Source organism: Cibotium barometz, chromosome 31 (assembly GCF_041138505.1).
Source record: "Cibotium barometz isolate CiBa-2024 chromosome 31, ASM4113850v1, whole genome shotgun sequence".
NCBI classification, from domain to species: domain Eukaryota; kingdom Viridiplantae; phylum Streptophyta; class Polypodiopsida; order Cyatheales; family Cibotiaceae; genus Cibotium; species Cibotium barometz.
Genome location: NC_141076.1, coordinates 5090154 through 5234332, shown reverse-complemented (window position 1 = coordinate 5234332; position 144179 = coordinate 5090154). Strand labels below are relative to the sequence as shown.

General features: G+C 39.5%; 4 protein-coding genes across 6 annotated transcripts; 2 read left to right on the top strand and 2 right to left on the bottom strand.

Annotated features, from left to right (window-relative positions):
- Positions 1-80394: 80394 nt before the first annotated feature.
- LOC147620432 (putative LRR receptor-like serine/threonine-protein kinase At1g56140) lies at positions 80395-87314 on the bottom strand. The gene is made up of 8 exons (XM_086824643.1): positions 86500-87314; positions 82640-82675; positions 82425-82544; positions 82193-82311; positions 81858-82068; positions 81508-81745; positions 81163-81313; positions 80395-81020 (listed from the first exon to the last, which is right to left on the bottom strand). The coding sequence occupies exons 1-8, from the start codon at positions 87182-87184 to the stop codon at positions 80637-80639; spliced, it is 1944 nt and encodes a 647-aa protein (XP_086680769.1). The 5' UTR covers positions 87185-87314; the 3' UTR covers positions 80395-80636.
- Positions 87315-100467: 13153 nt separating this feature from the next.
- Positions 100468-107251, bottom strand: LOC147620430 (putative LRR receptor-like serine/threonine-protein kinase At1g56140). 3 transcript variants are annotated; one of them, XM_086824644.1, is made up of 8 exons: positions 106362-107251; positions 102351-102386; positions 102133-102255; positions 101901-102019; positions 101576-101786; positions 101226-101463; positions 100881-101031; positions 100468-100752 (listed from the first exon to the last, which is right to left on the bottom strand). In XM_086824644.1, exons 1-8 carry the CDS (start codon positions 107044-107046, stop codon positions 100489-100491), a joined length of 1827 nt encoding a protein of 608 aa, XP_086680770.1. In that variant the 5' UTR covers positions 107047-107251; the 3' UTR covers positions 100468-100488. The 3 variants fall into 3 exon arrangements, with proteins under 3 accessions (XP_086680770.1, XP_086680772.1, XP_086680771.1); XM_086824646.1 differs by having other exon boundaries at positions 100468-100799; positions 100944-101031; positions 106362-107175; XM_086824645.1 differs by having other exon boundaries at positions 100944-101031; positions 106362-107175.
- LOC147620431 (uncharacterized) lies at positions 103962-105763 on the top strand. Its single transcript, XM_086824647.1, has 2 exons — positions 103962-105565; positions 105669-105763. Exon 1 carries the CDS (start codon positions 104857-104859, stop codon positions 105397-105399), a length of 543 nt encoding a protein of 180 aa, XP_086680773.1. The 5' UTR covers positions 103962-104856; the 3' UTR covers positions 105400-105565; positions 105669-105763.
- An 8085-nt stretch (positions 107252-115336) lies between the features above and the next one.
- LOC147620429 (uncharacterized) lies at positions 115337-117188 on the top strand. Its single transcript, XM_086825528.1, has one exon. The coding sequence runs from the start codon at positions 115395-115397 to the stop codon at positions 117186-117188; it is 1794 nt and encodes a 597-aa protein (XP_086681654.1). The 5' UTR covers positions 115337-115394.
- The last annotated feature ends 26991 nt before the right edge of the window (positions 117189-144179 follow it).

Below are 144179 nucleotides of genomic sequence, written 5' to 3'. Positions count from 1 at the left end.
TGGCGAGAACAAAGGCCACTGCAAGGAGATAGGGTAAGGGGCCTGGATTGGCCACAAAGGCTGCCTCTCAAAAGAAGCCAAGGAAAGAAAAACCTATCCATATTCAGAAGTAGGCCAGAACAAGGAGATTTTCACAGAACTTCTACATTCTAAGGGAGATCAGAAAGGCACAGAATTGTGTAGAGTTATGTGTGCCCAAGCTCCCTTTCGAGAGGGTGTGCAGGTCTATATGTGAGAACTGGAGCCTATCCGTAAGGTGGAAGAGGATAGCCTTGCTTTGTCTATAGGAGGCTGCTGAAGACTTTCTCATAGAGAGTACTTCAATGATGATGTGTGTGTTATGTGTGCCCACACACATAGGATGACTATAATGCCCAAGGATAGTGAGACACTGAAGAGGCTTAGGTGAAGGTATGAGAAGCTTCTACACCCTGCATAGCTTATAGAACCAAAGATGAAAAACATCCTCATGATTCCACCAGCAAGATCTCCTCTCAGGATAAAATAAAAATTGTAGAGATTACACATGATATTAACACAAAAGCCAGGGAAGAACAGGAGGCTAGATGGGAGGAAGAGTAGAAGGCAAGAAAAGACAAGGATCAACAAGTAAAAACAAACCCAAAGAATCTCCAAGTATAGTACATCAAAGAAACAGAAGAGTTGGAGTCAGTCAACCTGGAGATACTAATAAGGAGCTTGCAGATGAGCATTTTTGTCTTCGTGAATATGGAAGATGGTGAGCGACAGCTCTTTCTTGACATCGTGGATGTCAGAACCTTGATGGATAAGACATCACATATCACAGATACTATCCTATACATCTGTTTAAAGTAGGTATGTGAATTGCATTTTCTGATGATATGGTCCTTCGTCTTTATTTCTTCCCTTTTCCCTCGATGAGTTACCCTGTTTTTTACAGTTTAATAAAGTGCCAACTTCCACCTGAGAGCCATTCTAAGGTGTTTATTCTCAACTCTCAGGTGGCACCATTGCTAAGAAGAAGGAGTACTTCCCAACAAGAGATTCAAAAGTGGTTCACCTATTTGAACATGCTGGATGTTACTGTATTAATTTTTCCATACAAATCAGGGTATGTTACTCCTCTATCTTGTTAGTTATATGCATCTAATAAATAGGGGATGCCTTAGTTTTAGATATTTCTACTTTTGTAGGAACCATTGGAGCCTTGCTATGTTATAGAATTGGATAAGAGAATCATGTGGACTCTTAATTCAGTACCAAGATCACATCCTGAGTTAGGCCTGTAAGTAAACATTTAAAGCACCTTTCTCTAGTATCTATGGCTCCTTAAAGTTGTCAATATATCTTATTGTGAAAGCTTATTTATTATGTAGGTGTATAAAAAGGCTTCTTCATGTTCTTGGTTCCCTATATGGAGACCATGAACTGTACAAATCAGAGGTCAAGCCTGTTCAAGTGCCCAAGCAAGGAGACTCACATTCATGTGGATGGAGATCGATGATACATGTAGAATATATTCTCCAGAGTCTCTTCTCCATGAATCCCTTCATGTTCAAGGTAAGCGGACATTGATTTAGCTAGATTTGTGGTTTGACATTGTGAATTTTGTTTTTTTCAGACCACATTACAGAATTATGATAGGAACTATGTGGAGCAGTACAAGGTGACCATGATACGATTAATACTAAAGAATAGCATAGAGATGTCTGAGGAGAACTAGCTGAAATTCCCCGATCCTACAGATGTCGAGGTGCTCCTTCAGGTTATAGGGGGTGAGCCAAAGCCCTCTAAGCACATAGAGGTAGAGCCAAGGTCCAATGTGGAGGTTAGCATTGAACATCCCAAGGTTGATGAGGTAGAGCAAGCTGAAGAGGCAGAGCCGAAGCTTGAAGAGAAGACAGACGCGAAGCAGACTACAGAGGCCAAGAGCTGGGACCTAGTAGGGAGGCAAACAATGAAGAACCTAAGTCTGATGAGGATGCCAAGGCTAGTGAGGATCCTAAGCTTGATGAAGATCCCAAGCCTAATTTACTTGATCTAATGTAACCAACTCAATTTTAAGAATTGTTTCTATTAGCTATTTTTGTCCCTTAACAATGATTATAAGTTTCAATCATATTCACACTAATTAGAATCATGTCAATAATGGTTCTAGATGCTGAGGAGGCTTATCATCTTGTATGTTAATGGATTGTTTCTCAAAAGACAGCCCAAGAGCTTTGGACCAAGTGCTATAGGGAATTACAAAGTCAGGGAAATGCATGTCATGCTAAGGCCCAAACTGTATCAATTTATCAACTTTGTAACTAAGCACTTTAGATTGGCCATCTGGTCCTCAATGATGATGCACAATTTGAGATGCTAGTTTTGTGAGAATCTAAGATTGAGGAAACAAAATTGTATTTTGTATATGACCAAAGGCACTCTGTTACATTGACCTAGGTGTTTTTCATCCCAACAAACCTGGGGTGCCCTTGAAGCACTATGTGGATATCCCAACACCCGTATAATCCCACAAATACATGATTAATTGATGATCCCCTTGAGAAGGCTATGCATAATCCCATTGGAACATGGATATCACTCCTTCCTTTCGAAGGTAATGCAGATGATGTTTATTTGGAAGAACAATTGATTCCATATTTAGATGGATTGTACAAATCAAAAGACTATGTACAAGATTATGTAATGAGAAATCCTTTTTTTTTATAATGTAATGTCTTTAGCTGTTCTATTCTCACTCAAGTAATGTTTCTTGGAAAATAGTATACATTGTCTTGTTTTTTGAAAGTACTACATCGAATAAAAGGCTCTTGATTAATTATGTTAAAAGAGTAGATTCAAATTTGTAATGTCAACTAGGAGTGTCATTAACAAGATAGACTTGATTAATTATGTCAGAAGAGTACATTGGAGTGGGTATTGTCAAGTAGGAATGATCTTGACTGTGTTATCCAATTCTTTACATTGTATTAGTCACTCCCTTCTAAGGAGGACCTTTCTTCCATTTTGTGAATGAAATTAAAGTGTGCCGGCATGTCTTGCAAGGATTCTTCGACAATATTCTTCCTTAGCTGTTGTAAATTGCATTTCTCTCGTATAGAAACAATTGTCATCAGTGTTGAAGCTTCATCAATCACTTCAATGTCTATGACTTTGTCGTCCATTGCACTTGCGGCTTCTTGATCCATTGGTACCAACTCTCCATTGATGTAATGGGACCTACTATATGAGAAAGGACAAGATAAAAGTTTGAGTTGCAATCATGTACTTTGCAACTACTATCTCCAGTGTAATGCTACAATGGATATTGTCAAAAGCTTTACTTGGCCATCCCTCTCATCAAGAAGTCTTGCCAAGAGGAATGTGTCCAAATCTTTGCAGACAAGCATGGTTCTCGCTATCCTCACCTGAAATAAGCTAAAAAGTTCCACAAACACTATAATTGGTAGGCAAAGAATATTTTTTACTATATACGAGTTGGAATGCTCCCTTGTAGAGAGCGTTGCACATCTTGAAGAGCTTGCTCTTTGTTGCTGACTCCGTTACTAAGGAGTCTGGGATAGGCCAATCCATGTAGTTTCACTCAGCTTGCAAAGGTAGCTCTTCCAAGCGGCCATGATTGTGTTTCTTGTTTAGCAGACGGTAGAAATGATCATAGAAAAAGATTCCTGCATCTACAAGGCTTTTGTTGCTCCTTCCCTCTCATGTTTTTCCTCTCATGTTATAGCTGACCAATGTGTGCGTGAATCACATTCATAATTCCAATGATGCACTGAACTAGCTCCCACTCCTCATACGATGAGGGGTACAATATGTAACCATAGACATGGATAGTTTACACACTTCATTAGACCATTATGAGAAAATGACAGATTGACAACAAGCGATAGATTAACTTACAGTTTGGTCTATGCAAGGGCAATTTTATGTCATCTGGATTCTCAAGCACAAGCTCATTATGCATATATATATGCTGCACTAGAACTTCCTTGATGGTCTTGTTGCTTGTCTTTCTTGTTGCTTGTCTTTCTTCTCTTCCTTGACTGCATAAGGTCCCATGTGCCCTTGGTGATTAGCACTTTAGTCCACTGATTTTTCACATTGAGAGAGTTGGATACAAGTATAGCAAACACTGATGATCTTGGTCTCCTTGCCCTAGGAATTGAATCATCTATGATGGCATTAGTGGGACAAAATCGGGATGATATAAAAGGAGATGTGCTACCCATCTTTTCAAGAAGAAATGGAGTACAAAAGGCTGAAGCTTCAGAAAATGGAGTGTAGTAGAAGGTAGAGGAAATGAAAAGAGCCTGAGATATTGTTTAAGCCCAAGAGGAAGCTTGAGAGGGAGGAAAATTTCCCTCCTTTGCAACAAAGATGTGTATTTAATACATGGATTCGAATAGAAGTTTTCCTCCCTACAAAAGTGTAGGTGTGTTTAATGCATTCGGGTGTGAAAAAGTGACTATCAAGTGTAAGTAGTGTACATTTTGAGGTGAAAAAGAAGAGTTTTGGGATTTAGAAAAATTAAATAACTTATTTTTCAATGTAACGTTGCCTTCTTCCTGATTGGATGTGCTCCTTTTTCTCTCTCTACTAAAAGGCCCTACGAATGACCTCCGAAATGTCCTAATGGAGATGAAAGATCCCTAACCCCTCCACACAACGGACTCGGGGGTGCTAGTAGCAAAAGTAGCACTTCGTGTGCGGGGCAGGGCCTCTCACTCGGGGCCTCGCCCATGAATATCCGGACAAGAGACTAATCCTTCGGTTTTTCCAAAACCGAACTCGAAAAAACTTCCCTCGCCCGGAAAGCACGGGCAATTCCTCGAGGATATTTCTACTCTAATGTAGTCAAGGTCTCATCTCTGATCCGACCGAACCTGTAAGTCACTTGGTCAGATCAAGGAAGAAACTTGCACTTGGATCATAGAGACCAATGTTTTTTTCTTCATTGAGAGGCATAGCCATTGATTCTTTTCCATAGAACAATTTCTATCCGAGATTTACTTCATCTATTGTACCATAATAGAATTGAGTCTCATTTTAGGGATCCATCGATTCGGTTAGCTTTTCCAACCACTGTAGTGATGGGATCCATTTAAGAATTCAGTTTAGCCTTTATCTCGGGTACTAGGAAAAAGAGTTCCCAGGCCCCCTAGCCAGATCTTCATGCAAATTTCAAGCTAGTCACACCATTTACACACCCAATATGAAATTGCCTTTATCACAGATTCAGCTATCTTTAAAACAATCTTTTAATGAAACCATAGTATCACTGATCATAATCCTCCAAAATATCCGGTTGAGTTCTAATTTCCAATCATTTCTTCATCGGCATACCTATGGCATCATTGGTAACCAGAACGCTCACCACTCCAGGGGCCTTTTCGATATAGTTCCTAGGTCATAGTACCCGGCAACATATTCACTTATAAAAATCAAAATGGAATCTCCGTTGAAGATCAGCAAGATCAACCAATAGATCCATATAAAAGAGCCATGGGTTCATCCGTTGAGGATCAACAAGGTCAATCAACCAGATCCATGCCCGGTTTTAGAAAACAACTCTTACTCCTTGTTCCAATATCTTCCTCCCGATGCACGTGTGGGTATCTTCAGTGACCCAGCACCATATGGTCAGCACCCTCTAGGATCCTTCACAGAGGTTACCTAGCACTTCACTCATAGGCCGCTTCCTTGGTCCCTCATCCACTATACCAGAAGCTCACCATTTTAATCGAACCGAGGCTGGTCAAGACCTCAGCCGACCTTGCTATGCAAGACGTCCTCCGTTGACTCTCGGTCAGCTGTTGTAACTTTATCAGTTTAGGTCTCCACCACGACTTTATTCACAAGACGGTCAAAATGCTTCCCCAGTATTCTTGACATAAAACAGGCATTTAAAAATAGGTCATAAATAAATACAGTTTCTATAACGAACTCCCGTCTTTCCACATTGTTCCACATCAATTTACGTTACTTAATCCACATTCATTTCATATGTATTCCCATTCTCATCACACCATTTTCCATCTCATCACATCTTTTCTCATTTATCCTCATCAGATGACATCCACTCGCATCTACCCATATCCACATCTCATCACATCATATTCATTCACATCTATCCCGTTTCACATCACATTCATTCACATCACATATCATCCATTCACATCTATCCCAATTTACATCACATTCATTTCACATCACATCTCATTCATTCACATCCCGATTCACATCACATCACCTCTCATCCATTCACATCCCATATTATTCATTCACATCCCAATTCACATGACATCACATCCCGATTCACATGACATCACATCTCATTCATTCACATACATTACATCACATCTCATTCATTTACATCCCGATTCACATAACATCACATCTCATTCACATCACATCAAACCTATTCACATCCGTCACATTCATTTACATCACATCCATTTACATCCATCACATCACATTCATTCATATCCATCACATAAATTCTCATCACCATCCATTAGGATTTTTTTGGATCCAAAAAGGGTCTCCTAAAGGATTCCTAATTTTAAGGGATTAGAGCTTAAAAAGCTAGGCTTAAGGGAGACAAAGGCTATGATGACACCTATTTTTTGCCTTGCCACATCAGCCATACCCCCCTAGTTTCACTTTTTAACTCTCTACAAATTGAATCTTTCTTCACTCTCTACAAATTGAATCTTTCTTGTCAGTTTAAAATCTCCTTTCTCATTAACTCCCACCATATCTTCCTTCCACATAAGCAAAACATTCTCGTATTTAGGTGGGCCCCAAAAAGTGAAAATTTTTTATTTTTTATTTTTTTACATTTTGAGGTGGAAAAAACACCACCCAACCAATATGTATGATGAAAATCAAATTTTCCCTCCAAAAAGCTTGTAATTCAAGGGTCACGTTAGAAGCCTGTCAGGAGCCAGTACAACTAACCGTCAAGCCCCTACCACAACCCCATAAACATAACTAACTGTCAGGAACCACTACATCCATGAGATCCCGAGATTGTGGGGGGACCCCAAAAATTATTATTTTTTAATTTTTCTCATAAATGTAATTTATTGATGAAAAACTCCATGTTAGTATATTTGTATATTAAAAATATCATTTTCTACTTAGAAAAATGGATTTGTGTTAAACTTGCAACAGTAAAGTTTTATAGTCTTTCTCACTCACTCCCTCTCTCTCTCTCTCTCTCTCTCTCTCTCTCTCTCTCTCTCTCTCTACTATGAGGATCTCTCTGCTTTAGCTTCTTCCTCTGCTTAGCTATGGAGCCTTTGCAAGCTGTGTGTGTAGCCCCTTGTGAAGCTAGAAAACGGAAGGTTGATTTACACACATTCAATATCCCTGAAGAGTATGGCAGCTCTAAAATCCTACTGATGCATAATCTGTCCAAGCTCGTAGAAGAATAGCTAAGGAGAAAAATGTAGATCTTTGGGTTGATAGGCATCTCTATCCAGTTGACCCATATTCTCCAATCTCAATTGCAAGCATCACAATTCAGCCTTTTACAATGTCAAAAAGGACTTAAAACATCATCAGCAGATAAAATGAAAGAGATCCTCGAAGAGAATGTGGAGAAGGATGCAAAGATTCAAAGGCTAGAGGAACTTATCAAACGACTCAAAGCAACACCAAATGGTGCTCGTGAATGTAAAAGTGTTCACCAAAAGTGTGCTAGCTGCTTGGGGAGAGAGTAAAGTAACATACTATATGGTAAGTTGTACAGTAAAAAAATAAACTGGTGTTTTAACCTTGACTTTTTCTAAATAAATTCTATTGTCATGTGTACAACACCATAGTTTATGCGCACGGTGCGTATTTCATAAACAAGTATGGATCGCTCGACATGTGGAGTACCCAAGGGATGGAGAAATCACATTATAAAGCAAGAGGGGTTTATTTCAAAAATACAAGACATGGAGGTGGAGCTTCTGCAGGAGGAACACGTACAAACTATCTACAAGAGATGTTCAATTGGTTTTATCGCACAACCTTTGGAAGGGTATTGGTTAGGGAGCAGGCCCAACAATCTAAGCTTGCACAAGAGGCACACAAGGCTACAAAAAGTCATGCTCGGCTTGAATGGTTGCAGACCAATGCTCCTCATAGGCATGGTGCTTGGCGTGCATGAATGAGGAGACAAGGGAGGCGTTGGGTTGTGCACACACCAGATGCAATAAGGCTAGGAAAATAAGTTTAGTTAGGTTTTTTTTCCCTTAAAAAAACTATTAATAGTTCCTTCTCTCACTTCATTTTCATTTCACTTTTTTAGAGAGCTTGAGCTCAAGATCTACGTAGACACCCATGTAAGGACACGAGCACATCACCACGTTAGCATAGTCGTACATGGATATGGCACGCACCAAGAGAGAGTGACCCTTTGGATTCTAGGACATGCCCAATGGGATCACCAGAGTCCACCAACCCTCCTCCCATAGCAACACCGGCGCATACACATGCAAACCCTTCTAGTGGGAGCAAGCGTGTGAAGAAGACCCCACAATGCAGCCACCCCAGAGATCAAGACAGAGAGGCGGATGATGAGCAGTTTGACTGGGTTGGTGAAAACATTCCTACATTACGTACCATAGGTGGCAAGACCCTACTACCACGACAGGGTCCCCTACCTACCCGCCCGCCGGGAGGAACTACACAGGTACCATAGCAACAGGAGGAGGAGGATTCAGACTATGAGAGATACCAAGAGGAGGTTCCTACACAAGTGCGCGCATTCTCTGGATGATAGGTGACTTCGTAGAGTGAACACCATCTCCACCCATGTACATGTTACCCTGGTCATTGACTAGAGGTGCTCTATCAAGCTCTGAGAAAAAGTCTGCGATCTTAACAAGATACCGTTGTTGTGGATCCCTAAAGATCTCAGCTCCTTGAGCATTCGTGTAGACATATTGAAGTCTCACATTGAGTGGTAACCCCATGGTGTCGGCTTATGGATTAAAAGATCTTGTGGGTGTCCTATTTGGGGCTAAGGGATGACTATTTGACGGCCCTAGATTGTCCATAGACAATGAGCTAGTTGTTCTAGAAAGGGTATTAGATTGGGATTCGGAAGAGGTTTCAGCAATATCTGCCAAATTTCCTACCGATTGGGTCCCACTTTCTTGCGTAGGTACTCTAGAAGGTGCCCTAGGCCCTATGGCAGTGTCTATATGACGTCCCGATTGCAAGTGCATAAGGTCAAATTTTAAGGTTTTTTTATTATTTTTTTTTTTCAAAAAAATCCAAAAATTTTCAAGTTGACTCAAACTTTGCCAGAACCCATTTTGAACCCCCTCGAACACATTAGGCCAAAAAAATGGCGTATTTTTCGGATCGAAAATCGCCTAAAATCTACCAGTTTCCCATATTGAGTCACTATGGGAAAATGGGTCCAGGACTGAAATTTTGACGATGGGTGTCGTCTAACTTCTCTCGAAAAGTTAGATAACCTCCCAATTTTTTGCGGTAGAAAATGAAAAATTTTCCAGACACTTTTTTTTGCACCCCCTTATCCGATGCGGTGGCGGTCTTTACGGTGCAGTGTGTGGGTCTCTCCTCATGGTGCGCTGTTCACGCACAATCGCCTTCTTTTATTACTATTATTTTTTTCTTTTTTGAAATACGTGTGCACTGAACTCAATGCGTGTGCAGCTGTCAGATTTACAGCGAATTCAATACATGTGCAGGGAACTCAATGCATGTGCAGCTCTGAAATTTACAGTAAATTTGAAATGTTCAATCTTCATGTGTGTGTACAGATTTCAGTTTCTCTACATGTGCAGGTTTAACAGAGAACGAAAATGCAGGTTTAACAGATAACTAAAATGCACAAAATTAAAGATGCAGAAAACTAAACTAAGCTAAGAACAGAAAATAAAACGAACATGCAAAAAATTAAAACTGTAAAAATTATCCTCAAACAGAATGACAAAAATGCAAAAACAGGCCTCTCTCTTTCGCACAAAAATTGAAATTTGCAGGTTTAGCGCCTACCTCCAATCCTTCCTGTGTGTTGAATCCTTGTCCTGACCTCAAGGAAGAAGCGTAGCTCGCCCAATCGCACTCAAATTGCAAGACAAATAAAGAGAATTTAACAATAGATTAGTCTTAAATAAATACCAAAATTAGTCCCAAAGCCTGCTCTCCTATCCAACAGTTTTGCAACCGATTGGAGCTTAACAAAGGAGTGGTAGTGTGTGTATGGTGCTCAACTAATGTAGGCACTCGCTCCCCGGAAGCGGCGCCATTGTAGAGCAGTTCTCTCTACCGTGCAATGTAGTGCTCATAGAGTACTACCGATCAACAAATGTGTTAAGAAACACAATGTCAATCCGAGGACTCTACCCGATTAGTGCATGAAGGCTTATCCCATGAGGGAGAGTTCACATACACAAACCACCACTTGACGATTCAACCATTCAACACCTCAATCAATCTCTCAATCCCTTAAATCCACTACACTAATCAAGACAACAAGCAATGCATAGCAATCTCTTAATCCCATTCAAACATTGATTAAATCTTAGCTTTCCCTAATGCCTGCAAATCCATAAGCGTGCATCTACTAACCCACAAGCTTAAGCAAGCCGAGAATGTAACATTCACAAACCCACAAGCTCATAGAGAGAGTCTATCCATGAATAACTCATTGCCAAAGAAGTGGGCAAGAGCTTGCATCAATGGAGACTACACACACATAATACAAGCATGCAGCATACACAAGAGAAAGAAAGAAGCATTCAACTAATCATAGATTAATCTACTTCAATGATGCTAAAACAGATTAAGAGAATGAAGTGGAGCTATACTCATTGGAGCTTCATGCTCATTAGAGTACAATAGAGAGAGAGTTAGAGAGCTGCCATAGCTTGAGAGCTCAAGAGCTTCCTTAGCTTGAGAGCTCAAGAGCTTCACTCAATATAGCTTATGAGAATGGCAAAAAATATCCACTTTCTTTAGCTAACCTCTCTTTTGTAGAGATGTCACTAACCCTAACCCTAACCCTAACCCTAGGCCTCTTTCACACATGGGCGGACAACTCCATAAGTGAGCCTTGCTTAATACACTTAGAACTCTCATTTAGAACCCACATTGGCCTAAAACGATTTACATTGCACTTCGGCACAAAAATATGGAAAAATTATGTGCGTCTTTATGTTCCCATGGCTACAATCCCGCTCTCTCGCATTAATTGCTTCCGGCCTCCTTCCATAATCCGTGTTCTCGTGGAACATGGTGGTTCTCTTGGGACATGTTATCTCAGAAGAAGGCATAGAGATGGATCCTGAGAAGGTGCAGGTAATTGTGGCCCTCCCACCACCTACCAATGTACGGGAGGTAAGGAGGATTTTGGGTAAAACAAAGTATTACCAACGCTTTGTTGACATGTTCTCTGAGAACATGTATCCTATAAATCTGTTGACAAAGAAGAATGTTTCTTTCCAATGGGGGCCCGATCAAATTCAATCTTTTTGTTTGCTCAAGGAATGCATGAGTCAAAGTCCAATTGTGCAGCCTCCTAGGTGGGGGGAGGACTTTTATGTGAACCCAAGTGTCTCATCACATTCAGTGGGTGCTATACTCTTGCAAAAGGGAGAGCAAGGGCGTATGCAGTTAGTGTATTATGCAAGCCGACAACTCACTGATGCCGAGGAGAGGTATGGTGAAATGGAGAAAGGTGGTTTGTCTCTTGTTTTTGCAGTAAAGAAGTTCAGGTCATACTTGTTATCTCGCCCTTTTTTCTTCCTCACATCTTAACCTTCTTTACAATTCTTGGTCTATAAACCCAATCCTGCAGGAGGGAAGTTTGCAAAGTGGATTTGTGAGCTTCAAGAATTCTCTTTCACTTTTATTACAGAAAACACCACTAGGGCCTCTCTTGCAGATTTGCTTACCAGAATGGAAGAGGAAGGAGGAACAGGAGCAAAGGAAGAAGTGTCTGAAGATTTGGATACACTACCAACTGCTTTCACTATGCATTTTGATGGAGCCTTTAGCCCTTCCAGGCAATGTGGGGCTGGGGGGATAGTTTTATTTGATCCAGAAGGAAAAGAGGTATGGACCAAGGGTAGGGAATTTCCAAAGGCTATATCAAATAATGTGGCTGAGTACAATGCATCAACTTGGGGATTAGAAGATTGCATAAAAGATGGAATTAAAGAGGTAGAGGTTAAAGGGGATTCGCAATTGGTTATCCGTCAAATGAAAGGAGAATATAAGGCAAGGAGTCCTAATCTCCAAGAATTGTATACAAAAATTGTATAAAAGGGCAATGGAGTTAAAAGAAGCTTTTGAGTTTTGTAAGTTTGTGCATGTTAACAAGAAGGATAATCAAAAGGCTGATGAATTAGCTACTAAAACTTTGGCTTCTTTCAAAGTAGCTATTCTTGCATTAATGGATACAGGTTGGCCTGAGCTCCAGGATGTTCAACACTATTTAGATACAGGATACTTCCCTCCTGGATTGAATCCTCAAAACAGAAGCAAAGGCTTACCAGGAAAGCTCAACCTTACACAATTCTAGGGGATGTTCTTTACAAGCAAGGTAAGGATAATATTCTTAGGAGGGTAGTGAGCCTGGAAGAATCTAAAAGGATTATGGAATTATGTCATGAATGTTCAGGTCACTTTCCCTCAGCCAGCACAACTCGGAGGATCCTTAACACAGGGTATTATTGGCCTCGACTCAACAAAGATGTCTATGAGTGGTGCAGAAGCTCTGAAGTATGCCAAGCATATGGGCATAAGCAATTGGTTCCCGGACCCTTAAACCCTATCCCATCATATGGTCCATTTGAAAGGTGGGGATTAGATTTTGTGGGCCCACTTCCTCGTTCCTCACATGGGAAGTATTACATATTGGTGGTCACACAGATTATGCAACAAGGTGGGTAGAAGCAAAGGCCATGGTCAATAATAAGGCAGTAGCTGTGGCATCCTTTCTCAGGAAATACATATGTGCCCGATTTGGGTGTCCATTGGAAATCCTTACAGATGGGGGGAGGTCTTTCAGGAATGACTTGATTGAAGCTTTGGTGCAGAAATTAAAAATAAAGCATGCTATGTCAACTCCCTATTATCCCCAATGTAATGGTTTAGTAGAAAAAACTAATGGACTGCTTTGTGGATCTTTGTCTAAGCTAGTGGATACTATGAAGAGAAAGTGGGATGTGCATTTGACAGAGGTCCTATGGGCCTATAGGACAACTCACAAACTCTCTCTTGGTTTCACACCTTTTCAGTTAGTTTATGGAATGGAGGCTGTGTGTAGGTGCATAATTGGGAAAGATTCTTCTAGAATGCCTACATGGAAGAGGAGAATGGAGGCTATGTGTAGGTGCATAATTGGGAAAGATTCTTCTAGAATGCCTACATGGAAGAGGAGAATTCCGCCATGTGTAAGTGGGATCTCCACCTACATGCCACTTAGACTTGGCTATTATCTTATCACACTTTTAAAGTCAAAAAGTCTTCAATTTAATAATCAATAGAAGACTTAGCCTAAGAGGACAATTGATGGTGACATCTACCCTTATGTCACTGAAGGGTTGAAGATTTTTATGTTGTAATTTGTAACAATGGAAGAGAGAGTGATTCTCCACCTATAAAAGGAGCCCTCCTCTCCCTTTCAAATCAATGAATGAAGCTGTGATCAATTGAGCATTTTGTGTCATTGCCATTCTCTTATCTTTCAAACCCTTATTCTTCAAACACTCTCTTTACATGTGAATATCTCATTTAGCATTAGCTCCTCATGCTTAACCCAATTTTGGACCTCTTTGATGATTCATGATAAGTGGGATAAGGAGTTATTATCTTGGTGGGCCTATGACTTCTCAAGGTAGCCCTTGCCTTATTGCCGCCCTCCTTTGGAGGTACCAATGGTTTTAGCGGTAATGAGCATGCAAAAAGACTTTGGGGACCATAGGTAAATCTTTACGATTGTCCGCTGAGCAATGTTAACCCTTACCCTCTACTTGAATCGTGAAGGAGATGAAAAGCAAGAGGCTATGTGAAAATTGAGGTTTCATGCAAAGAGAGAGAAGTGCAATTTTTGTGGTCCAATATCCAAATTTCAACCGGTAATTACTCATCACTCGGGTATTGGTTTCTAAAATTGATCATATGGCTAGGAAGCTCTTTATATGCTCTTTCCACTCATTTAACTAATTTCTTAATCCCTTACTTCATTGATGATCAGAATTTCTCCCAAAGTTTTTGGCAGTTTTATAGTCTTGTAGTAAAATGCTCATAACTTTTCGCTCGGTTGCCCGTTTTTGAAAGGTTTTATATAGGCACGAAGCTCTCTTCAAGCTCCACGTACCTATGTAATCCTCTTTTGCACAGTCTATATGGATTTAAAACTGCAATTCTCTGTGTATCTCTATTTTTATAGACTTTTGGCCATTCTTTCTTCTTAGTAATGATTAATTCCTCTTAATCTCTTATCAAAAGGCCAATCCCATGTGTCTTATCTTCTTGTAAGTGATTGCTTTAATATGTTCTGACTAAATCGCCCAATTTGAACGGATGAACCTTACCAATATTCCCCGTATGTTTCCGTTCACATAATCCTGAGTCGGAAGATTTTCTTCCAACAAATAATCGCCCTCTTGTTTGGAGCTGCAAGACTGGCAGAAATTCTTGCTTCTTCGGAGCCTTTCATCTTTCCTTCCATGAATTATAATCTCACCTTTGATGTGTATATCTTTATCTTAACCTAGGGAGAGAAAGGAAGGTGAGGAGGCTGTGAGGTTTCATACAAGTGTGTTTTGATTCTAAGAAGTGGCCGAAGTCAAACCCCAACTTCGTATCACACTATCACTTCACATCCACATGTATTCATATCACATCACATCTCTTTACATCACATCCATTCTTTCACATACACATCCACATCCATTCTTTCACATACACATCCACATCCATTCTTTTGCATACACATGCACATCCCTTCTTTCACATACATATCCACATCCATTCTCTCACATACTCATCCACATCCATTCTCTCACATACTCATCCACATCCCTTCTTTCACATACATAACCACATCCATTCTTTCACATACACATCCACATCCATCTTTCACATACACATCCACATCCATTCTTTTGCATACACCTGCACATCCCTTCTTTCACATACACATCCACATCCATTCTTTCACATACACATCCACATCCATTCTTTTGCATACACATGCACATCCCTTCTTTCACATACATATCCACATCCATTCTCTCACATACACATCCACATCCATTCTTCACATACTCATCCACATCCATTCTTTCACATACTCATCCACATCCATTCTTTCACATACACATGTACATCCCTTCTTTCACATACATAACCACATCCATTCTTTCACATACACATCCACATCCATTCTTTCACATACACATCCACATCCACATCTATGTACTTCCCATCATCTCACCCTTTCACATATCCTCTCATCTCATTCTCATCTCATCATTCTCATCCATATCCATTCTCATTACATCACATCTTATCACATCCTATTTACATCTTATCACATCCATTCACATCCTATCGCATCCCATTTACATCTTATCACATCCATTCACATCCCATTTACATCTTATCATATCCGTTCCACATTCTATCACATCCCATTTACATCTTATCACATCCGTTCACATCCTATTCCCATTTAGTAGTTTTTATTACTTTGATACCGATAATGGAACTTTTCCTAAATTCCTGCCAATTGCTTGGCCTAGATAAAGGTTCTTTTTCTCGACGACTATTTCCATATTCTTTCTCAATTTCTCAAATGAATTAAATTCAATATTCCTCTTTTGGAATAGAAGAATTCATGGGATTTACAGAAATCAATTCTACCTATATTTCCACTTTTGATAAATAATCATAAATCGAATTATACTAAGAATTTCTCTTTTTTCCATTTAATTTCTTGGACCTCAATTATTATGGAAATTCCTCTTTTTTGCATTCCAATGTCATGGAAATTCCTCTTTTTTGCATTTGATTATTTGCATTCCAATGTCATGGGAATTCCTCTTTTATCACATCAAATATTTCTCATAAAATAAATTCATCTAAAATAAAATATCCATTATTTCAACATGCTAGGAATTTCTCTTTTCCCATTTAAATGATTGAATTCCAATTGTCATAGGAATTCCTCTTTTATTATTTAAATATTTCTTATAGATAAAATAAATTTATCTAAAATTCATCTTTGAATTTAAATAAAATATCCATTAATTCCAATATGCTAGGAATTTCTCTTTTCCCATCTAAATGATTGAATTCCAAATGTCATAGGAATTCCTCTTTTATCATTTAAATATTTATCATAGATAAAATTAATTTATCTAAAATTCATCTTTGAATTTAAATAAAATATCCATTAATTCCAATATGCTAGGAATTTCTCTTTTCCCATCTAAATGATTGAATTCCAAATGTCATAGGAATTTCTCTTTTATTATTTAAATATTTATCATAGATAAAATAAATTTATCTAAAATTCATCTTTGAATTTAAATAAAATATCCATTAATTCCAATATGCTAGGAATTTCTCTTTTCCCATCTAAATGATTGAATTCCAAATGTCATAGGAATTTCTCTTTTATTATTTAAATATTTCTCATAGATAAAATAAATTTATCTAAAATTCATCTTTGAATTTAAATAAAATATCCATTATTTTAGTATTCCGATTTTTTCTCTTTCCTCATTGGAATACATGGATCTCTATTGTCATGGGAATTTCTCTTTTATCATAAAAATGAATTACTAGAAATTTTTCTTTTTTCTAATTAACTATTTATGCATAAACATAAAAATCAAATTTTCCATGGTTATGATGAGAATTATTCAATTAACCTAGGATGATTAATCCTAGAATATGGTAGGAAGTCCTATTTTCATATAATGCATGAAATTGATTTATGTGTTAATTTTCCAAAAAATTTACCATAGCTCTACTGCTATTACTGATAATTTTCAATAATTTTGAAAGCATAAAGTTTTAGTAATACAATATGATAGAATAACTATCATTTGGATCAATATCCAATTATAGACTTGATTCCTAAGTTTTTCATAATTTAAATAGCATAAAAGCATTGAAAAGCCACTTCCTTGGCCTTTAATTTGACAAGCATAGAAATTACTTTTAGATTTGAGAATATGCTTTAAGAAAACATTTTAATTTAAGCATAAATATAAACTTTATGTGTTTAGTTACTAAAATTCATTAGAGAGCTTCAATTGCATTAAAGAGCCATTCAATTGAATACTTCTTGAGCTTGAGAGGGGTTGAGAAGTGAGAAACATTTAGAGATTGAGAAAAAGACCTCTTGTTTTGCTTGATTCTTTAGTCATTGGAGAGGCCCCCAACCAATCAATTAGTTTAGTATGTTGATGAAGACTCCAAAGAAAGTTGAAGAGAGAAAGAAACTCTAATCTCTCCAAATTGTAGAGGATTTTTAGAGGATAATAGAAAATATCATTATTTCAATATAATACTGGCATGGTATAGTTCACATATTTTTTTACAAAGGACTAAGGATCTATTTATAGGTGAGGGAGGCCTCTAACCAAGTATAACTAGGTTCTAGAATTTTCCAGGTTCAGTTTGGCTGAATTTGGACGGCTGAATTTGGACAAGATTTGGACCTAGTTTGGCTCCCTTTTGATTTGGTTTGATCCAAGAGAGGGGAGAGATAAAAATATCTTTTTTTTTTTAAGTTTAAAACTCCTCCACACATGTGAATAGGCGCCTCCTTGAAGTGCCCCTTACTAAGGTGTCAAAAATGTATCATTATACCCAAAATATTTTTCTTTTATAAATTGGATTTATCTCCTCCCCACACTTGGATTGATCCTATTGGCCCATAGGAACCTTAATTGTACCATAATCTAAAAATTTCTGAAAATCTAGACTCCCCTTAGGCTAAGGTCCTTTATACCTATTTTCAATTAATTCCAATTGCACATTGGAAAGTTCTTTTTGAATTTATGTTTCAGGGGAAACCTTTTTAGACACTAGGAGAATTTTTATATCCAAAAATATCTCAATTTTGGATTACCTCCCTCGAGACATTTTCTCTCTCCAAGCCAAAATAGGGTAAAACAAGATCTTTCTTTTATTTTAGAGAGGGGAATAATTATAAGATCAAAAGGGGAGGTTCTTACTCCTTTACACCTCAAAAGCTGGAGGGAGGAATCTTACAGGAGAGATACCTTGGAGTCAGCCCCGTCTAAATTTCTTGGAGGCCATGTGCATGGTCGAAAAGTTCCTACCAACAAGCATCTTGACCATTGAGATGCATCTCTTAGTTCATGTCATCGACAAGGTTGCAGTTGTTGCAGACTGTCCATAGTCGTTGCATGTTTTTTCTAGAGAGATTCATGAAAACTCTAAAGGCATTTATTCATCAAATAAGCTCATCCAAAGGGTAGTATGGCTTATACAAGAATCTCTTGTTTATATAACAGAATTGCTTAGTACATTTGACCTAGAGATGCCTCGATTATGGAGCCATGAAGAAGATGAGAGAGTAGTTGGGGAAGTCCCACAAGGAAATGGACTTGTAAGGGCGATGGACAACACTTTACGAAATAAGATCAATAAATTTTGCATCTTGAACTCAAATGCTATGGTTAAATGTATTCAAAGATGAGGAGGTCAAGGCACAACATATCATTGCTTGGAAAATTTTTAGGAGGAGTTGAACAAAAAGAAACCTATCATAAGACCCTCCGGGGCTTGCACAACTACCTGCCTTTCCTTCAAGTAAATGGATTGATTTAACAATAACACAAGAAAAACATGATGGAAAAGCGATCACTGAGGAGGAGGAGAAGCTTGAAAAAGGCTGTAATTGGCATGTAAGTGATTGATCTCCTTGACTACTGTCTCGTTAATAAATAAGAAATTGTATTTATCATATGCATCACCTTGCAAGCTAATTATTGGTGTGCTTGTAGTGTCATAAATATGGTGCACTATGGACACAAGAACAACATTTTCTAGTGGAATGAATAGATTGCAAAAGAACAACGTTTGGTGTCAAGACTAACTTCATGCAAGAAAGCCGGTTAAGTGCAACTGACTTGAATGTCGAAGTTGGCATGCTTGATTATTGTGGAACCATTCAAAACATCATCAAGGTGGCTTTTAGGGAAGGTTTGACATGTTTATCTTTGATGTGAAGTGGTTCAAGGTAGTAAAACATTGACCAAATGCAACCATAAGGAAATACAAGAGTGGGTTTGTTCAAGTCGACTCCACAAAGTTTTGGATCGAGCAAAGGGACACCTTTTGTGCTACTTGTAATGAAGCGGTAGACACATGAGTGTGGACACAAAATAGGAGGCCAAGGGACAAGCATAAATTGTATTAGGCCAAGGGGCCAAGTGTAAATTGGCTTATGGGCCAAAGGCCAAGTAGGGTGGACGTTAATAAGTATGTGTGAAAAGGGGGCTATGGTATATAGACCAATGTGAACTGCTAATCACAATTATATCAAGAATTACAAGCTAATAAGCTTTCATGGAAATGTTGCCCTTCTCCTTGCTCGTGGATGGTTCTCCTATACCCAAGTTACCACTCCATGCTTTCAGTGGTCAATCATAGTTAATTGTAGTGGTATCACAGCTTCCTATTGATCCTATTTTTTCTAAATTTTACCATGGAAAGCTGCAAAAATTTCCAGTCCCTTTGTGCTTCAAGAAAACCCTAGAATCTCATGAGTTTCATCAAATTTCTTGCTCAAGTTTCACATACATAATACCTAGCATCTAGTAGTGATTTATGGGCAACATTAGCTAGGGTTTCAAGTAAGGGAAAGGCGGCAAAACAGGCCAATGGCCGTTTTCTCCACCACAACAATTCGTGGATTGAGACTCCATACAGGCTTCAACACAAGATTTAATGCTTTATTATGTTTGGCAATGGTGTATTCTACTAATTGTAGCATTATATGGTAGTGATGTGTGTGAACACACTTAGGACCATCGGGGCACTTTTTCCCTCACTAGGAGGTTTTTTCCCCCGTGCGTATGTACACCCTCTTATCTACTCATTTTGGGGTGCGTACTTATCTTTTGTATTTGGCACAAATTTTTTCATTCTAATCTAGTGAGTTTGTGTTCTTTCACGCTTCTCTATCTTGTGTGTGTGCATTGTTGCAACCCTAACCCTAATTCCAATAATTGGTATCAGAGCTAGCTTCCTTGACACTTGATCTAGTAGTTTGCCTCCCTCTTCACTCACGACCTTGTTTTTCAATCTCCGATTGATATACCCTCTTAGGAAAATAAGGTATATATTGTAGTGTAGTGTATACGAATTATACAAAGTTTTCGGGCTTTGTTGTGCGATTTGGGTGCATTTTGCACACCGCATGGTTTCTGCAGACGTTCTGGAGAGGCGTCATTTTGGATCGGTTCTACTCAATTTTGGGTGTTTGTGTTGTGTAGCGGCAAAGATTTGGTGTGCAGAATCATCTACAATATCTTCAACAACATTGACCATTATACTTTGGGCTATGTAGCGGCAAAGATTTGGTGTGCAGCATCATCTACAATATCTTCAACAACATTGACCATCATATTTTTGGCACCAGTAACACTCTATTCTCTACTCTATGTTATTTTTCATATACTTTGCAGGTGATTCAATCAGCTTGGCAGCCATCTAGGGTTGCATTTAGTGAATACTTGAGTACTTGCACTGTGTTGAAAGATTTTGCATTTGGTAGAAAGTCATGGCTGGCAGTAGTGATATATTCAACATCTTGTTTGCTCTGCTAAGACAAACTTGATGGTACTAACTACTCGTTGTGGTCCTATATGATGAGGCATGTATTGGTTGCTAAAAGCCTTTGGAATGTGGTTAATGGTAGAAAATAAAACTTGCCATGTTTCACAACTACCAGTGCAACCAGGTGCTGCAGGTACATCTAAAGTAGAATCTCATATAGATGTGACTCCTCCACATGCACCACCAGTTCCTCCCACTGCTACTCAAACGAGATGGGATGGAAGAGATGCACAGGAACATGCATTGCTTGCACTTTCTATGAAGTAAAGAATTATTCCTCATATTCGGTCATGTAAGGCTTCAAAACAGGCATGGGATGCACTTGCTATATTATACTAGGTGCGCAAATGAAGCACGTGTTGTATATCTGTGCGGAAACAATTGGATTCTAAGCACATGAATGAGGGAGACTCTATGGACAACTTCTTGACCAAGATCAAAGATTTTAAGGAGCAGCTTGCTAGTGTGGATGAGATATATCCTGATAGTACATTCGTGCCCACAATTCTCAATGCATTGCTGGATTCTTATTAGAGTTTTGACTCTACCCTTAGACTCATGATGAAGGGAAATCCAAATTCCCTTGCTTGAGCTGGTTTCAATACTCTTGCAAGAAGAGCAGTCTAGGCAAAATAGATCTGTTATGCGAGTTAGTGACCAAGCTTTTGTTGCCAATTAGAAAGGTAAAGGTAAAGCTTCTTCACATGGTGGCTATAAGCCAAAATCAGAATCCTCAGGTAAGGATGCAAAGGAAGAGGGTGATAAGCCTAAAAAGAAGGACAAGTGTCACTATTACAGGAAGCCATGGCACTACATAAATGAGTGCAAGAAAAGGCTAGAGAAGGAGAAAAAGAAAGAATCGAGCAAGGCTGTGGGCTGATGCATCTACACCAAGTGCAAAGAAGAAAGAATCTGCAAGTTTTGCTCAAGATGATTGGGCATGGATTGTACATTGTAGTTATGATTGTTCTGTTCATGAGGTATGCATGTCAGTGGTAGAGTTGGATGCTTGGTACTTTGAGAGTGGTGCTAGTAAGCACATTACTTCACAAAAAAAATTGTTCTCATCTTTGGAATCTATCCCAAGTGCAGGAACTATCACATGTGCAAATGGTTCCTCATATCCTGTCAAAGGAGTTGGTAGAGTTGTGCTCACTACTATTAATGGGGGCGCATTAACTCTTTCTAAATTTTTATATGTGAAAATGGGGGTGCATTTACTCTTTTTAAATTTTTATATGCGCCATGTATTCACTTTTGCTATCAGTTTTAGCCTTAGCTTTATCAGACTTGACGGTTAAATTTGTGGATGACAGATGTACAGTTCAGGATAGAAATGATGGTTATTCTATCATTGCCTCCAGGTACATTGTTTCACGGCCTATACAAGATGGATGTATTTGAGAAGTTGCAGCATGATGCTTGCTCAGTCTCTAATGACTCACGCTATGAGTGATGTAGAATTATGGCATGCACGATTTGGCCATCTAAATTATGGCAGTTTGTTATGCCTTCAAAGGCATGAGATGGTGTTTGAGTTTCCAACTCTTGAGATCCTTACTAGACATGTATGTGAGGGGTGTATTCTTGGTAAAATGCATCGGGCATCATTTCCAAAGGATGGATTTGCAAGAGCTGTTAAGAAATTACAACTTATACATAGTGATGTATGTGGTCCTATGAGGACACCATCTATTGGGGGATATCTCTACTTTGTCACTTTTATTGATGATTACTCCTGATATAGCTGGGTATATTCATTAAAGTAGAAGTTAGAGGTTTTTATATGCTTTAGGCACTTTGTATCCATGGCTGAAAATGCATGTGAATGTAAAGTTGACACCTTTCGTTCAGACCGAGGGGGGAGTATATGTCCAAGGAATTTCATGCATATATGGCTGAAAAAGGCATAAAAGGCATCAATGTACAGTGCCATACACACCTCAGCAAAATGGTGTAGCTGAGAGGAAAAACAGGCATGATGTATGGTGAAAGCCCAAGAATCTATGCGTATGCCCAAATGGCTTGTACTACAGACATTAAGGGATAACAAGTTGGTAGCTCCTTTACCTAGAAGAACTCGTGCAAGTTCTTATCATTCAGATTATTCTCATGTGGATCATGTTCTCATTTCTACTTTATGTAATAAGGAGGAACCTGTTTCCTTTGAGGAAGCACAAGATGATGATTATTGGATGCATGCTATGCAGGATGAGTATAACTCTATACTCAAGAATGACACCTGGTATTTGATAAATCTACCTCATGGCAAGAAGGCCATTGGTACTAAGTGGGTTTACAAGTTAAAATGCAAAGCAGATGGTAGTATTGATCGCTACAAGGCCAAACTTGTTGGAAAGGGGTAGGGCATTGATTATGATGCGACCTTTGCACCCACATCTCGTATGACTACCATTAGGTGTCTCATTGCTTTGGCAGCACATCATGGGTGGAATGTACAGTAGTTGGATATTAAGACTACATTCTTGAATGGTGATTTACATGAGGAGGTGTATGTATCACAGCCTCCTGGTTTTGTTGTGAAAGGAGAAGAGCCTAAAGTATGCAAGTTGAAAAAGGCTCTTTATAGACTCAAGCAAGCTTCTAGAGCATGTTAAGAGAAGATTCATGCATACTTGGTTGCAAATGATTTTTGCAACAGTCCAACAGAGAGTACCCTCTGTGAAGAGAGTACCCTCTATGTGAAGCTCTATGTGAAGAGGAGTAAGAACACATTTTTGGTCATCGTTCTATACGTTGATGACATACTGCTCACGGGACCTAATATAGATCATATTTTAGCCTTTAAGGCTGATTTACAATCATCCTTTGAGATGTCAGGTTTGGGGCTACTGTATTACTATTTGGGGATTCAGTTTATGCAATGCAATGATGACATTGTTATTATGATGTAGTCTAAATATATACAAAAGCTATTGAAGAGGTTTAATCTTAAAGACTGTAAACCTGTGGCTACACCTATGGAGACAGGTACTCGACTTAGTCTTCAAGATGTAGGAGACTCTTTTGGTGCTAGTAGCAGGCTGTTGGATCACTTCTTTATGTATGTAACACGAGGCCAGATATACAGTATGTGGTCTCACAATTGAGCAGATTTATGCATAGCCCAGATACGAAGCACTGGTAGGCTGTTAAGTAGGTTTTTTGCTATTTACAAGAAGGCACTCGGTGTTTTGGATTATTTTATCCAAAGGGGGGTGAGTCACAACTGCATGATTTCAGTGATTCATATTGGGTTGGATGTTATGACACACAAGTGTCCACTAGTGGGCTTTGTTTTCACCTTGGTGATTCATGTATATCATGGCTCAGCAAGAAGCAGCCTATAGTGGTCACTTCCAACTGTGAAGCTAAGTACAGGGTAGCTTTTATAGCTACAGTTGAGTGTGTGTGGCTCTCAGACATCTTATGGCTGATTTGGGTATTGGACAGTCGTCTAGCACTACAATTTTCACTCATAGCTAGAGCGCATTAGTAGTTACAAGGAACCCAATGTTTCATGCTCGCACTAAGCACATTGAGGTGCATTACCACTATGTCACGGAAAGACTCTCTGCTTGGTCTATGTGCCTACTACACATGACAACATGGCAGAGTTATTCATGAAGGCTCTTCCTCGTGAAAAGTTTGAAGCAGTGTTGTACAAACCCTAAAACAAAGAATATTAGGGCTATACAAAAAAAAAATATTCTTGCATATTTGGATACTACACAATAAGAGCTATCCCATAGAGCCCTAGATCACTAATTTCTGACACCATTTGAGCCTTCTACGAGCCATTTTTCATTTTCAGCCACCCATTATGCCAAGGGGGTGTCCATCCAAGTAAGCAGACAACATGGGCAATCGAATGAGCAGTGTCATCCCCTGTTTCAACAAAACCTGGTCTTTCAAGACTCTTCATTTCCTTGAACCACTCACCATGACTTGTCATGTGGTTCAAAGCACTTGAATCAACATACCATACTGAGAAGATGTAGGGAAGAAGAGAGCTTGAGCTCTTGCAAGCACACACACTCTCACAAAACCCTAAAAGAGAACACACAGGTGAGAGGCTGAAAATCTTCTTCTTCTTCATATAACACTCAACACACCATATACAAAGATAAGAGTACACACAATATAAAGAGGTACTCAACCAAGTACATACTAGGGTTCTCTATAGTGTGAACCCAACTAAAATGAGCTGGCACTATAACTATGCCAGTCTCTAGAATGGCTCACACAGCCTGTCATCCCACTGGCCGCATATCACCCATGATCTCACCAACCATGCCAGTGGTGTTAGTGTGGGGCCTATCCCCCATGCGGGTCATCGGTGTCCACCGCCTCACTAGATGAGCTCGATATCTCAACACTCCCCCTCGAGCTCAACTCCATATCATGTACACCAAGCGAAGCCCTGAATCTACGGAGCTTCTTTGTACCCAATGCTTTGCTGAAGATGTCAGCGACCTGATCCTGTGTGCTGACATAAACAAGGTCAACATCTCCTGCCAAAACCTTCTCTTTGACAAAATGGTAGTTGACCTCTATATGCTTCATGTGCGAGCATGAAAAACTGGGTTCCTGGCCAACTGTATACTGCTAATGTTATCACAGAAAATGACAACTTGTCTATCCATTGATAGACCCAAATCTACAAGTAGCTTTTTCAACCAAGCTACCTCACATGCTGCCATAGAGCAACACCTCTGTACTCGGCCTCTGTACACTTGATAGAGCAATCGTAGGCTACTTCTTGCTGCTCCAAGTCTGCTCCAAGTCCCAGCAGCACTCCCCAAAGAAAACATGAATCCACTAGTAGATCTTCTATCTGAGATACTACCAGCCCAATCAGCATCTGTGTACCCATGTACACATATCTCTGTCCCAATTTCATAAAATAGTCCACAATGCAAAGTAGACCTCACATACCTCAGTATGCGTCTCAATGCATCCAAATGCGGCTTCCGTGAAACCTGCATAAACTGACTCACCAACCCAACAGCATAGCTCAAATCTGGCTTGGTGATCATCATGTAGATCAAGCTTCCTACTATGCGTCTATACATAGTATGATCCTCCAAAATCTCTCCTGAATCTGCACTCAACTTGCCATTCTGATCCAATGGCACTGAGATAGGCTTCCAGCCTGTCATACCATACTTGGTGTAAGATTCCTCCCCAGCCTCTCAAGATGTCCAGCATCTTCCCCTGTAATCAAATCCCTCTTCAGAAATATAAAAGATCTTATTTCTACCAGTTTTGGCCTAGAGAGAGAAAATATTTCTACCAGTTTTGGCCTATTTCTACCAGTTTTGGCCTAGAGAGAGAAAATATTCTAGAGAGAGAGTATTCAAATTTTAAATATTTTTAGATGGAAAAATTTCTCATCTTATTAAAATAAGTTCCCCTGAAAGAGAAGTTCAAAAATATTTTCAGAAGGTGCATTAGAAATTAAGTATAATCTGTTCATGAGGCATTATCCTAAGGGTCAAGATTTTTTCAAAATTTTAAATTAAGGTTCCTATGGACCAATAAGATTCATCCAAATGTAGGGAGGAGATAAATGAAGAAATAAAAGAAAAATTCCCCAAAAATGAGTAAATACTCACATAAGATGAAGAGTTGTTGACTAAGGACAAGGTTAATAATTAGAAAAAGAGATATTTAGAAGTAATGATACATTTTTGACACCTCAGTATGGGGGAATTCCCATCATGAAGGAGGCACCTATTTCACATGCTTGAATGAGTTTTAAACTCCCAAATAATAAGATATTTTTATCTCTCCTCTCTCCTGTTTCAACTAGATCCAAAAAGTGAGCAAAACTGACCCAAAAATGGTCAAAAATTGACCAAACTGATCTGGAAAATTCTAGAATCAGTTGGCTTGGTTAGAAGCTCACTTTTTCCTATAAATAGAAGCCTTTCCCTTTGTTGAAACTTAATAGTGTTTTGCATTGTTACCCAGCCTCTCCCAAGTGCCAAAGAAACTGTGAATTTTACTCATAATTCATTAGTTTTTGACCTTCCCTCTTCTAAAAGATTAGTGGCCACTCTTGTTTCAAACAAGAGTAGAATCCTCAAACCATCAAGCCAAAGGAAAGCTCTGAAATTATCAATGTAAGTTGGAGATTCTTCTCTTTTCTATTTCTTTTATGGTTTTTATGATTTTTGTCTTCTCTAAAATGAAATGATGTTATGCCTCATTGAAAAAAGGCATTCCCCTCTCTTCTTAGTAAATCCAACCATTCTTTATCCTAGATGATTGATTATTGGATAAAATCAAGTTTTTCATAATGTTCTCTTAAATAAGTAGAAAATGTTTACACTAGAATGATTTAAATACTCTTGGTGAACTTCTAATTAATTTTAGTGAGTTAAAAATTAAAAAATGGCCAGCCATACAAAGGAGGTTATGGCAAAATTTTTTAAAAATTTGTGAAATAAATTTCATCTTTTATTAATCAAAAAGAGTAATCCCCATCATTAGAGCATTCTAAAAGTGTCATTTTCATTCATGCATAGAAAGATGCATATTGATTAATTTTTATAAGAGAATGATTTTCAATAGAATTAAATTCTATGAAAGATACTTATTGATAAATTTTTTTATCATGAAAGTGTTACTTTCTTCATTATGGATTTTGAATTAAATTCTATGAAAGATACTTATTGATAATTTTTTTTATTATGAAAGTGTTACTTTCTTCATTATGGATTTTTATGCATAAAATAATGCATAAAAGTATATATTTTTTATTTACAAAAGAGTTACTTTCATCATATTGATTTTTATGCATAAAAGTATGCATAAAAGAATATTTTGTTATTATAAAAGTGTTACTTTTATCATTATTAATTTTTATGCATAAAAGTATGCATAAAAGAATATTTTTTATTATAAAAGTGTTACTTTTATCATTATTGATTTCTATGCATAAAAGTATGCATAAAAGAATATTTTTTATATAAAAGTGTTACTTTTATCATTATTGATTTCTATGCATAAAAGTATGCATAAAAGAATTTTTTTTATTATAAAAGTGTTAGTTTTATCATAAATGATTTTTATGCATAAACATATGCATAAAAGATATTTTTTTATATTAAAAGTGTGATTTTCATCATAAATGATTTTTATGCATAAAAGAAATTCTTTTATATTAAAAGAGTGATTTTTATCATAAATGATTTGTATGCATAAACATATGCATAAAAGATATTTTTTATTATTAAAAGTGTGATTTTCATCATAAATGATTTTTATGCATAGAAGATATTTTTTATATTAAAAGTGTGATTTTCATCATAAATGATTTTTATGCATAAAAGATATTTTTTTAATATTAAAAGTGTGATTTTCATCATAAATGATTTTTATGCATAAACATATGCATAAAAGATAATTTTTTAATATTAAAAGTGTGATTTTCATCATAAATGATTTTTATGCATAAATGATATTTTTTATATTAAAAGTGTGATTTTCATCATAAATGATTTTTATGCATAAAAGAAATTCTTTTATATTAAAAAAGTGATTTTCATCATAAATGATTTATATGCATAAACAAATGCATAAAAGAAATTCTTTCATGATAAAAGAGTGATTTTCAACATAAATGATTTTTATGGATGATAAAAGTGTGACTTTCATCAGAATTGGATTTTATGCATAATTAGATGCATATAGAATCTTTATAATTAAATAAGGTTTTTCCTTAATCCTATGTTTAATTTTCGTAAAAATTAGAAAAATGAATAAGTAAATAATCTGTGAGAAGAAATGCTATCGTTTCATATTCACTAAGATGGTAATGAGAAAATTCAATTAAACTATCGAAGTCGGAGATCGAGATAAATGATTATTTTATTCCTCATAAGAAATTCATGTTTTAGAAATCTGTAAATAAATATTCGTGGAATGAAATTTAGAAAAAGAGAAATTGAAATAGTACCTTTCGAGAAAGATAGTTTAGGAAGAACCTTTCCAGACCCAAACTCTGATTCAGACTATTGACCAAGACCTAATTCCTTCGTCAATTTCAATCAATGACAATGTGCCCAGTTCAAGAAAAATGTACTCAAATCCCCCACCGAATCTGAAACTAAGTTAAGATTTTTGATTTTGATCTGAGGATCAAGTTAACAGAATTTGAGGAATTCTGTTTAGAATTCAGACCTGGATCTAGAAGTATTGAGATATGGATTTAAGATTATTCATGGTTTTCAAACAAAATCAAAACTGAAAACTTGCATAGAAATCTTGTTTTCTTAAAGGACTGTCTTATGCCAGAATGCTAGAGAGAGCATTTGGCATATATGTTTATCTAAGGGAAGTTCGGTTGCAACAACTGGCAGGGAGTGTTCGTTGAGGGACAGCTCACGTGGCAAAAACCTACCCAGGTCTTGACTAGCCTGGGTATGGTGAAAAATGGTGTGCTTCCGGTAGGATGGGCGAGGGCCGACGAAGCGGTCCCCTGAGTGAAGTACAAGGACACCTAAGGAGAATCTTGGAGGGTTCTGACCAGGCGATGCACGGGCTCGCAGTGCTTAGGACACCCATACGTATGTCGAGGAAGATTTATATATATGTATGTTGATGAAATGATTATTGTAATCTGTTTTACTGGATCTAACCAGCTGGTCCCAAAAGGGAGAGTCTAGAATGGTACTGTTTTTGTAAAACAAGGGATTGAATGGGAATTTTGAGTTATGAAATCTGTGATCATATCTGTTTTGTCAATGGATTATTTTTATATTAAAGTTTTAAAGAGGAGTGTGTGCGTATCTGTTTTCTAAAGCTAAAGTTAAGAAAGGCATTTCAATTATGGGCGGGTGAGTACTTGTTTGGATCTACCGACTCCAGTGTGGCAGGGTGGTGGCTAACCCATGGGCTGGATGGGGTTAGGCTGGAATCGGTGGAGTTTTAATAATCAAACTGAAAAATCTTAGGATTACGCTAGGATTCGAGTAGCTAGTTAATTCCCTGATAAATTTCTCAATTGAGTGGATCAACGGCTGTGCCTGATCTTGATTAGGAAAAAAGCGTTGAAATTACTCAAATGATCAAATTATATCAGTGATAATTTCCTTCTATCTGGTTTATTCAGGTAAGATAGTTTAGAATTGATTTCGTTAGAAAAATTCGTTAAGAAAATTCAAAAAGGTGGAATCGTCCCCGCTTTCCGAGCATGGGAAATTTTCTTGGTTTTGGCTTTCGGAGTGACCACCAGTCTCGTGCCCGGACATTCATGGGGCGAGGCCCCGAGTGAGAAACCCTACCCCACGCATGAGGGGGCTGCTTTCGCTATCAGCCACTGGGAGTTCCGGTGCGCGGAGGAGGCAGAGGGAGCTGGTATCAGAGCTTTGTTGAAAGCTAATAAAGATAAATAAATTCTTATCAAAAATTGATAATAAAAACTCAAAAAAGCATTTTCATAATGTATTTTCATTCCGTAAGCTTCTTTAATTTTTAATCAAAGAAATTGTTTTTAGAGATGGAAGTTCCCTATTTATCTGGTATTCCCGACCTCACCCAGTCTCAAGATATGACTGCGTTCGCCTTCGAGCATCTCATTTCTTCCACTTCAACTCGAACAAGACGAGCTAGACTCGCACGCCATTTCGAGGATTTATATTTTCCTAACCCAGTGGAGAGACTACAACATAACTTGGTTTGCAGGGCAGTATGTCCACGCCTCTTGCGACCGCCGTGCAATGCTGTGGTAGAACCTCTCATTGGCTATGATTCTGATAAAACTGAAAATGGTGCGTGGAGTCATTCTATATCATTCGATGCCTCAAAATTTCAGACTTTCATGCCAAGTCTACAGATTCCTTAGTTGTTTTATTCCTAAGGAGAAAATAATAGCTCCCTTGTCAGTAAGTGGACGTTTGTATCAGGGCATGGCTATGGCCCAATATCATTGTCATATACGTCTCCCAAGGAGATTTTGAATTCTAGAGCCGAGCTATTCTATGTACATATTGCAGCTTTTATATCAATATAGAAAGGTTTTCTAAAGAAAAATTCCCTGTTGTATAAGTGATTGTTTACGGACGATCTGTGATAAAGAAAAATCTGTTATCGGACATATGTCATAGATCTCCAATAAGATCATTGTCTTGTTTAAGAAATTGTTTTCCGAACCTCTTAAGTCTTAGGATCTCGTGGATGATATCAAAATCAAAATTTAATAATATATAAATTTTTGGGCAGAATCATGAGACGAGGAAACCGTGGCCGTCAGCCAAACCCTCTCTCTGAAGATGACGAGCTTGACCCTGATGTTCGCAAGGCTCTTCATAGGACTCAGCCAGGACCATCCAAACGAGAAGGGGAGAACCTGGGTGAGGCTGTGGAGAAATGGGTGGAAGCCATGGAAGAATATTTTGACGTCACAGGCTACAATGAGCAGAGCAAAATGGCTCTTGCCCGACTGAAAATAGTGGAAACAGCCACGGTAGCATGGAGGAACCACTGTGACACCAACCGTCTGGACAGAAATACTCAGTCCTGGAACGACCTAAAAACCTATCTAAGAAAGAGATTTTGTCCCCCTGGATTTTTGGAAATCAAAATGAACGAATTCTTAGAGCTAAAGCAGGAGAGCAAAACCATCGAGGAATATCACCAGGCTTTTGCTCTTCTACTCAAATATTCATCACCTCTAGATGAAGAACAACTCATGGCTAGGTTCATTCGGGGAATGAACAAACCCTTGGACACACTGGTCAAAAATGCCAAGCCAGTGTCGATGGCTAAAGCAGTAAGAATGCCAAGCCAGTGTCGATGGCTGAAGCAGTAAGAATGGCAAAAGATTTTGTCAAAGCCTTTGTAGTAAAGGTCCTGCCAAAGCCTGCACCCTCTAACTTTAAAAGATTTCAAGCCCAGGAAAGTACTTCAAACTTTCCACCCCCGAAGAGGCAGCAAGGCCCGAATCAGAATCAGGATGATGCAGGAAGATTTCAAAGTGAAGGAAGACCCTTCCCCGAGAACACTTTCTCAAGAGCCCCCCCTCTTTCAAAAAATCAGAAGGATGAACTCAGAAGTGAAAACCGATGTTTTGGATGCCAAGGTTTTGGTCACCAATTGAAAGACTGCCCGACTCCTGCCATGTCAAGGGGACAGGGAAGTCAAGGACCCCGAATTCAGAGACCAACCCCTTCATACCAGTCTAATCAGGGTCCTTCTCGCCCAAGCCAGGGAAACCCCAGAAGAACTCCAGCTCAACCATTTGCCTCTGTCCAGAGTAACCTCAGAATTCCTTCCCAGAACTGGGGCAACCAAAGAGAAAGAGTTCCACCTCAGACTGCAACAGCCAGAGTAGTCACAATTTCAGATATAGTAGAAGACGAAAGAGGGCAGATCTATTTTGCAATTGAAAACCAAGGACCTAACCGCCGTCAGTTCTCAGTCATCCTTACTCCAGTAGAATATCAAGGTAAGCCTTTTAATCTTTTGATTGATTCAGGCAGTTCTCATTCATTCATTTCCTCTGGATGCTTGCGTAAGCTAGTCTTAGAATAGAAATCAAGGAAACCTATGCAAGTTGAATTGGCCAGTGGGAAGACTCTTTTCACTCACCATGAGACAGATCTTATCCAGTTCAATCAAGATGGTAATGTAACTGACTTTCAGTTCAAAGTCTTACCTCTGGGAGTTTTTGACGGGATCCTTGGAATGGATTGGCTCCACGAATGGATTGGCTCCACAAAAATCAAGCTGACATACACTGTCACAATGGAACCATTTCCTTCCATGACCACGGGAACAAAGTTCAAGGAACTGAAATTTTCGAATCCCCAGACCTTCAGTTAGTAAAAGCTTCTAGGTTGCTGAAAGGACTTAGAAAGAAGCAACAAATTTATGTTGTCAAAATGAACCCAGTAGACTCAAAGCTTAAGGCTAAAGAACCAAAATGGTTAAATGAATTTGATGATCTATTCCCACCATAGCTAACTGAAATGCCTCCAATCCGGAAAGTAGATCATGTGACTGAATTGACCCCCGGGGAGCTCAGCCCAGTAGCCCTGCACACGTACAAAATGCCAGTTCCTGAAGCCATTGAACTCAAGGAACAGCTTAGACAGCTGTTAGAACAAGGGTTTGTAAGACCCAGTGTTTCACCTTGGGGTGTGCCAGTTCTCTTTCAGAAAAAGAAAGATGGAACGCTTAGACTCTGTGTGGACTACAGAGGTCTAAATCAGCTGCTTGCTGACAATTAAGAATAAGTATCCTATCCCAAGAATTGATGAGCTTCTAGACAGGCTAAATGGAGCCCAGATCTTCACAAAGATAGATCTCAAATCCGGGTATTACTAGATCAAGATCAATGATCAAGATATACCAAAAACAGCCACCATTAATACTCGCTATGGGCATTATGAATTTACTGTCATGCCATTCGGATTAACTAATGCCCCAGCTACATTCAATCGCCTAATGCAGGACATCCTCAGAGAATACTTGGATGATTTTGTTCTAGTTTTCTTTGATGACATTCTCAAAGAATGCAGCTGACCATGAGACTCATGTCCGAAAAGTCCTTGAGATTCTAAGGAAGCACCAACTCTTTGCCAAAAAGAGCAAATGCACTTTCTCTGCCCCCGCCGACGACCACGTTGAATACTTGGGCTTTCTGGTATCTAAAGATGGAATTTCTCCAAATTCCGTAAAAGTCCAAGCAGTCATAGATTGGCCTGAACCAAAGACAGTGAAAGAAGTCAGAGGATTCTTAGGATTGACTAGTTGGTATAGAATTTTTATACCAAAGTATGCTCTCATAGCTTCCCCACTGACTAACCTTCTCAAAAAGGATACCCCATTTCAGTGGTCTGCCAGGTGCCATAGTGCTTTTGATAAGCTGAAGACCACCTTGGTAACCAATCCTGTTCTGAAGCTACCAGATTTCTCTCTACCCTTTGAGGTAGTAACTGATGCAAGGTGGTTTTGCCCTGGGAGGTGCACTCATGCAAGAAGGTCATGCAGTGGCCTATGAATCCTGAAAGCTAAGAACGCATGAGAGGAATTATGCTGTCCATGACCTGAATTACTTTCAGTAGTCTGTGCCTTAAAGTTGTGGAGACATTACCTACTGGGAAAAAGATTCACTTTGATGACATATCATCAGAGCTTAAAGTGGATCTTTACTCAGAAGGACCTCAACATGCACCAAAGAAGGTGGATGCAGACCCTGCAGGAATTTGATTTTGAAATCAAGTACCGCCCACGCAAAAAAATGTGGTAGCAGATGCCGTCAGCAGAATTGCAATTACTGTAGTATCAAATCCTTTGATTATTGAAGCAAGAGAGAAGATCATGCAGGATAGATTCTTTGGCCCTATTGTTGCTACCCTACTTATGCAGGAAAGCAAAACTCCTTATGAGTTGAACAGAGTTCAAGGGTACAGTCTGGATGATGGCATTATGTATTATAATCGCAGGCTATGCATTCCCAATGATGAGGGAACCAAGGACCAAATTCTGAATGAAGCCCATGACAACCTTATAGTAGGACATCTAGGTTTCATCAAAACCTACATGTCTGTAAAGAAAAGCTTCTTTTGGCCTGGTCTGAAAAAGGATGTACTGAATCATGTACGTCAATGTCTGACATGCCAGAAAGTCAAAGCTGAAAGAGTAAAAATGCCTGGGAAGTTACATCCATTAGACATCCCCCAGATGAAGTGGGAATGTATCAGTATGGATTTTATTACTGGATTACCTTCAGTGCAATCAGGTTACAACTCTATTTTCGTGGTAGTTGACAGACTAACCAAAGTTGCCCATCTGATCCCAGTAAAAGAAACCTACACTGTAGTGGATGTGGCCAGAGTGTTCCTCAAAGAAATCTTCAAATTGCATGGCCTACCTAGGAGAATAGTAAGTGATCGAGATCCCAAGTTTACTTCAAGGTTCTGGACTGCATTTTTCGAAGCAGTGGGAACTTTCTTGGATCTCAGCACAGCTTATCACCCTGAGATCGATGGTCAAACTGAAAGGGTAAACCAAGTAATCAAAGATATACTTCGGTCATGCTGTGGTGGCAGGGAACCCAAGAAGTGGCTAAGCTATCTGCACCTAGTCGCGTTCACCTACAATGCTTCTTATCACAGAAGTGTAGGGATGAGCCCTTTCAAAGCTTTGTATGGAGGACAAGATTGCTTAACTCCATTAACTTGGTCCGACCCATTGATTAGGGTCGAGATGTCTAGACAAATGCTTTGTAAGATTCCTTCCCCAGCCCCTCATCATCATAATGTCTAGTATCTTCCCCTGTAGTCAAATCCCTCTTCAGAAATATAAAAGATCTTGTTTCTATTAGTTTTGGCCTAGAGAGAGAAAATCTTCTAGAGAGTGGTAATTCAGTTTTTAAATATTTTTGGATGGAAAAATATCTCTTCTTATTAAAATAAGTTTCCCTAAAACAGAAGTTCAAAAAGATTTCCAGAAGGTGCATTAGAAATTAAGTATAATCTATTCAAGAGGCATTATCCTGGGGGTGAAGATTTTTTTAAAATTTTAAATTAAGGTTCTTATGGACCAATAAGATTCATCCAAATGTAGGGAGGAGATAAATGAAGAAATAAAAGAAAAATCTCCCAAAAATGGGTAAATACGCACATAAGATGAAGAGTTGACTAAGGACAAGGTTAATAGTTAAAAAAGGGAGATATTTAGAAGTAATGATGCATTTTTGACACCTCTGCATGGGGGAATTCCCCTCATGAAGGAGGCGCCTATTTCACATGCTTGAATGAGTTTTAAATCCTAAATAATGAGATATTTTCATCTCTCCTCTCTCCTGTTTCAACTAGATCCAATTTAAAGTGAGCTAAAAATGGTCAAAAATTGACCAAACTGATCTAGAAAATTCTAGAATCAGTTTGCTTGGTTAGAGGCTCACTTTTTCCTATAAATAGAAGCCCTCCCCTTTGTTGAAACTTAATAGTGTTTTTGCACTGTTACCCTGCCTCTCCCAAGTACCAAAAACAATGAATTTTACTCATAATTCATTAGTTTTGACCTTCCCTCTTCCAAAAGATTGGTGGCCACTCTTGTCTCAAACAAGAGTTGAGCCCTAAAACTATCAACCCAAAGGAAAGCTCTCAAATTCATTAGTAAGTTGGTGATTCTTCTCTTTTCCATTTATTTTATGGTTTTTTATGCTTTTTGTCTTCTCTAAAATTGCAAGTGATGTTATGCCTCATTGCAAAAGGCATTCCCCTCTTTTCTCTAGTAAATCCAACCATTCTTTATCCTAGGTGAATGATTAATGAATAAGCTCAAGTTTTTCATAATGTTTCTCTTAAATAAGTAGAAAAATGTTACTTTAGAATGATTTAAATACTCTTGATGCATTTCTAATTAATTTTAGAGACTTAAAATTGAAAAATGGTCAGCCATACAAAGGAGGTTATGGCAAAATTTTTCAAAAATTTGGAAATAAGTATTATCTTTCATTATTCTAAAAGAGTAATCCTTATTATGAATTCTATATTCTAAAGTGTCATTTTCATGCATAGAAGATGCATTTTGATTATTTGTATAAAATAAATTTAGTTTTATTATAAAAGTATTACTTTCATTATTATTGATTTTTATGCATAAAAGTATGCATAAAAGATTATTATTTTATTGTAAAAGTGTTACTTTTATCATATTTGATTTTCATGCATAGAGGTATGCATAAAAGATTATTATTTTATTGTAAAAGTGTTACTTTTATCATATTTGATTTTCATGCATAGAGGTATGCATAAAAGATTATTATTTTATTGTAAAAGTGTTACTTTTATCATATTCGATTTTCATACAAAGAGGTATGCATAAAAGATTATTATTTTTATTATAAAAGTGTTACTTTTATCATATTTGATTTTCATGCATTGGGGTATGCATAAAAGATTATTATTTTATTGTAAAAGTGTTACTTTTATCATATTTGATTTTTATGCATAAATGGGTGTATAAAAGATATTTTTATATTAAAAGTGTGATTTTTATCATAAATGATTTTTATGCTTAAATTAGATGCATAAGAGAAATTCTTTTATTCTAAAAGTGTAATTCCTACTAAATTGGATTTATGAATGGAAAGATGCATAAAGAATTTATTTTAATCCAAAAGTGTTATACTCATCAATTTTAATTTTATGCATAGAAAGATGCATAAAGAAATCCATTTTTAGTTCAAAAGAGTTATTTTCATCAATTTTGATTTTATGCATAGGAAGATGCATAAAAGATTGATTTTTAATTCAAAAGTGTCATTCTCATTTAAAATGAATTTATGCATAGGAAGATGCATAAAAGATTGATTTTTATTTCGAAAGTGTTATTCTCCTTAAAATGGAATTTATGCATAAATAGAAGCGTAAAATATCAAAAATGAGAATTCTCTTGTATTCTATAAATAGATATGAGGATGTGAAACGAATCAGATAGATGAAAATGAACGATGAATAGATGGAGATGTATGTATGTGAAAGAATGGATGTAGTTATATGTATGTGAAAGAAATGGTGTAGATATGGAATGTGGATGTGGATGTATGTGAATGTGAATGAGGATGTGGAATGTGGATATGGATGTATGGATGCGGATGTAGATATATGAATGTGAGTGGGGATGTGAAGGTATGAATGTGGATGTGGAAATGGAAGTATGGATGTAGATGTGGATGTATGAATGTGGATGTAGATGTGGATGTATGAATGTGAATGTGGATGTGAATGTATGAATGTGAATGGGGATGTGAATGTATGAAGGTGGATGTGGAAGTGGATGTGGATGTATGAATGTGAATGTGGATGTGAATGTATGAATGTGGATGTGAAAATCGATGTATGGATGTGGATGTGGAAATGGATGTATGAATGTGGATGTAGATGTGGATGTATGAATGTGAATGTCGATGTGAATGTATGAATGTGAATGGGGATATGAATGTATGAAGGTGAATGTGGAAATGGATGTACGGATGTGGATGTGGATGTGGATGTATGAATGTGAATGTGGATGTGAATGTATGAATGTGGATGTGAAAATCGATGTATGGATGTGGATGTGGAAATGGATGTATGGCTGTGGATGTGGATATCTGAATGTGGATGTGGATGTGGATATGGATGTATGGGTGTGGATGTGGATATGGATATGGATGTATGGGTGTGGATGTGGATATATGAATGTGGATGTGGATGTGGATATATGAATGCGAATATGTATGTGAATGGATATGAAGTCGATATGAATGAATGGATAAGATGAGATGTCAAGTGAATCAGAATGTGAAATGAATAATATAATATGTGAAATGAGATGTCAAGTGAATCAGAATGTGAAATGAATAATATAATATGTGAAATGAGATGTCAAGTGAATCAGAATGTGAAATGAATAATATAATATGTGAACGAATGAGATGTAATGAGAAATGGATGTGATGAGACGTAATGTAAATTAAGAAAGATAGGAATGGATGTTATGAGAAATGGATGTAATGAGAAATGGATGTGATGAGACGTAATGTAAATTAAGAAAGATAGGAATGGATGTTATGTGAATTGAATGAATCTGATGAGATGGGATGGAAAATGATGTATCTCGTCAAGAATGGATACACTTATGAATTGGGTTTAGGTTAAGTAATATGGATTGATGTGGAACAAACTGGAAAGATGTGAATTCATTATAGAAACTGTATTTGTGATCTGTTTGTAAATGACTGTTTTATGTCAAGAATGATGGGGAAGCATTTTGACTATCTTGAGAATGTGGTCGTGAAGACCTACCTGATAAAGTTGCAACTACTGTACAGAGAGTCAATGGAGGACGTCTCGCGTAGCAAGGTCAGCCGAGGTCTTGACTACTCTTGGTTCGATTTAAATGGTGAGCTTTAAGGTACGCTGGATGAGGGACCAAGGAAGCGGCCTATGAGTGAAGCGGTAGGTGACCTGCGAAGGATCCTAGAGGGTGCTGACCATACGGTGCTCGGGCTCTGGGTCGCCGAAGATACCCACACTTGCGTGGTGGAAGATATTGGAATAAGGAGTAAGAGTTGTTTTCTGAAACCGGGCAAGGAGCTATAGAAAAGGCCCCTAAGTGAATAAGTGGTGAGCGTTCTGGTTGCCAATGATGCCATAGATACTCCGATGAAGGAATGATTGGAAATTAAGATTCAACCGGATACTTGGAAGTTTATGATCAGTAACACTATGATTTCTTTAAATGATTGAACTAAATACATTTGAATCTAGGAAAAAGGCGATTTCATATTGGGTGTGTAAGTGGTGTGACTGGAGTTAAATTTGCATGAACATCCGGCTAGGGGGCCTGGGAACTCTTTTCCTTGGTACCCGGGACAAAACCTAACCAAACACCTAATTGGATCCCATCACTACAGTGGTTGGGAGGTTGGCTAACCCATGGGACTGGATGGGGTTAGGCTGGACTGATGGATCCGTAAATCGAGACTCAATTTCTGTTTAGTTTGATAGATGAAGTAAATCCCGGACAAATCGAGACTCAATTTCTGTTTAGTTCGATAGATGAAGTAAATCCCGTAAATCGAGACTCAATCTCTGTTTAGTTCGATAGATGAAGTAAATCCCGGACAAAAATTGTTCTATGGAAAAAGGATCAACGGTTGTGCCTCTCGATGAGGAAAAAAGCGTTGGTCTCTATGATCCAAGTGCAATCTGTCCCTTGAATCTGACTATGGAACTTACGAGTTCGGTCAGATCAGTTCAGTTAAGTAAGGCTTTTGACTACGTTAGGAAAAAGTTATCCTGGTGGAATCGCCCGTGCTTTCCGAGCAAGAGAAGTTTTTCCAAGTTCGGTTTGGTAGAATCGAGGAATTAGTCACCTGTCCGGATATTCGTGGGTGAGGCCCCGATTGTGGGACCCTACCCCGTGCAAGATGTACTACTTCCGTTGCTAGCACCTCGAATCCATTGCGCGGTGGGGACAGGGATCTTACAATTGGTATCAGAGCTATTTGGCTAATGAGGATCAATCGAGAAGCCAAATATGTCAAAAATTTATCAAGAAGCACAATAGGGTTATAATTTGATATTCAAACTGAAATTCGTAATTTGGTAATACGATCTTCAAATGGAAGTACCGCAATTGTATGGAATCCCTGACTTGCTTGAGGCCTAGACATGATGGTATTTACCTTAAAGTTCCACTTAAAGTTCCAAGAACCATGACTACCCATATATACCGAAGGTATAACTGTAGCTCTTTACTGGCAGTATATACGAGTAAGTCTAAAACTTGAAATTATAAGCATTAATGCTATCCAAATGATGGATTTGAATGTGGTTGATATGATTTTTACATTCTGGTTAAGAATTGATGAGTTGATTTGGATTCTGATTGAAAAATGAAGATTTTTAAATTTTGGCTGAATTATAATTAACTAAGTAAAACCACAATGAGGATGAATGGGACGAGTCCCTGTGATGATGTTCTTAACTGGAATGACGTATATGACTTCAGCCAATCACTATGAGATTAGTGGATTGTGCTGGCAGATTGCTACTGTTAACTTTTGATCAGTGGATCAAGTTAAGGGATGATAAATTAAAAATCTGAAAAATTGAAATCCCCATGGAGGATTGTTTAGATAGAAAAATTCAGTCTGATGGACCATTATTGTGTTAAAGATATGAAATGAGATAATTCTGAATGAATTGCTAACTAATAATATGTTCTATATGAGTATCTTTATCCCTTGACTCTGTGGGGAGCCGAGAACCCTGAAATCAGTTGAATCAAAAATCGGATTGAATTTTAAATAAAGAGACTTAACAAGAATTTTTGTATTGATAGGAACATGGATCGAGGTCGTCGTGGTAAAATGTTAACCCCCAACTCAATGAAGAAGAGCTCGACCTAGATGTTCGTAAAACTCTTCATAGTTCGCAGCCTGGACCTTTCAAGGGTGAAGGGGAAAACTTGGGCGCGAGACTGTGGAGAAGTGGATCGAATCAATGGAAGAATACTTCGATGTCACCGGTTACAATGAGAATAGCAAAATGGCTCTTGCAAGGCTAAAGATAGTGGAGACAGGTAGAGTGGCATGGAGAAACCACTGCGAGACAAACCGTCTCGACCGAAATACCCAAACCTGGACCGATCTCAAGGCGGCTTACCTCAGAAAGAGATTTTGTCCCCCAGGCTTTCTTGAAATTAAGATGAATGAATTCTTGGAACTAAAGCAAGAAACCCGAAAAAATTGAAGAGTACCATCAGGCTTTTGCCCTTCTCCTTAAATGTTCCCCTCCTCAATTGGTGGGAAGAGCAGCTGATGGTGGCCAAGTTCATTCGGGGAATAAACGAGCCATTGGATACTTTAGTCAAGAATGCCAAACCTATCTCAATGGCCGAAAAGCAGTAAGAATGGCGAAGGATTTCGCCAAAGCCTTTGATGTCAAAGTCCCGCCAAAGCCAGCACCATCACCTTTCAAAAGGTTTTTATTCCCAGAAGGTGATTCCAACCTTCCTCCGCCTAAGAGATATCAGGGTCAAACCCGGGATATGGGAAGTTCCAGAACGGAAGAAATGTCCTTTTCCCGAAACTCAATCCCCTGGATTTCAACTTCAGAAGTTCCACCCTTGAACAAAAGAGTGAAATGTTATAAACTGTCATCGCAGCATGGATTGCCCAACTCCTTTTGGATCAAAGTTTTCAGGGCAAGAAAGTCAGGGATCAAGATTCCAGACTCCAGCCCCTTCCGTCCAGAGTAATCATGGTTTTATCCGCCAAAATCAGGGAAATCCTAGAGGTAGACCCTTTATCCACCTGCAGTTTCAATCCAAAGTAATGCAAGACCTATACCTCAGAATAGGGGAAGTCAAAGAGAGTTGTTCCCAAATCGGCCGTCCACTTCCAAGGTAGTAACGCTGGAAGTGATTGAAGAAGAAGAAGAAGATGAAAAAGATCATACTCCACCTGCAAGATGAGGACATCTCGCATTTTTTAAGTGGGGTAGAATGTAAGATTCCTCCCCCAGCCCCTCATGATGTCCAATATCTTCCTCTGTAGTCAAATCCCTCTTCAGAAATATAAAAGATCTTGTTTCTATCAGTTTTGGCCTAGAGAGAGAGAAAATATTCTAGAGAGTGGTAATTCAATTTTTAAATATTTTTGGATGGAAAAATATCTCTTCTTATTAAAATAAGTTCCCCTCAAACAGAAGTTCAAAAAGATTTCCAGAAGGTGCATTAGAAATAAAGTATAATCTGTTCAAGAGGCATTATCTTGGGGGTGAAGATTTTTTCAAAATTTTAAATCAAGATTCCTATGGACCAATAAGATTCATCTAAATATAGGGAGGAGATAAATGAAGAAATAAAAAAAATCCCCCAAAAATGAGTAAATACTGACATAAGATGAAGAGTTGACTAAGGACAAGGTTAATAGTTAAAAAAGGGAGATATTTAGAAGTAATGATACATTTTTGACACCTTTGCATGGGGAAAATCCCCTCATGAAGGAGGCGCCTATTTCACATGCTTGAATGAGTTTTAAACTCCCAAATAATGAGATATTTTCATCTCTCCTCTCTCCTATTTCAACTAGATCCAAAAAGTGAGCAAAACTGACCTAAAAATGGTCAAAAATTGACCAAACTGATCTAGAAAATTCTAGAATCAGTTTGCTTGGTTAGAGGCTCACTTTTTCCTATAAATAGAAGCCCTCTCCTTTGTTGAAACTTAATAGTGTATTTGCACTGTTACCCTGCCTCTCCCAAGTGCCAAAAACAATGAATTTTACTCATAATTCATTAGTTTTTGACCTTCCCTCTTCCAAAAGATTGGTGGCCACTCTTGTCTCAAACAAGAGTTGAACCCTCAAACCATCAAGCCAAAGGAAAGCTCTCAAATTCATTAGTAAGTTGGTGATTCTTCTCTTTTCCATTTATTTTATGGTTTTTTATGCTTTTTGTCTTCTCTAAAATTGCAAGTGATGTTATGCCTCATTGCAAAAGGCATTCCCCTCTCTTCTCTAGTAAATCCAACCATTCTTTATCCTAGATGAATGATTATAGAATAAACTCAAGTTTTTCATAATGTTTCTCTTAAATAAGTAGAAAAATGTTACTTTAGAATGATTTAAATACTCTTGATGCATTTCTAATTAATTTTAGAGACTTAAAATTGAAAAATGGTCAGCCATACAAAGGAGGTTATGGTGAATTTTTTAAAAAATTTGGAAATAAGTATTATCTTTCATTATTCTAAAAGAGTAATCCTTATGAATTCTATATTCTGAAGTGTCATTTTCCTGCATAGAAGATGCATTTTGATTATTTATATAAAAGAAATTTAGTTTTATTATAAAAGTATTACTTTCATTATTATTGATTTTTATGCATAGAGGTATGCATAAAAGATTATTATTTTATTGTAAAAGTGTTACTTTTATCATATTTGATTTTCATGCATAGAGGTATGCATAAAAGATTATTATTTTATTGTAAAAGTGTTACTTTTATCATATTTGATTTTCATGCATAGAGGTATGCATAAAAGATTATTATTTTATTATAAAAGTGTTACTTTTATCATATTTGATTTTTATGCATAGAGGTATGCATAAAAGATTATTATTTTATTGTAAAAGTGTTACTTTTATCATATTCGATTTTCATGCGTAGAGGTATGCATAAAAGATTATTATTTTATTATAAAAGTGTTACTTTTATCATATTTGATTTTCATGCATAGAGGTATGCATAAAAGATTATTATTTTATTGTAAAAGTGTTACTTTTATCATATTTGATTTTTATGCATAAATGGGTGTAAAAAAGATATTTTATATTAAAAGTGTGATTTTCATCAAATGATTTTTATGCTTAAATTAGATGCATAAGAGAAATTCTTTTATTCTAAAAGTGTAATTCCTACTAAATTGGATTTATGAATGGAAAGATGCATAAAGAATTTATTTTAATCCAAAAGTGTTATCCTCATAAATTTTACTTTTATGCATAGAAAGATGCATAAAGAAATCCATTTTTAGTTCAAAAGAGTTATTTTCATCAATTTTGATTTTATGCATAGGAAGATGCATAAAAGATTGATTTTTAATTCAAAAGTGTCATTCTCATTTAAAATGAATTTATGCATAGGAAGATGCATAAAAGATTGATTTTTATTTCAAAAGTGTTATTCTCCTTAAAATGGAATTTATGCATAAATAGAAGCGTAAAAAAATCTTATATCAAAAATGAGAATTCTCTTGTATTCTATAAATAGATATGAGGATGTGAAACGAATCAGATAGATAAAAATGAACGACGAATAGATGGAGATGTATGTATGTGGAAGAATGGATGTAGTTATATGTATGTGAAAGAAATGATGTAGATATGGAATGTGGATGTGGATGTATCTGAATGTGAATGAGGATGTGAAATGTGGATATGGATGTATGGATGCGGATGTAGATGTATGAATGTGAGTGGGGATGTGAAGGTATGAATGTGGATGTGAAAATGGAAGTATGGATGTGGATGTGGATGTGGATGTGGATGTAAATGTGGATCTATGAATGTGAATGTGGATGTGAATGTATGAATGTGAATGGGGATGTGAATGTATGAAGGTGGATGTGGAAATGGATGTATGGATGTGGAAGTGGAAGTGGATGTGGATGTGGATGTATGAATGTGAATGTGGATGTGAATGTATGAATGTGGATCTGAAAATTGATATATGGATGTGGATGTGGAAATGGATGTATGAATGTGGATGTAGATGTGGATGTATGAATGTGAATGTGGATGTGAATGTATGAATGTGAATGGGGATGTGAATGTATGAAGGTGGATGTGGAAATGGATGTATGGATGTGGAAGTGGATGTGGATGTATGAATGTGAATGTGGATGTGAATGTATGAATGTGGATGTGAAAATTGATGTATGGATGTGGATGTGGAAATGGATATATGGGTGTGGATGTGGATGTGGATATATGAATGCGAATATGTATGTGAATGGATATGAAGTCGATATGAACGAATGGATGAGATGAGATGTCAAGTGAATCAGAATGTGAAATGAATAATATAATATGTGAACGAATGAGATGTAATAAGAAATGGATGTGATGAGACATAATGTAAATTAAGAAAGATAGGAATGGATGTTATGTGAAGTGAATGAATCTGATGAGATGGGATGGAAAATGATGTATCTCGTCAAGAATGGATACACTTATGAATTGGGTTTGGGTTAAGGAATATGGATTGATGTGGAACAAACTCGAAAGATGTGAATTCATTATAGAAACTGTATTTGTGATCTGTTTGTAAATGATTGTTTTATGTCAAGAATGCTGGGAAAGCATTTTGACCATCTTGAGAATGTGGTCGTGAAGACCTACCTGATAAAGTTGCAACTACTGTACGGAGAGTCAATGGAGGACGTCTCGCATAGCAAGGTTGGCCGAGGTCTTGACCAGCCTCAGTTCGATTTAAATGGTGAGCTTCCAGTACGGTGGATGAGGGACCAAGGAAGCGGCCTATGAGTGAAGTGCTAGGTGACCTACGAAGGATCCTAGAGGGTGCTGACCATACGGTGCTCGGGCTCTGGGTTGCCAAAGATACCCACACGTGCATTGTGGAAGATATTGGAATAAGGAGTAAGAGTTGTTTTCTGAAACCGGGCATGGATCTGGTTGATTGACCTTGCTGGTCCTCAACGGATGAGTCCATGGCTCTTTTATATGGATCTGTTGGTTGATCTTGCTGATCTTCAAAGAGGATTCTATCTTGATTTTATAAGTGATTATCTGCCGGGTACTATGAGCTAGGAACTATAGACAAGGCCCCTGAGTGAACAGGTGGTGAGCATTCTGGTTGCCAATGATGCCATAGATACTCCGATGAAGGAATGATTGGAAATTAAGATTCAACCGAATACTTGGAAGTTTATGATCAGTAACACTATGATTTCTTTAAATGATTGAACTAAATACATTTGAATCTAGGAAAAAGGCGATTTCATATTGGGTGTGTAAGTGGTGTGACTGGAGTTAAATTTGCATGAACATCCGGCTAGGGGGCCTGGGAACTCTTTTCCTTGGTACCCGGGACAAAACCTAACCAAACACCTAATTGGATCCCATCACTACAGTGGTTGGGAGGTTGGCTAACCCATGGGACTGGATGGGGTTAGGCTGGACTGATGGATCCGTAAATCGAGACTCAATTTTTGTTTAGTTCGATAGATGAAGTAAATCCCGGACAAAAATTGTTCTATGGAAAAAGGATCAACGGCTGTGCCTCTCGATGAGAAAAAAAGCGTTGGTCCCTATGATCCAAGTGTAATCTGTCCCTTGAATGTGACTATGGAACTTACAAGTTCGGTCACATCAGTTCAGTTAAGTAAGGCTTTCGACTACGTTAGGGAAAAGTTATCCTGGTGGAATCGCCCGTGCTTTCCGGGCAAGAGAAGTTTTTCCGAGTTCGGTTTGGAAGAATCAAGGAATTAGTCACCTATCCGGATATCCGTGGGTGAGGCCCCGAGTGTGGGACCCTGCCCCGTGCAAGATGTGCTACTTCCACTGCTAGCACCTCGAATCCGTTGCGCGATGGGGACAGGGATCTTACATGCTTGATGACATGGAGCAGCAGATGCAGTCAATTCATAAAGATATTAAAGCTACCTAGGATCGACAAAAGCAGTATGCAAATAAGAAGAGGACAGACAGAAAGTTTGAAGAAGCAGATATGGTCTTCATTAGAGTACGGCCCAAAAGAAGTTCTCTATCTCTTGGGAAGTGCAAGAAGTTATCCCCAGATATTATGGACCATATCTGATTACAAAGAAAGTAGGTGACTTAGCCTACAAGCTTCTTCTGCCTCCTCATCTCAAAGTTCATAATGTATTTCATGTAAGCCTCCTAAAGAAATATGTGCCAAGCCCAAATCATGTACTTGATGAATAAAATCCTAACCTCTTCAACCCAAGGGCAGACGGAACTCCAACCTGAAGAAATTCTTGATGTTCGAGAAAAGATTCTCAAGAACAGAATTCTTAGAGAATTATTGGTAAAATAGAAGTTCTATCCTTTTGAAGATGCCACTTGGGAGAATGAAACCGATCTATTGAGGGATTACTCCCAGTTTGCGAGATGAGGACATCTCATGTTTTTCAAGTGGGAGAGAATGTAAGATTCCTCCCCAGTTTGCGGGATGAGGACATCTCATGTTTTTCAAGTGGGAGAGAATGCAAGATTCCTCCCCAGCCTCTCAAGATGTCCAGCATCTTCCTCTGTAATCAAATCCCTCTTCAAAAATATAAAAGATCTTGTTTCTACCAATTTTGGCCTACAGAGAGAAAATGTTCTAGAGAGAGAGTATTCAGATTTTAAATATTTTTAGATAGAAAAATTTCTCATCTTATTAAAATAAGTTCCAATGAAACAGAAGTTCAAAAATATTTTCAGAAGGTGCATTAGAAGTATAATCTGTTCAAGAGTCTGTTCAAGAGGCATTATCTTGAGGGGGTCGAAATTTTAAATTAAGGTTCCTATGGACCAATAAATTCATCCAAATGTAGGGAGGAGATAAATGAAGAAATAAAAGGAAAATCCCCCAAAAATGAGTAAATACTCACATAAGATGAAGAGTTGACTAAGGACAAGGTTAATAGAGTTAAAAAAGAGAGATATTTAGAAGTAATGATACATTTTTGACACCTCAGTATGGGGGAATTCCCCTCATGAAGGAGGCGCCTATTTCACATGCTTGAATGAGTTTTAAACTCCCAAATAATGAGATATTTTTATCTCTCCTCTCTGTTGTTTCAACTAGATCCAAAAAATTGAGTAAAACTGACCCAAAAATGGTCAAAAATTGACCAAACTAATCTGGAAAATTCTAGAATCAGTTGGCTTGGTTAGAAGCTCACTTTTTCCTATAAATAGAAGCCTTCCCCTGTGTTGAAACTTAATAGTATTTTGCACTATTACCCAGCCTCTCCCAAGTGCCAAAAAAAACTATGAATTTTACTCATAATTCATTAGTTTTTGACCTTCCCTCTTCTAAAAGATTGGTGGCCACTCTTGTTTCAAACAAGAGTAGAATCCTCAAACCATCAAGCCAAAGGAAAGCTCTCAAATTATCAATGTAAGTTGGAGATTCTTCTCTTTTCTATTTCTTTTATGGTTTTTATGATTTTTGTCTTCTCTAAAATGAAATGATGTTATGCCTCATTGAAAAAAGGCATTCCCCTCTCTTCTTCAGTAAATCCAACCATTCTTTATCCTAGATGATTGATTATTAGATGAAATCAAGTTTTTCATAATGTTCTCTTAAATAAGTAGAAAATGTTTACACTAGAATGATTTAAATACTCTTGGTGAACTTCTAATTAATTTTAGTGAGTTAAAAATTGAAAAATGGTCAGCCATACAAAGGAGGTTATGGTAAAATGTTTTGAAAATTTGTGAAATAAATTTTATCTTTTATTAATCAAAAAGAGTAATTTCCATCGTTAGAGCATTCTAAAAGTGTCATTTTCATTCATGTATAGAAAGATGCATATTGATTAATTTTTATAAAAGAATGATTTTTAATAGAATTAAATTCTATGAAAGATACTTATTGATAAATTTTTTTATTATGAAAGTATTACTTTCTTCATTATGGATTTTTATGCATATAATAATGCTTAAAAGTATATTTTTTTATTACAAAAGTGTAATTTCATCATATTGATTTTTATGCATAAAAGAATATTTTGTTATTATAAAAGTGTTACTTTTATCATTATTGATTTCTATGCATAAAAGTATGTATAAAAGAATATTTTTTATTATAAAAGTGTTACTTTTATCATTATTGATTTTTATGCATAAAAGAATATTTTTTTTAATTATAAAAGTGTTACTTTTATCATTATTGATTTCTATGCATAAAAGAATATTTTTTATTATAAAAGTGTTACTTTTATCATAAATAATTTTTATGCATAAACATATGCATAAAAGATATTTTTTTATATTAAAAGTGTGATTTTCATCATAAATGATTTTTATGCATAAATGGATGCATAAAAGAAATTCTTTTATATTAAAAGAGTGATTTTTATCGTAAATGATTTGTATGCATAAACATACGCATAAAAGATATTTTTTATTATTAAAAGTGTGATTTTTATCATAAATGATTTTTATGCATAAACATATGCATAAAAGATATTTTTTTATATTAAAAGTGTGATTTTTATCATAAATAATTTTTATGCATAAACATATGCATAGAAGATATTTTTTTAATATTGAAAGTGTGATTTTCATCATAAATGATTTTTATGCATAAACATATGCATAAAAGATATATTTTTTATATTAAAAGTGTGATTTTCATCATAAATAATTTTTATGCATAAACATATGCATAAAAGATTTTTTTTAATATTAAAAGTGTGATTTTCATCATAAATGATTTTTATGCATAAACATATGCATAAAAGAAATTCTTTTATATTAAAAGAGTGATTTTCATCATAAATGATTTATATGCATAAAAGAAATTCTTTCATGATAAAAGAGTGATTTTCAACATAAATGATTTTTATGATGATAAAAGTGTGACTTTCATCAGAATTGGATTTTATGCATAATTAGATGCATATAGAATCTTTATAATTAAATAAGAGTTCTCCTTAATCCTCTGTTTAATTTTCATAAAAATTGGAAAAATGAATAAGTAGATAATCTATGAGAAGAAATGCTACCGTTTCATATTCACTAAGATGGTAATGAGAAAATTCAATTAAACTATCGAAGTCAGAGATCGAGATAAATGATTATTTTATTCCTCATAAGAAATTCATGTTTTATAGAAATCGGTAAGTAAATATTCGTCAAAACAAAATTTAGAAAAAGAGAAATTGAAATAGTACCTCTCGAGAAAGATAGTTTAGGAAGAACCTTTCCAGACCCAAACTCTGATTCAGACTATTGACCAAGACCTAATTCCTTCGTCAATTTCAATCAATGACGATGTGCCCAGTTCAGGAAAAATGTACTCAAATCCCCCACCGAATCTGAAACTAAGTTAAGATTTTTGATTTTGATCTGAGGATCAAGTTAACAGAATTCATTCTGTTTAGAATTCAGACCTGGATCTAGAAGTATTGAGATACGGATTTAAGATTATTCATGGTTTTCAAACAAAATCAAAACTCAAAACTTGCATAGAAACCTTGTTTTCTTAAAGGACTGTCTTACGCTAGAATGCTGGAGGGAGTATTTGGCATATATGTTTATCTAAGGGAAGTTCGGTTGCAACAGCTAGTGGGGAGGGATAGCTCACGCGGCAAAAACCTGCCCAGGTCTTGACCAGCCTGGGTATGGTGAAAAATGGTGTGCTTCCGGTACGATGGGCGAGGGCCGACGAAGCGGTCCCTGAGTGAAGTACCAGGACACCTAAGGAGGATCCTAGAGGGTTCTGACTAGGCGATGCACGGGCTCACGATGCTTAGGACACCCATACGTATGTCGAGGAAGATTTAGACATACTCTTTTTCTCCACAGTATGAAGTTCATTCTTCAACTGTATCTTTCATGCCTTGGTATTCGTTTCATAGAGTTTTACCAAGGTGTCCCACGCCTCCTTGGGGGACTTGGCATCCTGTATGTGCCCAATCATGGTGTCCTGTGTATATTGATAGAGAGCCAATACATAACTTTTCTGGCTCCTTGGTTCCAATCCTTGAACTCTTTCACATCTGTAATAGTCCAGCAAGGTCAATCAACCAGATCCACACCTCAATTCAGAAAAAAACTCTTACCCCTTGTTCCAATATCTTCCCCGACGTACTTGTGGGTATCTTCGGTGACCCAAAACCCGAGCACCGTATGGTCAGCACCCGCTAGGATCCTTCACAGGTCACCTAGCGCTTCACTCATAGGCCGATTCCTTGGTCCCTCATCCACTGTACCGGAAGCTCACCATTTTAATCAAACCGAGGCTAGTCAAGACCTCGGTTGACCTTGCTACGCGAGACGTCCTCCATTGACTCTCCATCTCAGTAGTTGCAACTTTAACAGATAGATCTCCACGACCTCATTCACAAAACGGTCAAAATGCTACCCCAGCATTCTTGACATAAAACAATCATTTAAAAATAGATTTCACATACAATTACAGTCCCAACAGTATTTCCATCTTTTCTCAAACACTCCATATCCTTACATATTAGTCCCCATCTTTTCTCATCTTACCACAATTTTACTTCATCGATCCCTATCACATCACATCATTCCCACATCAATTCACATCCAATCACATCATCCACATGTCAATCCACATCATCCACACATCAATCCACATCAATCCAATCACATCATCCACACATCAATCCACATTAAACCACATCATCCATAAATCCATCCACATCAAACCACATTATTCATACCTTCATCTACATCAATCCACATCATCCATACATTCATTCACATCAATCCACATCATCCATACATCCATCCATATCAACCCACATTATCCATACATCCATCCACAATAAACTACATCATCCATACATCCATCCACATCAAACCACATTATTCATACCTTTATCTACATCAATCCACATGTCAATCCACATTATTCATACATTCATCTACATCGATCCACATTCATTTCATAAGCATTTCCCATTTTTATCACATCTTTTTCTAATCACATCTTTTTCTATCTCATCACTTATTTCTTCATTTATCCTCATCAGATCTCATCCACTTGCATCTACCCATACATCTCATCACTTCTCATACATTAACATACATTCACATCCCGATTCATAAGTTATCATATTCATTCATATCTTATATCATTCATTCACATCTCGATTCACATGTTAACACATTCATTCACGTTTCTTATCATTCATTCACATCTCGATTCACATCACATCACATCCATTCACATCCCTTATCATTCATTCACATCCCGATTCATGTGTTATCATATTCATTCACATCTTATATCCTTCATTCACATCCTTTATCATTCATATCTATCCAATTTACATCACATCTCATCGCCTCTATTCTCGTTCGTATCCACCACATTCACATCCACATATATTCTTCCACATACATCCACATCCATACTTATCACATACACATACATCTTTCCTTTCACATACATCCACATCCATTCTTCACATGCATCTACATCCATCCTTCACATGTATACATCTACATCCATTCTTTCACATACATATATCTACATCCATTCTTTCACATCATCATATCTATTTATAGAATGCAAGAGAATTCTTATTTTTGATATAAGATTTCTTTACGCATCTATTTATGCATAAATTCCATTTTAAGGAGAATAACACTTTGAAAATAAAAATCAATCTTTTATGCATCTTCCTATACATAAATTCAATTTAAATGAGAATGACACTTTTAAAAAAATCAATCTTTTATGCATCTTCCTATGCATAAAATCAAAATTGATAAAAATAACTCTTTTGAACTAAAAATAGATTTCTTTATGCATCATTCTATGCATGAAATCAAAATTGATGAGAATAACACTTTTGGATTAAAATAAATTCTTTATGCATCTTTCCATGCATAAATCCAATTTAGTAGGAATTACACTTTTAGAATAAAAGAATTTCTCTTATGCATCTTCCCATGCATAAAAACTAAATCCAATGAAAAATAACTCTTTTAAAATAAAAACGTTTTTTTTTCATTATGCATAAATTTAATTCTGATGAAAATCACACTTTTATAATAAAATAATTTCTTTTATGCGTCTAATTTATGCATAAATTCCATTTATGATGAAAATCACACTTTTAATATAAAAAAATCTTTTATGCATATTTTTATGCATACAAATCATTTATGATAAAAATTTCTCTTTTAATATAAAAGAATTTTGTTTATGCATCCATTTATGTATAAAAATCATTTATGATGAAAATCACACTTTTAATATAAAAAAAACTTTTATGCATAAGTTTATGCATACAAATCATTTATGATGAAAATCACTCTTTTAATATAAAAGAATTTCTTTTATGCATCCATTTATGCATAAAAATCATTTATGATGAAAATCACACTTTTAATATATATATATATATATAAATATATGCATACAAATCAATTATGATGAAAATCACTCTTTTAATATAAAAGAATTTCATTTATGCATCCATTTATGCATAAAAATCATTTATGTATAAGTTTATGCATACAAATCATTTATGATGAAAATCACTCTTTTAATATAAAAGAATTTTGTTTATGCATCCATTTATGCATAAAAATCATTTATGATGAAAATCACACTTTTAATATATAAAAATATCTTTTATTTTATTTTAGATAAATTTATTTTAGGAGAATTATTTAAATGATAAAAGAGAAATTTCCATGACATTTGGAATTCAATCATTTAAATAGTAAAAGTGAAATTCTTGGCATATTGAATTAATGGATATTTTTATTAAAGAAAAGAGAAATTTTAGATAAATTTATTTGATGATAAAAGAGAAATTTCCATGACATTTAGAATTCAAGCAATTAAATGTAAAAAGAGAAATTCCCATGATATTTGAGCTCCAAGAAATTAAATGAAAAAAAGAGAAATTTTTAGTATAGTTCAATTTATGAATATTTATCAAAAGTGAAAATATGGGTAGAATTGATTTTTGTAAATCCCATGAATTGTTTTATTCAAAAGAGAAATATTGAATATAATTCATTTGAGAAATTGAGAAAGAATATGGAAATAGTCGTCGAGAAAAAGAACCTTTATCTAAGCCAAACAATTGGTAAAAATTTAGAAAAAGTTTCATTATCGGAATCGAAGTAGGAAAAGCTACTAAATGGGAATAAGATGTGAATGGAATGCGATAGGATGTGAATGGATGTGATAAGATGTAAATGGGATGTGATAGGATATGAATAGATGTGATAAGATGTAAATGGGATACGATAAGATATGAATGGGATGTGATAGGATGTGAATAGATGTGATAAGATATAAATGGGATGCGATGGGATGTGAATGGATGTGATAAGATGTGAATGGGATGTGATAAGATGTGAATGGGATGTGATAGGATGTGGTGTGATGAAAATGAATGTGGATGAGATATGAAGTAAATGGATCTGGATGTGAATGATGAGATGAGAGGATATGTGGAAAAGAATGTGATGTAAATGGATGTGGATGTGTATGTGAAAGAATGTGACGTAAATGGATGTGGATGTGTATGTGAAAGAATGTGATGTAAATGGATGTGGATGTGAAAGAATGTAATGTAAAGAGATGTGGATGTGAAAGTGATGTGGATGTGGATGAGATGTCATGTGCTGAAAAGAGATGTGGATGTGAATGTGATGTGGATGTGGATGAGATGTGATATGATGTAAAGAGATGTGGATGAAATGTGATGTGATGTAAAGAGATGTGGATGAAATGTGATGTGATGTGAATATATGTGAATGAGAAGTGATAGATGTGAATGTATGGATAGATGTGGATAGTCATGCATGTGAATGATTGGATGGATGTGGATGAATGAGATGGGATATGGATGAATGAGATATGATGTAGATGTAATGTAAAGTGGATGGAATGAATGAGATATCATGTGGATAGAATGTATGTGATGGAATGGGGATACAATGAGGATGGAATGAATGAGATATCATGTGGATAGATGTGGATGTGATGTAATGTGGATAGAATGTATGTGATGGAATGGGGATAGGATGTGATATGATATGAGTCGGGATAAGTGTGAATGGGTGAGATGTGATGTGAAATGGGTGAGATGTGATGTGATGTGATATGATTGGGATAAATGTGAATGGATGATATGTGATGTGAATAGATGTGATGTGATGTGAATCGGGATAGATATGAATAAATGAGATGTGATGTGAAATGGATGTGATGTGATATGATATAAATTGGGATAGATGTGAATGGATGATATGTGATGTGAATGGATGTGATGTGAATCGGGATAGATATGAATAAATGAGATGTGATGTGAATGGATGAGATGTGATGGGATGTGAATCAGGATAGATGTGAATGAATGAGATGTGAGGTAAAATGGATGTGATGTGATGTGGATCGGGGTAGATATGAATGGATGAGATGTGATATGATGTAAATTGGGATAGATGTGAATGGATGATATGTGATGTGAATGGATGTGATGTGATGTGAATTGGGATAGATATGAATAAATGAGATGTAATGTGAAATGGATGTGATGTGATATGATATAAATTGGGATAGATGTGAATGGATGATATGTGATGTGAATGGATGTGATGTAATGTGATGTGAATCAGGATAGATATGAATGAATGAGATGTAATGTGAATGGATGAGATGTGATGGAATGTGAATCGGGATAGATGTGAATGAATGAGATGTGAGGTGAAATGGATGTGATGTGATGTGGATCAGGGTAGATATGAATGGATGAGATGTGAATGAATGTGATGTGATGAGATATGGATATGGGTAGATACGAGTGGATGAGATATGATGAGTATAAATGTGGAAAGATGTGATGAGATGGAAAATGATGTGATGTGATGAGATGGAAAATGATGTGATTAGATGAGAATGGATGGACGATGGGAATACATATGATTGGACTTGGATTAAGTAATGTGGATTGATGTAGAACAATGTGGAAAGACGAGAGTTCATTATAGAAACTCTATTTATGACATGTTTTTAAATGACTGTTTTATGTCAAGAATGCTGGGGAAGCATTTTGACCGTCTTGTGTGAATGAGGTCGTGGAGACCTAAATGATAAAGTTACAATAGCTATTGACGGAGAGTCAACGAAGAATGTCTCGCGTAGCACGGTCGGCTGAGGTCTTGACTAGCCTCGGTTCGAGTTAAATGGTGAGCTTCCGGTAAGGTGGATGAGGGACCAAGGAAGTGGCCTATGAGTGAAGCGCTAGGTGACCTGTTAAGGATCCTAGAGGGTGCTGACCATACGGTGCTCGGGCTCTAGGTCACCAAAGATACCCACGCGTGTGTCGAGGAAGAAAAATGAAAGAAGGACTTAGAGTTGTTTTCTGAAATCGGGCATAGATCTAGTTGATTGACCTTGCTGGTCTCCAACGGATGAGTCCATGGCTCTTTTATATGGATCTGTTGGTTGATCTTGCTGATCTTCAACGAAGAGTCCATCTCGATTTTTATAAGTGAATATATTTTCGGGTACTATGAGCTAAAAAGGCCCCTGAGAGTGGACATGTGGTGAGCGTTCTGGTTATTGCCAATGATGCCATAGGTACACTGATGAAGGAATGATTGGAAATTAGAATTCAACCGGATATTTTGGAGGATTATGATCAGTGATACTATCGTTTCATTAAAAGATTGTTAAAGACAGCTGAATCTATGAAAAAGGCAATTTCATATTGGGTGTGTAAGTGCTGTGACTATCTTGAAGTTTGCATGAAGCGCCGGCTAGGGGGCTTGGGAACTCTTTTCCTTGGAACCCAGGACAAAACCTAACCAAATTCCTAAATGGATCCTTTCACTACAGTGGTTGGGTGTGGTTGGCTAACCCATGGGACTGAGGCTAGACTGATGGATCCCCAAAATGAGACTCAATTTTGTTATGGTACGATAGATGAAGTAAATCCCGGACAGTCCTTGTTCTATGGAAAAGATTCAACGATTGTGCCTCTCGATGAGAAAAAAAGCGTTGGTCTCTATGATCCAAGCGCAAGTCTTTTCCTTGATCTTACCATGTCTCTTGTCCAGATATCCGTGGGCAAGGCCCCGAGTGAGAGACTCTGCCTTGTGCAAGAAGAGCTACTTGCACTGCTAGCAATCTTGAATTCGTTGCGCGGAGGGGACAGGGATCTTTTAGCTGGTATCAGAGCCAATTGGCTAAAGTGGATCAACCAAGAAGCAAGAAATGTCAAAAATTTATGAAGTACCAGTAAAAGATTGTAATTATGTGATGAAATTCATACAAATCGATATTCAGAATGAAGATTCATAAATAGGTAATTGGGTCCTCAGATGGAAGTATCACAATTGTATAGAATCCTTGACTTGCTTAAGGCCTAGACATGATGATATTTACCTTATAATTCCAAGGACCATGACTTCCCGTATATACCGAGGGTATAACTGCAGCTCTTACTGACAGTATATACGAGTAAATCTAAGACCTTGAAATTATAAGCCAAAATGCTATCCAGATAATGAATTCGAATGGTAGTTGATATGATTTTAGAATTCTGGTTGAGAATTGATGAGTTGATTTGGATTCTGATTGAAAGATAATGATTCCTGAATTCTAGTTGAAAGAAGATAAGTTTAACAAAGCCACAATGAGGATGAATGGGACGAATCCTAGTGATGATGATAAATAACTGGAATGATGATTTACTTCAACAAATCCCTATGAGATTAGTGGATTGTGCTGACAGATTGCTACTGTTAACACGACCTAGTGGATCAAGTTAAGGGATGACAAATTAAAAACCTGCATAACTGAAATTCCCATGGAGGAATGTTCAGATGGAATTTTCTGTCTAATGGACCATTATTGTGTTAAGGATATGAATAATGTGTTCTGAATGAATTGTTATCTGATAATGAATTGTTATTTGGAATTCTATATGAAGGGATCTTTATCCCAGGATTCTGTTGGGTTGACCAAACTATAAGGAACCCAAGAATCAGTTGGATCTTAAGGGAAAGAGTTTGTCCTCCAGCTGCGAGATGAGGACATCTCGCGTTTTTTATGTGGGGTAGGATATAAGATTCCTCCCTCCAGTTTTTGAGGTGTATCGGTGTAAGAACCTCCCCTTATGATCTTGTAATTATTCCCCTCTCTGAAATAGAAGAAAGATCCTGTTTTGGCCTGCAGAGAGAAAATGTCTAGAGAGAGGTAATCCAAAATTGAGATATTTTTTGATATAAAAATCCTCCTAGTGTCTAAAATGGTTTCCCCTGAAACAAAAATTCAAAAAGAACTTTCCAATGTGCAATTGGAAATAATTGAAAATGTGTATAAAGGACCTTAGCCTAAGGGTCTAGATTTTCAGAAATTTTTGGATTATCGTCCAATTAAGGTTCCTATGGGCCAATAGGATCAATCCAAGTGTGGGGAGGAGGAGATGAATCCAATGAATAAAAGAAAATACCCAAAATGAGTAAATGCCCACATAAGATGAAGAGTTGACTAAGTACAAGGTTTATTAGTTAAAAACTATGAGATATTACTAAAAATAATGAGATATTTTGGTATAATGATACATTTTTAACACCATGGTAAGGAGGGGGAGAGACTTCAAGGAGGTGCCTGTTTCACACATGTGGTGGAGTTTTTAACTCAAAAAAATTGTGATATTTTTATCTCTTCTCTCTCCTGGAGATCAAACCAAATCAAAAGGGAGCCAAACGAGGTCCAAATCTTGTCCAAATTCAAGCAAATTGAACCTGGAAAATTCTAGAACCTAGTTAGACTTGGTTAGAGGCCTCCCTCACCTATAAATAGATCCTTAGTCTTTTGTAAAAAAATCTGTGAACTATACCATGCCAGTATTACATTAAAATAATGATATTTTTTATTATCCCTTAAAAATTCTCTACTTTTGGAGAGAGTGGAGCCTCTCTCTCTCTTCAACTATCCTTGGAGCTTTCCTTTCAATACACTAATCAATTGATTGGTTGGGGGCTTCTTCTAAGATAGAGAAGTAAGTAAAAACAAGAGATAAAGTGTAATTTTATGGTGTTTCTCTACTCTTCTCAATTTTTCACTTCTCAACCCCTCTCAAGCTTGAGAAGTTTCTAAATTAAGTGTTTATAATGTAAATCAAGCTTTTCTTAAGAGTTGTAATGATTAATTAAGAAAAGTTTATATTTATGCTTAATTAGGATGCTTTTTATGTTTATCTCTCTCTCTCTCCCCAAAAGAATGGTCATTCCTATGACCAATTCTCTATTCAATTGATGCTTCTCATGGAGAAATTCTCAATTCACAAATCAAATTCTAGGCTTGTGAAGCTAGAGGTTAAGAAAATGGTTTTTTATACTTATATGCTAGTAAATTATCGTAATCTTATGAGTTAAATCTATAAATTGGATTTAAGGTTAAAAGATAGTTATACTATCATAATTACATTACTGTCTTATTCTTTTTAAAAATATTAAAAATTATCAGTAATAGCAGCAGAGCTATGGCAAAAATTTTTAAAAAATGATACGTAATTCATTCTTATGCATAATGTGAAAATAGGACTTCCTAACATATTCTAGGATTGAATATCCTAGGCTAAAAGAATCATTTTCATCACATTCAATGGAAAACTAATTTTAAGGTTTATGTATCCGTGGGCAAGGCCCCGAGTGAGAGACTCTGCCTTGTGCAAGAAGCGCTACTTGCACTGCTAGCAATCTTGAATTCGTTGCGCGGAGGGGACAGGGATCTTTTAGCTGGTATCAGAGCCAATTGGCTAAAGAGGATCAACCAAGAAGCAAGAAATGTCAAAAATTTATGAAGTACCAGTAAAAGATTGTAATTATGTGATGAAATTCATACAAATTGATATTCAGAATGAAGATTCATAAATAGGTAATTGGGTCCTCAGATGGAAGTATCACAATTGTATGGAATCCTTGACTTGCTTAAGGCCTAGACATGATGATATTTACCTTATAATTCCAAGGACCATGACTACCCGTATATACCGAGGGTATAACTGCAGCTCTTACTGACAGTATATACGAGTAAATCTAAGACCTTGAAATTATAAGCCAAAATGCTATCCAGATAATGAATTCGAATGGTAGTTGATATGATTTTAGAATTCTGGTTGAGAATTGATGAGTTGATTTGGATTCTGATTGAAAGATAATGATTCCTGAATTCTAGTTGAAAGAAGATAAGTTTAACAAAGCCACAATGAGGATGAATGGGACGAATCCTAGTGATGATGATAAATAACTGGAATGATGATTTACTTCAACAAATCCCTATGAGATTAGTGGATTGTGCTGACAGATTGCTACTGTTAACACGACCTAGTGGATCAAGTTAAGGGATGACAAATTAAAAACCTGCATAACTGAAATTCCCATGGAGGAATGTTCAGATGGAATTTTCTGTCTAATGGACCATTATTGTGTTAAGGATATGAATAATGTGTTCTGAATGAATTGTTATCTGATAATGAATTGTTATTTGGAATTCTATATGAAGGGATCTTTATCCCAGGATTCTGTTGGGTTGACCAAACTATAAGGAACCCAAGAATCAGTTGGATCTTAAGGGAAAGAGTTTGTCCTCCAGCTGCGAGATGAGGACATCTCGCGTTTTTTATGTGGGGTAGGATATAAGATTCCTCCCTCCAGTTTTTGAGGTGTATCGGTGTAAGAACCTCCCCTTATGATCTTGTAATTATTCCCCTCTCTGAAATAGAAGAAAGATCCTGTTTTGGCCTGCAGAGAGAAAATGTCTAGAGAGAGGTAATCCAAAATTGAGATATTTTTTGATATAAAAATCCTCCTAGTGTCTAAAATGGTTTCCCCTGAAACAAAAATTCAAAAAGAACTTTCCAATGTGCAATTGGAAATAATTGAAAATGTGTATAAAGGACCTTAGCCTAAGGGTCTAGATTTTCAGAAATTTTTGGATTATCGTCCAATTAAGGTTCCTATGGGCCAATAGGATCAATCCAAGTGTGGGGAGGAGGAGATGAATCCAATGAATAAAAGAAAATACCCAAAATGAGTAAATGCCCACATAAGATGAAGAGTTGACTAAGTACAAGGTTTATTAGTTAAAAACTATGAGATATTACTAAAAATAATGAGATATTTTGGTATAATGATACATTTTTAACACCATGGTAAGGAGGGGGAGAGACTTCAAGGAGGTGCCTGTTTCACACATGTGGTGGAGTTTTTAACTCAAAAAAATTGTGATATTTTTATCTCTTCTCTCTCCTGGAGATCAAACCAAATCAAAAGGGAGCCAAACGAGGTCCAAATCTTGTCCAAATTCAAGCAAATTGAACCTGGAAAATTCTAGAACCTAGTTAGACTTGGTTAGAGGCCTCCCTCACCTATAAATAGATCCTTAGTCTTTTGTAAAAAAATCTGTGAACTATACCATGGCAGTATTACATTAAAATAATGATATTTTTTATTATCCCTTAAAAATTCTCTACTTTTGGAGAGAGTGGAGCCTCTCTCTCTCTTCAACTATCCTTGGAGCTTTCCTTTCAATACACTAATCAATTGATTGGTTGGGGGCTTCTTCTAAGATAGAGAAGTAAGTAAAAACAAGAGATAAAGTGTAATTTTATGGTGTTTCTCTACTCTTCTCAATTTTTCACTTCTCAACCCCTCTCAAGCTTGAGAAGTTTCTAAATTAAGTGTTTATAATGTAAATCAAGCTTTTCTTAAGAGTTGTAATGATTAATTAAGAAAAGTTTATATTTATGCTTAATTAGGATGCTTTTTATGTTTATCTCTCTCTCTCTCTCCCCAAAAGAATGGTCATTCCTATGACCAATTCTCTATTCAATTGATGCTTCTCATGGAGAAATTCTCAATTCACAAATCAAATTCTAGGCTTGTGAAGCTAGAGGTTAAGAAAATGGTTTTTTATACTTATATGTTAGTAAATTATCGTAATCTTATGAGTTAAATCTATAAATTGGATTTAAGGTTAAAAGATAGTTATACTATCATAATTACATTACTGTCTTATTCTTTTTAAAAATATTAAAAATTATCAGTAATAGCAGCAGAGCTATGGCAAAAATTTTTAAAAAATGATACGTAATTCATTCTTATGCATAATGTGAAAATAGGACTTCCTAACATATTCTAGGATTGAATATCCTAGGCTAAAAGAATCATTTTCATCACATTCAATGGAAAACTAATTTTAAGGTTTATGTATCCGTGGGCAAGGCCCCGAGTGAGAGACTCTGCCTTGTGCAAGAAGCGCTACTTGCACTGCTAGCAATCTTGAATTCGTTGCGCGGAGGGGACAGGGATCTTTTAGCTGGTATCAGAGCCAATTGGCTAAAGTGGATCAACCAAGAAGCAAGAAATGTCAAAAATTTATGAAGTACCAGAAAAAGATTGTAATTATGTGATGAAATTCATACAAATTGATATTCAGAATGAAGATTCATAAATAGGTAATTGGGTCCTCAGATGGAAGTATCACAATTGTATGGAATCCTTGACTTGCTTAAGGCCTAGACATGATGATATTTACCTTATAATTCCAAGGACCATGACTACCCGTATATACCGAGGGTATAACTGCAGCTCTTACTGACAGTATATACGAGTAAATCTAAGACCTTGAAATTATAAGCCAAAATGCTATCCAGATAATGAATTCGAATGGTAGTTGATATGATTTTAGAATTCTGGTTGAGAATTGATGAGTTGATTTGGATTCTGATTGAAAGATAATGATTCCTGAATTCTAGTTGAAAGAAGATAAGTTTAACAAAGCCACAATGAGGATGAATGGGACGAATCCTAGTGATGATGATAAATAACTGGAATGATGATTTACTTCAACAAATCCCTATGAGATTAGTGGATTGTGCTGACAGATTGCTACTGTTAACACGACCTAGTGGATCAAGTTAAGGGATGACAAATTAAAAACCTGCATAACTGAAATTCCCATGGAGGAATGTTCAGATGGAATTTTCTGTCTAATGGACCATTATTGTGTTAAGGATATGAATAATGTGTTCTGAATGAATTGTTATCTGATAATGAATTGTTATTTGGAATTCTATATGAAGGGATCTTTATCCCAGGATTCTGTTGGGTTGACCAAACTATAAGGAACCCAAGAATCAGTTGGATCTTAAGGGAAAGAGTTTGTCCTCCAGCTGCGAGATGAGGACATCTCGCGTTTTTTATGTGGGGTAGGATATAAGATTCCTCCCTCCAGTTTTTGAGGTGTATCGGTGTAAGAACCTCCCCTTATGATCTTGTAATTATTCCCCTCTCTGAAATAGAAGAAAGATCCTGTTTTGGCCTGCAGAGAGAAAATGTCTAGAGAGAGGTAATCCAAAATTGAGATATTTTTTGATATAAAAATCCTCCTAGTGTCTAAAATGGTTTCCCCTGAAACAAAAATTCAAAAAGAACTTTCCAATGTGCAATTGGAAATAATTGAAAATGTGTATAAAGGACCTTAGCCTAAGGGTCTAGATTTTCAGAAATTTTTGGATTATCGTCCAATTAAGGTTCCTATGGGCCAATAGGATCAATCCAAGTGTGGGGAGGAGGAGATGAATCCAATGAATAAAAGAAAATACCCAAAATGAGTAAATGCCCACATAAGATGAAGAGTTGACTAAGTACAAGGTTTATTAGTTAAAAACTATGAGATATTACTAAAAATAATGAGATATTTTGGTATAATGATACATTTTTAACACCATGGTAAGGAGGGGGAGAGACTTCAAGGAGGTGCCTGTTTCACACATGTGGTGGAGTTTTTAACTCAAAAAAATTGTGATATTTTTATCTCTTCTCTCTCCTGGAGATCAAACCAAATCAAAAGGGAGCCAAACGAGATCCAAATCTTATCCAAATTCAAGCAAATTGAACTTGGAAAATTCTAGAACCTAGTTAGACTTGGTTAGAGGCCTCCCTCACCTATAAATAGATCCTTAGTCTTTTGTAAAAAAATCTGTGAACTATACCATGCCAGTGTTACATTAAAATAATGATATTTTTTATTATCCCTTAAAAATTCTCTACTTTTGGAGAGAGTGGAGCCTCTCTCTCTCTTCAACTATCCTTGGAGCTTTCCTTTCAATACACTAATCAATTGATTGGTTGGGGGCTTCTTCTAAGATAGAGAAGTAAGTAAAAACAAGAGATAAAGTGTAATTTTATGGTGTTTCTCTACTCTTCTCAATTTTTCACTTCTCAACCCCTCTCAAGCTTGAGAAGTTTCTAAATTAAGTGTTTATAATGTAAATCAAGCTTTTCTTAAGAGTTGTAATGATTAATTAAGAAAAGTTTATATTTATGCTTAATTAGGATGCTTTTTATGTTTATCTCTCTCTCTCTCCCCAAAAGAATGGTCATTCTTATGACCAATTCTCTATTCAATTGATGCTTCTCATGGAGAAATTCTCAATTCACAAATCAAATTCTAGGTTTGTGAAGCTAGAGGTTAAGAAAATGGTTTTTATACTTATATGCTAGTAAATTATCGTAATCTTATGAGTTAAATCTATAAATTGGATTTAAGGTTAAAAGATAGTTATACTATCATAATTACATTACCAAGTCTTATTCTTTTTAAAAATATTAAAAATTATCAGTAATAGCAGCAGAGCTATGGCAAAAATTTTTAAAAAATGATACGTAATTCATTCTTATGCATAATGTGAAAATAGGACTTCCTAACATATACTAGGATTGAATATCCTAGGCTAGAAGAATCATTTTCATCACATTCAATGGAAAACTAATTTTAAGGTTTATGTATAATTAAATAATTAAGAAAAGATAAAATTATGATAATTTTATTTAAATGATAAAAGAGGAATTCCCATGACATTTGGAATTCAATCATTTAAATAGGAAGAGTGGAATTCTGAGCATGTTGGAATTAATGGATATTTTATTTAAATTCAAAGAGAAATTTTAGATAAATTTATTTTATGCATGAGAAATATTTAAATGATAAAAGAGAAATTTCCATGAAATTTAAAATTCAATCATTTAAATAGTAAAAGTAAAATTCTTAGCATATTGAAATTAATGGATATTTTATTTTATGAGAAATATTTAAATGATAAAAGAGAAATTTCCATAACATTTGGAATTCAATCATTTAAATAGTGAAAGTAAAATTCTTGGCATATTGAATTAATGGATATTTTTTATTAAAGAAAAGAGAAATTTTAGATAAATTTATTTGATGATAAATGAGGAACTTCCATGACATTTAGAATTGAAGCAATTAAATGTAAAAAGAGGAATTTCCATGATATTTGAGATCCAAGGAATGAAATGGAAAAAAGAGAAACTTTTAGTATAATTCAATTTATGAATATTTATCAAAAGTGAAAATATGGGTAGAATTGATTTTTGTAAATCCCATGAATTCTTTTATTCAAATTCATTTGAGAAATTGAGAAAGAATATGGAAATAGTCGTCAAAAAGAACCTTTATCTAAGCCAAACAATTGGCAGAAATTTAGAAAAAATCTTATTATCGGTATCGAAGTAGGAAAAGCTACTAAATGGAAATAAGATGTGAATGGATGTGAATGAATGTGATAAGATGTAAATGGGATGCGATAAGATTTGAATGGGATGTGATAAGATGTGAATAGATGTGATAAGATGTAAATGGAATGCGATAGGATGCGATAGGATGTAAATGGGATGCCATAGGATGTAAATGGATGTGATAAGATGTGAATGGGATGTGATAGGATGTGGTGTGATGAAAATGAATGTGGATGAGATGTGATGTAACTAGATATGGATGTGTATGTGAAAGAATGTGATGTAAATGGATGTGGATGTATATGTGAAAGAATGTGATGTAAATGGGATGTGTATGTGAAAGAATAAGATATAAATGGATGTGAATGTGTATGTGAAAGAATGTGATGTAAATGGATGTGGATGTGAAAGTGATGTAGATGTGGATGTGGATGTGGATGAGATGTCATGTGCTGAAAAGAGATGTGGATATGAATGAGATATGATGTAATGTAAAGAGATGTAGATGAGATGTGATGTGCTGAAAAGAGATGTGGATGTGGATGAGATGTGATGTAATGTAAAGAGATGTGGATGTGAATGTAATGTGGATGTGGATGAGATGTGATGTGATGTAAAGAGATGTGGATGAAATGTAATGTGATGTGAATATATGTGGATGTGAAGTGATAGATGTGGATAGTCGTACATGTGAATGATTGGATGGATGTGGATGAATGAGATGGGATGTGTATGAATGAGATATGATGTGGATGTGATGTAAAGTAGATGGAATGAATGAGATATGATGTGGATAGATGTGGACTTGATGTAATGTGGATAGAATGTATGTGATGGAATGGGGATACAATGAATGTGATGGATGTGATGTGATGTGATGTGATGTGAGTCGAGATAAGTGTGAATGGGTGAGATGTGATGTGAAATGGATGTGATGTGATATGATATAAATTGGGATAGATGTAAATGGATGATATGTGATGTGAATGGATGTGATGTGATGTGAATCGGGATAGATATGAATGAATGAGATGTGATGTGAATGGATGAGATGTGATGGGATGTGAATCGGGATAGATGTGAATGAATGAGATGAGGTGAAATGGATGTGATGTGATGAATTGTGATGTGGATCGAGGTAGATATGAATGGATGAGATGTGAATGAATGTGATGTGATAAGATGTGGATATGGGTAGATGCGAGTGGATGAGATGTGATGAGTATAAATGTGATTGGATGAAAAATGATGTGATTGGATGAAAATGGATGGAGGACGATGGGAATACATATGATTGGACTTGGATTAAGTAATGTGGATTGATGTAGAACAATGTGGAAAGACAAGAGTTCGTTATAAAAACTGTATTTATGACCTGTTTTTAAATGACTGTTTTATGTGAAGAATATTGGGAAAGAATTTGGATCGTCTTGTGAATGAGGTCGTGGAGACCTAAATGATAAAGTTGCAACAGCTGACGGAGAGTCAACGGAGGACATCTTGCATAGCACGGTCGGCCGAGGTCTTCACCAGCCTCGGTTCGATTTAAATGGTGAGCTTCCGGTACGATGGATGAGGGACCAAGGAAGCGGCCTATGAGTGAAGCGCTAGGTGACCTGCGAAGGATCCTAGAGGGTGCTGACTATACGGTGCTCGGGCTCTAGGTTGCTGAAGATACCCACGCGTACGTCGAGGAAGAAAAATGGAACAAGGAGTTAGAGTTGTTTTCTGAAATCGGGCATGGATCTGGTTGATTGACCTAACTGGTCCTCAACAACGGATGAGTCCATGGCTCTTTTATATGGATCTGTTGGGTTGATCTTGCTGATCTTCAACGGAGAGTCCATCTGGATTTTTATAAGTGAATATATTTTCGGGTGCTATGAGCTGGGAACTATTCAAAAGGCCCCTGAGTGGGGAGGTGGTGAGCGTTCTGGTTTTGCCAATGATGCCATAGGTACACCGATGAGAAATGATTGGAAATTAGAATTCAACTAGATATTTTGGAGGATTATGATACTATGGTTTCATTAAAAGATTGTTTAATGAGAGCTGAATCTGAAAAAGGCAATTTCATATTGGGTGTGTAAGTGGTGTGACTATCTTGAAGTTTGCATGAAGCATCGGCTAGGGGGCCTGGGAACTGTTTTCCTTGGTACCTAGGACAAAACATAACCAAATTCCTAAATGGATCCTATCACTATAGTGGTTGGGCGGTTGGCTAACCCATGGGACTGGAAGGGGTTAGGCTGGATTGATGGATCCCTAAAATGAGACTCAATTCTATTATGGTACAATAGATGAAGTAAATCTCGGACAATCCTTGTTCTATGGAAAATAATCAACGGCTGTGCCTCTCGATGAGGAAAAAAGCGTTGGTCTCTATGATCCAAGTGCAAGCCTTTTCCTTGATCTGACCATGTGACTTACGGGTTCGGTCGGATCAGTTTGGTTAGTGATGACCTTGACTACGTTAGAATAAAAATATCCTGGAGGAATCGCCCGTGCTCTCTGGACGAGGGAAGTTTTTCGGGTTCGGTTTTGGAAGAACCGAGGGATTAGTCTCTTGTCCGGATATCCATGGGCGAGACCTCGAGTGAGAGGCTCTACCCTATGCAAGAAGTTCTACTTTCACTGCTAGCAACCCCGAATTCGTTTTACGGAGGGGGCAGGGATCTTTCACACGATACGTGTCTACGTCAGAGGAATGTTGGTGGTTATTACCAATATGTTTTGCATGATGAAATACCAGATATATAAAGGTTGCATGTTCATCTTTCGATGCAAAATCATGTTACATTCAATGACCATGATGATTTGCTTGATGTAATTAGTTGTGTGAGACCAAAGAACTACTCTCACTGAATGGTTTAGAGCTAATCAATTGTATGTAGATGAAAATAGCTTGCTATATGTTGATTTCCCTTGCAAAGTGGATGTGGAATACAGCTTCTTGATCATGGACTAAAAGAAAAAGAAAAAATATTATTGGACGTATATATGATGTCAACCCGAGTGCAGGTGAGTATTTTATTTACGCATGTTACTCACAGTATGTAAAGGCTGCAAATCTTTCAAGGATGTACGAACAATGGATAGACATTTGTATCCCTATTTTAAGGTTGTATGTAAAGCTAGAGGAATGTTGAAGAGTGATGAGGATGGTATATGTGTCTCCAAGAATCAAAAAACATGATTTTAACTACATCAAGTTTTTGTCATTATTCTGATTTTTCGTGAGCCTATATCGCTCGGACAGCTTTAGAATAAATTCAACAATGGTTTGTTGATGGAAGAGATGGTGTTTGATTCTATTCAACAGGCTGATTTGGCTCTTTCAATGAAAAGGATTCTTAATAATTGTCAATCAGGAGCATTTGATACCATCCTTACGATCGTTTATTTGAACAATGGTGAAGTTTTTTTCCTTGATAGACCAGGTGAATCAGGTAAAACATATCTTTATAATGCCTTGCTATCTCGATTACGTGGAGAGAATCAAGTTACTTTGGCATGTGTATCTTCTAGAATATCTACATTGTTACTTTCAAATGGATGTACTACACACTCACGTTTCAAAATCCCATTGATTCTCAATGCTTCTAGCACATATAGTATTAAAGTGAAGAGCCCATTGGTCAAGGTGCTAAAGCTTGCAAGATTGATTATTTGGGATGAGGCTCCAATGATGCATTGCTATGCATATGAAGCATTGGACATGACATTAAAAGACATAATGTAAGGTGATAAAGTGTTTGGAGGAAAAATTATGCTCTTTGGTGGTGACTTTAGGCAAATATTACCTGTTGTGGCAAAGGGATCATGTGAGAATATTGTTGATGCAACGTTGTACCGGTCATATATTTGGAGATATGTGAATGTTTTAAAGCTTACCCAAAATATGCGGGTCATGTAGAATGGTTATGATGGTACAGAACAAAAATTTATCAAATGGACTTAACAAATTGGAGATGTCTCTATAGAAAGTCCAAACAATTAAGGTAGAGTGGTAATTCCACAGAGGGACTGTTGATCCATGGGAACTCCATGCTACTACAGAGTTTGATAGAATGGGTATACAAAGATCTTTAAAGAGTGGGTGACTATGTATGCTTCTTCAAAAACCGCGCTATTCTTACACCACAAAACTAAGAGGTCTATGAGATAAATGAACTAGGCTTGAGTGCATTACTTCATCTTGAAAAAGAATACCTCAGTGCAGATTCGGTTATTTCTTCTACACTTGACAAAATATTATATTGAATAGTTTGAACTTAGGTGGTGGTTACCCTTCTCATTTCTTTCTTCTAAAGATCAATACTCCTATCATTTTACTCTCCAATTTGGATGCTCGACGAGGACTTTGTAATGGTTCTAGACCGATATGCAAGAAATTTCACTCAAAAGTGATGAATTATTACATGTACAAACATTGGAGATAGGGTCTTTATTCTTAGGTTAACATTTATACCATCTATGCTTCAATTTCCTTTTGACATGAGAAGGAGATAATTTCCTATGAGGCTAGCTTTTGGTATGTCAATAAATAAGTTCCAAGGACAAACATTGAGTGTGTTGGGATTTTATTTGGCCACACAAGTATTCACACATGGAAAATGTATGTTGCTATGTCACGTGTTAGATCATTAGATACAGTGAAAGTTTGTGTAAAAGATATTGTGGACCACGAAAGTAGCATTGAAAGTACAAACAAAGTCTACACATCCAATATTATCTATAAAGAGGTATTTTAAATGGAATCCAGATGAATGTACGATGAATGTACATATAATCTATGCCCAAAAGGTAGAGAATGCGCTATTGATACATCAACCTACAAATGCAAGAGACTACATTCATAGATATCTCTGTATCAATCAAGTAAGCATTCAGAAGGAGAATGTTTGCAAAGATGTGACAGGTGAAATCTATGTGGTCTTTGAGTAGGTGTATATGCTTTCAAGTTGATTGATGTTTCTTTTAGAATGACAAGTATGTTATTGTGAAGTAAAGAGATGAAGTTAAATCGGAATTAGATGGCAAACTTATTTCAATTTATCTCCCACACTAGCACTACTGTTGCCGATAATATTGAATTGATATACATAAATTGCGGATAACATGGCTGACATTGAGGTAAAGTCACCATGCAGATCCACAAGAATGGAGTGTCCCAGTTCCAGCTCACGAGGTGATTCAAATTCTTGAGATGGATGTAAGGGCATGGTTGAGTTCAACTTTGTCTTTATAACATTAGAATAATTATTTAGTTTTGTCATGGAATATATTGAAGTTTATTTTTTGCAGAAATATACCAAATATACCGGTTTTTGCTCTATGGCTATCTTTGAGCCTAGAATCAATGCACGACGAGCGGCTACTCAATTGCCTTGGGTATTACTTGATTAATGCTGTGAGGATTCATAGACAACAATAAATATTTCATTTTCATGTAACATAATTAGGTCTCTATCCTTTTTGTGGCTCGCAAGTGGAGAGACATGGAGTTTATGAGCATATTAGACCCACCTTCTTAATTACAAGGCCATCGGTGTGGTCAAGAAGCAATGTCAAAAAATGGAATGGTACATTAGCTTTTTTGGCATTACAAAATAGAAGCTATAATGAAGCTTTATTGTTTCATTTACCTCATGATATGCTTTTTCTGAATGGTGCAGCAAGTCTCAAGTATATCAATGTCGTTCGATAAATAGAGTTGAGAGGAAGATATCATGATATGCTTTTTCTAAATGGTGCAGCAAGTCTCAAGTATATGCTGTTTCTGAATGGTGTAGCAAGTCTCAAGTATATCAATGCCGTTTACCTCATGATATGCTTTTTCTGAATGGTGCAGCAAGTCTCAAGTATATCAATGTCGTTCGATAAATAGAGTTGAGAGGAAGATATCATGTACATGCAGACTATTTGGTGTTCCAACAATACTATGTCTAAAGCTGAATGATCTTTAATGAGTTTAGTGTTGGTTATGTGTGGTGGTATTTATTTATTCTCCAAAGGCATTAGGAATTTTTTGGACCCAAAGAGGGCCTCTTGGATTAACTTTTGATTAGGAATGGACCAATAGGAAGAGGGCTGGGTGCACATTTTTGACTTCTTTGACCCTAGGGGGCCTAGGATTTGGTTTGCTAATGGGGCCTAATTACTACTCTTGTCCCTCTACCTACTGGGTCCAAACTTAGAGGTCCCCCCACCTAGAATCGCGTAGATTAAAAACCCTAAAAATTAAAAAATTTATTTTTTTCCCAAAAGTGTGTTTTCCCTCTCAAACTTCCCCCCAACATACTCTAGGTTTGGAAAGCTCATTTTGAACCTCTTTCTTCCTCTTCTAAGCTCTCCATTGCTGCAAAAACTCCATACCTCTCAAGCTCTCCCTCCCTCTCAAGCTTTCCCTCCTTCTCAAGCTCCATCCCCCTCTTTCTTCCTTTTCGAAGCTCTCCATTTTGCTGCTCCATCCCTCTCAAGCTCCCTCTCAAGCTCTCCCTCTCTCTCAATCTCCCTCCCTCTCAATCTCCCTCTCTCTCAATCTCCATCCCTCTCAATCTCCCTCTCTCTCTCTCTCTCTCAAGCTCCCTCCCTCTCCATTGCTGCAGAAACTCTATCCCTCTTTAGTCTACTCTAGGTTTAGGAAGCCTATTCTCAAACTTTAACCCTCTTTTAAGCTTTCCATTGCTGCACTGAAAACCCTGAACTTTCTCTCCTCTCTCCACTCCTCTGTTGTAAAACAAGCTTTTCTTTTCCCTTCTTCTCTTTTCTTACCACCATGGCCTCTTCCAGTAATGTGAGAAGACCTAGGGAGAAGGTGGAAGAGCTTGTGCTGCGCATAACACAAGAGATGAGAATGGAGTTTGGGCTCCAACAAGATTCAGGGTTGGGATTTGGGTCTACATGCAGCCAAGCTCTATAAGGGACCACATCGAGTGCGTCAACTGGGGAATATGCTACATCATTAGAAATGCTTCAAGCATACTAAAAGCAGGAAGGACTGGTTGCTATAGTGTAACATGTGTATACCCTTGGAGACCTGTACATTCAAGGCCAACGACCAAGGTTTCCTTCAAATTGTCAGTGTAATATAAACACAACTTTAACAACATGCTAATATTGGATTTTCTATTTCAAAATTTCTTATGATTCTCCATTTTCTTATGTGTCTCTGTAGATATTTTTTCCTCTAATTATATTGAAGAACAACCACTCCAAAGCCTCACTGGAGTTTTCTATGCTATGCATGCATCCATTGGAGAGGCAATGTTTGTATCTTAAAGCTCAAGTGATCCTGTACACAGAACAATATCTTTTTCTTTTCTCACTTATATTTTGTAGGATAAAAAACCAGGTTTATTTAGCAAGCTAGAAGAGATCCCCAACCCCCCTCTTAACAATCCCGAATGGCCCAAACTTGATGCTTGGACCATCTTATGCTTAAAGTTTAAGATGGTAAGTGATATCAAGACATCACTCAAGTTTTCAAAGGCATCTAGGTCAGTAGTAGGGCTAAATTGGTTTTGTCCTTTACGTGTTTTTTTGTCCTTTACGTGTTTTTGTGCACATGTTCAATTCCATGCCAATGCACCAAACAAAAACAATGTATATTTGTAATAAGCAGGTACGATCTGACCTCATTCAAGGATTACTACTAGGACAGGGTTGGGAGGTTAATGAGGGATCACATCAAGGTGATGTGTACAAGTGCAATGTAGTAAGTGCAATGTAGTAGATTCTAAAGTGTCTTTCAGGTTCTTGAAAGCACACGCTATTTTGTACATGTGTCTACACTACCAAAGATGGATGCAAAAGCACAGGACATGGATTCCACTTCAAGCCTGAGAAGAAGAAATTGTGCCTATTGAGGTAGCATTGAGGTAGCTATGATGATGCAAAATGGATGGATTGAGCGAGTGGCAGCAAGCAAGCATTGGAGCCTAGCAGACTTGCGTCAACACTTTAGCATCATGGGCTTTGACAATGTGGAAGAGTCAAGTTTCAAGTTGATGAGAAGAAAGGTATATCTAATTCCACTACATGTCTAGAATTAACCCTTACACTTTTTGGTTATTGTGCCACTTTCTATATTTTTATAGATTGGGAAGCGTAAGGAGGGGACAACCATGGTCTCAGAATCATGGCAAATGGGGGACCTTGAATTTTCAACAGGGTGCATAGCCCTACCAACACATAGTAGGCATGTGGAAGAGCTTGAAGATGAATTGGGTATATGGAAAAATAGCCTCTATTCTGATGCACGTGAAGAGCAAGAGTTTCAGGATCGAGGTGAAGGCAATGACGAGCTTTCAATTCAACAAGGAGATGGAGATTAACATGAAGTAAATGTCACAAGAGAGGTAAAAAATAAAGACATTATAACAATTTTAGATTAGATGACATGCTTGTAATTTTGTAGCAGGCGCTTTTTTAACCAATCTTTATTTAATTGAAATCTTAATATTTTTACAAACTGTGATTTTTTTTTGTCTAGCGGTCTAGTGTGAAAAGGCCGAACTTTAAATTTTAACTATAAATAGCCAAAGGTGCCTTCTTTCTCATTTTCACGTGATAGAAACCAAGCACGAGCTCACACTATGTCTTTGCATTCACACGGCTACCCAATTTACAACCTTACAAGACAAGCTAGAGGCCGAAAAGGATATCCTTGCTGCTGGAGTGATGGAGGAGAACAAAGCACCTAAAAAGGATGAGGCTAAGTCCTCAATTGACCTCTCTGCCCCCTACTAGCACTTTGGCAAAAAAAGACATTGAGCAAGAGGTAATAATCGAACTTTTACAACTTAGAAACATTTGTAATTATGTATAGGAAAATATTTTGATTTTTCCTTTGATTGCAAAGGGTGGTTGAAATTAACGCATTTGCTGGGAGAGAGGCGAGACGACAGCAGAGACCAAGCCAAGGTCCATGGACATGATGCTGCGTTGGCGTACTATCTTGGTGGGCTTCTTGTGGATGGCATCACCATTATCCACCACAGGGACTATACCCCTCAATCTACCTTCACTCTCTTCTTTTTGAAAGCCCTCTCTAAGGTGCTCTGTGTAGCCTTTATGGCGCAGAGCACCAAATGTATAGTTCTGATTAAAAAATCCCTTGCCTTCGATGTTTTTGGTTCTGGATTTAGGGGTAAGCTTCTTGCTCCTATAGGTATAGCCAAAAGCATAGACATAGAGGATCCTCAAGAAATAGCCCAATTACTCCTTGAGCACACTCTGCCCAATAACAAGAGAAGGAAGCTCAATATTGTAAGAAAGCTTTTGTAAAGATGATGTATCACTTCTCATTATAAATACAATACAGTTTTTGCAAACTTATTTTCATCAAGTATATCATTGTTTTTTCTAGTTTGTACTATCAATTTTTTTTGTAAATGCATTAGAAACGACCTTGGGAGCCTGGGGGGGATTAGTGCCACAATAGTGTGAATTTTGAGCCTGCACCGCTGCTGTAGAGCCCAAATTCGCACTATTTTGGCACAACTTCCCCAGCCCTTCAAGAGCAATTATAATACATTGGATGACAAATAATGTATTTTTACACATGATTAAAGGTGTTTTTATCTTGTAAATTACTATTTTTCATAATCAATGTATGCATCAAAAATAATCCTGAGTGACTAGGAAAGCAATGCCAGAACAGTGCGAGTTTTGAGCCTGCACCGCTGTTGTAGAGCCCAAATTCGCACTGTTCTGGCATAACTTCCCCAGCCCTCCAGGAGCACATCTGATGCATTGGGATGACAAATAATGTATTTTTACATATGATGAAAGATGTTTTTATCTTGTAAATTATTGTTTTTCATAATCAATGTACTCAACTTCATTATAAATGCATCAGAAATAATCGTGAGTGGTTGGGGGAGCAGTGCTAGAACAGTGCGAATTTTGAGCCTGCACCGCTGCTGTGCAAAGCTTAAATTCGCGCAATCCTGGCATAGCTTCCCCAGTCCTCCAGGAGTAATTCTGATGCATTAGATGCCAAACAATGTATTTTTACACATGATTAAAGGTGTTTTTATCTTATAAACTACGGTTTCTCACAATTAGTGTACTCAACTTCATTATAAATGCATCAGAAATGATTCTGAGTGGCTAGGAGAGAAGTGCTAGAACAGTGTGAATTTTGAGCCTGCACCGTCGCTGTAGAGCCCAAATTCGCATTGTTCTGGCATAGCTTCCCCAGTCCTCCAAGAACAATTCTGATGCATTGGATGATAAACAATGTATTTTTACACATGATTAAAGGTGTTTTTATTTTGTAAACTATTGTTTCTCACAATTAGTGTACTCAACTTCATTATAAATGCATCAGAAATGATCTTGAGTGGCTAGGAGAGAAGTGCCAAAACAGTGCGAATTTTTAGCCTACATCGCTGCCGTTACAGAGGCCAAATTCGCATTGTTCTAGCACAGCTTCCTCAGTCCTCCAGGAGAATTTCTGATGCCTTGGGTGACAAACTCGCACATGATAGACACTCCTGGTTAAACAAACATGATGACATCGAGACATTGTAAGAGAAACTTAAAATTTTAATTATCAAAACGTTACAAAATGAAAGCGAGATAGGCTTGTTACAAAGGGAGGTTTGAAGCAAAAGAGTTGCTTCAAAAAGAAGGTTAACATCTAAGATCTCTAGATCGTGTCTCGCTCGCCTCGAATACGCCGAGCTAGTTGCTTCAAAAAGAAGGTTAACATCTCAGATCTCTATATCGTGTCTCGCTCGCCTCGAGAATACGCCGAGCTAGTTGCTTCAAAAAGAAGGTTAACATCTAAAATCTCTAGATCGTGTCTTGCTCGCCTCGAATACGCCAAGCTAGTTGCATGTCCTTGGCAGAAATGGTAATCCTCTTTGCATGTATTGCAAGGAGGTTGGTGTCTTCAAAAAGCCCAACAAGGTAAGCCTCGGCTTCTTGCAATGCTTCAAGGGCAATTCCCTGCACACAGAACTGTGTTCTATATCGTTGGAGAATCTCCTTCACTGTGCAAGCGAAAGGGACTCTTCTTATCAGCAACTTAGTGTTCCTCGAATAAAACTTGATTTCTTGTAGAGCCCTATGCCCTTGGCCCATCCTTCTCCTTGGAGCTCTCTGTGTTGTGTTGGTACGTTGGTGAGGTTGGGACTTCCTTGGCTTGAAGAGCTTAATCTTTCTACGCTTGTGCGCACTTGCAAGAACCTCCTCTTGGTCTCTCTCATAGTCTGAATCCTCCTCCTCCTGCTGTTGTGGTACCTGTGTATCAAGTTCCTCCCGGGTAGGTAGGGGACTCTGTCCTAGTAGTAGAGTCTTGCCACCTATGGTGCTGCACAATGTAGGAATGTTTTCACCAACCCAGTCGAACTGCTCATCATCGACCTCTATCTTGATCTCTGGGGTGGCTGCATTGTGGGGTCTTCTTCACGCACTTGCTCCCACTAGAAGGGCCTGTATGTGTGTACGTTGGTGTTGTTGTGGGAGGAGGGTTGGATTCTGGTTATCCCATTGGGCGTGTCCTAGAATCCAAGGTGTCACTCTCTTCCGTGGTGTCGCCAGTATGTGGTCGTTGGGTGCCTTGCATTATGTTTTATGAAGGCATGGTAACACATGCGGTGTTCTTGGAGCATGCCATATCCATGTACGACTATGCCTATTGTGCTTACGTGGTGATTTGTTGGTGTCCTTTTAAGGGGATGCCTACGTAGATCTTGAGCTCAAGCTCTCTAAAAAAGTGAAATGAAAATGAAGTGAGAGAAGGAGCTATTAATAGTTTTTTTTAAGGACAAAAAAAAAACCTAACTAAACTTATTTTCTTAGCCTTATTACATCTAGATTTGTGCTGGTGCGTGCACAACCCAACGCCTCCCTTATCTCCTCATTTGTGCACGCTAAGCACCATGCCTATGGGGAGCATCCATTCAAGCCGAGCATGACTTTTTGCAGCCTTGCGTGCCTCTTGCACAAGCTTAGATTGTTGGGCCCGCTCTCTAACCAATACCCTTTCAAAGGTTGTGTGATAAAACCAATTAAACATCTCTTGTAGATAGTTTATACCTGTTCCTCCCGTAGAAGCTCCACCTCCATGTCTTGTATTTTTGAAATAAATCCCTCTTGCTTTATAATATGATTTCTTCATCCCTTAGGTACTCCACATGTCGAGCGATCCATACTTGTTCATGAAATACACACCATGCGCATATAAACTATATGCTGTACACATGACAATAGAATTTAATTAGAAAAAGTTCAGGTTAAAACACCAGTTTATTTTTTTGTTGTACAACTTACCATATAGTGTGTTACTTTACTCTCTCCTCCCCCAAGCACCTAGCACACTTTTGGTGAATTCTACGATATGTTGTTGGAATGATGCTCATTCTTGGGCAGTTGTGCTACTTTGATTCATATTGCGAACCATGTTATTGAAATTTATCCAAAACTGTTTGCGCATATTTATCCAAAGCTGTTTGTGCATATTTATAAGAGCTGGCATTGGACAATCTACATTTATGGTGATTGCACACAGGTCTCTCCAGAGTCCCCAAGTCTTCTTTGAATTCTCTATGTTTGCTGGCTTCTCTAAAAATCTCCTTGCCTTTGCTCTAGTCATAGAGACCTTTTGAGAAACCTCGTATGACATACCAAAGGCCTGCTTATTCACTTCAATTTTCACGTTTTCGCCATAGCAGCCCAAAGAATTAAAAAGATGCTCTAATTTACCAAGGGCTGCAACTTTCCTCTCTTGTATAGGCATTGTGAATGCATAATCGATATGGCACTTAAGCAATCGATCGAAGATTCTCATACATGCATAAAGTGTGCAAAAGTGAATATTCTTTAGTGAAAAATTAATCATGGGACTCCAATTTGAATTCCTGTTTGGTTCTCCTAGCATATCAGGAGACATGACACCTTCCACCCATCTTACATTTGATTGTTCCTCATCTTCATCATCAGTTGACTCGGTTGGATCTACTGCGTCTTCCTGTTGCTTCTTCCCTTTCTTGGGACTTTTCGAGGTATCCTTCCCAATAGAACCAACCTCCTTCATACCTTTTCCATTTGTCTTTATTAATCTGAGCATTGCAATATGGACAAGGCCATCTTGATGTCGCGCCTTGAGCACAACCCATCATGCATTTAATTGTCTTCAAATCTCCCCCAAGATGCCAATCCACCTTGAACTTTCCTATGTTTTCTACATCTAAAAGTTGACCATCAATTTGCTTTTTGATTACATCTATTATCCAAAGAGTCCTTTCAAACATCCATGTCAATACCTCATGTGTCTCCTTCGGTACCTCGAATGAACCAAGCCACCAAACCTCTTTCTTAGATTGCACACTAAAACTTGGTTTGGTAGTCTTTTCCCATGCACATATCATGGCCTCATTCATGAGCGTAGTGCTCATACGTTCTAGCTTCCGACCTTTCATAATTTGACACTCATCTAGCTTGAGCACAAATGAAAGTATGCTCCCCAAAACTCCAAATTAACGATAATTTACAATATTCAAAACAAAATAATCGTCTTTATTTTCTATTGAAAAACATGAATAGTAGTAATTGCAAGTTCTCACCTTCTGATGAAAGACCATAGAACTTCACCATAGCTTGTTATAGTCTCTTAATATGAACAAAGATGTTATTGTAAACATCATAGTGAAATTCTGTACTTGTTGTCTTGATTTTCTTTCTGCTTGACCTTGTGTCTAATGTTAGTGTGCCCTCAACGTGATAAAACTGCTTGACCTTGTGTCTAATGTTAGTGTGCCCTCAACGTGATAAAACTGTCCTATAGCTCGCTGCATATCATCATTATTGATACGCTTGACATTGTGAATTACCTTGAGTGTAGGAAATAAAGTGCCAGTGATTCGTTGTCTTAGAAATGCATCTTTTACAATCTCACGGATTGCTTGGTACCCTTTCAAGCTGATTCCAGCCGCATCACAAGCATGTTGAGTTAATGAGAAGAATCGATGGAGGTTGTAATCTCGCTCACCATATTACTGACAACAGCTTGGCGTATTTTAGGACGATGAGGATCAGTAATAATTGAGAGAATATCCTGGGTATTCAGAATGGCTTTGACCAAATCCTTCCATCCCTCTTCGTTAGAACCACGCACCTCTTGCAAAAAAATCCTGGCAGAACACAAATCATGACTATTTTATTTAAATCACTAAGTGCATAATGAAAGTTTATGTTACTTACTTTATTGTATGAATCTTTTTCTTCCGTGCTCCATCTTTAAACGCAAGAGATTCTATACCAGCCAATGTCTTTTTGCGTTCACGAGTACCATTTGGCGTTGCTTTGAGTCGTTTGATAAGTTCCTCTAGCCTTTGAATCTTTGCATCCTTCTCCACATTCTCTGCGAGGATCTCTTTCATTTTATCTGATGATATTTTAAGTCCTTCTTGACATTGTAAAAGGCTGAATTTTGATGCTTGCGCAATTGAGATTGGAGAATATGGGTTTGCCAAGCTCCACTTGTAGTCAATCTTGTACAATATCCTAACAAGCCAAGCTCTCCTTCACCAAAAAATTACATGAAAGATGATAAATCGCAGAAAGGAGGGTTTGCTCTTAATGGAGGGTCAATTGGATAGAGACGTCCATCAACCCAAAGATCTACATTTTTCTCCTTAGCTATCCTACGAGCTTGGACATATTGTGCATTAGTAGGATGGGTTTTTTTAGAATTGCCATACTCTTCAGGAATATGAATGTATAAATCAACCTTCCGTTTTCTAGCTTCACAAGGGGCTACACACACAGCTTGCAAAGGCTCCATAGCTAAGCAGAGAGATACTCAGAGGGAGAGAGAGAGAGAGAGAGAGAGAGAGAGAGAGAGAGAGAGACTGTTAAAACTTCGCTATTGGAGATTTGTTGTTGGAGGTTTCACACAAATCCGTTTTTCTAAGTAGAAAATGATCCGAGGAGATTTGATCCCACGATCCAAATGGAGTCAATGTAGGATGGCCTACACAGGCCGACCTACCGACTTACCTCCAATCTGCTTGGGATAGCTTAGGATGAAGAGTGTTCGCATGCTCAAAAATCTCAAAGTTTGCTATGTGAAGGGCTAGCATGTACATTTCAGATGATGGACCAGCAATTTGACGTTTTGATAAGAGTTGGACGCTGTGATGTGGGGCCTAGATTCTCAGAAAGCTTCCCTCCAGTGGGCTGATCATGAAACATATTCATGGGATCTTAACAAATTACATTTAGAGAAGAATATGTGTAGTCACCCTTCATCAATGGATAGGTTTGGGCCAAGTAATGTTGTACCCATCGTTTGCTTTGGAACATTTGAAGGTGTGTAGTGTCCCCAGCAACGTGTGGGTGGTGTGCTTGTCTTTGGGGCTTAGACACACACCTGCCTGTATCAAGGATATGGTGGGGGCAATAATGCCCATACTGCAGACGATCTCTTGGATGTGTGTAACTAACTTGTATGTAAATGTAAACTTATTACACCAATCTTTTGTCCCACCTCAGCCAATTGAAGAGACAGTGGTATTTGTGGTGTCGTCTCAAGAGTGGAGCTTGATACAGAAAAGGAAGAGCCCATAAGTAGTGGAATGCTGGCTCCCTCGCAATGGCCCATATTAGATTCCTCAACATAGTTCCATGCTTTTTCATCTTGCTCTGATGATCCTTGCAGCAGGCTCACAGCTTCACTCATGGTTGGCCTCATTGAAGCCACCTCCTGGGTGCACAACCACCCCACTTTGATCACCCTTTCAACCTCCTCCTTGCGGTAGCTATCTGCCTGCAATTCTGGGTCAATAAGATCTTCCATCCTGCCTTGGTTGTGCAATTGCTTTGCCTGCACACAAAAGGCGAACATAATCTCTTCCATTGTCATGAATATTTGTGTCTTAATTTCAAGGTTAACATCACCCCAGTACTCCTATAGTCTATTACGCCCTTGTATTGAAAATTGGAATTCAAGGTTATGTGGTTTTTACCCAATCTAGAAGGTATTGATTTTCCAAGGGAAGCCGGTAGTCCAAGTTCTTTCTACCACTCACCAGCTCCAATGCCACAACCCCAAAACTGAACACGTCAGCCTTCTCGCTGAGCTGGCCTCTCATTGCATACTCAGGAGCCAAGTAACCCCTAATACGTGGCCCAAAATGAACACAGGTATGTCAGGCATCAATCCAGTGTTGATCCTAAGGACCATAAAACCACCTCAATTTGATGGACTTCCATATTGTAATGTAATAAAAAGACCATAGAACAACCGTGGAAAGTGGTGGTTACATGGACTAAAACTATCACATGCGAGGACCAGGAGGGATTAAACTTACCAAGTCCCTGCAATGCGAGTGCTGACATGGGTTTTATCATCAGGAAAGAACTTTGCTAGACCGAAATCTGCAATCTTGGCTTCAAAGTTCTTGTCTAACAGTATGTTGCTAGCTTTGATGTCACGGTGTATGATCCGAGGCTGAGAGCCTTGATGCAAGTAGGCCAGACCTCGAGCTGTCCCTAGAACTATCCTGAACCTTGTTGGCCAATTCAGATGGATGGGAGCACCATTTGAACCTAAGAAATGAAAGCCTCATTCTAAGGCTCATATTTAAGCCATGAAAACACAAGAGGCCACATTAGAATTATGCTGCTCTGCATGAAGGCCAAAATGATGCCATTAACTTACCCCATAGTACTTGGTGGAGGCTCTTATTCTGCACATACTCATACACCAAAAACCTTTCAAGCCCTTTAGCGCAGCACCCTTTCAATGTGACAAGGTTCCTGTGTTGCACACAGCTTATCACCATGGCCTCATTTAAGAACTCGTCTTGCCCTTGAGGTGTTTTAGTGAAAAGTTGCTTAACTGCCACTTCACTTCCATCTGCTAGGACGCCCTTCGATAGTGGGCACACAATGCATGACATCTCAAAATGTGAAGAAAAGTTGGGAGCCAATCGAGCGCCTTTGAAAGGCAGTTTCATTGGTTTAATGAAGGCTAATGAAATGCCTTTCCCCTACCTTATAGACTGCACCAAACGTGCCTTCTCCTAATTTGTGATCTCGGTGGAAATTCTGAGTGGCAGCCTTGAGAACACGGTATGGGAAGATTCTGAGTCTGCCTTCAAGACGAGATATGGCTGGATACATATCCATGCAAAAACGGAATAAATTTTAATGCACTCTAGCAATCAGCTTAACTTAATAAGCCATTGAGAAAATGCACTTGGAAGGAAGACCTTACATTACACACCTTTTTCATCTCTGAAATTACTCCGTTTTTTCCTCCATAGCGACAAACCTACGCAGAGAAATATGACCAGGAACAAAGGTACTACAATTGCCACAATTAAGGTAACCTTGGGCTTTCCATCTGCAAAAAATGCAAATGAAACCTCAGCAAATGAAAAGTGCACTTCATAAACAGGATAGATATTTATGAACTAGATGACTACATTGATGTCCTACCTTTGAGTAGATCTTCTGGGCAAGTGGCATCCTTCTCTGCACCAATCGAAAGTTTATCATCAATCAATGAGCAAGTTTTAAGTAATTGAAAATGGTCTTTTTCTACTCTATCCTTTCTAACTTAAGACTCTAATATTCCAGTCATGGCAGCATTGTGAGAACGAGGGGTCTTTACAGACAGATCCCCTGCCCATCGATGGACAAGGGTTAGATCCCCTGCCCATGGTTGTCGTTCAGCTCTGGATCCTTCTACCCTCCTGCCTCTCAACCACTGTAACAAGGGAAAAGGACAAGGGCAATGCCGACTTAGGGCATGTGTTGGAATATCGTTTATAGCTACTCATGCACATGCATACATCTATGCACTCATTCCCATGCGCACACATACATCCACATGCAACTCACCGTGTTATATGCAACCACTATGTAACTACCCTTTCCCTCTTTATTAAGAGGCGCTCACCCTTTGTAAAATCTCTTGTACAGCAATACATTTTACTTACATTACTTTCTTGGTGGTCATGTTCATCTTGTTCTTGTTCTAGATGCTCACCCTTGTTTCTCAGTTGCCTGCACATGGTAGTCATGTTCATCTTGTTCTTGTTCTAGATGCTCACCCTTGTTTCTGAGTTGTCTCTCATACAGCAATACATTTTACTATCTTGGTAGTCCTGTTCATATTGTTCTTGTTCTAGATAATACATTTTAGTTACATTACTTTCTTGGTTGTCATGTTCATCTTGTTCTTGTTCTGGATGCCCACCCTTGTTTCTCAGTTGTCTGCACACCCGCTCTGTCTCCCGAGAGGGGGGACCCTCGTTCATGGTTGCTGCCGAAGAGCTCTCTTCCAACAATAAGAGGGGGTCCTCGATCCTTTTGGCTGCATCCCTTTTGTTCACCCTGCAGTAGCATCCCCCTCAACCAAATGCTCCACCCTTCTGAGCCTGCCCCCTCAAAAGATGGGGGACCAACATCCTATTGCGTTCAACAAACCCCTCAATCGATGGAAGCTCATCTTTTACCCAGACTTTCATAGACTACATGCTGCCCCTCTACATGCAGAGGGACTTGACTCTATCGAGTCCTCTATACGCACCTCTATCGCGCCTCTGCTCCTGGATCGCACCCCTACTGAACCACTCTTGCCCCTTGAAGAGGCTCCTCATGTAGCAGCACCCACAGCAGACCCTGATCTGCCCTCCGGGCACATGATTTCTACAGAAGCACCCTTCTCCAATCTTGAGAAGGGTCTCTCGCCCACCTGTGCAATACAGACCCTGCAACCGGAGCCCTCTTCCTAGAGGCATTCTCAACACCTTCAGCAAAAGGTGCATCCCTGCATGCAACAGAGCATGCATGCGAAGAGTCCATCTCTGACCTTGGGGCATGTCACACCAACTTTGGGCTTGTAACATGCGGAAGCTTACAGAGAGGATTATTCGTTGGTAGGGAATATATTCAGCATTTTGGTTCTTGACGATTGCACAATGTAGCAGAGTTAAGAGTGCAAGAGAAAGACAGAGAAAGAGAGAGAGAGGAACAAAGACAAGTACACCCAATTGGTCCCCAAATACCCTCTGAAGGGCCCCAACCAAGGACTGGTGTATTTGCTTTATTGAATGATGAAAACAACTGATTTTTCTGTAGATCTTCCTTGGCAGTAAATCTGCAGCTTGAAGATGACCTAAATCTTTGACCTTCAAGTTCACCTTTTGCTTCAGACTTCCCTTGGCTATCCTGGCCCTTGAAGTACTTCAGCCCTTGGATTGACCCTTGACAAGCCCATGCTTATATATGACTCAATAGGGCTGGTCGGTTTGAACTTTGCACAAAAACCTGTCGGCCTGTTTCTGTTTGTCCCACGACCTGATTTTAATCTCATAAAGATGCGCCTTTTCACATGTGGGAATCATGATGCAGCTGGCCGACTGTGGTCTCCCTAGGGTGGCCCACAAGGCCACCTTCTAGGAATGGCCCTTATGGCCTTTTGGGATGGCCCACAGGGCTGCCCCTTTGCCTACTTGCCACTTGCCCACATACCAAAATATGTATGCTTCAAGACCTCTAAACCTATGACTTGGTCTCCCAACACCTCTACATCATTTCAGAGGGTGGCTCACAGTATGGACTGGCATTGCCTCATGTGCTGGACTTGCACACCTGACCAAGACCATGTACGAGACTCCAGACCCTAGATGCTTAGAGTAGACCTTGGCTGACTCGTCCCCAGACAAGGGACCGGTTACGACTCCAATTCTTGTAACTGCTGTACAGATATGTCCATGTGGCATCCAAGTGCGGGATGCACATGACAGGGCTGCTTGCTGCCACTCCCCAGTCTCGGTCCATTACTCAACGTGCTGCAGATTGAGCCCTGCATGCATACATGCAAGCCCTCGACGATAACATCCAGGATGCCCTGTTCCAAAAACTGGAGAAAGAACTTGAAGCCTCAGTTTCAGCACCACTTGGCCTCAACCTCGCCGTAACCCTTTGGCCCTCTATAGCCCACACTCAAGTTTTTACTGGGGAGGACAGTTGTTCTCCAACCTTGCAACATGAAGCCGCCCTCCCGCCCATCTCTCAGGCGACCCATCCAGGCGATTTCAGCACCATTTGGCCTCAACCTCGCCATAACCCTTTGGCCCTCTGCAGCCTGGGGAGGACAGTTCTTCTCCAACCTTGCAACATGAAGCCGCCTTCCCACCCCTCTCTCAGGCGAACCATCTAGACAATTTGGCAGTCCTCAACTATGTCTATGAGGAAGCTACTACCCAAGGCAACAGGCCTTTGCTCAGCCACTCGACTGGTTGCCCGACCTACATGGCTCAGAAAAGCCCACAAGGTCTACTTGCTTCCCCTGATGCAGCTTATCATGTCTCTTTCACAGGCATGCATATAGATGTTCTCTTCACTGAGGCCATCCAAGCTCTTATCTCTGTTGACCCTACCATAACCAAGTTCGTGCTCAACACCTTCCATGATGTTTCCGCCACTGTTGCACAACTGGCTTCGACGATTGCCTGAACTCAATTCCCAACTCAACAAAAGGTAAGTCTACATGCCAATTCGCATTGTTTAATGCTCAAGCCTCATATTATCTGGTTTTTCAGGTTCTCACCAGAACCTCGGCGGTTCTTGTTGTTTTCCAGTGATACGATGACCACCTTGACTTCAACCCCAACGACATCCTGGATGCGAACCGCCCGAGCTTCGCTTGCGCTCGCACATCTCCAACTACAATAGTTGGTATCTCTACCTCGACTAGCCTGTGTCTCCGCCGACACACCGAAAATGCGCCCACTGCTGCACACGAAAATGAAGCTGCTGCTGGTGAACAAGCAATCCACATCTATGCTCACTTTGTACATCATCAAACCCCCTCTCGATCCGGGCTTAGCTTCTAACACACTAGTGCATTCACATTATATCAAACTTGGACAACTACAACCTTATAGCATAATGCATTCCTTGCAAAGGTTTTAGAGGGGGAGGGATACCTACGCTTGCACAAGCATACATCTATGCACTCATGCACATGCGCACACATACATCCACATGCGACTCACCGGACACTTGTCTCTTACATGCAACCACTTTGTAACTACCCTTTCCCTCATTATTAAGAGGCGCTCACCCTCTGTAAAATCTCTCGTACAGCAATGCATTTTCTTTCTTGGTGGTCATGCTCATCTTGTTCTTGTTCTAGATGCTCACCCCTGTTTCTGAGTTGTCTGCACATTAAGCTTTCATGGCTGCTCACTAATCTGGCAGCCCCCATCCCTATTTCTAACACCACGTAGTAGTAGTAGAGGAACATCACAGGATAGGAAGAAATAGATCATGTATATACAACTCACCTGAGTTGGGAAAATGGAGCCCCTCATAAACGCGGACATCGTCGATGAGGGGACCATACCACCCTGGGATGTTGCTGGCGAGTGAAAGGGTGAGGTTGCCTTGCAAGGTTGAAGGGGTGGTGAAGAAGACTGCAAATGTGTGCCAGCCAATGTTGTTGCTATCGTAGCCAACTCCGTCGACGGAAATGTTAGAAGAATTGACGGAACAGCTGCCTGAGAGCACAGCGACGGTGAAGGTGCCCTTGACGGGCGTGGGTGCGTCTGGGTTGGCGGTGGCGTCCAGGAGGATGGTGTAGGTGGTGTTTGGCTTGGTCTGAAAGGAGGTGGTGACGATGCCGGGCCCTCCGCCGCTAAGGTCGATGCAGCTGGGGCTGCAGTCGCTGGCCCTTTTCCAGCGGCGTCTCGCCCAGTCGATGGTGCCGCTGGCCAGAAGCCAGCCGCTGATGTTCGTCTGCTGATCCGGAATCGTCATTATCTCGTCGTTGTCGCCAGGTGTTGACGGGGAAAACGCCCCCTCCTCGAAGCTCCCGTTCTCTACCAAATTAATAGAAGACGAGCTATTATTTCTAACAGCAGCATCTGCAACGACAGAAATGGGTAGCTGGCGGAGGAGTAGCACCGCCACCTGCAACAACAAAAGCAGCGATGGCGAGGCGGAGGAGCGGCAGCACCACCTCTGCGCCATCACGACAGTATTGAATCTTCCTGCTGCGGCCAGGCGGAGAAAATTATGGAGAAAGTTGAGACGCAAACGTGAGAGCCTTGTACTGACGTTTCGATAGCTGAGAAAGTTGAGACGCAAACGTGAGAGCCTTGCACTGCCTTGCAAGGCCCGGTCTCAGCTCTTGACTCCATTGGAGATTTCTACCGTAGACATTTTCACGCCGTCAATCTCTTGAGGACTGCGTTCATTTTTCTGTGAGGAGTGATTTAATCCCAGCTAGGCTGAAATTTGACGCTTCAGAACCCTTCCGAGATGGCCACTTTAAAATTTGGCCTTCCAGTATAATGCCACAACTTTAGAAAAAAATCTAAAATTTGTATAATTTTAATTTGATAAAATAGGCCTTCAAATTTCAGGCCTGCTTCCGAGGGTGCCAAAGGCCTCTTAGAAAATAGGGTTTCAAAAGAGCCCACTATTTTGAAATTTTCACTAAATTTTACGTTATATAGCACTAGTACACCATCATGGTCTTGCTACCTAGAGCTTCTCCGAACTCTGTAACTGGGTTTTATCCCAACTTATGGCTATATTTGGTAATTTTCAAAGTTCAAATTTTATCTTGCACACTTTATCACTACAGACAAGTGTACATATAGACCTGCCAAAGAGTCAAGTTACATGCACAAGCCTTGGCGTCCCATTCCACCAAGACTACAATCGATTCCGTGAGAATTTGATGTCCCATACCATCAAATTACCACCAAACCAATTGACTCTTTCCCCCCTCGAAAGATCACCACAAACTCTCGAGCAGTGGGATGTCGACGCATAGCAATAAAAAGAAGAGAAAACCATGCTAGTAAGTTTAAGAACAGTTCTCTTCGTCGATCAACTTCTAAAAGGGCATTGAGCATTACATCTCAAGACTATATTCGTCGATCAACTTCTAAAAGGGCATTGAGCATTACATCTCAAGACTATACCCCTTCAGATTTATCTTTGATTTCTACAAATCAATCCTAAATCTGCTATTAATATCTAGGCGTATGCTAATCCCTCAGATTAGTACTCCTAGATAAACCATTCAATTGAGTACTGCTAGCAGCACTGCTAGCCCCTTTATCCCAAGTAATACACACCTTAGGGATTACTTTTACAAGGCAATCTACGTGACTAAATCAAACTAGTCACTACTCTCTAGGCCCAAGTAGTGACACTATTTTGTTACTACCAACAAGGGCCAGCTTGCCTCTACGGGCCAAGGCTCTCTTGTTACTACAAACAGTAAGCAACTTGTTTGGACACAAGGCATAACCACATCAAGACTACGCTTGTACATGGTTCTCATTTGCCAAAGTTTATCACAATCTTCTAGTAACTGTTAAAAGATTGTGAAGGGTTATGAGCACTACGGCTCAATTAGGCTTACCTTAATTTCTCGTGATAAGCACTTCGTCTAATTTGGGCACAACTGACGCCATTGCCGGTCCTCTTAGCCCAAGTAAAACACATCGCAGTTTTAGATTTACACTATAGCCAAACTACGTGACTTTGATGGTCAATACTAAGTCTATGCTCAGCTTAAATTTAGTCTCTCTGAACCAAATGTGTGATCACCACATGTGCTACCCTCAATTCACCTTCGAACTAGGACCAAGTCACTCTGGACTAGACCTGAGTGGTGACACTGCAGAGAAGGTGTGTCTATAGAAGAACACATTTGTTTGTCACTACAAAACAAACACAAATTTGTCCGAACAAAAACTTTAACTCTAGCAAGACGACGTTCGCAAAAGTGGAAATTGAAATCTGGCGAGGCTACGCTCCCAGAGTCTTCATAACAAAAATAAAAATGATCGAGAGGCTGTGCCTTGCCGGGATTATCCCTTGCGGGGATTATCCCTCCTCCCCATCCCGAGAGAGAGGATTTGTTTGAATTTAGTTCATTTTTAATTTAATTAAAAATGAATAATGAAATATATATTAAAAATAAATTATTTTTTTTTCTTTCTCCTCTCGCTGGTGGCCGTTGATGGCTGGCCGCCGTCACCCCTAGCTGGCCGCCACCGCCTGGCTGGCCTGGTTGGCCTGGCTGGCCATGCAGGCCGGGTCTCACAGGCAAAGGGTCAGCAAGTTTCCCCCCCTCTACACACGCCACATTTCAGCAAACGGGCCTGGGTTGGCCTTCGCCCCCCCCCACACACAACGCTGGTTGGTCTGGCATTTCAGCAACGGGCCTGGGCTGGCCTTCGCCCCCCCCCACACACAAGCTTCAACGAATCTCTTCCGCAGACAGTGGGGCTGGTGTCCGCCCCCCCACACGCAAGCATTAACGAAGTCTTTGGCAGACAATTTCAACGTAGAGAAAAAAAAACAAAACAAAAATTGCTTACCTGCGTTGCTATGTGACGGGGAGAGAGAGAGAGAGAGAGAGAGTTCTTCCCTTCCAAATGTCTTGGCCGCCTCCCTCCACACACTCCATTGTGGAGATAAGGGTGAGAAGATGAATGGTTGAAAACCATCGAGTGGGCTCCGGTCCCCCAGTCGCGTGCGGACTCTAACGGTCCCCCATCGAACCACGCTCTGATACCAGTGTTAGATATCCGTAACGCCACTAAGGGCGTTACCACGAGAGGGGACGACCTCTGGCTCACCACCCAGCCATAGAGGAAGAATGAGGATTACCCCTCATCCCCCAGGCTATATAGTGTGTGGCCTGCCGTCCACACTAGCCTGGCCGCCCATGACTCCGCATGGGCGTCCTCTCCCACTGAACCCCGGACATGGCCATCTGGTCTACCGTCGATCTCATAGGCATTACAACCTACGTGATAGGTACTTACTCTACAAGGGTAGGGTGTGTGTACCAACTATTGGTGACTTTCGAGTATGCATTCTTAGAGAAAGTCACGATAGTCCAAGTGCTGGTCATCCCGGGATACAAAAGACCTATGCACTAGTCAAACGCCAATTTTATTGGCCTAGTTTGTTCAAGGACGTCCAGACTTATGTGCTGCAATGTAATAAGTGTCAGGTCAATAAGCATGAAAGGCTATAGGTTGGGGGCTTGCTCCATCCTTTAAGCATTCCTCAAGGGAAATGGGAAAGCATTTCCATGGATTTCATCACCGGTTTACCCACGACAAGTCGAGGGAATGACTCGGTCTAGGTGGTGGTGGATAGGTTAACCAAGATGGCAAAGTTTATTGCCACGAAGAAAACTGTTAAAATGCCAGAGTTGGCAAAACTCTTTATTGAACATCTCTACAAGCTATATGGCCTGCCCGCAGATATAGTGTCGGATAGAGATAGAAAGTTCAACAGTCATTTTTGGAGGGAAGTCTTCAAAAAGTTGGATACTACTCTGAGTATGAGTACGGCAGATCATCCGGAGTTTGATGGTCAAACTGAAAGAGTTAACCAAATTCTAGAGGATATGTTGCGTTCTTATGTTAGTAAGAAGCAATCTAATTGGGAAGAGTACTTGCCCTTATTGGAGTTTGCCTATAACAGCTCCAAACACTCAGCGACTGGATTTACACCATTCATGTTAATGTATGGATTCCAGTCGAGATCTCCGATGGCTGTAGGCCTAGAAAAGGAGAAAATTCAATCTGTCAAGGACTTCCTTGAAGATATGAATGATATGCTCAGAGCCGCACGTGAGAGCATTCGTAGCGCTCAGGATCGCGCTAAAACTTATGCGGATAAAGGACGAAGAAAGGTGACCTTTGCAGAAGGTGACTTTGTATTCCTCAAGGTTCCTGCGCAGTCAGAAACCATGAAAACAAGAAAGTGTGATAAACTTTCTCCGAGATATTGTGGTCCTTTTAAAATCCTTAAGAAGATTGGGGACGTAGCATATAAACTTGAGTTACCGGAGAGTTCTCAAGTCCATCCTGTCTTCCATGTCAGTAAACTGAAGAAATCAGTTCACGGATTAAAGAATGCAGTTTCTCCAGAGGTTTAGTGGACTTGATAGAGCCACCAAAGATACCACATGGACCTGAAAAGATTCTACAGTATCGTGACAGACAAACCCGACATAAAGTGTACCAGGAGGTACTTGTTAAATGGACAGATAGGGATGAGGAGGTAGCTACCTGTGGAAACGCCGTAGTGCAATTTCCAAAAGGTTTCCCCAGTTTGTTTTCGAGGACGAAAACTCTTCTTAAGGGGGTGTAATGTCACGTAGGCTGTAACGCCTGTGTGACCGACGGCGGCAGACCGGATGGCCATGTCCGGGGTTCAGTGGGAGAGGACGACCATGCGGAGTCATGGGCGGCCAGGCTAGTGTGGACGGCAGGCCACACACTATATAGCCTGGGGGATGAGGGGCAATCCTCATTCTACCTCTATGGCTGGGTGGTGAGCCAGAGGCCGTCCCCTCCTGTGGTAACGCCCGTAGTAGCGGCGTTACGGATATCTAACAAAACCCTTCATAATGCTCCCATCTCCCAATGTGTTGACCCCCAAATTTGGGAGATAACTATGACAAAGTGTGGCTCTAGCCTATGTATGGCTCTTCGGCTTTCAATGTTTTCGTATATGGGATAATCTAACACACCTTCTAGCCATTTCAAATGGATGCCATTGCCTCTAAAACCCTCCTTTAGTAAGCCATAGCAGTGAGGGCTGTCAAGAACCATAGCAGTGAGGGTTGTCAAGAACCACAAGCTTGAGCTTTGATACCATGTGAGATATCACAGTAGCATTGCCATGTCCAAATACAATCTAGGACATTAGAATAACTAGGCAACACATCATCATAAGGCGAGACCACCACGAGCTATAGACACAATAGATGCCCCTACTTTATATAACAAAATACCACTATATGTGTAACCTCGATGGGAATGCCCATTATTTTATTTTGAGATATTTTGTAGTTGGATGCGCCTTTTTATTTCATCTACCAGAATTAATGTGTTTGATCAGCTGTGTGCGTAGGTATGATATGGTTAAGATTAATGTGTTTAATTATCTGTGCACTGACTAATATTGTTTTATATGAAAGCAATGAATGAGTGGCGAATTATGTTGTCAATTTGCAGTGGATGAAACATGTGTTGGACCACAATAGGATATTTTGGAAGACATGTGAACACCTTTTATGGTTTCATATTTAGACATCAATATTTTTGTAAGGCTAAGGCCTCATACCTTTATACATACCAATAGTATTTTATACTTTGGGTAGGCCCAAGACTTTCTATTATTACTTACTATATTTTTGTAGAGATTGAACGCTCATAAACTCAAAAGCACTTATGCTTTATTTTTGGAAGTTATCTTTTGAAAAGCAAACTTTTTCTAATACATATAAATATGGGTGAGTGGTACAAGGGCCACACTCATCCCAGGCGAAATTCAACCTACTCTTGTATCAACGGTGACATCTACTCTATTCTCCATCTCACTTTGTTTATTTTAATTATTTATTAAGATTTACTTTTAATTTGTACAAGTATATGTTATGCTCTAATTTTTTGTGTTGAGAAATTAGAGTTTCTTCTCCAAGGGTCATAAAGGTCGTGACAGTGGTATCAAAGCTTTTGGGACCACTCAAAGAGAAGGATTTTTAAAGAAAAATTCAAAATCAAGGTTTACGCAAGCAAAGAATGCCAAAGGTTTGATTTTTGGAAATTACTAAAGCTTCAACAAATCAAAGGAGAATTATCACTGGAAAAAAGAAAGGTCTACAAAAGCATGCACCAAGGATACAAGTACCATGGACGACAAAGAGAGAAGGACAAAGAAAGCAAAGCTCTAGAAACCTTTTGACAAAAGAATTGAAAGGTTTATGGGAATTTTGTGAACCATTGGATGGATATCTAGGTCAAGGGCTACAAATCTTTGCCCCAAAAACCGCTTTCCACTTTTCAAATACCACCCACAGGAGCAAAACCACCCTCTAATTCTCCCATCCGCTCCAAAATCTAGTCCCTCTCTCTCCTTGCAATTATCATCGATGAATTTGATTTTCTCTCTCTTCTCTTCACTCCCAACTAAAGCTTTTAAATTAAAGCTTTATTTCTTTTATTAAAGAATTTCCTTTCTCCCTTTTTGCGCCCAACGCCGACTCATCAATTTTCAAAGGAGAAACTTTTTGTCTAACCAATGAAAAAAAGGATGACCTTCAAGCCCAATCAGTTTTTATTGAAAAAAGGCATCGATTAGTCGGTTTTATAACTAAAACTTCAAAAATTTGAATCTTTAAATTCAAGGCTAGGCAAAATTAGAATCGGGTTTTCTCAATTTGAGGCGTAAAAATTACACTAAAGGACAGTTTTTTTTCTGACACGATCGCAAGGATAAGGAGGTCCTCGAGAGTGGTAACACATGGCATGGGCACTTTTCTAGGTCGTGAGCTTAAGAGCAAAATCCATTTCGGCACGTTCGCCGCTCTTTTGGCCGTGTTGATCATGGGCAAGAACACCTGCGTCATCTGCAAAGGCATCACCAGCAAGAACGGGACCTTCCACAATGAACAAGCCATGGATTACCACACAATTATGCTCAGAGGAGTGAACCCTCACCTATGAAGCTCTATTTCAAACAACACTGGTAGGATTGAGACAATCAAGCAGTGTAGACATAGGGGCAGCCCCCGTTCAATGGTACCAATTTTTTGAGTTGCCTCGAGCAATTTGTTGAATGACCCACAAATTGAAGGGATATTCTTGATAGGTGAGATTGGTGGCTCTACAGAAGACTATATGAGATTATGGCTAGCAAGACAAAGATATATATCGTGCTGGGGTTTGTGACCAGAGGCGAGCTGTTTTTACAAAATTGCTCACAAAATTGTTCAAGAAGGTAAACTCAAAGAAGATGATGCAAGGAGGTATTTTCGACAACTTATCGATGTTGTAGACTTCTGCCCATAGACGAGGAGTTTAACACAAAGACCTGAAGTGAGGAAATTTACTTATCGATACACTGGGAAACCTTAAAATATCTGATTTTTGCAGCATTTCTTTTTTCAAAGTAAACACCAAGTGCTATAGGCAAAAGAAGAATTTCAAAGGCTTTTTTTAAGATTTTCTTTTTGCAGATTAAATCAATGACTTCAATAGCAATACATCATCAAGATTCTCTACCATAAAGTTTTCTTCGACATCTTTTTCTCAATTAGTCATAACGATGACGACTTCTCTCTCGAGCAAGAGGGTGGTTCTAAACATGAAGGTATTTATGATAATCTAGGTATGCCTAAACCTATTGAAAACAAAGTTGCACCTCATATAATTTAAAAATAAATAAATAAATAAAAAGAAAAAAATAAGAATAAGAAAGTAACATATGCTAAAATTACCTCCTGAATTTTATGGATCTTTCAACATTAAACTAGAAGAACATATTGTGCCTAATCTATCATTGACCACCATGAGACCAACACTACATGCACTGGTAGCACCTATGTCAAATATCTTCAATCATCCTATTGAAGATGCTAAATGAAAGCTAGAAAAGTGTTTCCGTTTTTACCAAAATCTCATGCACTCTTACCATCCATGCAATTGAGTCTCTCTCTCTCTCTCTCTCTCTCTCTCCCCCACACACACACACACACATACATGCAATTGAGTCTCATGCACTCTTACCATCCATGCAATTGAGTCTCTCTCTCTCTCTCTCTCTCTCTCTCTCTCTCTCTCTCTCCCCCCCCCCACACACACACACACACATACAATGGCTACTCTACTGAGAGGTAATTATGGTTTTTGAGAACTCAATTGATTCCTTCTAACTGTAACTACTGAGAGCTCAATTGATTCCTTCCAAGTGCAGCTATTGAGAGTTAAGTGTAGTAACTATGAGTACTTCTACTTAAATCTTGCAAAAATAATTGTTAACATTCATCTATCTCTCTCTCTCTCTATAGTGGCAGCACTCTATAGTCTCTCCAAGAAGAGGTATAGCATTAATCCTAATTCAGTAGAATCTTGGCTGTTATAATCCATGAGCAGAAATTGAACCCTCTCTCTCTCTCTCTCTCTCTCTCTCTCATAGAGGCTTATGGAATGTTGGTTTTTCTATTAAGAAATTAGGTAACTTTTACAGTTTTGTATGGTGATCTAGGTTACAAGATAGAAATGGATGAAAATTATGATGGTAAGTTTTGTCCCATGTTATGGGCTACCACACCTCCCAAGAGGGAACTCCACACAACCGCAATCGGGAGAAGCAATATACACAAGAATTGTTGGGTACTTACCAATGCTTCGAGCTCGCATCCCTTGAGGCTCCCCAATCTCGCTTTGGAAGCTCCACTCCTTCGATCTCCACCTCCACGCGGTCACCGCGTAGTCGCTCACACCACAATGCAAGGCAATCTACCGCTCACACCACAATGCAAGGCAATCTACCTCTCACTCTCCCACACATATGCATAGAAAGGAACATGCAAGTATATGTTATGCTCTATTTTTGGACTCCTCTCGAAATTTACAATCTAAGATTGCAAATGATCACGAATCAGCTATATGTACATGTAAAGTTTGTAGACTATGAAAAGCTTGATAAGTTAGATTTAAGTGTATAGAGGCTTATGTATGCCAGATGTATATGTATGCCAAGTTTGGTACTTTCTATAAAGTTTGTAGACTATGAAAAGCCTGATAAGTTAGATTTTAAGTGTATAGAAGCTTATGTATGCCAGATGTATATGTATGCCAAGTTTGGTACTTTCTTTAAAGAAAAGTAAGTGCTTAAGGAGCTCCTTTTATGGATATATATAGCAAGCGTGGTGTGTTCATATATAAGTAGCCAAGTTTAGTACTTTCTTGAAGTAGACCATCGGGCCTCAAATATAAAGACTATCTCTATGGTACCCTTTCATCTCCCATCCTCCTCCGGACGAGTATGGAGACTACTTATACCAAAAATTAGAGTTTCTTTTTTGGAGATAATTTGAATTAAATATACACAATCTACAACTAGGTGCCGCACGGTTTTGTTCGAGGCAATGTAAAAAAAAACCGTCTTTTAGTGTAATTTTCACGACTCAAATTCAAAAGAACCGATTGTAATTTTGGCTACCCTTAAATTTAAACATTCAATTTTTTGAAGTTTTAGTTATAAAACCGATCTATGCAATAAAAAATCAGTTAGGCTTGAAGGTCGTCCTTTTTTTTCGCTGGTTAGAAAAAAAACTTTATTTCAAACACTGGTCCGAGGAGATTTGATCCCACGACGTCAGGGAGGCACTCGAACACATCTAGCAGCTTTGTGCAACAGTTAACTGAACCGTGAAACTGTCAGAAAACTTTTCTTCATTTGGGCGAGTAACAATGAGTTAATGCTTCTGCAAGTTGCACGGCTGATTCACAGACTGCCGGTAGATGCTCGAAGCTGCCTGTTTATGGTGATGTTACACCTAGTCCAACATGATCTTTCCTTTAGCAGCCAACTTCAAGAGTCTCTGTTGTGGCCAATGCGGTATGTTCTATAATCTGTTCTTGAAATCCTTAAGATAAGGGAAGTTAAACCTACTATGTGGTTGCTTAATGCTTAAGGTATACATTATGCTCAGCAAATTTCAGCAAGTAAAGCAAAATGAAGCTCGAGCCCTCACCTTGGCCAAACTGGATGAGGTCAGGTTGCAGCATGTTGTTGATGCACATGCTATCATTGGCATGACATGATGGCCTTGGATCCAGATGGAGTCAATGTAGGATGGCCTACACAGGCCAACCTACCGACTTACCTCCAATCTGCTTGGGATAGCTTAGGATGAAGAGTGTTTGCATGCTCAAAAATCTCAAGGCAAGCATGTACATTTCAGATGATGGACGCTGTGATGTGGGGCATAGATACTGAGAAAGCTTCCCACCAGTGGGCTGATCCTTGTAGTCACCCGTCATCAATGGATAGGTTTGGTTGCACCCATGGTTTGCTTTGGAACATTTCAAGGTGTCTAGTCCCCAGCCGTTTAAATATTTGAGCAACGTGTGGGTGGCGTGCTTGTCTTTGGGCTTAGACACACACCTGCATCATAGTGGTTGAGTACTTTAGGTACGGTGCAGCATGGTATGTGTACGGTACAAGTACGTAAAGTCCGCATCAAGATAAATACTTAAAGTACATTCGCGTTTTTTACTATCTTTTATATATATATATATATATATATATATATATATATATGTACATATATATATATATGTACATATGTCACGGTACGAAAATACGATACCGTACGGGAATATTCGGTACGATATGAAATTTTGGGATACCGTACGATAAAATACGGTTTTTTTTATTAAAGAACACCTACAAACATAGACATTTTCAATTTGGAAGGATAGAGTCTAGAGAAGTTGTTTCAAACCAAAATATCATTAAAGACAACTAAACAAGTCTGAAGTGACAAACAAAAGTACATAAAGTATAGAGGTGCGATACGATCATGGGCGCTAGGCGCGAGTACAAAAAGAGAGGCTAGAGCCAAGGCCCAAGGAGAGACTAGACAAAGGCATCACTATTAGAGCTCTCGCTGAAATCATCCTCATGAGAAGAGGACACATCAGTGGCCTCGCCGAAGTCGCCATCGCTAAGAAGGTTGCTCTCATCATCGAACTCGGGCTCTCTAAGCTCATGTGAGAAGCCAAAGGAAGCATCCTCATCTGCAAGAGCCAATGCAATGGGAGGCACAAGGCATCCATACTATGGAGGGATAGCCCTCCTCGAAAAAATTCCCCATCCGACGGCAATTTGAAGCGTTGTCGGTGATGACTTGCACCACGTTCTTCGATCCAACCTACATGTCACAATGCACATGAATGGATGCAATGAGCGTATGCGGTATGAGACTTGAGTCATGATATAGCCACATATGATCATATCACATATACTAAAGCCTAAACTTTAAAGACTTGAGTGCAATTTGAAAGTTGAAACTTACCTCCATGATGGCTTGCTTGATATGGCGATATATGAATGCACCCGATGTTTTCCTTCCCGCCTTTCCGGAATCCACGCCCCGCACAAAGTATGTGCCAAGAGGGCAAGAGACAAGTATATTGATGATGCCTCTCTTCTTCCGGTCACTCCATCCGTCGGAGAGGATGCTACACCCATACTTGGACCATGCCGCCCGCACCGGATTGAGAGATCTATCGATTCTCTCCCTCTCATCCACAAGCCTCTTCGTGCGCATGTCATGATAGGAGACGTCGGTCCATCCTTCACATGGGCCCACATTTGCAATGGCTTTCACCATTGACTTCCATTGATCTACCTTGAGCACATGGAATGAGAGATTGCACTCAATAATGGTGCGTGCAATCTCTATATACGCTAGCCATTGCCGTTCTCGGAGATGTGATAGAGAAGAAGAGAACCCCCCGGTGGCTTGGGCTAGAGTGGCTTGCCTCATGGGAGACTCAAGCCTTTGTCTCTTTGAGGAGGCGGAGGCGGCACCGGCGGAGGCGGCACCGATGGAGGCGGCGGGGGAGGATGTATCACAAGGCGGGGAAATGACCTCATCATCCGCCCTTGAGCTTCTACCACTATCATAGTGAGCACCCAATCCACCCTTGATCTTGTTGAAGATCTCATCGGATATAGCAAGGGGGACTTCCTTGCATGGCGCAACTTGCCCCCCCACCTTTCCAAGATGTTGGAGAAGCCTAGTAACTCCACTTGTGTATTGTTTGCCACAATACTTACAAGTCCATCTATATGACTTGGACTTTCCATCGGCTTTCTCTACATGGATAGCATGCACATTGAAGGCTTCATTCTTCTCCCTTGTCATTGTAATAGAGAGAGAAGTTAGAAGATTCAAGAGATGGATAGGCTTGAGAGAGAGAGAGAGAGAGAGGGAGAGAGAGAGAGGCTTGAGAAAATGAGAGAGTGAGGCTTGAGTCTTGACTCTTGAGAGAGAGAAAGCCTAAAGGCTTGAGAGAGAGAGGCTTGAGAGAGGGCCTATGGGGGAGAGAGTGGCTTGAAAGTTGAGAGAGAGAGAGAGAGAGAGAGAGAGAGAGGGGCTTGATGGTCACTTGAGCAAGACTCAAGAGAGGGGGGGGCTTGATGGTCACGACTCATGTAACACGCGGAAGCTCTCAGCCCTAAACACTCTTGGAAACCTTCTGATGCAAAAACTCACCATCTGATGCAAAAACGCAAGTAGAGAGAGAGTAGAGAGAGAGAGAGAAGTGCTGGAAATTCAGTATAATCTATTGTACAAAAAGGGTACATGTCTGCAGCCATGGGCTGCCTTCATAAAAAGGTGGTTAACACCAAAATCTGTCCCCTATGGGACCTCTAAGGATCCAAACCCCTAGTGGGATTGAATGACTACAACATAGAGCATGTGGCCCTATTTATATGGGTCTTTGGACACTTTATGCTGGCCGACTGCTGGTCGGCCAGTTCCATGTCCATACAAGCCTTTTAGCGCTGCCCGATTGCTGCTGGTCCTTGTCGTTGATGCGCCTGCTGCCCACCCTCTGCTGACGTCAGCCGACAGCTCTTCTGGCAGCCAGCATCCACTGTCCTGCAGCCGACAGCCATCTGATCCATGCTTTGCTCCAAGTCCTGCTCCATGTCCACCTCAGATGCTACACCTGAAGCTCCTACATTCTGGTTCTACCTATCTTCTACTGGTTCATGGTCTTTATCTGTTTGCCTCTTCTGGATCTAGCTCTGGGAATGTCCATGGCATCTGTGATGCACATGACAACTCACTTGAGTAATGAGAGGCTAGAGCCTTGAGAGAAGCTTAGGGGGTGGGCATTTTATAAGCATGTAGCATCTCCAATGGGCCAAGCAAACACATGGGCCACAAAGCAAGCCAAAAACGGCCAGCAAACGGCTACAAAACGGCGAAAAAAACAGCGCAGGCGGCAACGAAACAGCTATAAACGGCCATATCGTACCGTACGATATCGTACGAATTCGTACGGTATCGTACCGTACGAACCTGTTCGTACACGTACGAGAAACAACTATGATATAGATATATGTACATATATATATATATATATATATATATATATATATATATATATATATATATATGTATGTATGTATGTATGTATGTATGTATGTATGTATGTATGAAATATCTAGCATCCATACAAAAATAGCATGACAGACAATGGTAATACTGAAATGAAAACTAATCTATTAACTACTGAGCAATGACCACTTACTAAAATAATTAAAAAACGGGCCGAATAAGTGTTGTACATTGAACCTCATATTTGGTACGAAGACTCTATCCATATGAGGTACGGTACGTATGGAGTGGTACGGAAAGTATTGAAGGTACACATCAGATGAGTACGGGTACGGAATGCAACTATGACCTGCATGTATCAAAGATATAGTGGAATGCTGGTTCCCTCGCAATGGCCCATATTAGATTTCTCAACATAGTTCCATGCCTTTTCATCTTGCTCTGATGATCCTTGCAGCAGGCTCACAGCTTCACTCATGGTTAACCTCATTGCAGCCAACTCTTGGGTGCACAACAACCCCACTTTGATCACCCTTTCAACCTCCTCCTTGGGGTAGCTATCTGCTTGCAATTCTGGGTCAATAAGATCTTCCATCCTGCCTTGGTGGTGCAATTGCTTTGCCTGCACACAAAAGGCGAACATAATCTCCTCCATTGTCTTGAATATTTCTGTTCAAGGTTAACATCACCCCAGTACTCCTGTTAAGCCCTTGTATTGAAAACTGGAATTAAAGGTTATGTGGTTTTTACCCAATCTAGAAGGTATTGATTTTCCAAAGGAAGCCGGTAGTCCAAGTTCTTTCTACCACTCACCAGCTCCAATGCCACAACCCCAAAACTGAACACGTCAGCCTTCTCGCTGAGCTGGCCTCTCATTGCATACTCAGGAGCCAAGTAACCCCTAATACATGGCCCAAAATGAACACAGGTATGTCAGGCATCAATCCAGTGTTGATCCTAAGGACCATAAAACCACCTCAATTTGATGGACTTTCATATTGTAATGTAATAAAAAGACCATAGAACAACCTTGGAAAGTGGTGGTTGCATGGACTAAAACTATCACATGCAAGGACCAGGAGGGATTAAACTTACCATGTCCCTGCAATGCGAGTGCTGACATGGGTTTTATCATCAGGAAACAACTTTGCTAGACCGAAATCTGCAATCTTGGCTTCGAAGTTCTTGTCCAACAGTATGTTGCTAGCTTTGATGTCACGGTGTATGATCCGAGGCTGAGAGGCTTGATGCAAGTAGGCCAGACCTCGAGCTGTCCCTAGAACTATCCTGAACCTTGTTGGCCAATTCAGATGGATGGGAGCACCACTTGAACCTAAGAAATGAATGCCTCATTGTAAGGCTCATATTTAAGCCATGAAAACACAAGAGGCCACATTAGAATTATGCTGCTCTGCATGAAGGCCAAAATGATGCCATTAACTTACCCCATAGTACTTGGTGGAGACTCTTATTCTGCACATACTCATACACCAAAAACCTTTCAAGCCCTTTAGCGCAGCACCCTTTCAATGTGACAAGGTTCCTGTGTTGCACACTGCTTATCACCATGGCCTCATTTAAGAACTCGTCTTGCCCTTGAGGTGTTTTAGTGAAAAGTTGCTTAACTGCCACTTCACTTCCATCTGCTAGGACGCCCTTCGATAGTGGGCACACAATGCATGACATCTCAAAATGTGAAGAAAAGTTGGGAGGCCTTTGGAAGTTAGTTATATTGGTTTAATGAAGGCTAATGAAATGCCTTTCCCCTACCTTATAGACTGCACCAAACGTGCCTTCTCCTAATTTGTGATCTCGGTGGAAATTCTGAGTGGCAGCCTTGAGAACACGGTATGGGAAGATTCTGAGTCTGCCTTCAAGATGAGATATGGCTGGATACATATCCATGCAAAAACGGAAGAAATTTTAATGCATTCTAGCAATCAGCTTAACTTAATAAGCCATTGAGAAAATGCACTTGGAAGGAAGACCTTACATTACACACCTTTTTCACCTCTGAAATTACTCCGTTTTTTTTTCCTCCATAGCGACAAACCTACGCAGAGAAATATGACCAGGAACAAAGGTACTACAATTGCCACAATTAAGGTAACCTTGGGCTTTCCATCTGCAAAAATTGCAAATGAAACCTCAGCAAATGAAAAGTGCACTTCATAAACAGGATAGATATTTATGAACTAGATGACTACATTGATGTCCTACCTTTGAGTAGATCTTCTGGGCAAGTGGCATCCTTCTCTGCACCAATCGAAAGTTTATCATCAATCAATGAGCAAGTTTTAAGTAATTGAAAATGGTCTTTTTCTACTCTATCCTTTCTAACTTAAGACTCTAATATTCCAGTCATGGCAGCATTGTGAGTACGAGGGGTCTTTACAGACAGATCCCCTGCCCATCGATGGACAAGGGTTAGATCCCTTGCCCATGGTTGTCGTTCAGCTCTGGATCCTGCTACCCTCCTGCCTCTCAACCACTGTAACAAGGGAAAAGGACAAGGGCAATGCCGACTTAGGGCATGTGTTGGAATATCGTTTATAGCTACTCATGCACATGCATACATCTATGCACTCATTCCCATGCGCACACATACATCCACATGCAACTCACTGTGTTATATGCAACCACTATGTAACTACCCTTTCCCTCTTTATTAAGAGGCGCTCACCCTTTGTAAAAGCTCTTGTACAGCAATACATTTTAGTTACATTACTTTCTTGCTGGTCATGTTCATCTTGTTCTTGCTCTAGATGCTCACCCTTGTTTCTCAGTTGTGTGCACATGGTAGTCATGTTCATCTTGTTCTTGTTCTAGATGCTCATCCTTGTTTCTGAGTTGTCTCTCGTACAGCAATACATTTTAGTTGCATTACTTTCTTGGTAGTCCTGTTCATATTGTTCTTGTTCTAGATAATACATTTTAGTTACATTACTTTCTTGGTTGTCATGTTCATCTTGTTCTTGTTCTGGATGCCCACCCTTGTTTCTCAGTTGTCTGCACATAAGCTTTCATGGCTGCTCACTAATCTGGCAGCGCCTATCCCTATTTTTAAAATGGTATCGAGCTTAACCCTGGGTGCCCGCCCACATCCGCTGCCTCTACTCGCCAGCAGCCAATCCCTGTGCCTGTGGAAGCTTATCACCCGCGCTGTCTCCCGAGAGGGGGGGACCCTCGTTCATGGTTGCTGCCGAAGAGCTCTCTTCCAACAATAAGAGGGGGTCCTCGATCCTTTCGGCTGCATCCCTTTTGTTCACCCTGCAGTAGCATCCCCCTCAACCAAATGCTCCACCCTTCTGAGCCTGCCCCCTCAAAAGATGGGGGACCAACATCCTATTGCGTTCAACAAGCCCCCTCAATCGATGGAAGCTCATCTTTTACCCAGACTCTCCTGGCAGTTCATAGACTACATGCTGCCCCTCTACATGCAGAGGGACTTGACTCTATCGAGTCCTCTATACGCACCTCTATTGCGCCTCTGCTCCTGGATCGCACCCCTACTGAACCACTCTTGCCCCTTGAAGAGGCTCCTCATGTAGCAGCACCCACAGCAGACCCTGATCTGCCCTCCGGGCACATGATTTCTACAGAAGCACCCTTCTCCAATCTTGAAAAGGGTCTCTCGCCCACCTGTGCAATACAGACCCCTGCAACCGGAGCCCTCTTCCTAGAGGCATTCTCAACACCTTCAGCAAAAGGTGCATCCCTGCATGCAACAGAGCATGCATCTTTGGTAGGGAATATATTCAGCATTTTGGTTCTTGACGATTGCACAATGTAGCAGAGTTAAGAGTGCAAGAGAAAGACAGAGAGAGAGAGAGAGAGAGAGAGAGAGAGAGAGGAACAAAGACAAGTACACCCAATTGGTTCCCAAATACCCTCTGAAGGGCCCCAACCAAGGACTGGTGTATTTGCTTTATTGAATGATGAAAACAACTGATTTTTCTGTAGATCTTCCTTGGCTGTAAATCTGCAGCTTGAAGATGACCTAAATCTTTGACCTTCAAGTTCACCTTTTGCTTCAGACTTCCTTTGGCTATCCTGGCCCTTGAAGTACTTCAGCCCTTGGATTGACCCTTGACAAGCCCATGCTTATATATGACTCAATAGGGCTGGTCGGTTTGAACTTTGCACAAAAACCTGTCGGCCTGTTTCTGTTTGTCCCACGACCTGATTTTAATCCTCATAAAGATGCGCCTTTTCACACATGGGAATCATGATGCTGCTGGCTGACTGGCTGCCCAAAAGCTGGCCGACTGTGGTCTCCCTAGGGTGGCCCACAAGGCCACCTTCTAGGAATGGCCCTTATGGCCTTTTGGGATGGCCCACAGGGCTGCCCCTTTGCCTACTTGCCACTTGCCCACATACCAAAATATGTATGCTTCAAGACCTCTAAACCTATGAGTTGGTCTCCCAACACCTCTACATCATTTCAGAGGGTGGCTCACAGTATGGACTGGCATTGCCTCATGTGCTGGACTTGCACACCTGACCAAGACCATGTACGAGACTCCAGACCCTAGATGCTTAGAGTAGACCTTGGCTGACTCGTCCCCAGACAAGGGACCGGTTACGACTCCAATTCCTGCAACTACTGTACAGATATGTCCATGTGGCATCCAAGTGCGGGATGCACATGACAGGGCTGCTTGCTGCCACTCCCCAGTCTCGGTCCATTACTCAACGTGCTGCAGATTGAGCCCTGCATGCATACATGCAAGCCCTCGATGATAACATCCAAGATGCCCTCTTCCAAAAACTGGAGAAAGAACTTGAAGCCTCAGTTTCAGCACCCAACCTCGCCGTAACCCTTTGGCCCTCTATAGCCCACACTCAAGTTTTTACTGGGGGGAGGACAGTTGTTCTCCAACCTTGCAACATGAAGCGGCCCTCCCGCCCATCTCTCAGGCGACCCATCCAGGCGATTTCAGCACCATTTGGCCTCAACCTCGACATAACCCTTTGGCCCTCTGCAGCTCACATGCAAGTTTTTACTGGGGAGGACAGTTGTTCTCCAACCTTGCAACATGAAGCCGCCTTCCCACCCCTCTCTCAGGCGAACCATCCAGACAATTTGGCAGTCCTCAACCATGTCTATGAGGAAGCTACTACCCAAGGCAACCGGCCTTTGCTCAGCCACTCGACTGGCTGCCCGACGTACATGGCTCAGAAAAGCCCACAAGGTCTACTTGCTTCCCCTGATGCAGCTTATCATGTCTCTTTCACAGGCATGCATATAGATGTTCTCTTCACTTAGGCCATCCAAGCTCTTATCTCTGTTGACCCTACTGCCGGCCTCTCATCTACCATAACCAAGTTCGTGCTCAACACCTTCCATGATGTTTCCGCCACTGTTGCACACCTCATTGCAGCGGCCACTGGCTTCGACGATTGCCTGAAGTCAATTCCCAACTCAACGAAAGGTAAGTCTACATGCCAATTCGCATTGTTTAATGCTCAAGCCTCATATTATCTGGTTTTTCAGGTTCTCACCCCAGAACCTCAGCGGTTCTTGTTGTTTTCCAGTCATACGATGACCACCTTGACTTCAACCCCAACTATCTTCATCGGCATCCTGGATGCGAACCGCCCAAGCTTCGCTTGCGCTCGCACACCTCGACTAGCCTGTGTCTCCGCCGACACACCGAAAACGCGCCCACTGCTGCACACGAAAATGAAGCTGCTGCTGGTGGCTTCTTTGACAAACAAGCAATCCACATCTATGCTCACTTTGTACATCATCAAACCCCCTCTCGATCCGGGCTTAGCTTCTAACACACTAGTGCATTCACATTACATCAAACTTGGACAACTACAACCTTATAGCATAATGCATCCCTTGCAAAGGTTTTAGAGGGGGAGGGATACCTACTCATGCACAAGCATACATCTATGCACTCATGCACATGCGCACACATACATCCACATGCGACTCACCGCTGTTACATGCAACCACTTTGTAACTACCCTTTCTCTCATTATTAAGAGGCGCTCACCCTTTGTAAAATGTCTCGTACAGCAATGCATTTTCTTTCTTGGTGGTCATGCTCATGTTGTTCTTGTTCTAGATGCTCACCCCTGTTTCTGAGTTGTCTGCACATTAAGCTTTCATGGCTGCTCACTAATCTGGCAGCCCCCATCCCTATTTCTAACACCATGTAGTAGTAGTAGAGGAACATCACAGGATAGGAAGAAATAGATCATGTATATACAACTCACCTGAGTTGGGAAAATGGAGCCCCTCATAAACGCGGACATCGTCGATGAGGGGACCATACCACCCTGGGATGTTGCTGGCGAGTGAAAGGGTGAGGTTGCCTTGCAAGGTTGAAGGGGTGGTGAAGAAGACTGCAAATGTGTGCCAGCCAATGTTGTTGCTATCGTAGCCAACTCCGTCGACGGAAATGTTGGAAGAATTGACGGAAGAGCTGCCTGAATGCACAGCGACGGTGAAGGTGCCCTTGACGGGCGTGGGTGCGTCTGGGTTGGCGGTGGCGTCCAGGAGGATGGTGTGGGTGGTGTTTGGCTTCGTCTGAAAGGAGGTGGTGACGTTGCCGGGCCCTCCGCCGCTAAGGTCGATGCAGCTGGGGCTGCAGTCGCTGGCCCTTTTCCAGCGGCGTCTCGCCCAGTCGATGGTGCCGCTGGCCAGAAGCCAGCCGCTGATGTTCGTCTGCTGATCCGGAATCGTCATTATCTCGTCGTTGTCGCCAGGTGTTGACGGGGAAAACGCCCCCTCCTCGAAGCTCCCGTTCTCTACCAAATTAATAGGAGACGAGCTATTATTTCTAACAGCAGCATCTGCAACGACAGAAATGGGGAGCTGGCGGAGGAGTAGCACCGCCACCAGCAACAACAAAAGCAGCGATGGCGAGGCGGAGGAGCGGCAGCACCACCTCTGCGCCATCACGACAGTATTGAATCTTCCTGCTGCGGCCAGGCGGAGAAAATTATGGAGAAAGTTGAGACGCAAACGTGAGAGCCTTGTACTGACGTTTCGATAGCTGAGAAAGTTGAGACGCAAACGTGAGAGCCTTGCACTGCCTTGCAAGGCCCGGTCTCTCTTGACTCCATGATTTCTACCGTAGACATTTTCACGCCGTCAATCTCTTGAGGACTGGGTTCGTGAGGAGTGATTTATTTGGGCTGATATTTGACGCCTTCAGAACCCTTCCGAGATGGCCGCTCTAAAAATTTGAGCATAATGCCACAACTTTAGAAAAAAATTTAAAATTTGTCCTTCTCCAAGGGTCATAAAGGTATTGATAGTAGTATCAAAGCTTTTGGGACCACTCAAAGAGAAGGATTTTTGAAGAAAAATTCAAAAACAAGGTTTACGCAAGCAAAGAATGCCAAAGGTTTGATTTTTGGAAATTACTAAAGCTTCAACAAATCGAAGGAGAATTATCACAGGAAAAAAGAAAAGTCCACAAAAGCGCACCAAGGGTACAAGTACCATGGACAAAGAGAGAAGGACAAAGAAAGCAAAGCTCTAGAAACCTTTTGACAAAAGAATTGAAAGGTTTATGGGAATTTTGTGAACCATTGGATGGATATCTAGATCAAGGGCTACAAATCTTTGCCCCAAAAACCGCTTCCCACTTTTCAAATACCACCCATAGGAGTAAAACCACCCTCTGATTCTCCTATCCGCTCCAAAATCTAGCCCCTCTCTCTCCTTGCAATTATCATTGGCGAATTTGATTCTCTCTCTCTTCTCTTCACTCCCAACTAAAGCTTTTAAATTAAAGCTTTATTTCTTTTATTAAAAAATTTCCTTTCTCCCTTTTTGCGCCCAACGCCAACTCATCAATTTTCAAAGGAGAAACTTTTTCTCTAACCAATGAAAAAAAGGATGACCTTCAAGCCCAACCGATTTTTATTGAAAAAATGCATAGATTAGTCAGTTTTATAACTAAAACTTCAAAAATTTGAATCTTTAAATTCAAGGTTAGGCAAAATTAAAATAGGGTTTTCTCAATTTGAGGCATGAAAATTACACTAAAGGACAGTTTTTTTCTGACACAATCGCAAGGATAAGGAGGTCCTGGAGAGTGGTAACACATCGCATGGGCACTTTTCTAGAGCAAAATCCAGTTCGGCACGTTCGCCGCTCCTCTGGCCGTGTTCATGGGCAAGAACACCTGCGTCATCTGCCAAGGCATCACCAGCAAGAACGGCACCTTCCACAATGAACAAGCCATGGATTACCGCACAATTATGCTCAGAGGAGTGAACCCTCACCTATGAAGCTCTATTTCAAACAACACTGGTAGGATTGGAACAATCAAGCAGTGTAGGCATAGGGGCAGCCCCCATTCAATGGTACCAATTTTTTGAGTTGCCTCGAGATTGGTGGCTCTACAGAAGACTATATGAGATTATGGCTAGCAAGACAAAGATATATATCGTGCTGGGGTTTGTGACCAGAGGCGAGCTGTTTTTACAAAATTGTTCAAGAAGGTAAACTCAAAGAAGATGATGTAAGAAGGTGGTTCCAAACATGAAGGTATTTATGATAATCTAGGTATCCCTAAACCTATTGAAAACAAAGTTTCACCTCATATGATTTAAAAATAAATAAATAAATAAATAAAAAATAAGAATAAGAAAGTAACATATGCTAAAATTACCTCCTTAATTTTATGAATCTTTCAACATTAAACAAGAAGAACATATTGTGCTTGAGTCTATCATTGACCACCATGAGACCAACATTACATGCACTGCTAGCACCTATGTCAAATATCTTGAATCATCCTATTGAAGATGTTAAATGAAAGCCAGAAAAGTGTTTCCGTTCTTACCAAAATCTCATGCACTCTTACCATCCATGCAATTGAGTCTCTCTCTCTCTCTCTCTCTCTCTCTCTCTCTCTCTCTCTCTCTCTCTCCCACACACACACACACACATACATGCAATTGAGTCTCATGCACTCTTACCATCCATGCAATTGAGTCTCTCTCTCTCTCTCCCGCACACACACACACACACATACAATGGCTACTCTACTGAGAGGTAATTATGGTTTTTGAGAACTCAATTGATTCCTTCTAACTGTAACTACTGAGAGCTCAACTGATTCCTTCCAAGTGCAGCTATTGAGAGTTAAGTGTAGTAACTACATTGAGCACTTCTACTTAAATCTTGCAAAAATAATTGTTAACATTCATCTATCTCTCTCTCTCTATAGTGGCAGCACTCTATAGTCTCTCCAAGAAGAGGTATAGCATTGATCCTAATTTAGTAGAATCTTGGATGTTATAATCCATGAGCAGAAATTGAACCCTCTCTCTCTCTCTCTCTCTCTCTCTCTCATAGAGGGTTATGGAATGTTTGTTTTTCTATTAAGAAATTCTTTTACAGTTTTGTATGGTGATCTAGGTTACAAGATAGAAATGGATGAAAATTATGATGGTAAGTTTTGTCCATGTTATGGGCTACCAGACCTCCCAAGAGGGAACTCCACACAACCGCAATCGAGAGAAGCAATATACAGAGGAACACATAGCGCCCCTATAAACATCCATTCAATTGCCTAGCCCTTATGGTAAAGGGATTTGTAATGCAATACTTGATATACTTACCAATGCTTCGAGCTCGCATCCCTTGAGGCTCCCCAATCTCACTTTGGAAGCTCCACTCCTTCGATCTCCACCTCCACGCGATCACCGCGTAGTCGCTCACACCACAATGCAAGGCAATCTACCTCTCACACTCCTACACATATGCATAGAAAGGAACACGCACTACAGCACACTCTCACTCTCTTTCTATCTCTCAAGACAAAGCAAGAGCTCTCATAGCACAAAGGGGGATTGTGTCCTTTCATTATGAGAAATTACCTTTTATATATCTGGCCCTTATTCACACTTGGCCACCCAAAACTTACTAACTAAGGCCTTGGGTGGCTATGTACAACTTTTATAGTGCCTTTACATAACACTTATTAATGTCCTCAATTGTAGGAGCATCCTTGTTAATCCAAAATGGGATTAACATCCCCCCCATCTGATGTAGGTTCTGTCCTCAGAACCTTTACCTAGGTCAAAAGACTTGGTCGTCGAAAGTCTCGTGTTTATAGAAGTTTCGACGGGATTGAAGCTTTTTAAGGGTTCTTCGGAATGCTGAGTGGGACGTCCAGAACCCGGTGTCTACCATGTCTTCGAATGTGACATGTCGTCGAACTCGTGTTTATAGAAGTTTTGGCGGGATTGAAGCTTTTTAAGGGTTCTTCGGAATGCTGAGTGGGACGTCCAGAACCCGGTGTCTACCATGTCTTCGAATGTGACATGCATATAACTAGGAAGACACCTTAGGTGATGATAGTAAAGCATCATGCCTCTTTCAGTTGGGCCTCTATTCATGTCAAAGAAAAGATGATTTGCCTCAAATCCATCATGTCTCTCCTTTGGTTGATCGATGAGAACTACGATCAACTTCATGAATCTCACAGGAACTACAATCAACTTCATGATCCACTCTTGCCCCTTAAAGAGGCTCCTTATGTAGCAGCACCCACAGCAGACCCTTATTTGCCCTCCATAGTTTTCCTCTCAAACGATGGGGGCCCCATGATTTCTAAAGAAGTACCCTTCTCCAATCTTAAAAAGGGTCTCTCGCCCACATGTGCAATATAGACTCCTTCAACCAAAACCCTCTAACTAGAGGCATTCTCAACACCTTTAGAAAAAGGTGCATCCTTGCATGCAACAGAGCATGCATGTGAAGAGTCCATCTCTGACCTTGGGGCCTGTCACACCAACTTTGGGCTTATAACATGCTTATAGATAGGATTATTCTTTTGTAGGGAATATTCAACACTTTGGTTCTTGACGATTGCACAATGTAGCAAAGTTAAGAGTGCGAGAGAGAGAGAGAGAGAGAGAGAGAGAGAGAGAGAGAGAGAAGACAGTTGTTCTCCAACCTCGCAACATGCAGCTGCCTTCCTATCCATCTTCTCAGGCGACCCATCTAGACGATTTTAGCACCATTTGGCCTCAACCTCGCCATAATCCTTTGGCACTCTGGAGCCTAGATGCAAGTTTTTACTGGGGAGGATAGTTGTTCTCTCCAACCTTGCAACATGAATCCCCCTTCCCGCCCATCTCTTAGGCGACCATCTACATGATTTGGCATCCCTCAATTATGTCTATGGTGAGGAAGCTACTACCCAAGTCAACAAGACTTTGCTCAGCCACTCGACTAGCTGCCCGGCGCTGCCACTTCCACCTCAGAGTGCCTCTGCATCCACCGACGTGAGCCTTCGAACGCTAACAACCTCTCGGAGTGCTTTGCCTCACATCGACGCAAGCCTTCGTATTCGACCGTGCTTCAGCTCCAACATCATCTCTGCTTCTGCATCTCTGCTTCTGCACTGGTCTTTCTTCTTAGAGTCACCTCACATCAAAGGGCTCTTGTACATATGTTCACTCACCATTATATATAGACTCACTCACATATTTCATGCTATGTGGTTTTGCTCTGATCTCTCATACATCTAGTCCTTTCGTCCTTTTTCCCTCACACTCGACCTCAACTCGACTCTCTTCATCGGCATCCTGGATGCCAACCGCCCGAGCTTCACTTGCGCTCGTGCATCTCCAACAACATCTCCTTGGCATTCTATTCCTCCACTTTCAACAAGTGGGGCGAATAGTTGGTATCTCTACCTCGACTAGCTCGTGTCTCCACTGATGCACTGAAAACGCGCCCACTACTGCACACAAAAATGAAGCTGCTGTTGGTGGCTTCTCTGACAAATAAGCAATCCACATCTATGCTCACTTTGTACATCATCAAAGCTCCTCTTGATCCGGGCTTAGCTTCTAACACACTAGTGCATTCACATTATATCATACTTGTACAACCTTATAGCATAAACATGCACACACATACATCCACAAGCAACTCACCTGACGCTTGTCCGTTACATGCAACCACTTTGTAACTACCCTTTCCCTCATTATTAAGAGGTGCTCACCCTTTGTAAAATCTCTCGTATGGCAATGCATTTTCTTTCTGGGTGGTCATGCTCATCTTGTTCTTGTTCTAGACGCTCACCCCTGTTTCTATGTTGTATACACATTAAGCTTTCATGGCTGCTCACTAATCTGGCAGCCCCTATCCCTATTTCGAACAGCATGTAGTAGTAGTAGAGGAACATCAGAGGATAGGAAAAGGGATGAGCTTCAGGTGTACCCATGCCCCATGCTCTTTTGTTTATAGCCTAGAAATAGATCATGTATACACAACTCACCTGAATTGGGTGAATCACCTGAGTTGGGAAAATGGAACCCCTCGTAAACGCGGACGTCCTCGATGAGGGGACCATACCACCCTGGGATGTTGCTGGCGAGAGAAAGGGTCCTTGCAAGGCTGAACGGGTGGTGAAGAAGACTGCCAATGTGTGCCAGCCAATGTTGTTGCTATCGTAGCCATCTCTGTCGACGGAAATGTTAGAAGAATTGACGGAACAGCTGCCTAAGAGCACAGCGACGGTGAAGGTGCCCTTGACGGGCGTGGAGCGTCTGGGTTGGCGGTGGCGTCCAGGAGGATGGTGTAGGTGGTGTTTGGCTTGGTCTGAAAGGAGGTGGTGACGATGCCGGGCCCTCCGCCGCTAAGGTCGATGCAGCTGGGGCTGCAGTCGCTGGCCCTTTTCCAGCGGCGTCTCGCCCAGTCGATGGTGCCGCTGGCCAGAAGCCAGCCGCTGATGTTCGTCTGCTGATACGGAATCGTCATTATCTCGTCCTTGTCGCAAAGTGTTGACGGGGAAAACGCCCCCTCCTCGAAGCTCCCGTTCTCAACCAAATTAATAGAAGATGAGCTATTATTTCTAACAGCAGCATCTGCAACGACAGAAATGGGTAGCTGGCGGAGGAGTAACACCGCCACCTGCAACAACAAAAGCAGCGATGGCGAGGCGGAGGAGCGGCAGCACCACCTCTGCGCCATCACGACAGTATTGAATCTTCCTGCTGCAGCCAGGCGGAGAAAATTATGGAGAAAGTTGAGACCGCTAAGCAGCCTTTGGCAAACGTGAGAGCCTTGCACTGACGTTTCGATAGCTGAGCATTTATCTGCCTTGCAAGGCCCGGTCTCCTCCATGATTTCAAGCTGTCGAGACTTGGTTCATTTTTCCGTGAGGGGTGATTTAATCCCAACTCTTCCGACTAATGTTAGCCTGAAATTTGAAGCTTCAGAGGCCAGCCTGAAATTTGATACCCATTTTGGGCGTCATCGACAAATTTGGGCGTCAAATACACCTTGCACAATGCTCTAAGGTGTCAACACGAAATCTTACCAATGGGACTAAGGCGTCAAAAGAAACCCTATAAAAACCCCTAAGGAGTCATGGGTATATATATATATATATATGGGCCTAAATATATAATTAATAGCGAGTCATGGACTCATGAGAATTGAACTCGGGTCTTTTAATTTCTTGTTGAGCCTGCCATTTGGCTGGGGAACCTTCAACCTATCTTAAATCTACCGAAAAAATACACCCCATATTTAGAAATATAATTTCGCACACTGCAGTCTGCTAGTGACTGAACGGAGGAGTGTTTTTTTGTGCGTAACACACCTGTTTCCATTCAGTTGCTTATCATTGATCAATCCAGCAAGGTTACAGTGTTCTTAGCAAAGTTACAGTGTTCTTTCTTTACTAAATCTATGTTGATGTGGTCCTGTAGGCTATAGAACTGGATATTTCACATCCAAGCGGAAGCAGCCGCCGCAGCCCCACCGCCCACGTACACGCTTCATATCCCACCAAAAAAACAAAAACTGGCCGGGCCCTATCTATCCCATCCTCTCTCTCCATAGGCGAGCGCATGCATCTTGTCGCTCAATGTCCAGTTTTCGATGCACTGTCAATGTGTAGTTTTCTGGCTGTTGCACGCCGACACCCATGATAAAAAGAAATAGACAGAGGTTTCCATCGAAGCATGTATTTGGTGGCATCATGAAGCGGACTGTCAAGCTTGAGTGAAGCTGAAAAAAAGTAAAAGCAGGTGCAGCTACAGTGTGTGTTGTAGGTACTCACTCCTCTTCTCTCCTGCATGTGTTTGATTTATTTTACCTCTCACAAACTAGTATGGAGATTAAAGCAGGCTGTAGTAACCGAGCAGGGGCAGGGCTGCGCCATCAGGACGACACAAGGACTCTGGGCTGCCTTCCGGACTTGGGCAAATGCCCCTTGTGCAACCAAAGGTAGCTACTAGCTATTTTACTGTCTTCCTTCAATGTGTATTGCAAGTTGAATATACATTTGTACACTGTATGCATACATTCATGTGTATGCACCTCTATGATGTATGCATTGCATCAGACCATATGCTTAAAGAGTACCTACATGCATGTGTAGTATCTTCATGAGCTATCCTTACTGCTTTTAGTAGTCTGAACAATAATGTAAAAGTAAGGACACTCCTTGAGTCCTTGGTTGCATGAATCAAACAAAATGAACCCCATGTGTCTTGCATAAAAAGATGAAGGGTGTTAATACATGAAGGCAGGCCTTATATACAATTACCTTGCTCTTAAATTGAGAGTTCTGAAGGGAGTGGTATGTCAATCATGGGGATCAATAATCTGAACAAAGTGAGTATTTGAACATACAAAAGCATATAATACACACTGTGTCTTATCCATGTAAATATCCATGTAACAGAGGCTTTGGAAAGTACTTAAATACAACACATGGAATGCTTCTCTTTTTACAAAGACTTCCCTTCATGTGAAGGTCATATACACAAGAAAAGCATGTGTATGCCATGCATTCACAGAGCATGCAGAACATGGATATGGCTGACGTGGTAGAGAGAGAGAGAGAGAGACTCTAATTTTGATTTAGTCTTTGCATAATTTGCTTTTGATCTTAAAGATGTTCGTCTCGGCAACTTCCGGTGCACCTTCATCATCAAGAGGCATGAATATACAAACAAAGGTTAGACAAAACTTGATTTTTTTCACTATGCTCATATATGAAATTGTATTTACTTGCAAGTGTTTGGTATCGATGATTAGTGATGATTTGATTGCTCTTAATATTCTGCTAGATGAGTCAAACTACTCTCGTTCAACTTTTTGGCAAAGGAAAAGTGAATGAGACTAGGATTGAAGAACATCCATCAAGGAGGCAGACAAGACATGATGTAGTGATGGAGGAGATATTTGGCGTAAGTGATGACAGCGACGAATTTGCTGATTCTGAAATTGAGACATGCGAGGATGAGCTTGACTTTGACATGGAGGTACTCGGAGAGGAGACAGTAAGGGCTCCTTCTACCGCCACTGGAGATAGTGAAGAGAAGAAGAAAGGTCCAGTACGTAAGTTTCGTTCAGAATGGGTACGTAAATATGCTTTTCTCAAACATGTAGTTTGTGGTAAAGAAGAATTCATGAAGTGCATTTGGTGTGAAAAATACAAGTTGAAAGGGCCATGGGGTAGAGGAAATGGATGCAAAAGTATCATGCTAAGTGCCATTAGAAAGCATCGAAAGTCTAGAGAACATGCATGGGCTGCTGGAAGGTATCGAAGTGAGTGTGCGGTACAAATGCCAGCACATATTGAGGTAATGACATGTAGAAACACATCCAGGGTGATAACAGTGATGAAGCTAGCCTATTTTAATGCACAACAAGACTTAGCATTGAGAAAGTATGAGAAATTATGTGATCTTGCTTATGCAATGGGTGTGGAGAATATGCCTATACAGCATGACTATTCTTCATACACAAATAGAATAGCATGTAGAGATTTTGTCATTTCCATTTCTGAGTATATAAAAAGATCTCAACTTAAACAATTATTGCAAAGCCCTTTTTATGGAGTGACTGTGGATGAGACAACTGATAGGGGATTAGAAAAGCATTTGATTATTTATCTTTGCTTTTTGCCTATGAATGGCAAAGCTTTATGTAATATTGAGTTTGCAAGATTGGTTTTGGTAAGTGATGGTTGTGCTCAGACAAAATATGATGCAATTTATAATGTTTTTAATGAGTGTGGTCTTGAAAAGCATCGCATGGTGGGAATTGCAACGGATGGAGATAGTTCCATGCTGGGTTGTAATGATGGTCTTGTAGCAAAGTTAAAACGAGATGTGCCTCACCTTGTAAACATACATTGTATAGCTCATAGGGAAGCTCTTGCCGTAGTTGATGCAGCAAAATGCTTTAGTTGTCTTTCGTATATTGATAAAATGGCTAACAAGGTGTATACTTGGATATCTGCATCTAGCATACGACATACAGAATTCCAAAATTTGTTACAGGAGATGAATTTGCAGGTTTTAGAAGTGCTACGTATTCATGATGTCAGATGGCTCGCCAGAGGTAATGTTATGGTGCAGTTGACAAAGCTAATGCCTGCTGTTTTGAGCTTTTGGCAAGAATCTGCACCTGCATGGTACAATAAACTGAGAGTGTATAAGGTCTTGTTTTGCATTCACATGCTAGCTGATGTCTTGAATGACTTGAATATGCTAAGCAAACAGTTTCAGGCAGACATCATTGATATATCTTCAATAACTACTTGCATAGATGTAACTATTTCTTCGTTGAAAAGAAAGTTCTTGCAGGAGGAGTTTGGAAAAGGCACACTCTATCTAAAGAAGTTTATGGCTGATTCAGAAAGTGGGTTTCTACAGCATGTAAATGATGATGGAAAGGTCTATGCGCATAAACTCTTATACACATGTATTCCGGGTAAGGATAAAGATGGTCTTCCATTGGATGTATTGCCAGGTGATGTAATGAGTTGCACTATGCTTGCTAAGGCTTTTGTACAAAAGGTTGTGGATTGCATTAATGATAGATTTCCAAATGTGTTTCTATTCAATGTTGTCAAGCTTTTCAATCCACAGCATTACCCACGTGATAAAAAACGACCACGAGACTCTACGGAAAGAGAGAAGAAATTCTCCATGTGGCTTGATCAATTGTTGGAGAGGTTTGGGGGATACCTTGTGGATGAACAAGGTTGCAAAAATGAGGTATTATCATTCACAGATCTTCCTCTCATGTTTGATCCCTTATGAATTTAATTTTTTTACAAAGTAGTGCGTCTATAAAATCTGTGATGGCTTATGATTCATGCATTTCAATGTACTTGGTTTGGAGCAATGTTTGACTCATTTTTCAATGGAATAGCATGCTACCAATCGTGGGTTTGTGATGGCTTATGAGTCATGCTGCCAATCGTGGGTTTGTGATGGCTTATGAGTCATGTTGCTATTGTCAGCTTTCAGCTTGATTTGGTTTGGAGCAGCTTTCAGCTTGATTTGGTTTGGAGTTATGTTGAATAAGTTTTAAATATTGGCAAAATTCTGGGTTTCTCATCCATAGCGTATCTATCAGGAAGTAAATTTCAGCTTTCAGCTTGATTTGGTTCGGAGCAGCTTTAAGCTTGATTTGGTCTGGAGTAAATTTTTTCCCCATCTTTTGCAGGTTTGACATAAAATTTTTAAGGTAAATTTAATGTTGTTATGGTCTGGTGCCAGGTGATTTGAATTGTTGCCTCATAGTGATGATTGCAGTTTGTTTGTAGCAAAGGCTAAGAAAGTTGTAGTTGTAGAAGGGAGAAAAGAACGTCTCTTACAGCTTAGCAAGTATGTTTTTTACTCATCCATGTTTGTGAGTTTATCTTGCTTGGAGCAGATATTGTAGGAGTGATAATATACTTCAGTGGAGTCCATGCTCAACTCTGCTCTCTTCGTACGGGATGATGGTTGGAACTTGGAGGTGCCATTCTTCTTGATGTAGCTGAGATGGTATGTGATGATTATTGGCATTTTTGAGTATTTTGTATATCAAAGAGCTGGTCAAGTTCTATTTCTGTTGATAGTATGCTGCAGGGTTTGGAGTAGTAGTAGCTGGTGGAAAAGAAGTGCTAGGCTCTAGCCGATGCAGCTTCATCCCTCATAGTGGATGTGGTAGGAAAGCGAGGACATGGTGATCTCTATTATGTGCATCGCGCAGAGTCCCCATTGAGGTCACGGTAAGTGCAAAGTTCTCTCTTGTGGATTTCGATATGCTCGATTATTTTTTAGCAGGAATCATTCATTCTTCAAAACCATACAGTGCCAATCCATGCGAAGGATAATATTGATGGATATGTATGCAACAAAAATACACACAATACAAGAGCTTAAAAACGTTTTCTCATCAAGAGAATGCTGTCCTCTTGCAAGCGCATGGAAGAGGACGAGTTAAGATGACTGAAAATGCCATCTTCAGTTGTTTATTTACAAGTTGATGTGTATGTGTGTGCAATCACACTGTTAATGAGTGATTTGATAGTTTGTAAACTAAGTGATTTACATTACTGGACAATGGCCTGTGGGCCGTAGGTGTTTGGGGCTAGAGATAGAGATCGATACATAAGGCTTGAAACCTTGAAAATTACATCAGGGCATCATTTAAGGGGAAGACGTCATTGGATTTTTTATGAAGCCCAATACTAGGCATCAAATTTCAGGCCTGTTCAGAGGGCATTTTTGCCTTGGAAAACTTCGTGAGAAGGCCACTTTAAAACTTGGCCTTCCATATAATGCCACAATTTTAGAAAAAATCTAAAATTTATATTTAATTTGATAAAATCAGACTTCAAATTTTAGGCGTGCTTCCGAGGGTGCCAAGGCCCTCTTAGAAAATAGGGTTGCAAAAGAGCCCACTATTTTGAAATTTTCACTAAATTTTACACATTAACATATATATATATATATATATATATATATATATATATATATATATATACATACTAGTACTCAACCCGTGCATTGTTGCGGTATGTAGAAGATATTAAGAAGCAAAATGCAAGAATAGAAGTCGGAATACAAAGGGTCAAATTAGAAATGGAAGCTTGAATACAAAGGGTCAAATCGATGTGATTTTTTCCTTTTATTTTTTACAAATCCAAGATTTCTTTCTCCCCTCTCCTGTGTTGGTTGTTCATGGTTGATATGTAATAGATATATATATGTAGTTAATTTTGAAGGTCAAGCTAGTTCATGGCCTTCAAATTGAAGGTTGGTGTAAGCCTTTCAACCTTGGTACAAGGAATAGCCTCAGTCAATACTCAAGTACCACTGCATGAGATTGATGTCCCATTTCATCAATATCAATAACGGAGTATCAAGTATTTTAGCACTACTACATATCATGGGGTTAATATCAATGATCAGATATCAAGTATTTTAGCACTACTACATATCATGGGGTTAATATCAACGATCAGATATCAACACCAAACACTACAACACGTCGAGGGCATAGTAGCGTTCTAGTAGCGTTTAGGCTTTCGAAATGTCGAGGAATTATGTCGTATGCAGCAACGATATTTCGCTACTCAACAAAGCGACCATAGTAACAAAATTTCATAGGAGCAAAATTTCACTGCTAAGTAGCAACAATAGCAGTAACTTTTTTGCTGCTATACCGTAATTTTGTTGCTATTGTCGCAGCATAAAAATTTCAGAGAGTTGTTGAGTGTAGAATTTAAGTTATACATGTCACATACATACAAAAAATGATTATAGTTTTAAAAAAACATCCATTAAAACCCTTACATCCACGTTTTGAGCAAAAGAATAAAGATAACTTTTGAAGGAAAAAAATGTCAAGATCATGAATCTATCCCATCTTGTAATAATAGATCCATATGTTTTGTTTCATCAATGTCTATATCTAATGGAAGCTCAATGAAAAGATGGGGTTCCATATTAATATCACTATCATTATCCAATGAAGCATTGTCATGATCGATAGGTGACTCATTATCTTCTTTGGATTGATGCTCTTGATTGGCCTCCTCTAAATTGTTTTCTTCATCGTCTTCTTCCAATGAGTCGATTTAAGGTAGTACTTGCACCTCATCCAAAGATTCAGCCTCAACGTCTTTATCTTGAAAGATATGTTTTGAACAAGGGGAAACTTGTATAACATACCACCACTTTGGATCAATTCAATCGGTGTGAAACACAACCTAAAATCACATACATCAAGATGTACCGGTGATTGGTTGGGTTACTAACCTGTTGTTGTTGGACAGTGTTGAGATAGTATGAAAGTATCTCTCTCAGCATTCCAAAACTTGGTGGAATCAATTTTGAAGAACCCATTTGGTGTCTAGCACTACCACAAGACCTAACATTAAAACATTTTGGAGGTCATTTGTAGGGCCTTGTAAGAAAATTACCGATTCTTATTTACTCTCTCTAGAAAAAATCTTGAAATGTTAAAATAAAGAGAACGTAAAAGTCATAAAAGTGTACTTTCTGAGCTAGAGAGGTAAATCTTCTCCTAGACAGCCACCGTCTCATAAAGTTCATTGGAACCTTCTTTGAATTGATACATTCCAAACTGTAAGAATAAAGTTAGTTCAGGAGGATGTTATTGCACACGGAAGACAGTTTGGAGAGAATGAGAACCTCCATCTCCAATTTCAAAAGACAAATGCAAGCCTTCTCTCACCATAGCGAGAGATATTCTTTCACTCTGCCTCTCATATCCAACTTACTCATTTTTAGAACACTTCAATGGAGAACAACCATGTACACACTCATTCTATTGAAGAGTCTAATCATGAAAGCATTAAGAGAAAGTACCATCTACACATTGATCTAGATAGTGAGTATGCGCCCATTCAAAAACGTAGAAGTAGTCAACTATTGCTCTCATCAGATGTCAAAGATCATATGAGGTTGTCATGGAAGCAACACATAGATCTTTGGTGTGATGGCTCCATCTATCCTATTAACCCCTGTACTACTGCTTCACATCCTCCCTTTACAAATCCCACAACTCTTGCGTTTTGCAAGTGATGGCGCCAAAGGTTCACCAGGATATTTCAAGTCAATTTCTTGCATGCAAGAAAGAGAGAGGCATTATTCACAACATTTAGCAACTGAGCTTCTTGGCTTGTCTAAATGCAAGACACAGAAAGTTAGATTAGAAGAACAAGAGTGTCAAATCAACAAACTAAGAAGTGACCTCTGCAAATACAGAGAAAAAGACACAGCATTGGATCGCGCATACAGAGAAGAAAGCTCAAAAACATCGAGAACATGAGGCCCTGTTCTGGAGGCCTAAAGAAGAGAATCCAAGCCATAAGGTAAGATTGCGCTCAATGAATTCCCATTCATATGTATTTTATATTAGCAATTAATATTATTTTATTTGCAGGGGTGCTTTGTGATTTACATGTTCTCTATGTTAGTAATGAGTAGTGTTGTATTTGTAGGGCTGTCATACATCCTAATAAAGAGAATATCAATCCCAATCTTAATCCAGCAAAGTAACTGAAATCATTAGTAACATCAAGAATGGCAAGAGAAATGATAAAGGAGAAGACGTTCAAGGTGGTTCAACGAGATATAGTGGATGAATTTGTAACCAACAATATAGTTTCGACTGTGGATATTCAATCTGCCATGGATTCAAGTGGAGTCAGTCGTCGTAAGGGTTATAGTGCCATCCAGAAGTCAGCGTCATCAGTCCTTGAGACCAAATGCAATAAAGCAAAGCTACTTAAACACCTATAAAAGTTTGGAGACATAGGGAGGATTTAAACATAGAACAGCTTCACTATGTTGGTCACTCATACCACATTGTAGGAGAGTTTAAGGGAGAAGGTGGAAGCATATTCTACAATAAACACAACAATATATTCATGGACTTGGAGCTCTTGCAAAGGAGAATGGTGGAGTTCTATGATATTATATTTGAGAAGATAGGAGGTGTACTTCAATGTGTCATCGAGTGTGAGATTATCAAAGAGAAAAAGATGGAAAGGGTCACAATAACACTTATGAATAGGACTCTTTCTAATTGTAGTAGGAATGATCCAAAGTATTTTAGCATGCAATTTGAGACAAACATCTGGTGGCTAGGTTCATTTGAGGTCAAGAAAGAGAACCATGAATCCTTGTTTTGGGTATTTCATCATACACATATCCCCAATCTCATCAAAGAACAGATGAATGTAACCAGGATGCTCCATGTAGGGAAAAGGGGGGACTTTCAAGTTGAATGGCATCTTGCGGGTGACTTGAAGACTCTCAAGTGCTTATTTAATTGCAGCAAAGGGGCCATTGCAAAGTCTCCATGCCTTTACTGTATGGACTCTGCAAGGGTGATGGACTCTAAGTGGTGGAGACGACCACTGAACAGATAAATTTTGGATGAGAACTTTAAACTAGTGTTTGAGATTCCTCTTTCCAATGTGCATATATGCACGCTTCATGCTTTGTGTCGTATCATAGAGAAACTGGTATGAGATTCCTCTTTCCAATGTGCATATATGCACGCTTCATGCTTTGTGTCGTATCATAGAGAGAAACTGGTATATCTCTACACTGGCTTTGCTTGGAAGATCCAGAATGTAGCAGAGAGGAAAAAAGCCATCCGTGCATTGGAGAAGGTGCTATCTGAAATTGGACTACATGGAGGTAATGTCCAGATTCTGAAGGACACTAAAAAGTTATCTAATGAAAAGAAAGTTCGAATGAAGCCCTCTATTTGAGGTGTTAATGCAAGAAGATTTCTTTCCAAGCCAATGAATAATCAGCAACACAAACCCACAAAGTTAAGAAAGCAATATACAATAACCTATACAAGCAGAATCGAATACCAACAGTGAAAAAAGCTGCATAATGCAGTGAAAGACCATGAAGGTGCTTCAAGGAATGTCAAAGTAAATGTTTGGCATTAAATTGATACTCTGTTTCAAATGTGTGAGAAAGTTAACTACTCCCAGCAAGTCAAAAAAGAGCTTTCAAGACAACTTACAAGCATTCAGAGCTGCTTGGGCTGACACCAATAGTACACACTACATGGTATGTTTCTAGCTTACTCTTGTTTCCTAGCCCTCGATACAACTTACATCGTATATTTTCTTATGCAACATATTCTCTACAACCACATGCCTTACTTTATCAACAAGTATGGAGATCCTAGCATTTGGAACAAATAAGGGCTTAAGAAATCACACTATATGGCTCGAAACGTATATTTCGGGCACACACAACATGGTGGTGGAAAAAGTAAGGCAAACAACCTACAAGAAGTGTTCCAATGGTTCTATAGAAGGATACTGCACCACTACACAAAAAAGAAACCTTGAGGTCATCCAAACTGATGTAAACACTCAGAGATATGGAAAGGAAGAGATTGAAGCATTCCGAAGCATTTAAAAACTTAGATGCCATACAAACACAAAACAAATGGAGAGAACAAAAGATTTTTGTTAATCATCGTTAGACAGATAGATGTAACACATAAGTCTTTTACAATGTATCTTTCCATTCTAATGACTTTTGTAATTCTTGTGGTTTTGGCTTTCGTTTATACCTTAGCAAATGGTGTTTGCCATACTCTTCTAGTTCCTATGGGTTCTCTATGCCTAGAGACAATGCTACTGTAGCAGCATAGGTATAAAAGTAACCCCTTCGGGTGCTGGCATAACCAGGGTAGCATCCAAAAATTTCTAAGGAAGTAGACTTCTCTATCAAAATAATCTTCTCATAACTCTTAGGAATAACTTCCCTTCCTGGCTCATGGCATTGCGGTAGGTTATCATCTTTGCCTTAGACAATTTGGGTAGGTAGTGAGAGGGAGCTGCGTCTTGGCCACAGTACTCTGTTTTATGTCGCTGTGCAAGAATTCGTCATTGACTTCAAACGTTCTCTGCAAAATAAAACAATTAAGGAAACATAAATCTACATATCACGTCTTCATATACACACACACACACTCACACTCACATAGAGATAGAGAGAGAGAGAGAGAGAGAGAGAGAGAGAGAGAGAGAGAGAGAGAGAGAGAGAGAGAGAGAGAGAGAGAACCTGAGTCTCATCTGTCGTCACAAACAGTTGGTCTTACCAAAGGTTAATAGAACTTTTGCTATCTTCAACTACTCTATTCATCCACTCCTTTATGGAGTCATTCAACTTATCGTAGCCATATTTTGCCTAAAGCTCCATGAAGGTCCTATCGTCTAGCACAAATCCATCATCTTTGAACTTTTGTGCTTTGCCCAAACATATGCTGAGACACTCTTTACTATTGTAATTCTCCTCCAATGCTAAGTCATCACTATCATCTTCTGAGACAAAACCACTGCTCTCCTCCTGAAATTTAGCAATAGCACATAGAGCAAAATCTTCCCTAAGACTGAAAATATTTTGAATGTCAGATAGTAGCACATAACGTTTGTTATCCACAATGAATTCTGGCAGTACTGGCAATATTAGACCACACTGGTCCACTTTATAGAGATCTACATCCAGGTATGGTGCACGTCTTAAGAGCACCAATATCCATAGACTTGGCCTCTTCCTCATGTACTACCTGTATCTCTTCCTCAACTTCTGTTTCTTGAGAAGGTAACTCTTCTTGGGGAATCTCATCTTCAATAGTACCTTCATAGAGCAGTTCTTCACCCCTTTGAGGAAGCTCTTTATAGAGGCAGTGCAAGTAGTAGAGGAATCCCAATGGCTCATACAATAGCCTGCAGCAACTCATGTGCATGAACTCATGTTCATGGTACACCAAGTAGGCTTGTAGGATTGCTGGTACTTCTTGTATAAAAAATTGTTTGCCTTCTTGCTTGGTGCACAAACCAGCAAGTGCACATAAGCCTGGTTCCTTTTAGTAGCAGCCTTCCTTTGGATACTGCTTTTTCAAAACCGTCCCTCTGTTTTGACAGGTACTCTGCATGCTGGTCCAAAATTGACTCAAGGCTTGTTAAACATCTTTGCAATTATGTGAAAGTCATCAGCAGCTCCAGCGTTACAAACAAAATTGAAAAGTCTCTCATCAATTAATGCAAGATCATTGCTCTCAACAATTTCCTCCTTCTTGTCCTTCATGTCTGTGCTAAGAACTTACTACTTCTTCTTCTTCTGCATCTCTCTGTCACTAGTTGGCCCATTCTCCTCAGCCTTCATTGAGAAATCGAAATCCCTCTTAATAGAGGGCCTCCAACGAGCAGGTTGTTTGGAGAGGGACACCAAATTGAGAGCACAGACTTTCTCCTGTTCATCTTCATCTACCCCCATATCCTGGTCTTCTGGTGGATAGGGTTCCTCATCATTATGCTACTTAACAAAGTAAACGGGGGAACTGGATTCTCTCGGCTCCACATTTCGAAATCCTTGCTCCTCTATTTGTCCTCTCACAAGCTCTGGCTCCTCTATCCATGCCATAACCTCCTCAGGGTCATCAGTAGAGTGAAGTCAATAGACCTTTTCTTTGTGGTCCTCAATAGCTTTGGAGCCTTCATCAGCACGTTGCTCCTCCTCGCAGCACTTAATTCTACATCCAGCACTGTGGCTCCCCGCTTAAGCCTTCTCTGTTTTGATATAAAACACTGGGAGAAATTAGAACCTGAGCCACCCCTTTATCTATATTTGTGCGGTTTAGCGCAATAGCGCACTTCCATTCCTCTTGCAAGCACCATATCACACCAAACTGCACAAACCACTCTCTCTCTCTCTCTCTCTCTCTCTCTCTCTGGGTAAACTCTGTGTGTGTGTGTGTGTGTTGTATATGTATGTGTGTGTGTGTGTGTTTGTGTGTGTGTGTGTGTGTGTGTGTGTGAGAGAGAGAGAGAGAGAGAGAGAGAGAGAGAGAGAGAGTAAGCGAACTTACCTGTTGCCATTGTTTCCTCCTTACAAAGGGAGTGGATTCTCTCTCTCTCTCTCTCTCTCTCTCTCTCTCTCTCTCAAAAATGAGAACCGTTAATAGTAGTGTGAGGTTTAAATAACTCACACCACGTGTGAGTCTGTTCTTTTTAATCTATTTGTAAGGGTCCGTTCTTTTTAATCTATTTGTGTGTGTGTGTGTGTGTGTGTGTGTGTGTGTGAAAGAGAGAGAGAGAGAGAGAGAGAGAGAGGCTGCAACACGTGTGATAGTTGACCATTCGTGAACACGTTGTGGTGACGTGGGCGGTGTCGCTGGGAAAGTGCGAGACTTCTGGCTATGAGAGCAGCTTCAAAATTCCAACAAGGAAACAAAACAGATAGCTCTTCAAGGAGCATAAAACATCACCATTTTTGTTGACATGTACATGTGCCAATTCACTTCAATCATTTCCCAAATTCAGCTTGATGATTGCACATAAATTGTGTATCAAGAGCATGACCAGTTCCAAGCATAGATCTCCTGATTCTTTTTCCAAATGCTTCAAACATATCACATGTAGGCATATTACAACCTACAAAAGATTTCAATATACATGTGTCCATTCACATCACATATATCATATAATGCCGATTCCATCATTTCAAGGTGTCTCTTGATCTCGTGAAAACCTGCTTTCAGATTCCAACAACTCACAAAGCAAAAGATGACATATGGCATATGTACAACATATTCATGTGATTTTAGAAAACTCCATGTCTAGCATTCCAAAATCCAACCGAGTAGAAAATAAAATCCAAGTCCCAGGAATCTCTTTGTATTTTGATGCTTTCTTACTCCAAGATTCTCCAAAACAACAAAAAAAAACTTACCCAAAGCCTTACCCAAAAGCTTTAAAGGGGTAGTGTATTTATCTAAGGGCTATACGATTTTTGAAAATCGTAAGTAACAAAACAAAAAAAATCACTTATCTCAGGAAAAAAAAAAGAAGCGAATTTATGGATTTCGCTATTCTCATATTTTGCTTCGCTGCCGTATACGCCAGATTCTGAATTCGTCATGTATTGTGAGATTTCTTGAAGATCATATCATTAAATAGTGCTTCATTTCCTCTTTAAATCAAGCCCCAGGATGCCCTATACAGTAGCTTTCATCACAAATTTTGATCCTCTGGTCGAATTTCCCTCTGGTTCTCTCTTCCCCTCGTTTCTGCATAATAATAATTTCTCTCTGCGTTTCTGGTTTTTTCTCCAATTCTTTCCCGCAAGAGAATCGGGCTTCCTTCGCTTTTGCAGCCCAAAAAATCGCATTTTCCCAAATTAAAAATATGCTTGCGCCTCCTTATTATTTGGATATTCCCCTTTTTTTAAAAAATCCATCGTGTTTTCTTCCACGCAAGCCACCACCTTGCGTAACTCATACTTGCTTGCAATGCTAGGTGATGCAAAGTCCACGAGCGGAATCAAAGGAGATCCGGTGTCTTCCCACAGATGCATCTCGCCCATCTCATTCAGTTTCTTGTTGACAACCACAAACATGAGGTGATCCCCTTCCTTCACTATGTTCTTGAGAGCCCACTCCAAAACATACCTACTCCCAAGCGAGAAGTCCATGACAACGCCCACCTGCCTTGCTGTCTGCCTACTCAAGGCTTCAGTTGCCAAGCTAATTAGATCACCCTCTTGTCCACATACCCGGGTACCATCCATAGCCTCTGTGCACAAAAACTCCATCAAGAAGCCATCCGTCCAAGGCGTGCAAAAGTTCTAGTTGCCATCCCCGTACTCAACACTTACAAAAAAAAAATCTAGTTATTTCCTGCACATCATGAAAGGTGCCCCAGTTGGTGTGTCCATATCTCACCGCTCACGCACCCGATCACCAATCCAACTTCATAGCCTTGAATTCCATATGTCCACCTATGTCCAGACACCTGGGTCTCACCACAGCATGCTCATCATGTGCACACAAAAGCCGCTTCAAACTAGCCATCTATCATCTGTAGCTATTCCCGATGAAAAGTACCCACCTTGGGTGCTAAAAAGATCTCAAACTGTAGCTCCTCTGCAAAAATTTCCTTCTAGGAAGTTGTTCATAGCATGTCTGACCACAACTCTTCAGTTCATCACATACCCATCAGGCACTCCCAGCTCCTGCTATCTGCCCTCCAAAATGGCTCCTTATCAGCCTGTGCACTTCACAAAAACTCACATTTCTCCACTGTTTGCCTGGCCTTCAAGCATGCATCTGCACAGCAAAAGACTGCCCTTTTCCTCCACTAAAAACATCACACTATCCAAGTGTTAAAACACCTACTACACCCATTATGTACACAGGCTTTGAGACCTGACTCAGTCTCAGCTCGTCTTATTGAACCTCATTTACAATATGAACATATGTACTTAGGCATCATATAATGACTCAAGTCATGGCACTTAATCCCATGCATCTGGATTTGCATTTAATGGCGTCATATGCATGGTTTCACACCATGGACGTGCCATGGCACGACATCCACCCCCTCTAAACCTGCACATCCTCTGGTATGTGCCAAATCATCATCAAGATCCACATATATCTGGATGTCGTCTTCATCTTCTACATTATGAGGGAGATCATCCTCTTCCTCTTCAACCATATCCATGCTATCACTATCAAGCCTCTCATCCTGAGTCTCCTGTGAATCAAAAGGATCACTGTCATGCCTTCTTTTAAACATCTTGATCCTTTTGCCTGCTACAAGATTCTTTATCTATGTTCCATCTGAAAGCTCACACAGGGTATACGTGGCATTTCCATGCACATGCTTGACAATGTAAGGGCCAAACCATCTTTTTGCAAACTTCCTTTGCACAGTAAACTGGTTGTCAAGACTACTATCATACATTAGGACCCAATCACCTTCTTCAATAGGTTTTGGCCGGAGTCTGTGTCTTCTATCAAATCTTTCTTTATTTTTCAACCTTGCATCTTTCAAATGAGCTTTAGCAAGCTCTACATCTTCAGGCCTCCTTTCCAGCTGTCTTATTCGCAATGCAAGGAGATCTTCTCTATTCAATTCTTCCACCCAGGGTAATACATTCCAAGTTGGAACTACTTCTTCAACAATTGGCATTACTGGCTTCTGACCATACATTAATTCTGCAGGCATGTATCCTGTCACTGAGCTATGAGTTGTACGGTCAGCCCACAAGGCATATGGTAGTAGCCTTGGCCACTCTCGCATTCTTCCTCTGCATGCCTTTGCCAAAGCTTTAATGATTGGAGGATGTCCTCGCTCACTTTTACCATTGCCCTCAGGGTTGTAAGCACATGTTAGGGCTAATTTGATGCCAATTCTAGAGAAGAATTCCCTTGCTTCTTTAACATCTAGCTCACCTCTGTCAGCTGTTATTTTTCCAACACAACCATACCGGCAAATCACATCTTCCAAGAGAAATTTGCATACTGTTTCTGTACTCTTTGTTCTAAGAGCACGCCCTTCCACCTGGTTTGTCAAATCTTCTCTTGCAAGTGCTATGTACCGCATTTGCCAAATTCCCAAAGGCATTGTAACTAGATCCACTACCCATTTGTAATGCATGGCAGGTGGGTAGGTTGGTTGCAAGCCATCACGATGTCGCACATTTGAGTACATTTGACATACCATGCATGTTTCCACATATTGGGAAATATCCTTGTACATTCCTTTCCACCAATATCTTTCCTTTGTTTTGGTAAAGGTGGCCCACACACTTCGATGTCCAGCCCCCAGAGACTCTCATGGAATTCTTTCATGAGCTCCCTTTTAGTCTCTTTATCACATATGACTCTCTGTGGCATAGCATTCCTCTGCTTAGGATGCTTCCACAGGTACCCATCTTTTAGAAAACACCCATATTCTTTTCTGCGGATCCTCTTAAATTCTAAGTCAGACCAATTTTCCTGTCTTGTCAAAGTACTCAAGTATTGACCAATAAGCAACCAATCTCCTTCATACATTTCCTCACTAAAAGACTCAAGTGCATTTGACAAGCAAGTATGGTGCCCTTTTGCATATGCAGTAGTATAGAACTTTGTACCTACATCATCAATGTCACTAATCATCCCTTCTTCATCTTCATACCTTGCTCTTGATAGCATATCTGCAACTGGGTTATCATTTCCTGCATATGCAGTAGTATAGAACTTTGTACCTACATCATCAATGTCACTAATCATCCCTTCTTCATCTTCATACCTGGCTCTTGATAGCATATCTGCAACTGGGTTATCATTTCCTGCAATATGCTCAAACTCAGGATTTAGTGACTTGATATAGGCAATCCACCTAAGCATAGCGATATCTGGAGTGGTGCAGCTTGCAATCATCCCAAGGAGTGGCAAGCAATCAGTTTCCACAAGTACAAATGCCCCAATAAGATATTCTTTTTCACATTTTAGAGCAGTGACTATTCCCCATAACTCCCTCTTGATCTGCGGATATTTTCGCTGACGAATGCTTAATACCTTTGCTCCAAATCTGATTACATACCTGTGATCATCCTCATCATCTTGCCCTACTGTCCATCCTATCCCAGTAGGACTAGTATCAACTATAACAATCACAGGCCTGCCACACTCATAATCTGCCTTCCTTAGGGTAAGTGATGATTGGAGCAAATATTTCAGCTTCCGCATAGCTTTAGTATGTGCTGCACCCCATAAACATTTTTGGTTTTTCCTCAAAAGTTGATGAAGAGGGTCTGCTACATGTGCATAATGTGGGATCCATATAACATAAAAGACACATGCACCAAGAAATCTCCTCAGCTCTGTAACATTAATGCATATCTCTTTCATTCTTTGTATTGCATCTATCTTGGCTGGACAAGGTCGGCGTCCATTAGTACTACAAAGATGCCCCACGATTAGCACTTCACCAACCCCAAACACTGATTTCGATCCAGACAAAGTAAGATTCACCTCTTCAAGCCTGGATAGAATCATATCACAATCTTTTATATGATTTGCCACAAACTTGCGGCACCCCCTCGAATCCAAATCCCCATCTTTATCTTTCTCATCATAGCCTTTTATTGGCACATCATCCAGAAAAGGTATAGTTATTTGTGGTATGAAGTCTCGCAAGACTTTATTCATTCCATTCATCATATGCGCCACTGAGTTGGTGGCTCCCTGTGGTAAGGTACACATCCTTACCAATCCCAAAGGAGTTTTCATTGTGGTCAAGTCCCTGCTTTGTATATCCAGCTGAAACTGATCATATCCCGAATACAGATCACCCATAGAGAGTATATAGCTTTCCCTGCAAATGCTTCTGCAAACTCGTCCGGACCTGCTCCCACATTCCTGATTGTGACCTTGTTTACAGGTTGCATGTCTTGAATGAAGCGCAATGTTCCATTTTTCTTTGGCACGGTAAACCATCTGTTGGAGTATGGAGCGCATGATGGCTCCAAAATTCCCATTCTGATCTTTTCTTTTAGTAATTCCATCAGCTTTGGCAAGAGAGCCTTTGGTACTGCCGCCGCAGGTTCCAGAGCACATGTGGAACAGTGAAGATCACCATTGGTGCTATTATACTTGGATCAACACAGCCTATCTCATGCGGCTGAAAAGCAAAGGCTTTCCCATGTTTTACAAGCATCTCCTCAAAGCATTCCCTTTCAACTGGCAACAGAAAATCCTTTTCACCAATCTTCAGCTCTTTTAGGGTTTCCTGTGTAAACTTATGCCCAATTTTCTTCGGATCTCTAAGATTCGGTTGCATAGAGGCTTCATCTATTTTCTCCTTGCTTCTTGGTGGCAAGGGCAAGGCAACTGGTTTCACCTTCTTTGTAACCATTTTATACTTTGTATCAACATGAGCATCCATCTCACAATTCATGTTTTTACATTCCATCCCCTCAAATTCCCGGATTATATCATACATCCCCACAGATGACACCTCTATCATCTCATTTCCACCCTGTAAGCATGCTCTTTCCATAGCAAAAAGCACATCCATAGTATCCACCAAATGACACCTCATCAAGCACCCCTGAAATAAACTCATTCTTCTCCAAAAGACCACACTGCTCAAGACTTTTTTGTTCATTTTGTACATGTTGACGCATGCCACGCTTCAAATCCTTGCTTTTTACAAAGACCAGTGACCCATAGCTAGAAAATCCCTGAAAATTTGCTGAAAAGTTATTTACATTGATTGAGTCCTGCGAGAACTCATTTTCCCTTGTACCATTGGAATCCCGCTTTACAATGGCACCTGGCCAAAATCCCTCATCTCCCTGTAGTTCATAAATTCTCTGTTTATCTTTGGGAGTGACTGTGCTCGAAGAGACTCACGGTTCCTTTCATGGTTAATGCAAACTGTCAAAAACTGAACAGCTTTCTTGCCATCTTTACTCCTTATTCTTGCATATGCCGAGCCATCATCCAAAACCTTTGTTTCCATCCTCACAGCTGTAATGTAGGGTTGCCCAAGGATGAGGGGATACGATGACATCTCCTGAACAAAGAAGTTCTGATCATCTTTCACATCCCCTATAGTTACCCTTACATTTGGACAGGCTGCATAGAGCTCTCCAGATGAGTTATTAGCTGCTTTAATCATCCACCCATGATCTACATCCATTGGCCACTTACATTTGTTGTAGAGATTTTTAGCCATAAGATTTATTTCAGACCCATGATCAATTAGAGCGACATACGGCTCTTCAATTATGGACTGCCTTTTCCTTCGTATAATATCAATTATCTCATCATGGAATTCTTTCTTTGCAATCCCCAAGACTTCCCCTAGTGTAAATTCCACCCTACTGTTTAGAATCCTCTCTTCAAGCACCTTTTTGAGGTCTGTTTTTGCGGCTTCAATATTAGATTGAAGCTTGTAGAGTGGACTTTTCCCTTTACCCTTCTCCTTCTCATGCTTCATTTTTGCTGGCACTTCTTCCATTGATACTTCCTGTGGAGGTCTGCTGCTATGCGGTGGAGGCATATGTGATGGCCTAGGATCCTTCTTTTCACTACCACGGGTGACCCTTTTTGATGGCCCTCCTTCCTCATTTTCCCTCTTACGCTTTTCCTCAACCTGTGCCTCATTATTTTGGCATTTTGCAATGTAGGCATGAACAGATAAAGAATCCACAGGCTCTTCCCAGCCAGTCTCAAGACGTATACAGTCACCTGCCTCATGCAAAGCCTGCTTAGACACCTTCTTTGACGCAATTAGTTCCATTGTTGATGGCCAAAAATCTTCATTCTCATAATCTTCATCATTCTCAGATTCCTGCTTTGATTGACCAGCCTTTAACCCATAGGTTGCTGCCTCAACCATAGAGATGGCATGGCTAGCAGCCATATCCTCAACCAGCTTTTTCATCCCTCCTTTCCCAAAGTTTGTGCTTAATGGAAGACCAGTCTCTGTAAGGTGGATTTTCCCATCTTTGAAAAACACAAGTTGATTTCTGAGGGCTTCTTTATAGCTAGCACAGTCTTTCTTTGCATGTTCTGGGTCATCACACCATATACATCTGAATGTTAACCCTTCTTTGCTTTGAGGCCTTTGCATAGAAGCCTGCCCTAATGGTAGCCCTTTTTCCTCAATCCTGGACATCTTCAGTTTTAGGTCTCGCATGCCCTTAATAAGCTCATCCATCGGCCCTTCTACCTTTGGGATTGCAGCAGTTGGTTTTGGTAGATTCTCAGGGGTAACAGCAGTTATAGGAGTTGCCGAGCTCATCACCATTTTATCCCTCCTTCGCTCGCTGCCGCTTTGCTAGCATGGTGACCGCATCCTCGACATCATTCCTATCATTCTTTAGCCCCTGCTCTGTATCCTTATCCTCAAGGAGAATTTCCAGTTTTTCTTGGAGATCTTTCCCAGCTGCTTGTAAGAAAAGCTCTGTTTTTTCCCTGTCCAAGGTTGTTCGCTCTATCCTTGACAGCTGGGCATAGCGCTTCTCAAACTCTCTTAGCAACTCTGTGGGCAGAAATTCCCATTTTGGGTTTTGTGACCCATTCCAAGAAAGTTCGTTTGGTCACCCGCTCGGAATCCTCCATGAAATATTCATCCTTTAAAGCAAGCTTGAACTCCTCCCAATTTCTGCCACCATGTGCTGTTTGTAATCCTCTTATGCGCTCTCTTATTTCAGGAACACATACTAGCTCAAAGCTTCGAACCATATCCTCCTCAGTCACCCTGTTTAGCTCCATTTCTTGTGTAATTACGCAGGTACTTTGTGATGTCCTTACCATCAAATTGATCCACCTTTTTCACAATTGACTACAGTGCTTTAGTCGTGGAAATTTGTCCCCTCTCAGCAGCTTGCTGCTGCTGTTGCATATACATAGTAAACATCTGAAACATTTGCATAACCCCGGGGTCAAAATGAACCCCCTGACCCTCAGGATTCTCAGCCATAGCTTCCCTGTGTATTTCACCACACTCTCACCCCAGCAGTTTCACGTCGGGTTCACCAAAAGCTGTCGTGACGTGGGCGGTGTCGCTAGGAAAGTGCGAGACTTCTGGCTGTGAGAGTAGCTTCAAAATTCCAACAAGGAAACAAAACAGATAGCTCTTCAAGGAGCATAAAACATCACCATTTTTGTTGACATGTACATGTGCCAATTCACTTCAATCATTTCCCAAATTGAGCTTGATGATTGCACATAAATTGTGTATCAAGAGCATGACCAGTTCCAAGCATAGATCTCCTGATTCTTTTTCCAAATGCTTCAAACATATCACATGTAGGCATATTACAATCTACAAAAGATTTCCATATACATGTGTCCATTCACATCACATATATCATATAATGCCGATTCCATCATTTCAAGGTGTCTCTTGATCTCGTGAAAACCTGCTTTCAGATTCCAACAACTCACAAAGCAAAAGATGACATATGGCATATGTACAACATATTCATGTGATTTTAGAAAACTCCATGTCTAGCATTCCAAAATCCAACCGAGTAGAAAATAAAATCCAAGTCCCAGGAATCTCTTTGTATTTTGATGCTTTCTTACTCCAAGATTCTCCAAAACAACAAAAAAAAAACTTACCCAAAGCCTTACCCAAAAGCTTTAAAGGGGTAGTGTATTTATCTAAGGGCTATACGATTTTTGAAAATCGTAAGTAACAAAACAAAAAAAATCACTTATCTCAGGAAAAAAAAGAAGCGAATTTATGGATTTCACTATTCTCATATTTTGCTTCGCTGCCGTATGCGCCAGATTCTGAATTCGTCATGTATTGTGAGATTTCTTGAAGATCATATCATTAAATAGCGCTTCATTTCCTCTTTAAATCAAGCCCCAAGATGCCCTATACAGTAGCTTTCATCACAAATTTTGATCCTCTGGTCGAATTTCCCTCTGGTTCTCTCTTCCCCTCGTTTCTGCATAATAATTTCTCTCTGCGTTTCTGGTTTTTTCTCCAATTCTTTCCCGCAAGAGAATCGGGCTTCCTTCGCTTTTGCAGCCCAAAAATCGCATTTTCCCAAATTAAAAATACGCTTGCGCCTCCTTATTATTCGGATATTCCCCTTTTTTAAAAAAATCCATCGTGTTTTCTTCCACGCAAGCCACCACCTTGCGTAACTCATACTTGCTTGCAATGCTAGGTGATGCAAAGTCCACGAGCGGAATCAAAGGAGATCCGGTGTCTTCCCACAGATGCATCTCGCCCATCTCATTCAGTTTCTTGTTGACAACCACAAACATGAGGTGATCCCCTTCCTTCACTATGTTCTTGAGAGCCCACTCCAAAACATACCTACTCCCAAGCGAGAAGCCCATGACAACGCCCACCTGCCTTGCTGTTGTTTGCCCTCTGCTCAAGGCTTCAGTTGCCAAGCTAATTAGATCACCCTCTTGTCCACGTACCCGGGTACCATCCATAGCCCTTGTGCACAAAAACTCCATCAAGAAGCCATCCGTCCAAGGCGTGCAAAAGTTCTAGTTGCCATCCTCGTACTCAACACTTACAAAAAAAAATCTAGTTCTTTCCTGCACATCATGAAAGGTGCCCCAGTTATGCATCTGGATTTGCATTTAATGGCGTCATATGCATGGTTTCACACCATGGACGTGCCATGGCACGACCATGTGTGAATTATGAATATTAAATATTAATAACTAACACGTGTGATGTTGACCATTCACACGTGTGATGTTGACCATTCACACGTGTGATGTTAACCATTCACACGTGTGAATTATGAATATTAAATATGACACATTTTTATTCTATTTGTAACAGTGCGTGCGCGCACGAGAGAGCGATTTGTCCAACAACACGAGAAGGCACTGACAACGGTCCATCGAACACGACAAGGCACCGATGGCTTTGGTATGTCTTTCTTTTGACGTAAACACACACACATGCATGCACACACACACACACACATACACACACAATCTTTCTCTCTCTCTCTCTCTCTCTCTCACACACACACACACACACACACACACACACAGACACACACATAGGGAGAAACATATACAACACAGACACACACATACAGTACAGCTACACACACACACACACACACAGAGATCTAGCGAGAGAGTGGTTCTTGCAGTTTGGCACAATATGGCGCTTGCAAGACATTAACGGAAGTGCGTTAGCATGCCAAACCACACAGCAATATATCGTTTTTGATTTCAACATCTTCTAAGGTGCCGGCCTTGTGATCCAGTCCCTTCTATGCTAGAGGCCTCCTCTTCTGATTCATCATTAATGGTTAGCCAATCGACCATACAGACAGAGGTAGTGGGAACAGTTCCAGATTCCACATATTGGGTTCCTCTGGGTTGCATCACATCTATGGTAGCTAGCATATGCATCGAGTTTTCACTGAAATCCGGAGGAGGAAGTGATGCATACATTTTCGTTTCCTCTTCTTCTTTGGAATTTTTCAGCATATTTGTATGGATGTGGTCCGCTCAGCTGTGACCGAATCATTACCGAATAGTTGTCCTTCCATGGGATATGCTCTCCACATTCTCAGATCTATCTTTAAAATTTGCGAATCCCTACGCACATACACATGATCTAATGCCCAATCGTGCACCAATTTGGATTCCCTCATGAAGGGTCTCTCCAATATTATGTCATATGCAGGAAGTCCATTACCACAAATGTATGATGGTAGCAAAACGTAAAGAGTTTGAGTTTCACATTCTCTAAAAGCCCAATGGGTCTTAAAGAGGTTCCGTCTGCCATTTTAGTGATTAGATCTGCTCTTTTGAGATTGGGCTTTCCCCAGTTTTTCCAACACCATTTTGTGATGATGCTAACCCTCGCCCCACCATCCAGGATAGCCAGTGTGTTGTACCTGTTATATGTGATGAATTGGGATTATAGCATTAGTGTCATCACTTTCATAATAACTTCCCAATTGATTAACTGGTATCTTGACAACTTTGGTTGTTCTTCCCCTTGTGTGTTTTAGGGTTCTTTCTGCCAGAGGTGTGACAGAACATCCTCTGTAGTGTCGGCTAGCCTTAGTCGGCCTTCTACCCATTCCTTTATGTTTGCCCATAGTGTTGGTGAGCTGCATAGCAGTTGTCCCAATGGCATTTGCATAGACATGGACAGTACAACCGCGCGAGACTTCCTATGTCTCTGGGTTCCCTGGCAATTGAGGGTTCCTTCCATGGGTGTGACTTATATCCATCCCCAGGGAAGGAATGGATGGACTCATTTTGCACGTCTTCCTGAAACATTCTTAACATTGTATTCCCTTGATATCCGTCTTCTGTCTCTTCTAGAATTGGACTAGGTACGCCCAATTCTCTTTCCCTTGTTGGCTCGTTTTTTGGATATATTGTATCCCTGACCCGGTTAGCCCTTAGCTTGTGGCTTCATGAAGTCTTTTACAATGTATCTTTCCATTCTAATGACTTTTGTAATTCTTGTGGTTCTGGCTTTCGTTTATACCGTAGCAAATGGTGTTTGCCATACTCTTCTAGTTCCTATGGGTTCTCTATGCCTAGAGACAATGCTACTGCAGTAGCATAGGTATAAAAGTAACCCCTTCGAGTGCTGGCATAACCAGGGTAGCATCCAAAAATTTCTAAGGAAGTAGACTTCTCTATCAAAATAATCTTCTCATAACTCTTAGGAATAACTTCCCTTCCAGGCTCATGGCATTGTGGTAGGTTATCATCTTTGCCTTAGACAATTTGGGTAGGTAGTGAGAGGGAGCTGCGTCTTGGCCACGGTACTCTCTTTTATGTCGCTGCAAGAATTTGTCATTGACTTTAAACGTAATATGGACAATCCTTGATTAAATGATTAATGCCACATTTAGTACAAGTAAGTACTGGCATGTCATTGTGGGTGGAGCAGTCAATTGTTGGGGTTGGTGCGTATGAACCACATTCTTGTTTGGACACTTAGCGATTCGATGCGGCCCACTGTAGCCAAAACATTGTAGCGGTCCTCTCCTCATGTTTGAGTTTGTCCTTTTCCTTCCACTGTACCGTGTTTTGAAACACAACAAGTATTGGGTGGCATGTTTTTTTATAGGACGTAGAATTCTGGTGTAATCTCCACAGCATCCTTATAGTACTCTCCAGTAAGTTCTACTTCATGCACCATATCAATATCTTCTGATGGCTCTTCAATGAATATCTTCTGATGGCTCTTCAATGAATATCTTCTGATGGCTCTTTATGAATACTTGGTTGATTTTAGCCTGTGATGATTGTGGTGGCAGGTGGTGGTAGAGGTGAAGTGTCCTGCACCCGAAACATCCCCCTAGGTAAATAGGAAGAGTTGGGCTGTCTTGCAGTTGCAGTAATTTGCATAGGTGGTGTTGGTAAGGCCAATGGAGCCCTAGGTGTGCTCTCGTAGCTATGCAACTATTTGGAACCTTGGATATCTACACATGGAAGTGTCACGATTCCCTAGTTTAATACAGTGTGCACAATAGAGTAGTGGCCTTGCTCTTAACTGTAGACATTCAGTGGTAGTGTGATTCAATCTACACATAGAGCACCACACCAATTCCCTACGCGGTAAAGATGGGAATGTCCATGCCCATATGTTTCTCTTCCCTCCTTTACCTTTAATTTCTCCAGTATTGTGTTATTGAGCTTGTCCATAGTCATGTTTTCGACTTGCTTGCTCTGAGTTCCAATCTCTTGGTGACTCGAAACACGCGAAGTTGTTGTTGCCAAAGATATTCTGACATTGTCTGGTTGTGGCAATTCCTGTATATTATCTTCATATTCAATTGCCAGTTTTTGAAACATGTATCTAGAGTGGCTGGTCGGGCTAGTACTAGATAATCATGCATCTTATGGTCTCTAACTCCTCTCCGGAAGCAAGGCAATAAATGATCGTCAGTTATCCTTTCCCATAGTTTGCACCTTGAATTTAAGTGCTTTAAATGAGACACATAGTCTCTCATCAACTCCATTTCCTTTTGTTTGATATTGTGTAGCTATGCCACAGGACTCCATCTGTTTGCCACTTCTGGCAAGCTGGGCACAAACACATTCTTGAGTCATGTGAAGTTAACCTTATCCTCGAGTTTGAGGGTTCAGAACCACTGAACCCTTAAACTTTCCCTTCTAGGGTCAGTGAGAAAGCATGAATCATTGTTACATCACTGATTGGCCTGCAGGTTTCACATGTGGATTCAAAAATCTCTACATGTTGAATAGGATCCCCATCCCCAGAGAATTTTTGAACGAGCTTGGAAATGATGTGTGGCTTGATCTGGGAGGGTCGAGATTCTAGAGCAGTGCAGTTACCTAACCATTCCTTGGCCCATTTTTGTGGCCATATTCAACAGATCCGTCCTTATGGCTGCATTAAGATTAAGGGTTGGATCCACCTTTGGTCTTTGAGAGGAATTGCTCCCCCCTACCTAGACCTCGTCCTCTTCCTATGTTGGCTCTTCTAGGCATCTCTAGTCTATGGGATGGTCTTGCCATTGCACTTTGGAATGGCTCATCATTAGTCGCCTATGGGATGGTCTTGCCATTGCACTTTGGAATGGCTCATCATTAGTCGCCTATATACACCTTTGCAGAATTACGAGTTCCATGTCCTATAGGAACGTAGGATGATTGATCATTTGCTCGATGTCCTTTTTGGTGTACAAGCAGTCTTCCACTTCGCCCGCCACTCTTACTAGGTTATCCTCTTCTTCTAGGACTACAAACCCTTCCACCGCTCTGGGCTCTTCCTTTATGGGTTCTAAGTTGGGAATTTCTCCCTCACTTCTTCCCATGAGTATTTTCGGCGTCTTGTTTCCTTAAGCTCAACTCTCGCTTCCATTCCACCTCGATCCTTTTTAGATCTAACTCTACTTCCTTTAAGGTTGGGAAGAATACTTGACCCATCCTGGCCGCACTTTCCATGTCTCTTCTCATTCGGAGGGTGCCAGTGTTTGACAGCCTCAAATTTGACGGTTGGGGAGATATTTCTTGCCTTGGACCAAGTCCATCACTGGTTGATGGACTCATGTTTGCAGATTGCACTTCTTCATTATGGCTGGTTTGGAGACTAAAAAATCTCCGAGCGATATCAATGATACCGCGCTGGATCTGGTTGGGGAGGGTGGTTTCTCCTCTTCCTCCCCAAACCCAGTGTTCACAGCCCTTCTTCCATGGATTCTTCACTACTAGCTTCAACAGTGGTGGTCAGATTCCTTAAGACACTCAATTGAGTGCTTACTGAGTGACCTGAACCCACACTTTTTTAATAGGAAGATCCTGGGTGATTTGATGCACTATCATCTCAGGTGTAAGTTCGTCTCCAATGAGCTTTCCAGACCTCAAGTGCATGTATGTATGTAGCTATTTTGTTGTCCCAATTAAATTTTGATCAGATTCTGTCGACTTGTTTTTGAGGCCATGAGATTACAGAGAATAGTTCACGGCGTGAAGTGTCAGAGAGAGCAGTTCACGTCGTGATGAACAATTTTTTGCACTTTCATGTGTTTAAATTTTTTACTTTTGGAATCAGAATTCTACGTTACCTTGTTATGATTTTTAAATTTTTCAAGACTTCCTTAGCCTTAATCTGACTATACTAAGTTTGTGAGTTTGATTTAATTAATGTGTGAAATTGTAGAAAAAGTTCACACCGTGTGAAGAGATAAGGTTTCATGTCGTGAAAAGTAATTGGTTTATGTCATGAACTAAAAATATGTCACGCCGTGGTGAAGGGTTCTAAAATGGTTCACTTCTTGAACTAAAAATGGTTCACATCGTGAAGTGTTCTAAAATAGTTCACGTCATGAGTGAACAATTTTTTGCACATTCACGATTCTTAATTTTGTTAGACCTCGTGGTGTCAAGATAAGGCTATCTACTTTTGGCAAGGTAATCTCGTGAATTGCAGTGTTAATCATGGCATTGATGCTGGGAGTGATTCACGGCGTGAAGTAGAAAATGGTTCACGTCGACGATTTCGTTATAGTTTCACGTGGAAACTTCCCGCACGACTAATGTGATTCTAGGTGCAAAATACTTATCCAACTATTTACAAAACGATTGTACCACACCTAAGGAGTGTAATACAAGTTCAAGGCATAGTTAATGGCTCCTTATTTTTTCAGATTTTGTGAATTTTTAAAAAGAAGGAAATATAAAACACCAACTTGCTCATTCACGTTGATGATTCTAGTGATGCAAACATCAAAATTAACTAGAAAAAGCAGTGAATCTCTCTTCCAAGACCACTCCACCACACAAATACACAACAAACACAACCAATTTCTCATGATTTTTTACTTCCACACATCGTATCTATTCATTTCCTACGCACTACAAGAATGCAAAGGCAATTATGAATCTTATACAATGGGAGCTGAAACTCCAAGAGGAAGGAAGAAACAAAGATGTTTCCCCAGTATAGCGGTGCCAAAAATGTTATGGGCTACCACACTCCCAAGAGGAGGGAACTCAATGCATTCACCTAAAGGAAGAGAAATAGAACACAACTGTCGTAGGGCACTTACCAATGCTTCAAACTTGAGTCCCTTGAGGCCTCTAAGCTCGCTTGTTAAGCTCCAAACCTCCAAGCTCCACCTCCACACTGTCACCATAGAGTCACTTGCACCATCGCATAAGGAAATCACTCTCTCTCGCTCTCCCACACAAGCATGAAACATACAAGCATAGAAGAGGCACAAATGCTAGAATTCTCTCTCTCAAGACACAAAGAAGAACTCTCAATAGCACAAAGGGGGATTGTCTCTTTTCATTATGAGAAAATGCCTTATATACATTTTGCTTTTATTCACACACTTGGGCACCCAAAACTTACTTAATTAAGGCCTTGTGTAAGATTCCTCCCCCACCCCCTTTTTGATGTCTAGTATCTTTCCCTGTAATCAATCCCTCTTCAGAAATATAAAGACCTTGTTTCTATCTGTTTTAGCCTAGAGAGAGAAAAATATTCTAGAGAGAGAATATTCAGATTTTGAATATTTTTGGATAGAAAAATATCTCTTCTAATTCAGATGAGTTCCCCTGAAACAGAAATTCGAAAAGAATTTTCCAATGTGCAATTGGAATTAATTGAAAATAGGTATAAAGAACCTTAGCCTAAGGGTCTAGATTTTCAGAAATCTTTAGACTATGGTCCAATTAAGGTTCCTATGGACCAATAGCATCAATCCATGTGTAGGGAGGAGATAAATCCAACTTGTAAAAAGAAAATACCCAAAAATGAGTAAATGCTCACATGAGGTGAAGAGTTGAAAATGTACAAGGTTTATTAGTAAAAAACTATGTGCAATATTAAAAATATGAGATATTTTGGGTATAATGATTTTATTATGACACATATGTAAGGAAGGGGAGTCCCTTAAATGCTCACATAAGATGAAGAGTTGAAAGTGTACAAGGTTTATTAGTAAAAAACTATGAGCAATATTAAAAATATGAGATATTTTGGGTATCCAAAAATGAGTAAATGCTCACATAAGATGAAGAGTTGAAAATGTACAAGGTTTATTAGTAAAAAACTATGAGCAATATTAAAATGATTCCATTATGACACATATGTAAGGAAGGGGAGTTCTTTAAAGGAGGTGCATATTTCACATAAGATGAAGAGTTGAAAATGTACAAGGTTTATTAGTAAAAAAACTATGAGCAATATTAAAATGATTCCATTATGACACATATGTAAGGAAGGGGCATTATGACACATATGTAAGGAAGGGGAGTTCTTTAAAGGAGGTGCATATTTCACATGCTTGAATGAGTTTTAAACTCATAAAAATTGAGATATTTCATCTCTCCTCTCTCCTCATTCAAGTCTAGTTCCAAAAAGTTAGCTTAACTGACCTAAAAATGGTCAATTATTGACCAAACTGATTTAGAAAATTCTAGAATCAGTTTGTTTGGTTAGGAGCTCAATTTTTCCTATAAATAGAAGCCTCCCCCTTGTTGAAAAATATATAGTGTTTATGCATCGTTACTCTACTCCACCTAAGCCAAGAACTGTGAATTCATTTAATAATTCACTAGTTTTTGGATCTTCCCTCTTTCTTCAATCCCCATTAGTGGCTCCATCAACATACTTAACCAATTGATTGGTTGGGGGCCTCTACCGTGAACAAAGAATCAAGCAATTTGTAAGGTAATTAGTGAATATTGATCTTTTTTATAATTTCTCAATGTTTCTCTCTTCTCAACCCCTCTCAAGCTTGAGAAGCTTAATTGGTATGGTTTTTTAAATGCTATTAAAGTTAATTGGTGAATAGTAGTGAAGAGTTACATAATTTAATAAATGCTATTGAAGTTAATTTTTATTTATGTTTAAATTCTAATGGTTTTTATGTAATTTCTCTCTCTCACTCAAGAAATGGTCATACTCATGACCCATTCTCAATCCAAATGAAGCTTTTCATAAAGCTTTTCATTAATCCAAGATTAAGCTATGCTTGAGGCCAAATTAATGGCTTTTTTCTATGCTTTTAGTTTATGCATATTGATGATTCAATCCATTATAGATTAATGATCCAATTAGAGATCATTTTAATTATTTCCTTAATGATAAGCTTTATCCCTTAGAAAAAATTGAGATTTATCAGTCATAGCAGCGGAGCTATGGCAAAATTTTTATAAAAATTATGCATAAAATAATTTCATTCAAAGCATAAAAAGAGGACTTCCTACCATATTCTAGGAATTATCATCCTAGATTAATTGAAAGAATTTCATTATAATCATGGAGAAATTGAATTTTAATATCATGCATAAAGGATAATTTTTTTTATATCAAAAGTGTTACTTTTATCATTTTTAATTTTCATGCATAGAAGTATGCATAAAGGATAATTTTTTTTATATCAAAAGTGTTACTTTTATCATATTGGATTTCATGCATAGAGGTATGCATAAAAGTTGAATATTTTATTATAAAAGTG

Bases quoted from the DNA above. Each gene is read 5' to 3' on its own strand.
- LOC147620432 (XM_086824643.1), bottom strand. From the start codon at position 87,184: ATGGCGCAGAGGTGGTGCTGCCGCTCCTCCGCCTCGCCATCGCTGCTT. The intron at 82,676-86,499 runs GTGAGTTGTATA...CGATTGGTGCAG, and splicing joins GCTCCATTTTCCCAACTCAG to AGAAGGATGCCACTTGCCCA. The intron at 81,021-81,162 runs GTAAAAACCACA...TTTTGTGTGCAG, and splicing joins ATCAATACCTTCTAGATTGG to GCAAAGCAATTGCACAACCA.
- LOC147620430 (XM_086824644.1), bottom strand. From the start codon at position 107,046: ATGGCGCAGAGGTGGTGCTGCCGCTCCTCCGCCTCGCCATCGCTGCTT. The intron at 102,387-106,361 runs GTGAGTTGTATA...CGATTGGTGCAG, and splicing joins GCTCCATTTTCCCAACTCAG to AGAAGGATGCCACTTGCCCA. The intron at 102,020-102,132 runs GTGTGTAATGTA...ATATGTATCCAG, and splicing joins TAATTTCAGAGGTGAAAAAG to CCATATCTCATCTTGAAGGC.
- LOC147620429 (XM_086825528.1), top strand. From the start codon at position 115,395: ATGGAGGTACTCGGAGAGGAGACAGTAAGGGCTCCTTCTACCGCCACT.
- LOC147620431 (XM_086824647.1), top strand. From the start codon at position 104,857: ATGCAAGCCCTCGATGATAACATCCAAGATGCCCTCTTCCAAAAACTG.